The following is a 144,179-nucleotide window of genomic DNA, read 5'->3' as shown; positions in this document are numbered from 1 at the left end:
ACATGAGGTATGTAATAACGGTTTTTCGGCTACACCTATACAAAGTATGTATACTTTATTTACAAGTTTTTGTTGGTTAGAAAACGATTGTCAATACATTCAATAAGATCAAAGACTATGACTGATGTCGGGGATGTTTTTTCTGAACAATGTTTAGCCGCATTATATCTACGCACAAAGACGAACGTAGCTTTTAATCTTATCGGAGAACCTTCTGCATGAACGTTAATGCCCAACGAATGCTAGCATTTGTGTAAACAAGCTTGGGGATGAAGATGTGTACTTTCACTCTACTTCACAATTGCCATGTAAACCAAAACACACTAGCGCTCCAGATATTAATTTCTAATTGTTTCTCTACTCGAAAATTACCCGTGTATTGCGGTTATGGCCGATCAACGTCGGTATATGGTCTTTATGTTCGCCTTGTTTTAAATCTTGATTTTAATTTACAAGTGAACATTTTACATGTAATACGTTTCTTAGAAGACCTTAATACATTTTTTCGAACGGGCAGTAAAACCAAATTAGACTCCAATTTCGACACTTGTAATCGTATAATTTGCAGAATAAAAAATGTATCAACGTGTCGTATGAACACATTTTTAGAAAAAAAGCGGGACTTTTCAAACTGTGTACATCCTTTACACGATAATGCAAACCAATGATAGTCAACTAGTGCCTAATATTATAATTTAACGATTATTTAATTCAAGATAGAACGTTTCCTAGTTTGCTTCGTTTATGTATTTTTAAACATGCGAAAATTATTATTTCGGGCCTACTGTCTTGACATTTTTACAGTTAGACAGCTTCGCCGAAATTATAATAAATTAAATCAAAAGAAAATACTTCATCACAGAACAAATCGTTAAGAAAACCTCGACAGTGAACAAACGCCCTATAGTTCAGCATTGTGTTAAACACCTGGTCGGAAAATAAAAGCCGACATTAAACGTTTTTAGAAATAAATCCGTAAGTTGCTGCAGACATCAAAGAAAGCAAAAATAGTAACACATCGGCAGAAAAACAACGATTGCAAACTAACATAAACACAAAAACAGCAGAAATGAGCTCCACATAGCATCACAATCTAAATTAGCTGCCAATCGTTGTTTAAATGTATACACGTCAACATTTGTTCTTTCATAAACGTTGCTGTCAATCCCCACGCAGAGTTGTCGTTCCATGCTCGCACATACACCTCTGCGTTCGGCTCAGAAGCCATCTAACCAAGAATCTTGGCATGAATCTTGTCAAAACCGAACAAACGCATTCAAAGTATATTTGATTGGATTTTAAGGATCAGAGGCGTTAAATAATGAAATAGGTATTTTAAATATACGATACATCGTGCAACTCTTTGGAACTATTTTATTGCCCTTTTACGCAGATAGAATCATTCCGCGCACTTAACAGATGTAAACAAATGAACACATTGAGTGACGTTATGCATTGCCTCGACGGCAAACTTGTATTTACAGAGAGGAGACGGTCAGTTTTGTTGTATTTATCAAACAAAGCAAGGGGAGTTAGACAGTATAGAAAGATAGATGGTTTTCTTGAAAGCAGTGAATGTAATGTTACCGTCGTGCAAGAGATTGTTTAGTATACTGTAACCTTCATGGTGTACGCATGGAATGATCATGACATGAATAAGACGCTCTCATAAAAATAGTCCGTTCAGAGCCCATCACAGAGGTGAATGTAATGTAACCGTCGTGCAAGCGATTGCGTTGCTGTATGAGCAACACATATCGTAAGAAACAACTATTTTTGGACAGACTAACGCTATTTAATATTCGCGGTAAATCGTCACAGAAAGCGTTATAACAGACATGAATGCACTTCTGGAAAAGTAAAACGTTATGCATTATTACATATAGCAAATTTTTTAATCCATCGTGATTTCGCCTATACTGAAGTGGATTAGTATAACAAACAGCACGATACACCAATAGTACATGTGGAAATGTTCATTACGATTCACTGGGAATGTGATTTGCGAAAGTCTGTGCCATACACTATTCATCAGGACAGCTCGCCTTTTAATTGCGACGAGGGCACTTCTTGTTAACAATGGACGCATCGGTAGCTGCGCTTGTCATTGGGTACAAACATATATCCTTGCACACATTATGGATACATAGTTTTAGACAGCGACATTCATGCAATTGCCATCTGTCAAAGGCTGATAGCATATTATAGACCCACATAAATACGTGAGTGTGACATCCTCCCTGATACTAACCCATATCATATAGTGAACTTGTTGCTATCAGAGGCCAACACTCTCAATCAGTAGACAGCTAGACGTATATGTACTGTTTTTACACATTTTACGTCAAGTAATCATATTGTGCTTAACAAAAAAAAAACAGACGTATAAGAAATCTCCTGTGAAAACCAAGAATGTTTTAATATGACAAAGGGAGGGGTACTTTATATTTATAAACGTACCTTGGTTGTTAATTTATATTTCAGGATTTGTAAAGGCTTAGTTGTGTTATGGATATGTATTGAAACTTGATAAAAACATTACCCGTCATAGCCCACAAATAACATAGAATGTCGGAGCAAATAAACATGTACCTTAATCGATAATGATTATGAATACTTTGATGATGACACGATAACCATGATGGCAACGATGATGATAAAAACGATTATTAAGATGATGAGATTGATTATGATGATTTTGCTTCTACTGCTGCTGATGACTATGATGACATTGCTGCTGCTGATGAATTTTCTGATGCTGATGCTGCTGCTGATGATGATGGTGATTGTGATGATGATGATGAGTGTGCTGCTGCTGCTGATGATGATACTGCTGCTGCTGCTACTGCTGCTGATGATGATGCCGCTGCTTCTGCTGATGATACTGCTGCTGCTACTGTTGCTGCTGCTGATGATGCCGCTGCTGCTGCTGCTGCTGATGATTATGATGATGTAAATGATGATGATGATGATGATGATGATGATGATGATGATGATAATGATGATGATGATGATGATGATGATGATGATGATGATGATTATGATGATGATGATGATGATGAGGATGATCATAATGATAATGATGATCATGATTATGATGATCATGATGATGATGATGATAATGATGATGACGATGATCAATACAAACTATATTTGAATATCAGGTTGCAGAATTGATAAAAAATTCATTAACAAAAACACGCATTTTTCAGTAAGAACTTTATACATTTTGTGATTGTTAGCATACGTATATGTAACCATTATATTAAACCGTTTTATGTTTAACCTTTTAACAGATTTCGGTGCAATACAAAAAGAAATTACCAAACTCAATAATATTATCAGGGGATACATTAAAGTTACCGCGCATAGTCATTTATTTAAGACAAGTACACAATACAGGGGGATACATCAAACGAATTGCGATAAATGTACATAGATAATAACTTCGGTAATACGTTTGGAATGTAAAGCATCGTGGGTTCAACCTGTTAAAAGGTTGCTGATCCTCAACCCCTAACCTATGACTATTAAAATGCTGTTAATATTATGCAAGTTTTCTGAATGCGCGATCAAAAAGGAGCATGCAGCATTAAAATCGACAGTAATTCTAAAGAACCGTTCCCAAATCCATAGGTAGGTTCCTTGCATAATTATTGCAGACTATTAACATTAGTTAGGTTTAGTCCATAAGTATTCTAGACTTTTTAACTTTGTAAAGCTCCGTCCACAATTATTACAGACTGCTAAGTTTCGTAAGTCCTATATTTATTGCATACTAATAAACTAAGTAACGTTCCGTTCTATTATTATTGCAGACAATTAACCTTAGTATGGCTCCGTCATTAACTATCGCACACTTATTACCCTAGTTAAATAATAAATTAGGACTTTTTTTTACCTAAGTTACGCTACGCCCATACTTAATGCAGAATATTAGCCTTAATTAGGCTCCCCCAATAATTATAGAGGACTTTTAATTCTCTTTTTGCTCCGTCCATACTTATTGCAGATTAGTATTGATTTCATTCTGTGTCTATGGGGATGTTATCAACGGCTTATCCATTGAAAAGGTTTCTGTTCAATAGTGTAGCTTCCAGGAGGTCAATATAAACGATTGCTATTACTCTGGCAGCTATTGAGCCCCAATAAGTCAAACATATATATTAAAATACAATTACAGAAATAACTTAAAAAAACATCAGAGGGTTTTTATTATTCTTGGCTTTTTCAATATGTTATTAATCAGAAAAATGTCTCATAATATTTTTGGCAGATTTTGAGCATTACATGTATCCAGAATGTTAATAAGGTGATTCATAAATCTAATAAGACATTTTTTTTAGAAAAACATCGCGTTTTTTCAGTTTAAACCATACCTTAAAAAAGGTCATATAAACATATTTTTATTTAGCTGATCACAATTACGTACGTCTGAACACATGTTGAATATTGAGACTGGCAGTTGCACTAGACCCATTTCAATTCAATTAGATTAAAGACATTGCAACGTCTTTATTTAAACATGAGTTTCATGTTATAATTAAATGTTAATTGTGAACGGAATTTCGGTGGTTGCACTACAATCTAATGTATGACAAACAGAAAACATGCATAAATATATCGAGAGAAAGAGATCAGAAAAGAACATGGTAATAACATAACTAGTTTGTTACATTAATCTGTTTTTGGTTTGATCACATTATGCTTATATATCGTCAATTTTGTTCGATTTGTATTTGTTAGATACTGCACACATTAATTCGTTGTTTTACGATAGATACCTTATTTTTGTCGAACATTTAGGATGTGATACATTGAAAAAGGTTGGCTGTGATGCCCCCTGTAAGTATGTACAATAAATATATTGTTGATCAATAAACAAATTGTAATATATTTGTCCACTGTTTTATATATGTTTAATAGCGTGTTGTAGTGTGTTATTTACCAGACGCTTTTGTCTATATATATATATTTATATATTAAAAGCTATAGTTAGTAATATTTATTTATTTTTTTTTAAATCTTATATTATGATTCGTTATTAAGTGTTAGTCTTAAGACTGTCTATTGATTTGGTTCGAATAAGCAGTTTTGAATATACTGCTAAGATTAAACTTTGACACATATACGCTGTCATCTCTTAAAATACTTTCAATTATTGTGTTATTTTATTGTAAAATATCTCATAGTTTGACCCGACTAGGTAATCTAGGAAAGGATGTATTAATAAGTCGATGAACATGTCATTGTTATAATAGATATACATAATACAAGAAATGTATCTTATATGGTCCTTCTTAATGTGACATTCTGCAACTTAAAAAAAACTTAGGTACAATTAATTCTTATGTTCATTTCTTATTTTTTTATTTTCGTACATAATATTTTAAACAGTGAAACATTTAACATGTTTACATGAAAACGTCTTTAATTTAAAATTGTATTTGTCGTATTGCTTGTAAACATCGCTAGTCCGCTATCAATGTGTCCACGTTTTGCCTTCTGTGTTTTATTTGAAATAAACTAAAACTAAAAAAAGATGTCGATGGGAAACAGGCCGCGTAACGTGGTATAATATTCTTCATTAAGTTTCATTCACGTTTGAATGTAAAGAAACGTGTGATATGTGGAAGTTAGAGATGCAGTGGAATACTAAAGAACAACAGTTACCAATTCGATGTTATGTTAAGCGTTCACGGGCGGGTAGGTTTTGGTGTTTGTTTTTAAACTTAACATATGTTTCACCATATAGAGAATGAAGATGGATAGTGTATAAATAATGCCTTAAACAACGCATTTACAAACTCCGCAAATACGACTCAATTAAAACACATAATTGTTTTAAACTCTGGGCTCTAAAATAACTCTATAATTGTGAGAAAGCAATTTCTGTTTTATTTGTTTTTTAGTTATTTACATTAATTTTTTTATTAGAATGGGGACTTTTACCAGTGCCAACAACTTACTAGATTTTATAATTGTGAATTGTAAATTTTGTCTTTATAGTTAATGTTGTATTGCTTTTTTAAAATGCGTATCAGATCATTGTTTAATTAAAATATTATACCTAATAATAGAATATTATAACATGTATATTGTATGATTTATCCACACCCATTACGATATATAATTAGGAATGATCTTGGAGATAGTTATGCCTAAACATTGCGCTTCCGTTCATATTACATTTAAATATTTCTTTAAGATACTCCAATATGATAATTAGTATTTATAGTTGAGAGTGTTCACATAATTCTACGGTCATTTTAAGATTGGTAATAAAGGTTTAACTGACTTAATTTGTCCTGACTTATTTGCAGGTTCCAAGATTTAAAGGGGACGCTAAACATATAATACAATGTATATGACCTGATCATTTAACATCAACTTTTAGTTTTACGATCAAAGAGAGTGACATAATACTTACGAAAAGGATCTTCTACAGTCGCGTGTCGACAGCACACGCGTTGGACAAGATCGTATATGTGCCAACATATGTTTAGAGGAGGACATATAACAGGTCTCATTCCGTACTCCTTCAGTATGAAGTATCGCTGATAACACCACAGCGATTCCGATCGCTTATGAATAACCGTAAATGTGTGACTAAAAATTTGAATAGGCATTTAAAATAAACGTCCTTGCTCTTGAACACAAACAAACACGTATAAAACATCAAAGCATTTCGAAAACTGTAAAATTGTATGTATGTATTATCAAATAAAGATGCATTTTATTGCCTGTAAATACATCAATGAAGAACATGCATATATTATAAATTTCAAGCGCTGTAAAGTGCTTCGACATATGCTAAATATACCTGAACATAGCAATTAGAAGGTTGAGAAGTAGTATATTGGTGAAAAGCATATACATCCCCATCATGATTGGAACCACAAGCTGTCCAGTTTTGCTTGGACAACGCGGAAATGTTCCGTTTGTCCAAAGACTAACATCCGTTGTGCAATCCGCAAAACCTGTTTGGAAAATGATAATTACCAAATCGATTTTACTGCGGTCAATTTTCATGATACAAAGTCAATGCCTGTAGGTGCTTGGAAGTTCATGATATGTTTAGTTATAATATACAATTTTATTGTACACAAATTTAGATTTGTTTTGGTGACACATACATACCTTCCGTATCTTCTAGAAACAGTTCTCCATAAAGATGCCAGTAAGGCTTTCTTATTATTTGTCGAAATGTTTCCCAAGTAACTGGAGAATCAGGGAAGAGGATGGAGTGTGAGGCAATCGCATACGATAATAAAAACACCACCAAAATAACAAGGAAATACACCATGTCCTGAAACTTAAACAGAATACACACACGAGTTAAGTGATCCAAAATATCTCTTGCTAATGTGAAGAAAACGTAGAGATGCGTATATGTAATCTCATATAAACCCTCGCAAACATTGGTTGACGTAAACGAAAAAGCGATGAAAAACTGGCGATTAACAATAATTGAATGTTTTTACTGTTTGTTATGAATAATTGGTACTATGCGAGGGCCAACACGCTGTTAATGCTGTTCGCCGGTGTTCGATAATATCGTAAACACTATTATGATATTTATAATAGTTATATATGCTCCAAGGGATGCTGAGACTTAACTTTAAAAATGGCATACACATAATTTTAACAAGCAATGTGATTGTTCAGATATCATGCAAGTGATATAAATCGAACGTCACGGATAAGAAGAGTATTTTTGTAATTGTTTGAATGTGTGCTTCCGAAGTTTATCAGGTTCGTCCGCGCCTTAAGCTGTTTTATGTGTGGAACCGACACGTGCACCACCTAATTAAATGTCAAGACTCCCAAACAATGGAAAGTATATATGCAATGTCAAGCTATTTAGTTGTTAATGAACGATTTGAAATGTGATCTTGTGAGGGGATGGGAGCCGGAGTACCCTGAAGAAACCCCACCTGTCCGGTATGATGACAAACAAGCTTACATGGTTCCGGAAAGGGGATTGAACCACAACGATAGCAGGACCGCCCTATGTAATTGTATATTTCTATTTCCAAAAAAACTCGACATGCATAACATACATATTATATTTATTGAATATTGTAAATGTCATATATATTTTGTCTAGTTATAATTTATTAGCTGTATTATTTTGTCCAGTTAACTGCAAGCATACAACAATACAAGAAGATAAATAATAATTCTCAAGTATTGGCCCTTTCAGTTGAGTTGCACTCGCAGTATCTGTATTCTAATCGACAAAAGAATGCATTTTGCTTGCTGACTTTAAACTTATTTTCCATCAAAAAGCATGAACCACTTTTTTAAAATGATTTTCTAATATGAGCATAAAAAAGTTTTGGCAGGTTTGAGACATGAAGTTTGAGATTGAAGATCTTCTAATATTAACAAGGCATGGTATTTATTATGTAACATTTAGACACGCTTACCAATCTCACTTGATAGACTATTCATTTGGACTAACTAAAATATCTCGCATGCGATGAAGATTTATTTATTTTTAACGAATTTATCCGTTGATGTTCATTAGTATGTTTAACGTTTGGATGTTCGATTTTCACTGTATAACAACATTATGACATAGAACGTCTCTCACAATTTTCCTGACTTAGTTTACATTCACCGACATATAACCAAGCTATATTACGTGATTAATTCATGTAAATATACTGTAAATAATTATCATAAACGAAGCTGGGATGAGCTGCTTCGAACTCGGATATAAGAAGAAATTCGGATTTACTGTCCAGCGCTCTAGTTACTGTGGCAGCCATTTTCGTGTTACTGTAACATGATGGATGAAATAATATCTGGCGTACAGGGCTCAAGTTATAACATTATACAATAATATAATAAATACCTATAACATTACGTACCATTTGTTGAATCATAATAAGTTTGGGACCAAGGACATTTTGAACAGAGAAGATGTGGATCAGTCTTAAGAAGAACGCTACAAAATCGACAGCAAGCACGACTCTGGGCCAATCCAACGCGTCTTGAAAGTGTTTGAATCGCATTCCAAATCCGATTAAAAACATGGCGATTGTACAAATATCAATAATATTCCATCCATCCAAGAAGTACTTTTTTTTCTCTTTCGACGTAGCCATCTGGAAACATATCACACATGAATACGTATATATGGTGAATAAGCACTTGTATAAGGTCTCTGAAAGAAACTATGGGTGTACTTTTGATTTAGTTGTAATATTGTCTCACGCGCCCTACGGATAAAGAATCAAATCAATATCGGAAATAGATCTGCCAATGCCTAATACGTAGAGTTAAGATTTTGAGAGCTACATTTACGCGCCGAATAAGCAGCTAAGCATTATTTTACAGAACAATATATTAAAAATAATAAAACATAATTGTATAGAAACTCCATTTCTACATAATTTTCCATAACAATTTTAATGACAACACGTAGATGTTGGATGCATGCTCAACTTAAACCAATTCATATATGCATGTTCTGTCCAATCTCGCTAGACGCTCGATTGAAACCTTTATTGGGAAACTGCCCTACGCGGTAGGTATTCAAAAAATGTGTCATTCCAATTGGCAATTCATTCTGCTGAAATAATAGGTGTTAAAAAAAAGAAATATTGGACGTATGTACGCAAACGAAGTAGATTATGCTGAATTTAACATCGATATTAAATATATGACATAGTTATATTTTGGCACATTTTAGAGACTTAAGTGATTAAGTATAATACGTTGATATATCATGATCGAAAATGTAAACTTTATGGTTAACACACATAAATGGTCCTCTGCCAATTAGAGATTCTTGCGAATTAAAAAATACTTATCAAATGTCTATTGGATATTAATATAATTTCAAACTAGTTTAAGCATAAGTCTATGATACGATTTACCTGCAAAACCATTCCAATGGATTTCATTTCAAACATAATAGGAGTTCATATTAAAAACAAATCCAATCTTTGTTTGAGATAAACGTTGTTTAACATATATTTATTTAATAACGGAAAGATATTTATAAAGTAAGGTCGTTGATTATATAAAAGTTAAACAGAATTAGACGTAAAATAAATTCAACATGTACATGCCCTATTGCATCGAAGCTAATTTTGGTTTGTGCTTTGTAAGTTATGTTTTATCTTCAATAAAATAAAATAATTAATATAATGCAGCCATTAAACTGTTATCATTTGTTGTTTTTTCTACAGCGTGCGTTTTAGATCACAACGCAAAACACGATTTGTATAATTTTATCTGTGGGCCTTCCCCAGCTTGTGACATCATATTTTACTAAATACTTTGTTACCCCAATGCGATTTAGATCTTCAGCAAGTGTGCATGCTTTTGGCTGTAATGGCTTTTTTTTAAAACTTGTAACCGTAATAGAAAACCAATCTTTAGCATAACAGACCATGTGTTACGAGCAGAACAGGGCATGTATAACACACCTTGCATTCGTAGCAGCCGAGAAGTGTAGGATACTAACCTAACCACTTGGAAAAAAACAACTCGGCGTAACACCATAAGCCAATGTAGCAATCGAAGCTCGGATCGAAACTTTGAAACAAATACTTTGTTATCGAGTACATGGTATATCTTCAACAAGTGTGCATGCAATGACCGAGCCTTTATGGGATCTTTAACCTTTGTAGGAAACCAAACTTTAGCAGAACAGACAATATGTTACGAGCAGAACAGGGCATGTATAACAAACCTTGCAATGGTAGCAGCCGAGAAGAAAACGATACTAACCTACGCATTTGGAAATAAAAAAACTGAAAATACTGGTGTGACGATGCTTTTGAAGAGGATGAATATAAAAGCATCAATTTAAGTTTATGTACATCACAACAATTGTGTGTGTGTGGGTACGAAAATTTTGGGTACGAAATTTTTGGGTAGGAAAAAATTATTCCAAAAACAAAATTTTGGTAGGTAAAAAAAAATTGGTAAGAAAAAAAATGGGTACGGACCAAAAAATTGGATACGAAAAAAATGGGGCTGAAGCAGTATCGTCAAAAATAGGTTTAAATAAAACAAATCCGGGAAGACAGTTGACGCAAAATTACGCCTAACCCTCATGTTTAAGTTAAAACTAATCCAGGACGACATTTGACGCACAATTATGCGTAACCCTCATGTTCAAGTCAAAAAATAAAATAAAAATATAGCCTGTGCATTCAGCCTAAGCGAACTGCACAGGCTAATCCGGGACGACATTTTAGGCACAATTATGCCTAACCCTAATGTGTTAGTAAAATAAAAATAAAACAAATAGCATGTACAGTCAGCCTATGCGGACTGCACAGGCTAATCCGGGACGACATTTTACGCACAATTATGCCTAACCCTCATGTTTTTTTAAACAAAAATAGCCTGTGCAGTCAGCACAGGCTAATCCGGGACGACACTTTACGCATAATTATGCCTCACCATTATGTTTTATTCCAAAAAATAAAATTAAAAAAGCCTGTGCTGTCAGCCTGTGCAAATGCACAGGCTAATCCGGGACAACACTTTACGAACAAGCATTATGCCCAGTTTTCTCAAAACAAGGCTCAGAACATAGGACATATATGGCAATCTGGTTATACGTTTTTTATGATGTATCATAGAGATCAACACTTGTGATAAGAATATTTATTTGTCAATTTGTTACATATTTAAATAAACATTTTCTTCTGCATTTGCCAATTGTTGCTGTTATTTCCCATATTTCAATGATAATAAGCGAGGTATGCCGCATGGAAAAATTGCGCTAACTCAATCGGACTTTTTCGGTCTTCTAAATATGTCGCCATTGTGAATTTTTCTTTCATGGTATGATAACTTTGACGAGATGCTGAAGCAGGATCGTCAAAATCATAACTCGGCGTAACACCATAAGCCAATATAGCAAGCAATGCTCGGATCAAAACCCGAGCGGTGTCGTAACTAAAGTTTTCATTACACAACATACACTTAATACTAATATCGAGTACGAGTTATATCTTCAACAAGTTTGTATGCAATGACCGAGCCTGTTTGGGATCTGTATCCGTTGTAGGAAACCAAACTCTGTCATAACAGACCAAATGTAACGAGCAGAACTGGGCATATAAACCAAACCTTGTATTTTTAGCATCCGAGCAGTGTAAGATCCTAAACTTAGCTATTGAAGAAACAAAACTCGGCGTTACACAACAAGCCTATGTAGTCACGACTCGAGCGGTAGAGTCTCTGTTGCAGCCTTATTCTCAGTAGAAACCTAAGCGGATAAGCAATGTTTGCAAATCATCTACATTTTATGATAAACAAGAGGGCCATCAGGCCCTAAGGCGCTCACCTAAAAGCCAAAGGAAATAGACTATTTTGAAAAAATGCGAGCTTATTGATGAAGATTATTTTGGACCAAAAAAGTGACTTTGAACATGTTTTTTTGATATTTGACCTTCTGACCTAGTTTTTGAGCTAATATGACCCAGTTTCAATCTCTGCCAAAATTTCATTTGGACAAATGTTCTGACCAAGTTTCATGAAGATTGGCCAATAAATGTGGCTAATATAGTGTCAACAAGTTTTCACTAAAGTCATATAAGGACAAATGCCCCCCCCCCCCTGGCGGCCTTGTTTTTCAACAAACCTTAACCATTTTTATACTCACCCGAGCGAGTGTTAGAACAAATGTTCTGATCAACTTTCATAAAGATTGGATAATAAATGTGACTTCTAGAGTGTTAACAAGGTTTTACTTCATAGCCATATAAGGAAAAATGCCTCGCCCCCTTGCGGCCATGTTTTTTTAACGGATCTCAACCATTATCGAACTCAGCCTAGATATTATTAGTTCAAATATTCTGACTAAGTTTCATGAGCATTGGACCACAAATGTGACTTCTTGAGTGTTAACAAGGTTTTACATGGTAAAGCCATATAAGGAAACTGCCCCGCCCCAAGGCGGCCATGTTTTTCATTCAACTGGAACCATTTTCGAACTCGTCCAAGATATTATTTGGACACATGTTTTGACCAAGTTTCATGAAGATTGGACTAAAAATGGGACTTCTACAGTGTTAACAAGGTTTAACTATAGTCATTTAAGGAAAACTGCCACGCCCCCTGGCAGCCATGTTTTTCAACCAACCAAAACCATATTCAAACTCGTCCAAGATATTATTAGGACACATGTTCTGACAAAGTTTCATAAAGATTGGACTAAAAATGTGACTTGTAGAGTGTTAACAAGGTTTTACTAAAGCCATATAAGGAAAACTGCCACGCCCTCTGGCGGCCATGTTTTTCAACCAACCGGAACCATTTTCAAACTCGTCCAAGATATTATAAGGACACATGTTTTGAGTAAGTTTCATGAAGATTGCACGATAAATGTGGCCTCTAGAGTGTTAACAAGGTAAATGTTGACGCCGCACGACGCACGACGGACAAAAGGCGATCACAATAGCTCACCATGAGCACGTTGTGCTAAGGTGAGCTAAAAAACAGTTTACTTTGCCTTTAGCTATTAACAAGTTATAAGCGTACGTGTTTGAATGTTGTGTCCCATGAGTAGTTATAATGTTTTAAAAGCACTTATACGATGGGAGATAATTAACCATTCATTAAAAGCTTGTTTCCAGTATTCTATTATCGTGATGTACTGAAAACGTTATTTTGTATTCGGCACATAATTCCCCAAGATCAAGGCTAGTTTCCCAAATATAATGTATACTATAAAATATGGGCTATTTTGAAATAAATCATTACGTCGGAGATTCTTATGTTTTAAAAACAACGTTAAGGCATGTGGCGATTGTTTTGTATATTTCTCGTGTATTGACGTGCGAAAAAGCAATTGTGAAATGAAAATAATGTATGTATAATATAGAGCAGCAAAACAACATATTCTTCGAAGATTTGTAGTTAAACAAATCGGGTTATCGCTCTGGTGGTTTATGTCGTAAGTATCGAAACTATAATGTTGGAAATTACCTCACACAACACAAATTACCGATTAATAGGGTTGCCATATATTCTACTAGTATTTAAAATTTTTTTACACATACCCATTGTATTTGTGAATTCTTATTCAATGATATACCTGTCTTATTTCTTCTCCCAGTAAAGCCAATACCCATGTCATCAACACATATTCCATGTTCGAGATCGTTGATGCGAGATCAAACAGCAGTACGTACGCGAACAGGCTCAGAAACATCACATACGATATCTGTTGATCAACAAGGTATTAGATACAATTGATAATAGATAGATACTATAAACAGATGAACTGACGCAGGATCATGATCATGACACAAATGTTTTTATTTAAAACCTGAATTAGTTTTAATTACAACCAAATGCATGGCAGACTCAAATGGAACAAATCACATGTTTGGCTACAGACACAAGGCCTGTTGCCATTACAAATTATTGTCTTTATGAATTTATTTTCGTGTATATTTTATAATGGAAAATGAAAGAGGATCATATGTTTGTAATATTTTATCAATGCAAAAAAAATCGCCTTTACCATAACCAGCATTCAACAATTCTTAACAATTGAAAGCAGGTCGAGATAATGTGAGTCCACAATATTGCATGAAGTATAAATACTTGTAATAGTATAAATATGCATACCAAATTATACGCAAATTTTGTTTTGGGAGCTAGTAAGAAGTCCTTGATCTTGCCAAGGTTTGGACAGAACTTTTTCTGTGCTGTAAGTTCGACTGGGTTGTCCTGGGTCGTACTTTTGTCCGTTTTGTAATTCAATAGTTTTAGCGATAACGCTGGGCACATTATACAAGAGCAAAACTGAAATAGCAAAGCATTAACAGATTTAATTATCATAATAATTTCAGAATCAGATGCAACAACATCGGATGCTAATAAAGCAATAGTTGTTCTTATATAAATATACAATAAGCGAATACATTAACATAGTTTACACAAGAAATTCATACATGCTCACATATCTGTCGTGGCTAATTATGTTAATAAATTAAATTTGTTAAATGTTTTTGTTCATGTGTATCTATATATTATATGTGTATTGATCCCATCGAAAACAACACGACATCGTTTTTCTTTGTAGTATTTGTAGTATGCGATTTGATGTTTGAAAACTGACTTTTATTTGTTATTGTAATTCTGTTAACAAGGTATGTTTACATGCACGACAAAATAAATGTCAAATGGTGATTAAATATTTTAACAAATGTAGTTATAACCACAATCGCAAACATTAACACGCTAAGAATTAGTTGAAATACTTTTCATATTACATGATTTCTTAAGCACCATGTATGTGAATACTATGCACTAATAATATTTAGGAAAGAATTTTAAAAAATCAGAACGTTAAATCTTTCCTAAGCACTCGATTGGTTTATGTGCATTTGTCTTGAGATGGCAATAGGAAATTACTTTAACTATATACGGGCTATTTAAAAATGTGCTTTATGGTTTAAGAACATATACATTAACTTCGTAAATTATAAAAAAACAGTTTGTTTTTTTTATAAAATGCATTACCTTCAACATAGTTGTGTCCTCGAGTTTTCCATTACAAACAGTTCCAAGCAGATTGCGGACTGCTAGCTGGTCAAGGAACTCCATATGTTTCGATTCTATAGCCAATTCTATGCATGTCTTCTGCCAAACTGGTATCACTATAGTTAATATCTGATTCGTGTGTGTGTCATTTCTCAGGGCACATTCGTTTAGAATACCCGTCGCCATAGCAGATGATTTTCTAAATGAAAATGCCCATCAATTAACATCAATTCCGTTTGGTATTAAATTAGAGATAGTATCACTAACGTGCCATGTATACGCAAGGTAATAACAGTATAAACCTTCATTTAACTGAAAGTCTTGGTTGTGACAACATAATGTATGTTGAAATAATCACGTACATAAACACTTGCGAACATTATAATTAAACAAGCTGGAGAAACAACAATGTTAAACAAACATTGAAACATATTTATGCTTAAATATTGCATTAGTAACAAATGTCATAAAATATTTTGCTTATCACATAATTTATGGGTCTCCCTCTCTGCCTCTCTCCCTCCCCCTGCTTCTCCCCCTCCCCTCCCCCTCTCCCCCTGCCCCTCCCCTTCTCCCACTCCCTCTCCCTCTCTCTCTCAGAAATGCTATTATCTTTTTATAGATACTGTATATACAAAGAAGCGTTGTATATGTCTTCAGAAGTATATATTCATACTTCATGTATTTCTGCATTTCAGTCTTTAGCACTTTGTCGTCTGTTTGTCGTTCCACAGCTTTAAACAAATTATATGTTATCAGAGCCATAGCGATCGGATTCTGAAAACAATAAAACTGAAATGTGAGGTAACAATATGCACAAGCAGTTAATTTCCATTTTCTATAATATGTCAAATGTTAATATAGCGGGGGGGGGGGGAGTTAATCTAAACGACATGTTAACTTAAAGATTGATTTAGTTTTCGATACCAATACGAAAATTCCCCTTGTAGAAATTGCTAACCAAACAACACCTTGGTAATATGAATTCCATGTAATTTGCAAAGATATAAACAATAAATATTCAAATTTACCACACAGATAAAATACGACATACTTTGATTTGTCGATAACACAACTTTTGTCTAGCTGTGTAAATGATTGTATGTTTAGTCAAAAAAGAATAACAGCGTGATAAAAATACCAAGTAATATACATGTGAACGATAGTTTTTATATTTGTTGCTTTCAGTTGCTGATATACCACTTGACAGACGGAATAGTAAACACATGTTTGTCAAGTCTCAGTGGCATTAAGGACCATAGTGGTTGCGTTCAATTGAACTGAATTATTACACAGTGTATAACGATTTATTAGAGGTCGAAATCACAGATGGATTAACGATCATATTGAAGAAGACACCTACGACAATGCTATTAATCGCAATTGATGTATAGTAATAAATCAACAATTGGTATGTTTTCGCGTTAAAGGCTTAATCAATGGTTGTTTCTAGCACAATTCCTAAATCCATTTAACTTGATAATATAAAGAATAAATTGGCCTGTTTTCTTTAAATTAAGGTTATCATACAAGTAAGCTAATACCAAACATAAAATGGGTATTGAAAGTCCATCCAAAGTCCTTCCAAAGTCAAAATAAGCGTTCTCAAGCCAGTATTCACCAACCATCGTTTATATGTTTACAAAGCTTAAAATGTGTATTTTATTACGAACTCTTGTTTAGAAATAAACTGTATGCTAGAAATATGGGTACAAAATATTGGTTTGTTTTCTTTACGCATGCAACAAAAAATTGGAACACGCTTCTTTTGAAATATAATTTTACACACACGCATCAGAACTAATTATAGTGCGCTTAATGACCATCTCTCCAGGCGTAACGTAGTTACATCGCCTTTATGTCAATGCGGACTAAGAGAATCACCATTTCATTATTGCCTTGAATGCCAGCTTTATATTAAAATTCGTGCAGAACTTCTGAACACTATATCTATTTAGTCCGTCCCCTCGGTCCAAACGATCTTATATGGAGATAGCATTCTAAATTATCAAACTAATACCAATATTGCTGAGGCGGTACACAAATATATTATCGATAGCAAACGATTTGAAACATAGTTTTTGCTACAGAACTTCTCTAGAACTTCATTTCTCTTACTAAGTCTTTTCCAACATTTATGTAGATTGTTTATATTATACTTATTTGAACTATCGCTTTCAACTTATATATGCATCTATTTTGAAGATGTCTTCCCAATCTGTTCTTCTTTTCTCTATTTACTAATATATCTCCTTTTACCAAAATAATCTTATTGTTGTTATATGTATTCATAAACCAATAATGTTCGCTTGAAAACATGCAACTTAATATAACCCTTATGGAGAAGAACTATATAAGACGAAGTCTTCCTTTCTTTTCCAACCCAAACTTGTTTGTATGCAAATGCTGTATGTTTCACGTGTAAAAGCATTCTTGTTTGAAATAAATACGTTTAAACTAAGTTTAATTATATGACGGTAGTCAACGTAGTTCAAGTCTAAGAAAGAGATACATTCCATCATTTGGCCAGCGTGTTAGACCTGTGCCTTAACAGGGTGCAGGATCGCGTGACTTTTTGTGATTCACATGTACACGTAAATGGATGTTAACACACCGGAATGTCTTTTTTTTGTTTTTGTTTTTTTATATCAAATTACTTATAAAAACATGTTTTCATAACAATTTCAACTAGTGCTTAAAAGACAGTTGTTGTTCTGCTTATGGCAATGTGAAATACATCATAATTATTTTACTTAAAAGCCTGTGTTCTTGTGCAAACATGCGATGTGTACAACATTCATTTACAAGTGTTGAAACCGATTTCAGACGTATTCAAGGATTTATACTTAAATGTTAAAATATCGTTACGAACTGAAAGTAAAACTGTCTAGTATGCACTAAAGTTGTTTGCACATGTATTTCAATTACTAGATATATTTGCAAAAATAAAGTTCTTTACGGTGTGTTTACATTCTGCCCAGCCCGTGTGTAAATCCCTAAAAAAACGTTGATCCTACACCTTGCATACAGTAAAACAAAACGTTATTAGAGCAACCAAAACACATTCAAACGACTCGCAACGATATAATCCCCCTGCGGTTACACTTTCAATCAACAGTACAATCTTATCAGATATGGACACCTTATGAGTTTATAACATAATGACAATCAGTGCAATTGCCTACATACATGGTCATTATGTATACCGTAGACAGGCAAACATGAACGAAAATAGGACACACAAGATGAAACATAAACCTAAATTTAAATCGATCGACATTACGTAGTTTGTAATGGAGACAATCATACAATGATAAATCTCGGAACATGCAAAATGCATGCGTGGACTTTTTTGCAGAGTAAAACCAAAGCAGTCTGCTCCTTCCCGACCCTCACACCAACCCACATGAAATAAGTGTTTTTCTTAAATCAGACATAGTACTTCAGATTTTTGCGAAAGTTTCAAATTTGAGAAGAATTTCAAAAGATGTTGAGCCCATTTGATCATGTGCCTTGAAATATTTTGCTGCAATTATAACTTACGTTGTGAGTGAATCCACGTGTAGCTGTGATCATAGCAAGACTGATGGATGATGGTTGCATTTGTGCAATTGTAACAAAAATATTTTTATTTAATGTAACATTTAAAAGAACGTACTTCTGAAACAGAAGTCACATTATGTTACTTTAAGAATGTTAAATCGAAATCTATCTCAAGAATGCGCTGAACGTCTCTTATAATAAAGACTGGTTTCTTGTAATGAAAAATATTAAGACACTTTTTGTTGTTTAAACAATTATGAATGACATATCATCTTACCAATAAGGCCAAAGGCTTAAGGTCATTTACCTGAGACCAGAAGTAACAGTTTTGATCAGCTTTCACGCTCGATGTTTCGCAAAGTATTTTGAACTCGACCAATTATATATATATATATATAACTATATAACTTGAAATAAACTTGAAGATATCTAGCAAATATTCATTTTATTGTGTATATAATTATATTTAATGATTGATTTATTGATGTAAATTTGAACCAAGAAAACCATTACATATCTCTTCAAGATATTGTAAAATTATCAAACGATGGTTGGACAAATAACCCGACCATTTGTCCAAATATGAATGCTCTCAAGCATTGAAAGACATAACATAATAACAAAAACCCAGGCCCAGACGGACTAACAACAGAATAGTAAAAACTTGTTTGGACCGACATAAAACAATACTTAATCAATTCAATAAGTAATTTATTTGAAAAAGAAACTTTAACCGAACTTCAAACACATGGTCTTATTTCACTAAAAATATTTCATTATTTAATAATTTGCAACCGGTCTCTTCCTAAATGTTGACTTTGAAATTGCAAGTAAATCTGTAGCTAATAGAATAAAACCTTTTCATAAAACAAACCGTATAACTACGGATCAAACTGGATTCATAAAAGGAAGATATATTGATGAATGAAGTCATTAATATAATAATCGATGCCGATGAAACAGGAATGATCTTTTTCTCTGATTTGCAAAAAGCCTTTGAAAGTTTAGACCATAATTGTATGTTTAAATGTTGAGATCGCATGGGGTTCAGTCAATCTCTAATAAAGTGGGTGGAACAGTTTTATAGTAATGCAAAATCTTGTGTAATTAATAATGGGTATTTCTCTCATTTCTTCGACATCAAAAATGGAGTTAGGCACGCCTGCCCCTTTTCGCCCTATCTGTTTGTCATATGTAATGAATTACTAGCGAATTGTATAAGACATGCTACAAATAAAAAAGGAATTTACATAGACAATAGCGAACTCAAACAAACATTATTTTTGATGATGCCTGTTTTCTTCTTGACGGCAGTCAAAAGTCATTTGAATATTTAATTATGACCCTTGACAAATTCACAACTAAATCAGGTTTAAAATTGCATAACAATAAATGCTCTGTATTTACAAATGTTACGGCTGAACACAATATATGTACAACGAATCAGGAATTCGAACACTGTTTACATAAATGGAGAAAATTCAATCGTTCACTTATAGGAAAAATCACAGTTATCAAAACTTTTGCATTGACAAGACTAATATGCCCATTTACAGTTTTAGAAGGACTAGATGACAGTTAAATTAAATCTTTAAAAACAACTATGTTCACATTTGTATGGAACGACAGGATTAAACGTGATCAAATTATACAAATATATGAAAATGGCGGTTTAAAAATGATTGATATAGAAAGCTTTATGGATGGTCTCAAAGCTTCTTGGGTTAAACGATTTATACACCAACATGAATAAAAATAACCAAATTATACAGTACTTTTCTGGAAAGCTATGGAAATTATTTCATTTAACAAAATAACATTAAACCTGACGATATAGACACACTAAAATTCTATCAGTAATCTTAAAAGACATATTAAAGGTCTTGAATAAGGTCAACGGACAAAATAACATCAAAGCTATCGGAAAAGAAATAATTTGGATCAACTCGTTTATAAAAAAAAATCATGTAGAACAAATATACGACTATAGAACGAGGCACTTTTATAGTTTTGATGAATTACAAAACTTGCACGGGTTAAATAACAGTGATTTTCTGAAAAACTATAGTCTTATAAAAAGCTTGCCACAAGATTGGAAAGAAATGCTGAAAACTGAAGACATAAGTTATCAACCACCTGCAAATTTACTTTCATTAGATACAGAGTCAACTAAAATCTGCAAATTAGTATACCAAAAAGGTCGTACTGACGAAGCAAATCAATCCAATCATGGCTAATACAAAATGGTAATTATGTTTTGATAAAAAAATTGAAGCGAATACACTGTTTACTGACCCGTTTATACTGACCCATGACACAAAAATAAGAACTTTTCAGTATAAATATATATAGCAAATTATTCCTAACAAAAATTATTTACTGCCGTGTGGTTCAACACATTCCAATTTGTGCGTTTTTTCAGCATCTCAGTTGATTCAAATATGCATATGTTTTGAGGATATCCTATAATTCAACAGGTTTTGAACAATTTAAAAGTGTATATCGATTTGCCGAGCATTTCAAATTTTGATTATGAACATATAAGATTTCATAACGTTTCAATCGGTCATTCCAAGATGTCACAGATTGTCAACTTTATAATATTGATGGCAAAATTTTATATTTCTATCACAATAATATATTTCAGAACAATATTCCCAATATTTCTCAGTTTAAAACGTATCTTCAAAATCGGCTAAAAATTGAGAAGATTATTGATTTCAATAAAGATCAAATATAAACTCTAAGAACAATTTGGAACAGTTTTTTTAACATAAATGTTTAGTTATAACATGCATTGGTTTGCTTTGATCTATTTTTTGAACATTATAAAATAATGTATATTGCTACTGTCTCGATAATTAATTTCGACAGATATGTCTATAGCATTGTTTTTTTGTTTGTTTTTTAATATTGCTATTGCTTAATGTGTGTAATTGTATTGTCACATGCTTTTTCTTCAATTACATCTATCCACCTAGTTTTTGACCCCAAGAGATCCAGTTTCGAACGTAACCATTATATCTGTAGGACCATTGCTCTGAGCAAGTTTCATACACATTGGGCTAGACATATTGGCTCTAGAGTGTTAAAAATGTTTTCCTTCAATTTTGACTGGTTACGTAGCTTTCGAAACCCACGTGACCCAGTTTTTAACTAGGCAATTCTATAATTGTGAAAAAGATTTCCTTAAGTTTCACAAAGTCTGGAAGATTATTGTGGCTTCTAGAGTGTTCACTAGTTTTTGTTTTTAATTTGACTAAGTTACATAGTTTCTGACCCAACGTGACCCAGTTTCGAACTCGGCCGAGGTATCACTTGAACAAATGTTCTCTAGAAGTTTCTGGTGATTGGACAAGCAATACATACTAGCCTGACTTATTATTAGAAATAAGTGATGTATTAAAATACCTATTTATGAAATTGAAAAATATTGAAGCATTTGAACGAGTGTAATACATACTAATATTACGCTGTGTATCATTCTAGTGGTTCCGCTATTTCGCTTCTCACTCTTCTGTTCTACGTAATAACGGAAACCACTTGATTTAAACGCACGCTGGGAACAGTTGACTAGTGTATTATTCCGTATTTAAGTGCTATATAATGAACACAATTTAGAAGCAATTGTTTAGAAACAGGATTGTAAACTTATTTACCTCCACCCTTCGAAAGAGTATTTCCGCCAACTCATGTTTACGCATCATGCAAGCCCACAAAAACAAGTAGTTCCCGTATGGCAAAGACCTGTTCTGGGACTTAATAGACTTCTCTCCAAAACATAATACTCTGAAACCATATTTCTTTCAGTTACATTTGTTAGAGCAAAAATTCGTGAATCTTCATGTGTGTTTGTAAAACTGTAAATTGAATGTTTTCAGAAACAAAATGTTATTAAAAAAGAACCTGTTCTTCTGCGTTGGGTTACAGGAGACGTCAGGCTGAGGCTTCCAATGTTCACTAACTGCCTCGTCTGAAGGAACAAGAATTGCAAACATACTTAAACATAGTTTAACTACCATCATATTTGATGCTTAATCTATGATTCGTCTTTGTCTTTAAATTTGTATGTAAATTTTCAAGTTTTATTAAACTTTTGAAAACTGAGAACCCTAAGTCATTTTATGTATGATACTCTTGGATATTAAGGCTATTGAAGTTATGTGAAAAACGTAAGCAAAGTGCGTTCTGTTTTACAAATACCAACTTTTCCTAGCTAGCCAGTTAGATATATTTACCTACATGTCAAGCTTAAAGAGATCGTCAACTTGTTAGGACTAATGATGTTTGTACGTGAGGGACAATTTGTTCATATAAATTAAACGCAGAATCGTTGATTGTTTTAATACCATTTAGTGTAATAAACTGAATGAATAAACAAGCATTGCTTTTGACAAAACAAAGATATAATGTCGTTAAAGTTAAGATTATTAGTTTTAGCAATTGCAGTTGTAATTCAAACGTTAATTTGGTAGGATTATTTGTATTAATGCCGGCTCCGCGAAAACAATGCAGCTCCATGAGCTGAATGGACTCGTACATTGCGGATCCATTACGCTGTGCGCGGTCAACGTTAAATTCATGTGGGTCTCAGGTGAGAACCTAAGGGCATTTGGCTATGCTGTTTATATTTAAACACATTCCCCGACTTTTCATTAAACTTAATGTGTATATATACACACTTTTGTGCTTTGGTTGTGCTTTGTAATTGGTCTGGCCGTCGACGACTGTTCCACTGCTGAAACAATGCTTAAGCACGGCTAACCACTTCCAGCAATGTGTAAGCTTAGAGGCGTCAGTTCTTGTCAGTGATAAGCCGCAAAAACACGCCATTTCCCTTGATACCCACGCGAAACACCCGTCCGATGACCGTGCTATGCCCGTGACAGCCCGCTAAACTTTCGCGTCTTACTGCGTCTTCCAAAGTTTTTATCACTGCCGGAACACGAATTATCACGTGTTTTTCACTTTTTTCGGCGTCCAAAGCCGTGTCGAGTTTTCCCCGCGTCCTGCCACGTCTGAACATCGACCTTAGCTCGTCTTAAACTCGAAATTAACTTGAACAACATCATCTGCTTCGCGGGAGATTAATTTCTGACGAGTTGTTGCCGTGATAAAGCCATAAAATTTATTAATGATGGTTGTGTGACCGGGCCTTAGGACTGTGCACGTTTAAGATCGTATAACATTAGATTAATGGTTTCAAAAAATCCAGGAAAATAAGTTTCAGTCGAATAGTATTGATTTAAAAGTATAATTGGCGTATAATCAGAGAAATGCAGAGAAGTAAACCGGACACGTGGCTAACGAGTGCGAATTATCATGATCAGAATTCGAGATCATGCCGAAACGAAAGCAATGAAAACGCTGCGATGGTTCAAACTTTGGACCCGCGATAAATGACGACGAGCGACAGCCGCTTAATTGGGAAGGCGATGTCGATTAGGGAAAAAGGCCAAGCATGTATCCACCAAAAGTAACAGTGTATATAAAAATATAAACATTCTATATAGGAATCTCAAAGGACTTAAGAACTATACACAAGTAGAACGCGTTTTTTATCATACCCAAAAACCGCCCCAAACGATATTGCACAATGCGAATTATGGCTGTTGTAAGAAATCTACAGGTGGTTACACATTTTCAAGAAAACAACAGAACCAATCAAAATTATTCAATCGTTTCGGGTTTGATATGTTGAATAATTTGTAGCATTATCAAACTGTGATTTGTCATTAACGATTACGTATTTTAAGTTTATGTTTTGTCAATAGTGTTAATTTTCTATATTATGTACTATGTTCTTTTTAAAGTTTTTTTATTCATCGAAACATTATAATTTATTATCAAGTTGAGACGTTAGCGAATTCAAGGTACTTTACTCAAAGTATTTACCCATACGTATGCGAAACTGAAAATTATAAAAGTACGCGCCAGAACAAAAGTTTACTGGGTTTGCGTGAAACATTAACGCGAAAAAATGAGACATTTATGTTCACCGATAATCTTTAGTTCCTTCATAAACGACTTGTGGATATATATTATACCAAAATGCAAAACTGGAAGTTGTGTTACACATGACATTAGTGGTATATTGTGTGTACCTCATGTAGATAGTGCCCCTTATGTTAAGTGTAGATGTACAAGAACTCATTTTACCCAAAGTTATCAAATTGATACCTCTGCGCGGAGTCATAAAGTCTCCACAACAATGTTTTTTATAAAGAACTGAGTTATTTAACGCGAGCTCAATTTGTTTTTAAGAATTTTTAGACACACACAAGTCATAGGTAACAACAATTTACCAATGTGCAGGTATTTATATCTACGGCATGTACATATAAAGTCATTCAATTTGTACGTGATGCACATGATAGTGATTTCCATGGAATCAGTCACCGCGTTCGTTACACAATTAATGTTATATACTTTAATAACGTGTTCATAATATTGTGTTATTAACATAAATCAGATAACATGTGTGTGTTATTTTTTCGAAAAAGTCTTCATGATGGACAAACGTTACGTCTGCTCAAAAACAAAAGTAAATTCATGGTTGTGATATGGTTCTATTTGGCAATGTTTTTGTGTGTATAGAATACAAACTATTTCATTTAGATGCAATATGTGTTCATTAAATTAAAATACATGTATATTTAACTACATATACTCTATAACTTTATTAAAACAATTTGTAAAGTACATATGCAAATATCTCTGGCTTACCTGAGCATGTTCACGAGTGTAACATTTTTTTAACGTAGATCTTTATGCCGTTTAGGGTTTGATTCCAACCATTGTGACTTGTTTTTAATCGCTACATTTATAGAATATCTTGTTTAGACAATTTTTCAAACACACGGTCTTCTAATTTGCTCAAAAGTTTAAGGTGTGATCATTTAGGAGAAGCTGATGTTTGTCACCATTGTTATTCGCAATCCCATGCACTTATTTAAAGGTGTCCAGTTAAAACAAAACCAAAGCACAATGACCTTTCTGTACGAAAATGTACCGATACATTGTAAAGTGTCTAGAGTAAAATTCATGTTTTAGTGTGCGTTTTGTCTACACAATTTATATGATAATAACTTGTGTATGTAAAATAAATCTTAAAGGGATCTTTTCACGCTTTGGTAAATTGACAAAATTGAAAATAGTTGTTTCAGATTCGCAAATTTTCGATTTAGTTATGGTATTTGTGAGGAAACAGTAATACTGAACATTTACCATGGTCTAATATAGCCATTATATGCATCTTATGACGATTTTAAAACCTAAAAATTATAAAGAGTTGCAACGCGAAACGATTGAATAATTTGGAGAGTTCTGTTTTTGTCGTTAAATTTTGTGAAACTACGAAGATTGCTTATATAACGTATAAAATACATCAACTAGTGTAATCGGCGGAATAGCTCAGTAGGCTAAAGCGTTTTTACTTCAGGACTCTGGCAGGACTCCAGGGGTCACTGGTTCGAAACCTGGTCCGGCCAATGTTCTTTTCCTTTTTTTAATTTTATTCTTGATTTTTTACTGGAGCTTTTACGTTCCAATGTTTACATTTATCGATATAAAGCATTTAATGAATAAGTTAAAAATGCCAAAATCTGTGAAAAGGCTCCTTTAAATGCATTATTATTTACATGTATCAATTTTGTTTATTATTGAAAAACGTGGTGCTTTAAGACAAGACTTTAATTGTTGGAAATAAATAAATAATATGAAATGTCAAAATTTACAACTACCGTCAAAACGATGAATGAGTAATCCCAAATATGTGTTGCACTTCTATAATGTAATTATAAATGGATGTTGTTGGCTTCTGTGGTGGTGGTTAAAGGTGCATGAAACTCAAATATCTTTCTGACACGTTCTGCAGAGTTGTTGTTATGCCTTTTGTAATTGACAATAGTGCAAACTATTAGTTGTTTTAACTTTTAATATGACAAAGTGGATACCGTGAAAGGTTTATATTTGCAAGATCATAAGTGTATTAGTGAAAAGTGTATTTTAAACTCAAAGTAGCAAATTAGTTATGTGGTTGGCAGAACTAAGCCACATAACCATGTGATGTATGCCGATTAACTAGGATACCAGGAGATGTTAACAAATGCATTTATCATCACCTCGTTAGTGTAACTGGGTATAATTTTTAACAACGTAGAATACCATAACGCGAACACTAAATGTTTCAGATGACTCAGTAGAACGTGTCAATGATGAATTAACAATACACATTTTAATGATAATATATTTTATTGTTTTATTTATTTTTGTAATAGAATTTATTCAAATCATCACCGTACTCATTTTAAGTCAATATTTAATTTTATTTAAACGGTTTTGTAATTAACATGACATGTTCTCACTGTGTTTGAATGAATAACGCCTTGTAACGTCTTGAAGATTACCGTCCTATTAGTTTGATGTGTTGTCAATTAAGACGTGGCTTTCAATACAACCACCTTACTTATCTAATCAAAAAGCTTAAATGTCTGTGAGCAATATAAACACAACATTTGTGTTCGTTAAACTGGTAAGTCAATACTGAATATCATCTTTAATTTTAATTTATATCATACTCTAATTTTGTAACCATGATAACATATTCATTACTATTTAATGACGCATACTCTTTGCTATCCATGGTTTATAGCCATTATTCGCTTAAAATGAGACCTGCATATCAGTTGTGTAAGTGTTGTGGTGTGGATTCTATAGTATTGCTACACCGTTACGCTAGTCACTGTCATTAGAATACTCTGTCTGAGGATCTCATAATTTATGTTTATTTTATAAATTCCTATGACAATATAAATATACATATATATATATATATATATATATATATATATATATATATATATATATATAATTTGTTAAAAAACTATTTCGTTAAGAAAACATGTTTCCTGTAATACTTGTATGTATATTATAAAACCACGTTTTGTTTTACTATTTGATGCAATTGTAGAATTAGTCATGGAAAGGTTGGTTTGTTAATCTGTGAAAATATAGATAAAGGTTTCCTTAGCCACAAGATAATATATTTTCACATATAACACATCATTCTTTTAAAACGCATGTTACTAACTAGACTTGTATGTCATAATTATCAATGAATCACATGATAGTAGTAGTTTTAACTGTCTAGAACTTTTTTTTAGATTATGAGTGCCCAATGTTTTAATGTGGAATATAAATTTAATGGTAAAATAAAGGTTAATCATCATAAATTATATTACCATGTATTTTGCTTTGCACTGGGCGCGCCTTCATTATCTGTATAACCTCCATAATCCTTGCCAAGTCCTGCAAACACAATTTGATGGAGGCCAATCATGATAAATGATAAGTCTACTTGATAAGGTAGTGGCTAATATTCGCAAGTATCTGTATCATTGATATTAAATTACCGTTTTGTAGTTGTACTTGTTATATTCTTTGCTTTTTTGGTCGATGTTTCAATAATTATAGTAAAGGATGAAGGCAAACATTCAATCTATTTAAACTTAATATTTTAATTTATATAACTTAGGATATTAAGTAGCATTTGACTTGTAGTGTCATCTATTGAATGTAACGTAAGTATGTTGTTCTCAAAGGTAAATTATTCAAGATACCCTTTTTGAAATATACTTCTTAAAACAAATATTAATAACGTTAAATTGATGTCAAGTAATCAAATCGTTCTCGCGGAATGACGATAAGTGCAGAAGCGAAACGACCGACTGAACTCACACGAACAAGAAGTTCTTGTAGTATTGAAACATAAAACGCTAATAACAAATTCACAAATTGTTTAAAACAATACAGGTATATAATGAAAGAAATCATTATCTTTATGCGTATATAAAATATTTTTTTACATAAATTACTATCAGTTACTTTTTTTAAACAAACAGGCTACATTTTGTGAGGTTTCATGGATTTTAAATTGATATATCACCCTCATTGATATTCAAACTACGCAGAAGGTTGTGCAAAATAACTTCAAAAATAAATACCCAAGCTAATACGGAAACAATTTTAATGTTTCCAAGTGTAAATGAAATATATATATATATATATATAATTGTTAATACTAAACAGTCGTTTTGACCGAGGCGAACATACTCCTCTGCCAGTAAGTATCTGATCGTTTAACTAGTTGTCTTGTCAATAACCATTGATACTATGAGATCCTGTATACAGATTATCTTCTGACGTTATGAACGACGCTATATAAGTTGTTAAAAAAAGCATGGTTGTTTTCATGCTGCATGTTCACAAACTTTATTTGTAGCGTCTAGAAATGGTTACCAACGACATGCATTTTTAACCAAATTTAAATGCCTCAAGTACCATTGTTTTGCATGGTGATGATAACCTTTTGCAATACATATAAACATGCATAATGTAATATGACTGCAAACTCGACCTCACGAGGTAATTGGTTGGAAAATGACAAAAGTCATCATTATTATACGTCTCTTCGTCATGCGACATGTTAGGTATTGTAACTGTTAGTTTATTTGCAAAAACAACCGGGAAGTTATATGTATTTATTTTAATTGCACATGCGGTTTCAAAAGCAATAATAAATTTATAATTCAGAGTTGTGTGACTTCGGTAGTATTAGTAATATTGAACACAGAGATCTAGTATAAGCGTGTATATTTATTTGTGATCTAATTTAGGTGAGTGCATATATTAATGATTAAACAGTAAATTTGTGTATTTTAAGCTAGAATTGCATTATAATTGTTGGAACAGTTCTACTTGCTCTACAAACAAGTAACACACTACTATTTAGTACGTACCTTGTTTGCGGGAGGATCCTTCAACTGCAAAATACCAACAGTACATTGTTAAACCAATGACATTTCTATCTGTTGATAGCATATTAATCATGTGCACTATATAAACAATTTGGTTTTCAGCATTGATACTTAAAAACAAAATATAAGGAGTACTCTACCTTTGGCCGTAAACCTTTCAGCAATCCATCTGTATCGGCCTGTAAAAAACAACACACATTTAAACAAAACAACTTACATAGCATTTAAAGTTTCACAAATTGTGTAACTGTATATTAATACATGTTAAAGCGTCTCTATTCTTTTTGGCTGGCTAGAAAAAGTGAAGCGTTGTATCATGATACAATAGATGAATTTGAATCGTCACTCAAATTTAAATTTGCAGTCGACAACTTTCAAATTTGTTTTATCGTAAGGAGTTCATTGCAACTGAATTAGTAAATAAATGTTGGATTATTGTAACAATATGGTTGGTATATGAATTTTAACAAACGTTTCCTATATATGTTTTTTCTGCATTTTATGTTTCCACTTTCAATTCGATAGGGATAGATTTCATAAAGCAACGCGCCACACACATGAAACAGACAACACAAGTTAACTACACTTTGTGCGATCCAATTATTGATAACACATTTATTTAATATTTTTTATCATATTAGAACACATAAAACAGTAAAAACACTAAACTAATGATATATAAAAAGTTTAACTCACTTCATTGCACATTTTCTTGTATTGCAACGCGCCTACATAAACTGAATCCATCATGCCAAGATAGTGATATAAGATTTTAATAGGTTCGATACAATCGCGAATACAAAAATAACACACGAGGTCATCAGTCTGTAAAACCTAAAACATAGAAATTCTGATTTTATAACATTATAACAGGCTTTTTAGGGTCCGTCTTTACAAACCCTTGAACGAAATCAGACACAATTGTATACTTTTATAAGCCGTTCTGTTCTATTAATTTTTAATCCACTCCATAATAAAAAAAATCATTTTAAGCATTTGTTACTATAAATTCTCCTATAATGCAATAATGTAAAAAAAAGATGCTTTTGAATATTTGACATTTGATTTGTTATTATGAAAGCATGAATGCATAACAAAGGAAATGGGCTGAAAATGTGATTCGAGCAAACATAAAACTCTTTTTAGTCCAAGCTTCCCAATGTGGTAACCGCAGTTGTATCAATTGTGTATGTTTTCAGTGTGCGTTTTATCATTTTAGGAAATGTGTTACTGACCATAACACAAATACTATATTGAGATAGAAACGATATCACTTTTTACCTTTATTTATCTAGATTGGATCTAATGACACATGTGAGTATTTACACAAATGTTCCAACATTCGTACGCAAACGTTTTAATATACACTGTTTATGGTGTTACAACTGTTGTTCTTTCTGTTATTGTTGTGTAACCATGCTTTCAACATCACGTATGATAAATACAAACAGTAAACGCCCTAGAATAAAATCATATGACACATTGATACAAATTATAGTGTCCTTAATATAAGCTACGCTTACATATATTTATTTAAAGCACCGTGGGGCATGGTATTCGGAAGTGTATATTCTACGAATTAGGGCGAACGTAACACTTACATCATTGCGACTGCAATCTGAATACGCCAGCCACCACTTGGAAACTAATGCTAGGTCATGCTCGCGAAGACGCATTGGCGCAAGACGCTCTTTAATCATCTTTGCTGCGAATTAGGATTTACATTATTTGATGAAAATCTGTCATAATTATGTCAGATAACCGACAATTAGACATAGCAAACGTATCTTTATGGCGTTTAATATATATAACAATAATTGAGCTTATGCATTTGCAAGCGGTCTTCATTTCGCATCTATTAATTACAGTGATAGATACATATTTTAATGTGTAAAGTACATGTCGAACACATAGAATCAACGTGGAAAATAAACCGGAATCTATACAGACGGTTATCTATTTTTTGGCATATATGCATCATATTGTACCCGAACAAAAAAGGCTGAGCGATTACGCTTCGTTTGCTATATAGTGTTGATTGATATACAGTCATGCACATTTACGATTTTCTATAGTAAACAAGATATGCATTTTAAAAAGACAACTTTAACATTAATATTGAGGTTATGTTGGTTCTGATTGTTTAACTACAGGATTAAGATCGGATCATCGATTTCGCTCTCTAGCTATAAACGAGACTTGTTGAACACCAAACTGTTGAGACACCATAACCCATACATTGTTTGAGATTAACTCCATCAGTAATAATATGTGTACAGTGAGTTATGCGATCATATACCATAACATATTTTCGTCAGTGAACATACCTTTAAAACTACAAGGACCTTTATCTTACGCGGTTAATTTAGGTTTATTTTGTGTTTTTAATATAATTCTGTATTTCGCAAGGTATACTTAAGCTTAACATGCAAAACAACCAACAATAACAAGTCGATTCTATGCACATGACTTACTAACGTCAAACGTGCACTGTTTTTTGGATGATATAAGCAGCAGGAAACGTAAGAAACAAGGAATAAATCGTTCCATTTTTTTTTATCACGATAAATGTTACTGCACGGGTTAATTAAATTTTCGGGGACGAACAAAACATCAAAAACGAATTTTTTCCAGAAGACCGGGCCTGCTCCCGCGTCTTTTTCGACAACCTTGTGCTTGTTCATGTGGGGATGATCTCACTATTTCAATTATCACCGACAGTAAAGGAATCCTTGCAGTAACACACGAATGAGCATAATTTATGTATTTCGTAAAGATCTAAAAGGCAAACGTATATCATAATTCAATTACGAGTATTTCATTCATGCGAGAACAATTCTTTTTGGTTGTTTATTGTAAATTTAAACACTACACGCGACTTGTGTTCTATAGACAAAGAAGGAAATCAAGTGTGGGCTATTCTGAAATAATTATGGGCGGAGCTTAATCTTTCGAAAATAGTTCCGAATAAATAAAGAAAAAATTGCGGTAAAATGCACGTGCTAGAACCTGCTCTAAAAGAAATGTAATAAATGTAGCATGTATATAAATTTAATGAAAATACAAATTGTATGTTTGGTGATAAGTGGCATAGCCACGCCTACAAAGAATGTTATTGGTTAGGAAACGTAATTAAGAAAACATTTATAGCATGTCAGCTTTTCAGTAGCATCAATAAACGTTTGCAGCCCGCATGGCTGTGGTATGCACATGTGTAGCTTATGCGCATTATTCCCGTTTGTTGCGGGATGGTAAACGTGTTCTTGGCACTTTGCGGGTAAATCAACGTTTCGAAGTCATAGCACGCGTTTTGCCGGGTCATTTTCCCGGTTGTTTAACTCTGTTTTTGGTGCGATTGTAAGCACCGCACATCGTTTGTGTTTAACGGTACGCGATTATCGTGCGATACTTGTGTATGGACGTATGTTGACAGGTTAGTGCAAATGTGCACGGAGACAAGCCCACACAATATAAAACCGTCGAATTTCCGTGCGACTGTTCTTATCCTTCGTAAGCTTTTCTCGGAAACCGTGCCGAGTCACGCCTTTCACGAATTCGCATGTTTTCCATGTGGACACGTTTGTTGCATGATCACACCACGGACTTCATACGGTCGGATATTAATGTAAATACATGAACCTTCTACTGGCCTGCGATACTCAAAAATAAAAATGAATCACCAACAGAGGGTAGTGCACCTGTAAATTCGTACGATTATATTTGAAAGTCACAAGGCTTCTTCACGTTTAAACGCCTAGATAAAGACGTATTGCAAGTATTTCACATTAACGCATTTTAATAAGTGTTACGCTAACTGTGAAGTTATTCAATTTAAATAGGTAATTGTCCTCATCAAACTGCAGTGTATGTCATTTCAAATATTATTAGTTATGGATGGTATAGTTATCATATAAAATATGCATGCAATTATCATAATAACAAACTACAGTACGCCCGACTATAAAATTAATGTTTAATTGATGCTTAGGTTGTAATGTACAAACACATGCATCCGATCTGCTACCAAACATAGCTAACGATATCACAATGAGACCGAGATCATGTTCTTAACTTACGGTAAAGTGTATAAGGTCTCGTTCGATATGTGCGTTTTGAGTTAATAATGTAACCTGCTAAGGATTGTTACGAACAAAAATAGCCTTTAGATAGCATTCGGAAAAAGACCCAGAACGGTAAATTGATTCATAAATTATCAGGCAAAATTATTACATACATTAATTAAATGCGTTGGTTTTTATACCGCCCCGCGCTATTCATAGAAAGAATCCTAAAGGGCAATATAAATTTGATCAAATATGCTTTTTTCCCATATATATTTGACAAATATCAACGAATATTTCATTAATATTTTGTTCTACAATATAACATAACACTTTTAGTACTAGGCAGCCGTGAGGCGTTGATATTACTTTCTACTTCCCAACCCGTAGATGGCACTACTGAAACTACTTTGACCGTTTCATTTGTGTAAGCCACAGAAAGTCGCTATTTGTTTCGATGAATTAATATATTAATATAGTATTTTGATCATAACATACATTCGTTCATAAATACATTGTAGTAAGTTTCCTTTCGCTTAAACATGAAACTTTGCGAATTTCTATTGTCATTCAGTGTTCCCGCTGCCTAAAATGATCGCAAGAAATCTAGGTCAAAACCCACCTTTGACAGCTAGGCCTTATAATTTTGACCAAATTATAGCTGTTCTGAATAATCAAACTGTCAAAAACGCTACGGTAGTGGCATTAGTTGCGTCATCGGGCAATTCTCTTTATATTGCTGCTTGATTGCTATAATATGCGTTTATTGTGCACCTATGCTTTGATGCTTATGTTAATACATGTTCTATTTACATGGCTCCAAGTCTGCGTACGGTAGAAGACATGCACAATTTTGAATTGACCATAAGGTGACTTGTATGTTTATGTAATTTGCTTGGTGATGAGACTGCGTCATTTGCTATACATATGTAAATGTATTTCGCAAAATAGTCCTAAATAGGTCCATGGGTGATCGTTTACTATATTGAACTACAGATAATATTGAAATGAAACTTAGTTTGGGTTTATTTTTGTCATATAGAGTTATATACATGTTTGCATAGAAGCCGGTTGTCAAACAATAGGCTGTATGTTATCCGCGTTTCTAAACCAACCATGTATTTAGAATTGTATTCATTTCGCAAAATATATTGAACGTTTTACATTAATATCTCATATATATATATATATATATAATTGAAGACTTACTATTACACTTAATTGCATTACATTATAACATTTATATGCATTTTCCTTAAGTATCACATTTATAAAATCGGATAAAATGCAACTCATCAGTTTTGTCTGACCATTTAACAGCAAATAATACTAACGTGTATAAAGCAACACCCTATAAATATTGGTGTTTAGAGAAAAGTAAGCGATTTATTAAGTCTTGAAGAAAATCTGGACAACGAGACTTTACCCACCTTTCCAACATATATCAAGAATCCATTTATCAGGTATGTCAGGCATGTTGCGCAGATCCCAAACCCATAAAAGGTATGGCTTTTCATGGTATGTTTTTTGAAATGTGTGTAACGTTTCATCTCGAATTGTTCTATCCGTTATAATTCCATTCTTGCTGTATTCACGGTCCTCGTCTTGTCTACAAATAGCCAAACAACTTTGGGTATGAAAGTTAACACATAAATCATACCTTTATAGTTTGTTTTTTTTTAATTTTCATTGACTTCACATAATTCGTGTATAAATAGTTCAAGTTTTCTTACCGCTTTTGGCTATCAGTCGTGTTATTGACCTCATATGATATAAACTCCGCAACACCTTTTGATCCTTTTACTACCACGGATGGTGTCCCATAGTCCATTGCACGTGTAACAGTTTCCAGTGTGTGGTTGTCACCGTTGAGAACGAGATTTACGACGTTGACTTGTTGGACTGACTCGTTGGTTACATCTGAACATATCATATGTGGATCTGTATCTCAATATTCATTTTTTATCATTATTTGATGTCATTTCTTGCGTGTACCAAAGCTCATAATATTGCGTTACTATTTTGTTTTAATGAGTCAGTTTCTTGAGTAGGAATCTGATTGGCAAAACAAACTAACATAAGTTAGTATAATTGTCTTCTTATAATTGTTACTTCAAAGTGTGGACTGACACATTGCAATAAGTGATAAAATGATGATCACATATTGTTTTGCATATAGTTTAGTATCATTGACATTCGTGTGACGTCGACATCATACGCAAGCTTACAATAGGGACACGCTCACTAACGATATAGACTCACACACTGATGATATGGACTCACACACTGACTTTATAGACTCGCACTCTGACGATATAAATCATACACTGACGATATGGACTCCCAAACGGATGATATGGAGTCACAAACTGACTTTATAGACTCGCACTCTGACGATATAGATTCACACAATCATGATATGGACCCATGCGCTGACTTTATAGACTCGCACACTGACGAAACAGACTCATACACTGACGAAATAGACTCAAAAACTGACGATATAAACTCACATACTGACGATATAGACTCGCAGACTGAAGATATAGACTCACTCACTGACGATATGGACTCACACAATGACAATATAGACTTTCACACTGACGATATAGACTTACACACTGACGATATTGACTCGCACACTGAAGATATAGACTCGCACACTGACGATATGGACTCACACACTGACGATATGGACTCACACTGTTACGATATGGACACGCACACTGACGATATTGACTCACACACTTAGGACATGGACTCACACACTGACGATAAAGACTCACATACTGACGATATGGACTCACAAACTTATGATATGGACTCAAACGAAAGTGACGGATCTAAACTTTAATGATATGAACTCACAGTCTTACGACATGAATTAACACTCCGACGATATAGACTCACACTGACGATATAGACTCAAACACTGACGATATGTACTCACACTCTTACGATACGGACTCACACACTGACGATATGTAATCACACACTGACGATATGGGCTCACCCAATTACAACATGTACTCAGACTCTTACGATATGGACTCACACACTGATAATATGGACTCACTATCTTACGATATAGACTCACAAACTGACGATATGGACCCACTCTCTTACGATATGGACTTCCACACTGACGATATGGACTCACACACTGACGATATGGACTCACATACTGATGATATGGACTCAAACGAACGAGACGGACCTGTACACTAATGATATGGACTCACACGTTAACGATATGGACTCACACTCTGAAGATATGGACTCACACAATAACGATATGGACCAGCACACGAACGAGACGGACTCGCATGCTGACGATATGGACTCACACACTAACGATTTGGATTCACAATCGAACGAGACGAACTCGCTTATACACGATACGGACTTACACAATAACTGTACGGAGTATTGTAACCATGGTTCAACACCATTGCAGACTCGAATTAAACAATTTCAAGAAATAATCCATTTAAACCGACAACTGAAACCAAACACGCCATGTAGAAATACCACCGGAGATTTGGCGTTTAATTATCTACTTTGTTTTGAGACGAAATCCTTTGTCCCAATACCAACTGCAACGAATGAATAGCGTGTTCAATAACAATAATTAGCAAGCTACCACCTCAGCATGAGATGCTCATCCTTGGTATATTAAATGATATAACCATGACACATTTAACAGTTAGAGGAAATATAATAATAACTTGGCATGGCAGTGTGTCATGTTCAGGCAATCCGAGATATGATTCTTCATTCCTCAAGGCCAATGCGAGGCTCTTTCAGCGAATATCCACATTTTGTGGCTGGAACTAAGTTTACAATAGATGAACATGGTATCGGCGACCTCGGAATTCTAATTCATACGAGCTTAAAATGATGCCTTATGCCGAGAAGGTTTATATAACAGGATTCTTGTTTCAATATCAGGTCAATATATTGTGATCGATAATGTTTGGAAAAGTCGTATACGGGATATTGTAAATAACTGTAATTTTTGCTAAAGTGAAAGCTTTAGACACTCAAGAAGTCGCATTTGTATAATTGTAAATCTGGCGTATAACATGTTTTCTAATGATATCGCTGCTTTGTTCAACAACGGTTCATGTCTGTGGAATACCATGGTCGCCATTTAACGAAGTAGATTTCGTTATGTTAATGTCTGCTCAGAAAAAAACTCATCCGGATCTCATTCGAGCAACCTAAGGCCTTGGGTTCTGTATGAATAAATATCTTTTTGTATCAGTCAAGTATTTCTATTGGATGTATCCGTTTTGATTTTACATTGATATGATCACAATTAACAAAAACAACCATTGTTGCTAAATTCTTTAAATCATAATGCAAACGTTGAAGCATAACAACCGAACGACTTACTGTGCATGTTTACTTAATGCGACTATTCGGAAATGGATATTAAGGTTTAGTTGCTCAACATATTCGATACCTTAAATGCAATATACTATATAATAATGATTCTATGTTGACTGTCCGTGTTGCTTATCCGATTAATAAACATTGATATTGATATTTAAATTAGCTCATTACACAATTAACTGTATTTTATATACATGTATATAAGCTCTTCATCAAGTTAATTTCCAACATCTACTTACCGTTTTAGTGAAAAGGACATTGTTTTTTCATTTGTTTCAGTTTACTATGTTTAAAGTACAAACATATGTGCAGTTATAGATTTTTGTATCAGGGGTATTAAAAATATAATGGAAAAGATTTCGAAGTTTGTGTTGTTCATTTTTTATATTTGTTAACTTTTTATATAAACCAAAAGTACTTAAAAAAGGTGTATTTATCCATGTTCCTTAACTTGACACGGCATTTATTCTTATAACCATTGTTATAATAACGACACTGTAATAGTTTTAAGAGTAACTCGTCTCAAACTACTTTATCTTAATTACATAACAATTTATACAATTTATCCAGTAGTATGTGGAACAATCTCGTCATCACATAAAAAACAGCGCAGAAGTCTCATAGCGTAAGATGTCAACTGTATTGGGGATAACGGGTGTGCACTTTTGTCTCATCTGATTAGAAACGTAAGCCAGGATTTGACAACAATTGCGACCCTTTCCGCGAAATTATGAGTTCAAATCGCTACATTATTTGCAATAATGTTTATATACGCATTCTATTGTGATCGGCTGCTAATATCTTTGGGATCCAATGCTAATTTACTCATCGCATGTTCACACAGATGGTAACAAAACGTTCCAAAATTAAAGTGATTTCTTCATACCATGTCTCTAATTGTCACATAATTATGTTTATTTTGGAGCTATTTGATGACAGCGATATCAATGTATTTATCGTTACTGGGCGGCCACTGCGAACGTCTACCAAGGGTTTGCAGTCATTCTTAAACGAGCTTTAACCACTTTAAAATGAAAGTTTCTTTAGAACATCATACACACACGTATTATTAAAATATTATTATATATTATTTAATTATAATTATTTCTTTTATTACTGTTTAATTTGAGTTACAATGCTATGAGGTTAAATTTTATTTACACTTATATATATCATGAATATTGCAGGGCCAAGTGTGAAATTGAGCGTTCTATAACCGGTTTAAACCCCCAGTGCTTAGCATTGACCGTTCCAAGGCGGTGACCCTAGCTTTATTCTACTATGTGTATATGTTGTTTCGTTTTGTGCCGTACTGTTCTGTTTTGGCAATTGATTCCTTGTCTTAAATAAAGGACCATGACGGTGTGTATGATAGAAATGCAATACTGCTGGAGCTTCTGGAGTTTCATTTCTTTATATTGATAAATGCTAGTAATTTTGCACACCTAGTTCTCTATTTTAATCAAACTATTGATAAATGAAAACAATCGGTAAATTCTTCCACACAGTTAATATGTCATTAATAATAAGACGTCACTATAACGCCAAAATGTCATGATTATTGTAGAATTTCAAACTGTGTTCCTGTATGGACTTGCTATCTACAGAAACGCATTCGATAATACCGTTCCAAAACGTATATAATAATATGTACAAACGAAATATTTTAAATTGGGTTGTCATACTAAACAGTGAGTATCCTATACAATTAACAATGAGTGGCAAGTATGTATTGTACAGATGCAATGCTTAAAGTGAGGTCACGATTTCACGGCTTGAACGACGGCTTGTTTAAAACGTTATACTTTGACATATTTAATGTTCAATTTCGAAAACAATTGAATATGGTTTGGCCAAAACTAATATCAGGATATCGAAAAACGATACTTTTATGAACTAAAATATACTAGTACACAGACAGCAATATGGTAATAATAACTAAATATGAGAAAATAGCCTTTAAGTACAAACGCTCTGGCGATGACAATCCTCTGAATATAAAGGGGCACACACAAACTGTATGGATGTCGAGAATTAAGTGTGAAACTGCTCTATCTCTCAAACCTTATCATTAGAGATACAATTGTTCCATGCTGAATACGCAGTTAACATCGTTGCTAAACGAACTGTAGTATCCCTTTTCATAGCCAATACTTCCCAAAAAAATAAAAGTCGATGGAATAACATTTTAATGTTAATGTGAAATCTGTTGGTAGATTGCACGTTTTCTTCTGCGAAAAGTTTCAGGCCCACCGGCGGGAAAATTTATATGACAATCCTCTGAATATAACGGGGCACACACAAACTGTATTGATGTCGAGAATTAAGTGTGAAACTGCTCTATCCCTCAAACCTTATCATTAGAGATACAATTGTTCCATGCTGAATACGCAGTTAACATCGTTGCTAAACGAACTGTAGTATCCCTTTTCATAGCCAATACTTCCCAAAAAAATGAAAGTCGATGGAATAACATTTTAATGTTAATGTGAAATCTGTTGGTAGATTGCACGTTTTCTTCTGCGAAAAGTTTCAGGCCCACCGGCGGGAAAATTTATATTCGAATTGATTGGTCGCTTACAAAGGTAAGGCTAAGGTGAAAACCTGGCGTAAACAGCTAACGCCGAAAAATACCTTCTGGCTAGTACAACACGTATAATTACATATTCGCATTTAATAAATTATTAAAGAGAGTTAATGATGATGAAATTATCATAGCATTAATGATTGAAGTGGTTATATTTAACCTCATAATGAGCCTAAAAACTAAACATGCAAGTACAAAACAATTGTCGCTTTATCCTTAGTCAACGAACGAATTGAAATCCATTAAAACACAGAAAGCGCAGTAAGCATATCTGCGGAAAATAACTAAATGAAGAAGACCATGCACGAATGTTTGCTGAAATGATATCTATCTTAAGCAATGATAATAACCACCTTAAACCAATAAAACCATCTCGAAATGCGCGTGTATTTTTACGATGTATTTAAGAAAACGACAGTTACACCGCGTAAAATTGAAGTTCTAACATTGCAACAAACAGTGCGATTTGTTTACTTCTTTTATTGTTCTGTCTCGACAACAGTATTTCTTTTTGTCAGCGTTTTGATTGTATGCGCAGGTTTATGTTAAAGTGGTCTTCTAATTTAATATCTTTGTTATATATCAAATCCGTGCATTATTAAACGCTCGCTTACTCATTATTCGTCTTAGCTAACCTCTTTAAGAATTACAATAAAATCGAAATAATAATAGTCGATATAGATTGTATTATGTGACCACAATCATGTAACAACTGATTGATGTAAAGGATAAGTCGTGTTTAAACAAAAGTGTGTTGAAGACGTTTTTTAGTTGTAGATACGGCAGGTTATAATATGTTTTAAATTAAAAATTAACGATGAGCTTATTGCAATATTTTCCTACCGGAAGGTCCGTATCCTGTTTAAGCGTACGTATTCAGTATAAAAGTAAGTGAGTTTCCCTGTTAAGGTTTATTTCGATATTCCAATATTTAATAGGAAGGAAGTTTGTAGATCAACGCATAAAGACATTAATTATAATTTGCGGTGGGCATGATTTAAATATGTAGAGGACAATCAAATGTTGCATACAACAAATCCTTTTTGTTATATATAGGCATCAATCAGTGTTGCTTAAAACGAATGACATGATGTATTTCCATCGATTGGGAACCAAAATGAAGGATCATATTGTAATTGCCCTTGCGAAGAGGCCAACAACAAGAGGGAAGTTATGAGTTTCCAAATGTTAAGGGACTGTCAACCACGAATGACGAAAAAAGAAACGTTCTTAAATACCGTATTTTTTACAATTATTAGTTTATATTGATTAAAATATCACGACTAGTTTATAACATTACTTGAAAAAGGTTGTTTTTTATTTTTACTTTATATTTTTATTTATTTATTTTTTTCTGGGTTTGTCTACCAGGTTACAACCAGTTTACTATAAATAACACAAGAAGATTGATCATCATCGTCACGTGGTAAACCCAGAAATGCAAATTGTGCATGCGTAGTGAATTGTACATATTTTATATATAAAATGATCAATCTACTTGCGTTATTTATAGTGTGTATATCGTTTTTTCGCGATGTACTTTCGATTTCACATCGGGAAATTTTATTACCGAATATACTGTAAATATGAACCTTTTTCAAGTGATGTAATATACCAGTTGTGTTATTTCAATCAATATAAACTAATAATTGTAAAAAATACGGTATTTAAGAACTTTTCTTGTTTTGTCATTCGTGGTTGACAGTCCCTTTAAGAAAAGGGACTTACACCGGTTTGTGTAAATGACAATGCCACTGATGCATAAAATGTTTAAAACTGTATGTTCTTAATAAAGTAATTTCAAAAAAATGATCACTCTTATAACATGAAAAGAATTCGAAATATCATAAACAAAAAGACTATCGTTTTCTTGGAAACGGTGATAAATTGTTTTCAACGTGTTATTGTTACCCCGTTACCTTACTAAAGATGTTCAAACATAATTATGTTTACATTTTAAACATAAACGAAGATATTGAATAGCTTCCTACCTTGCGTCCTAGATCGGCCCATTTCGGACGAAATTCGTTTTTCTAGTTTAACTCGAAACTCAATTTCTCCATCGAATTTATCCAACGTAGACTTTTCCACTAAGACGAATAGGTCGTGATGTGGATTCAAATAACGTTCTTTATTCGCCTTGTCTTGTGAATCAGCGATCCTCGTTTTAAGTTGGTATTCACAGATGCGTTCTATATCCTTCAATCAAACATGGTGCAATAATGGTACACATATATACTAATACATTCCATTTTCAACATCATATTTTTATAACACAATATACCTAATGTTTATTTTTTTCATGTTATACATCAAAGTAATATAGATTATTTGAAAGCTTTCAATCATATATTTTCCCCATTATTGCAATTAAAGGTGCCGTATGATGATACGTATATATATATATGTTATGATGCACAAAGAGAACTTACAAAGCAGTTTGTAGTTACAAGAACTTAAAAAGGAGTTTGTAGTTACATTTACACATAAGATGAGAATATTTGCACAAGTTCCAGTTTTCCTGATGTAAATGAATCGCTTTCATCACATGTCGTCGTTTAAGTGAATATTTCACTGACTTAACCCTTGTATCGAATCGGATGTGTATAAGCATAGAACACCTTCTTGTTTCACAGATGTAGACCAATTTGAAACACTGGCTATATCAAAACTAGTTGCGATTTGAACTTTTCGCATGTATTTTATCTGTGTGATAGATGCCTTCGGGGGTCAATCGAGCTTAAATGAATACGAGTAATCGTCCGGCTTATTAGTTTCTTCAGTCCATTGAAGCTATCAGTCATTGACAATCATATTCCTGGTAGCCCATTGTAATGTGAAGCTTATATACCGTGTCAAGTGGGCAAAGGTCATTAGTTATTATGTATATACTATTGAGTCTCAACTGTAGGTAGCTATGTCTTACAAATGCAAATATTACCTTCATGTTTACTGTCAAAATCGACACAGTTATACAAGCGAACACACAAATCCCATCGATATACTACTTATCAGGAGGACACCAACGGTATTTTCTCAAAAATAGATTATTTAAAAAATATTAACATTCCATTTTCAATCAGATAAATTGTGTATCGAAAAAAAAATGTTACATTGATCAAATAATAAGATAAAAATATATTCGATGTCACTTATTTTCGATTTACTCTGCGCGTGGGATGTGCACTCACATTACTAAAAACACTAAACTTGAAAGACCATTTCATAACATGCGTATTGTAAGTGTGCAAGGGGTAAAGCGGTATTTCATGTACATTTCATTCAGAACGAGTAAGCTAAATCTGTTGATTGTCCACCGCCCGATTTAAGTGACCTCGGGGACAACTTTGTAATACTTTGACAATTAAAAGTTTATTGAGTGATCGCAAAAATGAGAATACGTGTCTTTCATCCAGTAAATACAATATACTGATACATTGTTTTGTAAATGTAAATCCGTAGTCAACGTTAATATGCCATTTACATGAAACCTTGCAAGTAGAGAATCTTTACAGTGCAGAGATTTCAAAATCAAAACCATTTTGACATTGGTTCGGAGTGACTTTGACATATGACGGACCTGAATCTGGAACTCTATATCAAGGAATAACATACTTAAAAATGGGCACAAAACAGGACCAACGGACAGGGCGGCAAAACGGCGAGAGTGCCGGAAGAAGAAACGCGGAAAACATTATTACATAAAACCCCTGTTTGTAAAACGCAATTTCATACGTTATATAACATGGTGTTGCCTTACAAGCATGTAATGGCTTTGGAGTTTAATGGGAAACAAGTTTATGCGTTCCAAATATGTGAATCCCTTTAATGTGTGTTCCAACGTTACACGTTTTTCTGTTACATTGTACATGGTTAATACAAAAAAATATGCCGATACGACATCATTAAGAAGATACTGATTTTAAGTCTGTGCAAGATTTGGTAATAAAGTTATATTTTTCGATCGTTGAATTCAACTTATGTAAACAAAGAAACACCTGCCTTGGGTATTGACATGACGCCTTATCTATGATCGCTCCGCCCACAAGAATTGATCCACCAATCAGCGATAGATTAATCGGGCGCACTCGTTAGCAACGACCTGCCCGCCATTTTCTAGACAAGCTACATGTTTAGGTTCACTTTTATTCCAACGAGTTTCTTTTGTTTTCCTCTTAAAAAAAACGATTTAAAATGGTTAAACGGTGTAAATGGCGATTATGGGGATTATGTAACTTGGACACTCGATATCCTGACAGATTAGTTGGGGACATTGAATTTATTTCGTTTCCAAAGCCGAAAAAAGACCATTTCCTACGCGACAATGCGGTCTTGACAAGAGCGAGTGGACGCTTCAAAAATTGCCGAGATCCCCTTTATAGAACATTAATTTATTTCACAAACCTGAAATGTCATATAAGCAATTACTAAGCATTATTAAGTATGTATTATGTCACGTGTGCATGTAAAATAATTGAGAATTTTGGTACCCAATTCGTGTAACTTTACGAAATCCCCGTTAAAAATCGCGTTTCTGTGTGTGTCAGAAACATGTGAAAACCATTTAAATGCAATTGTAAAGAGTTATTATTTCTGATATAAGTTAACCAATAAATGCGGTAACTTCGGGGAAGTCGGTACCTGCGCGAGCATCTGATATTGGTAGCCGTATTAATTTATAATAGCCTAACCGTATTCCATTTCGTACAACGCTAATTTTATATCAGACAATGTCCAAACTTACTGTGTTGTTTTTGCGCTTTAAATTATAGTGATTGATAAATGTCCCATAAGCAATGTTTAATATGATTAACATCACTTTTATACGCAATAACATGTGGGATTGAGGTACCCACCCGGCGTCAGAAAGCGCGTAAAACTTCACCGAATTCCCAGTTATAAAGTGCTATTTCGTGTCAAATACACGGGTAGGGGGGAATGTTTCGGTAATAATTTTGTTAATAACACGGGTAAATACCGGTGAAAATTTAATTTATTGCAAATACCACCATTACACGTAATAACGGGTTCGATCTCGGTAAGCGCGCAAGCGTTTGAGAACGTGATTTATGTACCGATTTACCCGTAATAAATAGCTGATGTTCTCTTTAATCGTATATTTTTTGTATTTGCAGAATAAATTAATGGCATCAACCCCTTTACAAGTGTAATATGGTGTTAAACAAGTCCATAAAATCATCCGGAATATAGCGTAAATCTATATGCAGTCTATAGGCAAAGAAGCCATTTTGGTGTTAGCTTGTCTAGGTTTTCTTCCCGCTGAGCCACGTGTTTAAGTGGGCGGAGCGATCACTGATAGGCGTCATGTCAATTGTCATACCATAATAGCGACACATGTCTAAAATGGACGTATCTTGTCGAAATCCAATAAGCCTACGAAATATTAATTTCTTTTGATAAATTCGAAATAATGCATGTTATACAGACCACTTTTCACTTTGAGTAAAAATAACACAGTCAAGACTCATTTTATAAGCAACTTTATTTTGCGCAAGGCAACAAATACATACACATTATATTAAAAGATGGATCGTCGTCATGGAACAGACAATGCAATCATTATAGGCTATATGACGGCTATGTTGGACCACGTGCGCGTATCGGCACACCTTCGTCAAAATTTGCCCGAGAGCTTCAGGCCTCCAAAAGTTACCTATACAGGTCCATGATACACCGTAGTCATTTTGAAACGTATATATTACATATCTTAAACGAGTGATCAATACATAATTAACAACATTTACTTAAGCATGTACAGTACTTTTGTACACGTTATTTATATTTAGGAGTATGCGAACAAAATGATATTAGCTACCTTTATGTCATCTGTGCATGTAGCTTTCGTTCTACTATGACATTTAGTATCATTCACGCGCTCGCGATACAAAATACTTACATTTATTGAGCGGTCATGAATACTTCATTTCCGGTAAAAACACACAAGTGTTGTGGTGTGTTTTTCGCAATCAGATGTCCCATTAGAATGATGTTTATCACCTTTATTAAATAACTTATCGCTTTTTTTTTTTTAATTGCATTGGCCAACTTTAAATGATATCTAGTTCAAAGGTGATATCTACGGAGGTAAAGATGGACTATTCTAACTATTGTTGAAAACGTGCATGTGTGTTAATTGTGAACTTGTTTAGTTCAGGTCCGAGCGTGCCAGTTGTGACAAATCATTTTTACGTCTGTGCACGTGGTAAATAATACATATATTACGTCATGAAGACCAAAATTTGCGACCATGAAGCGTTATTATTAAAACAATCTTAGCGACAACAAAAGTCCGCAATTGGAATAGCATATATGAAAACAAAGTGGATTATGCTGTGTTATCACACGGTGGGTACCAACGGACGCGCACGATAGTCATGCATGTTAATCCTAGTTTGTACTTTCAAATCCTTAATAGCATGACAAACGGTACTTACATTCCCAAGGTGCTCATGTTCAGACTCTGGCTCTCGTTTAAAGTACTCAATTTAAAGTACTTTACAACATAATGAGCTTTCTCGATGCTGTCTTTTTACTAGACCGACTTAGCGGCGATCTCTTCTTAGTATGAATTTACACAAATTTAGCGTTGACAATGACAAGAATGTTTGCATAAATGTTGAGATGAGTCTTACGTTGAAATCCTGGTTGAAATTCCAGTAAGCCTGGCGGATGATCTCGTAGACATTTTCGACTTCGTCATTCTTTACAGCCTGTACAAGCATGTCATTCGTATCTGAAGGCTCGTACGTCTTGAAGTGTGTCTTCAACAGGCTAATGAAACTCTCTGAAAAATAACGTACATAGCAAGACATTGCATTCTCAGTTCACGTATATTATATATTCAAATAAAATACCAGTGTGCTCCTTACATTGACGGTTAAGTTCATTGAATTTAACTCTTTACGTGTCAAAACATATATCTAAGCGTGCATTTTCAACGAAGCAAATTCAAAATAACACAAATACATATAATATTATATTTTGGATTTGAACTGTTCCATCTATTCAGCGTCGTATCTGTTCTAATTACATAACGGTTTTTAAATATAAACGATTAAAAAAACAACCAAAAATGACAACTGTGTTAATTGATCGTCACACGCAAAAATCAGTATGTAATTGAACCATTTATTCAATACCCTAGAAACATCCGCGATTTAGTACAGGGCATGGACAAAAAGAACACACTTAACCAGTAAGTTGTTTAAGATCGCAAAAGTAAGACATTTAGTGCATGAGTGTCGGTGTATGAAAACGATGACCTTTCAATGTTCATATTTTCAGTATAAATTCCATCCTCGATGCATTTCATCGATTGTTCTTCAGACAAAACAAAACTGTTTAAATATAAACCATTTCCGCTGAATTGAGAAATATTCGTTGTTGTGAGTTGCCACTTAACATATTAAACACACTGCTTAGTTGTATGAAGGTCATAGGTCACGCTGGTAATGCGGATAATTCGATAACCGATGGCACTTTGATAAAAGAAAAAAAGAAAAGCCACGCTTTTATAATGGTGTATCCTTTTGTATTGGGAAAGAAAACAATCACGAAGAATGGTAGATTGTTGCCCCAAAAATAAAAAAATGCGTCTGAAAACAGCATGAACTGGATGAACAGTAAACATTTCAACAAAATAACACTTTTTAGAAATATTGCAAGAAATTGTTTGCTGTTACAGCATGGAGACTAATCACTGTGCTTCAAATACTTAAATTTTGAGTATTCGATGAAATATAAACGAAGATAGAACATAGTTTTAATAGGTTGTATTCATGAAGTTGCAGACACTTTGATTCCCGATACAGGACACTTCGGATAACGGAGACTTTAAACAAATTGGGCACTCTGATAACTGAGTTTCATATTCTACCTGAAATACATTTATGTATATTATGGTTATTTTTACCAAAGATTTTGAAGAACGAATCAATTTGCATAGTCAATCTCGACACATTGGAAATCTATGCAAAACTTTATAACACATGTGAAATATAACCAAGTGCGTTGTTCGTTTTCAAAAATCACATTACAATTAACTTATATTAATAATATTATAATTGCAATTATTAAATAAGATTTAAATGCTCCTTTCTGAAGAAATGTATTTCAAGTGACGACCGGAAATAATTGTCTACATAAGGAACTTTTTTTAGTTGTAAGTTGAGATTTATAGAGATCAAAAATACAACGGATCATGTGGATCAACATGATCGCGTTTAATTTAACTTATAACAAGGCTCTAGGTAACGGGAATGAAGGAATCGAGAAGAGGCAAACACACTTTTTTTCTTCCTAATAGGTTTTCATCTATGTCTTTTCCAAAAATTCGTGTTATTGTATATCTTGAAAGCAATACTGTGTAATCAACATAAGGCTTTTATTTTAAGTACATTGCGCTATATCAACAATCTTGCTGCAAAGAACGTAATTTAACATGATTAAAGTTCGTGTACTATGCGTATATCCGGCGGTTTGGTGACTCGAAAACTGGAAAATATATGGTCATAAATACTGTACTCATCAGACAAATCAAATTACTTTCACATTTATCTTTCATATTTTATACAAAATCATAATAATATTCCAAAGGGATAAGAAAATGTTTCGATAATTCGTTTTTAATTTACGTCGGTAAATACATTTTAATGTATTGCCCACGGGCGTAGATAACCTCCAAACATCGGGGGGGGGGGGGCGGTCCAGTTTTTGTACTGGGAATATAAAATGGTTCGTTTAAAAGATTTGTCCTCCCCCGTGGTTCCGAAAAAGTGTACAATTACAATTTATATGGTGCGTTTTGGGGGAACTTTCATGTTAATATAAATGCTCGATTCTTTTCTCATTCTCAGTTTGTAATGAAATCAGTTTGTACAATGCCGCCGCCCACGGCACAAAAATCTCAACAGTTATTATTTTCTTTCCAGAAACTTGTGCAAATTAAAACATAAAATTAAGTAAATATTTATGTATTTTAATGGCGGGTTAAACAAGTGATACTAGAAATAATAACATTTACATCACATTCACAAGAATCATTACATATATGATATTGTTTCAATGATTTCTAATCAATTAAAAAGTGTAATACTAAGAGAACAAAAATATTTTCAAACTTATTAATGTGTTCACGCGTATATTTACTAAAATTGTTTTAATTGGCAGTTACCTTCGAATTAAAGCGATACATTAAAAATAAAAGAATAGCCTGTCCTTAATCAAAACACCGACAGTGCAATCACGAAAAGGAACAATACAACAACGCGATGACATTTACCCCTGCCCCTAGTTTATGACACCTAACAAGGGCTATTGACACATCACTATTTCAACCTCAGAGCAGACGGAGAGGGGACACATGGCTTCTGCACTGACGGCCCGTTATTACAAAAAAATCTGGTTTTGGGACGGCGATTTTTTGGGGATTTTACGTTTTATTTATATAGCGATGACTAGCCAAAATATTGCTCAAATACGAAACAAAACTTAAATGCAACATGCTGTAATATTAATGGACATATTTATCGTTTATTTCGAATAGAAAGCACGTTCTTGATTTATTTCCAGCTTTTTTCATTTTGTTGAAATATTTACTGATCATTAAATTCATGCTGATTATGGATGGAATTTTATCTTTTTCTTTATATAATCCAACATTTATCCCCGAATATCTTTCTTCGCAATACGAAGTACTATACCATTAATCGACCAAACAATGTTCCGCGTCTGAAAGGCAAGTGAACCGAACATAAAAGCAAAAAAGCTGAAAAACTTCCGCCATCAAAGTTTCCGCATACCCGACGTGAAAGTTCTCTTTTGAAAAGCATTTTTTCTTTGCTCAAAATTATGATTTAATGCAGCAATATAATTACATCTTCTTACATTTTCCCGTCAACAATGCCTTCGGCTTGTAAGAAACAGTTGACCTATTTTTTCTATCTCCGATGAACACACTGGGTTTTAAATTTAGTAACATTAAAACGTCATTATTAATATCGCTTAACGGCGCTGTTTTTCATTCGAAATAACGTCATAGTTAAGCGGGAACATAAACGTAATAACGTTCGATGAAAATGAAACCGCCACTTGATTCAAACGCAAGCGTAAAGGAGTCTATTGCTGTATTCAGATTGTTAAAATTACAGCTAATATAGTCTTTGTGTTATATATTAATACGAACTGAATTTCATGTTTCCGTATTGGATTGGTGAATGAACTTTCTAAACAAATATGCGTAGTTTGTGCGTATGCAAATTCGGCGTAACTTTCCAGGAAAGTCATACAACAATACCATGCATTTTAATTCTAATGTTTTTTTCGGAATATAATGATACTTATTTCGTTAACATCAGATAAAATGTTCAATATTTATGAAATCAGCGTGGGAGGATTGTAAACGGAAACGGAAGACACATCTTCATTTTCAGCCTGATTCAAAAAAGGAACATAAAGCGTCAGAAGGACGGGCCGATGGTTGGAGATCATTTTTGGGGCGATTGCCTTCTGCAATCGCTCCATATGAAACATAATATACATTAAAACCGAAGAATACAGTCCGTTGCTGCAATTAACCTAACTGTGCATCCAGATTCTGCATTTAAAAACAAAATAGCTCCGATCGAATGGTCTTAATATTAATGCGCCACAAAAACACTGTGACAAAGTACATCTGTATTTTCCGTTGCAAAAATTGACCAATCAGAAGATGTCTAAGCTATCGAATTTTGTTTGATTTTTTAATAATAAATATTGCAGAGACAATTTTGTCGCTAGGCCAGCTTTAGCGTAGTCGGTAGAGCACTTGACTGTAAAACTCGGGGTCGTGGGTTCGAGTACCACGTTGGGAGATACATTTTTTCCTTTTATTGAATGGATTTACTTAATTCTTCGCCATAACACCCCTTTGGACAAGACCTTTCTAATGACTTATTTATCTTGAGTTCTGGTTGACATTGACCTTTAGACTCCAATTGCTCAAAAACAAACATTTGCCGGATCTTACTTGATAGTGAATGGATTTAATTTATACCTTGACACACACGGATGCCCGTGTGCTTAGGCGAGAACGATCCAGAAACCTAATTGTACTAACTAGAAATTACTGAATGGTTGTCGTTATCAAATTTATGTCAAGTTTGGAACTGGGTTGAATTTTTTACGTTGAACCCTGGTTGACATTGACCTTCAGTATCCAATTTCTCTTCTGCTTTTTTAAAGCAGCAATAACATTTTACCCCAATAGCTAAATCATATAATGTTGAAAGCCTGTCACCCTTCTTTACTTACAACTGTTTTCTTCAAAAAAGATGAGTGGTTGGCATCACGGTGTATAGTGTTTTAACGACTACAAAAGTGATTAAATGAAGAAGTTATGTTAAAACAAAATTTTGGATGGGCGTGGTCGATGTGGGCGGAGCGCCCCAGGGTTGGTAATGGGGCCATGCATAGTTGAGATTGACCGTGTTGTCATAAGAGATATTCAGTATCAATTTTAAGTAAATCGGTGTAGAAATGAAGAAATGTAAAAAAAAAGGAGTGAAAATCTCTGACCCGGCAACACTTCAAGCCCCATTCTCCACGTTGGGCGTCATTGTCGTCCGACCTAGCTACGCCTATGCGCTATCGGATAAATAGACAACAAGTCGTGGATATTTTGCCTGATTTGTTTGGATAGGAATAAATCCCTGTAACAAATATGTACATAATAATAATAATGATAATATATATATATATAGAAGAAGAATTAGAATAAAAACAATAATAATACACGAAATACAATCAATAGCAATGGCGGTATGATGAGCGCGACATTTCACAAATACTCAAATACCAAATAACAAATATCTTAAATAAGATAAAAACGTTAAATCCAGATAACATAACAATGACATATGTAAAACTATTGTATTTACCTGTAGGTTATAAATTAAAGCCTACAAATATGGATAGTATTTAATGTGCAATAAACATCGATCAGCCTTGTTCAATGGCTATGTGAGTTCTGCGGTGCTCGTGCAAAAAAAGCGGGAAGATAGGTTACATTCAACTATGTTAGATTCAACTAAAAAAACACATATACCCTACACTAAATAACCTCTATTACTTTTACTACTTCTGTAGCGGAGATCAATACAATTTCCCAACGCTTATGAAATAATTATCCGTCATTTCAGTATACGAATTATGAGGTTGAAGAAAAAAATCATAGATAGATAGATGTTTTATCCAGGAAAAGAGGCACTTTGCCCATCATTCCACATGTAACACATGACAAAGAAATATATAACCGGTAAACGGTGAGGCATGTTAAGTCATGTTATATATATGCACATACATATGGTAAGTTATAGATTAAGTCATAGATATATCGACATATAGTTTTGATTCGGGAAATGAAAATACAAAAATAAATAAACGTTTTAAAGCAAGTGAAAGAAAAACAAAAAGAAAACATCGAGCGTGTTTTAACCTTAGACCAAAATGATTGTTTTTTTTCGGAGAAAACTGTTAATTCTAGTTGATACAACAACTAAGTAGACACTGTAAATCATTCAATTAATACATATAAACGCTTTTGCCAATAAAGAATACTTTTACTTCTTAATAAAATATTGAGCGTTATTCATCATTCATCGACTTTGGGTAACATCAAAAGCCGCATCAGGCACGCCCTTTAACTTATAAGATAAATACATGACGGAATAATGTAGGGGCTCACCGTCTTCTCCGACATATATTAAGTATAACGAAAAGTTGGCTTTACTTTATAATGCTCCCACAAACACACATGCATAAATAACATTGTTATTGTGTTAAAAGTATTTTTGGAAATGAACTAACTGCTACTGACATATTTGTGATGCATTCCCGCTTTGAATGTTTAGTCATGTCCAAATAGTACATCAAATCTTACGTCTTAATATTCTAGATTTACTATGCAAATGCATGCATCATCCAAAAGAAAGTATTTATCTTCGAATGTGTTTTGTGCTGCATAGGTATTTAAATGACAAGCTGAAATAGAACGGAAAATACAGATTTCGAAAATACCCTAAAACTGATGAAAATGTGAACAGTAATATTATAAATTGAGTTGCTACTGTTGATATCGCATTTAAACTTATATTCACAATTAAATAAAAGGTATGTTATGTATCCCAGTGCAATTGAGTTTGGCGGCTGAAGTTATTACATCCATCTGTGCAAACGCAATATCTAGTTACTATGTTTACGATTGCAATAAGCGACTGAATATAATTAGACTCGAATCTTTCTACAAATGTAATTAAATGGATTAACGTTCGAGTATTCAATACATGAGAATGTCTTTACTAAGTGTAATGGCAATAGCAGTTGTATATAAAATATTGCTCTCTTGGAATGAATTCACATCGACTTCTCGATGAAAAAGTCACTAAACTACGAAATCCGGATAGTGCCACTTATAATCTCGTCCTTCTTTTATCAAGGGCGACACACGACACACGAAGCGATACACGATATTTTGCGCGACACACGAAGCGACACACGATATTTTGCGCGATACACGACGCGACGAGCGAGAATGTACCACGAAATATCGCCCTTGTGTAGGTAGCCCAAACGGCCATATATCGTGGTAAATATCGCGTGTCGCTTCGTGTATCGCGCAAAATATCGTGTGTCGCTTCGTGTATCGCGCAAAATATCGTGTGTCGCTTTGAGTATCGCGCAAAATAGCGTGTCTCGCGTTCAAAGGGCGAAACACGAAGCACAAAGCGGCGACACACGACATTTTGCGCGACACACGAAGCGATACACGATATTTTTTTATTCAAATATCGTCCGTATTATCCGAATCTCGTGTATCGCTCTCTAATTTAGACCGCGTACCACGAAACAAGAAGCAATACTCGATACTTTGCGCGATTCACGAAGCGACACGAGATATTTGCACTGTTCAAATATCGCTGTAATAATATCGACTGTCGACTCTTGCGTTTTCAAAAAATCAGGGGAGACAATATATATATGCGAATATACAATCGAACCATTGTCTTGTTAAAACCAGCCACGGGAAACGACTTTCCGCTGGTTTAAAGTATGTGCTAATGACTGGCGCCAGAGGTGTTTTCAATATGTTTATTATATCGATATAACGAATTCATAGTTTAAATTTTAGTGAACTGTTGGTATTCAGTCTTATTTCATATATATTTATGTCGTTTTTATTTAGTTTTGCTTATTGAAACTGTGTATACACTGGCGCCCAACATGTTTATATTATCGATATGACGTTCAATTAGTATATACTTCTCACAATATTTATAACAAATAACTGAATTAACACAATAAATAAACACATTAGTAAGACTTTGACGGACATAAGAGTACTGTAAACGTGTAATAGAAGTGTCATAAAAAGCAAGTTTATTAAATGACTTTTCTTATATTATTAATTTCTCTTTCAATAATGAACTGGTCTCAAGGAACAATAATTTATTTACAGAAAGTATTTAAGAATATTAATTTCTTGTTGATTATATTTTCCCATATGCACACACTTTCACACAGACACACATACACACACATGCATACACACACATATACACACACATACAATTATTATATCTTAATTAACACGACAAATTACAATAACAAGAAGTTTACTAGAACAGCCGCGTACATTATTGTTCAAAGTCAGAGTTTAAAAACTAAAATTATTAGAAATCTTCTGGTTTCATCTTGATGTCTTACTTGAAGTTCAACGTTATCTACAAATCTGCAATCCTATTGGATGTGATACAGATTATAATGATACATTTATCTTAAATTTGATAGAAATTTTGCCCTATTGTTCACATTTCTGAATAGTTTTAACATATATCCTTGTCAATATATATCAACATGATTATGAACATTAATTAATTTGTACTCGGTTTACTTATGCTAGAATAATATTTTATAAGTGTGTCGAGGGCAGCCATATTGATAATAAATGGTTACAAATTACTGTAACACCGTTTAAAAAACGCGAGAGCCGACAGGCGATATTATAACAACGATTTATGGACTGTACAGATATCGCATGTCGCCTCGTGTATCGCGCAAAATATCGAGTATCGCTTCGTGTGTCGTGTATCGCGGTCTGAACTTAGATCACGATACACGAGATTCGGATAATGTGGGCGATATTTAAATAATAAAATATCGTGTTTCGCTTCGTGTGTCGCGCAAAATATCGTGTGTCGCTTCGTGTTTCGTGCGTCGCCCTTTGAACGCGAGACACGATATTTTGCGCGATGCTCAACGCTACACAAGATATTTTGCGCGACACGCGAAGCGACGCACGATATTTTGCGCGATACACGAAGCGACACGCGATATTTACCACGATCTATCGCCGTTTTGGGCTACCTACACAAGGGCGATAATTCGCGGTTCATTATCGCGCGTCGCTTCGTGTATGGCGCACAATATAGTGCGTCGCTTCACTGTCGCGCAAAATATCGTGTCGTCCTTGATGAACGAAGGGCGAGATTATAGATGGCACTATCAGGATTCCGTAGTTTTGACTCCAGTCTAAGTTTGAACATATTTTATTTCAGGAACAAATATATTATAAACAAAGTATGCATACGTTGTTACAATTGATTGACATGTTCTGAAAATGGATGAGAACGAAAGACCAAGTCGTGTTTAGTTCTTCTCCTTACATAGTTTTTGCAGTATTGTAACTTTACAATTCAAATGGTGGTAGTCGTTTAAACATACGATAAGGCATTTTAAACAAAAGAAAGAAAATTGTAATATAAAAGAAAAACAAAATGTTAATATACAATACAATCTGTAATGGACTTAGTAGTAACGAACAATGATATTGAGTCCTTAATCGGACGAGGGGAGGTTATGGAACGTTTCGATATAGTGTGGAACACAAACAGAGGTATGAAAGAGGTTTGTTATTTTTGATTGTTTTGTATTTTGGTCGATGTTTTGATGTTTATGTGACAGATAACTAGGTATCAAAGCGTTAACTATGCTTAATAAACGTGTGAACTGCATAAAAAATATTAGTGTTTTTTTGAAAGTCAATACTTTCGTCTTCATACAAAAATGTGTTTAGAGATGTAGGTTCTAAAGGATTAATTGAATTGACGAGAACTTCTCGGTATTGCATGAAACGGTCGCATTCGAAAAAAAAAAGATATTGTTTCAATAGCTCCACACTTTCATAAGGGTGACTGAACAATATTGCACATATAAAGGCCTTGATTTAATGAACTACAATAAGTTGTGAGTCTAGAATGGAGCACTTGATAGCGTCTCTCGCCATAGAAGTAAAATAAATTAGGTTAAGTAGTTTCGCTAGAAATGAGCATTTTAAACGAGTGAAGAGAATCAGCATTACGTGTTTCTAGTGGGAGATTGTTCCATTCTGTTATTGCGGAGGGTACGAATGAGTTTGAGTATGAAGTTGTGTGAGAAGTCTTTGTGTCGCTTCTAAAAAAATCTGTTTGCTTAAGCGCGGAGCATAATGGGAGAGCACTTTTTTAAGATGGAAGCAATAACGCCCTGAAAGTGGTTTCGTATGTTAAATTGTTAGTTAGAAATTATTGTTTTTATCGAATAACTTGCCTTTTTGTATGACTTGGGAAAACTGCATTGCCTTTCATTTTGAGGGAAAAGTATCGACACATCTGCGAAAATGATTATTGTATTCTTCCGCGGACTATATAGTAGTGTGTTCGTGTGGTTACGCATCCGTTTACAGATGACAGCAACGAAGTAAAACGTAGTGACGTCACGGTATGTTAAGAATGTACTCGAGTAATGTAGATTAAAACAAACGCATGATCAGAGACCACCTTAATTTGAAACATGCCAAACCAAATACAAGTTATACTGGTTTGATCACACGCGGTATGTTTATTGTAGTTTGTTATATTTATTTCTAAATAGTATAAAGACGTGCAAATGTCCCATTTAGTAAGTGTGATGTTTTGCTTCATTGTGCTGAAACTTTAAATAGATGCGGCATGTTATGGTATAATTAATGTTGGTTTCCGACTGTTATTGTATGTGCAGCGCGCGGTAGGCTGTTTAATGCCGCCATTGAGCCATATAGACGCGACCTGCCGTAGCTTTCGGAAAGACATTTATTAAATAGATATAACAATATAACTACATTTTTCATCAGCGGCATGCCTGGTAATAACCTAACTAAAACGAATCTAGTCGCAACAAATGTACAGTGCGACATTCACGGGACTTATGCCTCATATATTTAAGCTCCGCTAATACCACCTTATTCCTCATTATTTGGTTTAGTTTATGAAATGATGTGATAATCGAAGTTTGTTGGATTGAAATGGCTAACTATGCTAATATAATATTCCGTTGCTTATTTTATTGATCAAACACTCGAGAATGTATAATGAAGTTATCTTGTCAAGAAAAACATGTTTTTGTTAACTTGTCAAATAGTACGTTTACTCTCCAATCGCGTAAAATGTGTCATCAAATTAGACTTATATATTATATATATAGCTTGCTTATTGAAATAGGAGCAGAAGTGTGATTCTACTATTCGAACAAAACACATGATGTTGAAAAACATATTACTGAGTATAACTGTATTTACCTTTAAAATCATGTAGCTACTATTTGACGATAATAATATACCATCAATAACAATATACCACTAAGGACGTACACAACAAGTATTGTGTTTGGATAAATGTTGTTCCTTTATTAAACTGTGTGTATTTGCAATAAAGAGTCGTTCGGTTACTCATATTTCAACTCCCTGTATTACATTCGCCTTTCTGTCAACATCTTAAAAATGTCGTTATGTTGAGAAAATCGTATAAAGTGAGTTCAGAAATACGTGTTATGTTGAAAAGAAGAGGCAATTATCACTCTCATCATTTTTACTTGTGTCGCAAAAGAAAGTGTTAAATGGCGCCCCTTTCATTCCTCGAATAAATGACTTTGTTGTCAAGAGCGAATATGATGATGATGACATTTCAAAAAAGTAGACTCGAATGTATACAGCCTTAGATCGCATAGGCTAAGTTCAGTGATCTTTTACCAAATACTGGCTGCCTTTTGTTAAGATAAATAGGTAAATCTGACATATATCATAACTTATTTAACCGTTTTCGTTTACCCCTTAACCAGGCAATGTCGCCATTTAATGGTTTTTAATTTTATATTAACTATCCAATGATCTACCACTATCAAGCCTCTAACATAATACATTAAGTCAACTACATGTTGAATTTTACAAATAAAAAAGGAGCATTATGAGTCACCCATCTGCTTGGTGTATCAAATACGAGCTAATGAGTTGATTTTTTAAAGGAGCATTATGAGTCATCCATCTGCTTGGTGTATCAAATGTGCACTTAAGAGTTGATTTTTGTTGCTGAATTATATACTTTTGAACCAGTATTTTATTTCTAATAATACAATACATTGTATAGTATAAGTCTGATAAAAAATCAAAATGTTGTCAAGCAAAGCATATGGAAACATGTAGAAGAAAAATATATAATTATTTCTTAAAAATCATCATTATAGGAAATTATTGTATTAATGCAGTTACTAAAGTTTGTTGAAATATTCACGAAGATAAAGACGTGACGATTCGCAATAGTTATTTTGACAAAATTCCCTCGACTTAGGCAATTACTTTCAAACCAGTCTGAGTCTAAATAACGTTTTTGTAGCCAGAGTGTCAATCATCGGTTAATTACGTATGTATTCGTGAATTCCCGGTACCACCTTTTCATTGGTTGTCTGCACACTTCTTTCCACGTGCAACCTTTTCATTGGTTATCTGCATGCGCAATCTCTCAAAATATTTAAGATATGTGTTACGTGTAACTTGCTGGGCAGCGCGCGAGAGAGTCGGATGAAAAAAACAAAACGTACAGTCATGTAGTCATTAACGAAATAAGACTGTTTCTTATATAAGTCATACACGAACGAATTCGTGAATGTAAAAGTGTTGTATATTTGGAGAACATAAGTGTACGTATATAAGTTGAAATAGAAATTAAATTTGACTTAAATTCATTTATGACTTCGTTATACATGTCATCACACGTTATTATGCGGATGAATATACAATATTAGAATGGAACCAACATGAACTATGCACCATGTTATAAACTAAATCCGCTCAGTTAAAACGATTAACGTCATAACGGCAATAAGCGCATGGCGTTGTTAAGTGAACGAACTACGTTACAATGCGTCAACTAAATCGTCTTTAAATAAGCGACTCTTATTACTATCGCAGAGGGATTATCATACTAGAAGCGAATGTCCATACTCTCGCTCTCGAGAAATCTCCTAAAGTCAAACTAAAGAAGCGCAATCGCAAAGACACGATTATTAATCCGAAATAATATGATATGCAATTTTAATATATATCCCGCGTCATGCAACAGTAAGTCTTATGCCATATGCGGCCAACGTACCATACCAGCCTACGAATCCAATCAGTCTGGTTAGGAGGAGTCCAGTCCGCTATGAGACAAGGACACTTTGCGTGACCTTATGGTGGACAAGGTAGCTCTTGAACAGGCTGCGCGCATGAATAATGTGTCCCGTATTCCAAACGAGCAAGTTTACGCCGTTCGACGCGTAATTCTGAAAACCTAGGGATCTGTAAACCTAGGTTCTCAGAGAACCTAGGTTCTCAGAGAACCTAGGTTTTCAGAGAACCTAGGTTCTCAGAGAACCTAGGTTTTCAAAGAACCTAGGTTCTCATGAGAACCTAGGTTCTCTGAAAACCTAGGTTCTCAGAGAACCTAGGTTCTCAGAGAACCTGTGGTTCCCAAATGAAAACCACGGAGAACCTAGGTTCTCATGAAAACCTAGGTTTTCAAATGAGAACCTAGGTTCTCATGAGAACCTAGGTTTTCAAATAAGAACCTAGGTTCTCATGAAAACCTAGGTTCTCATTTGAAAACTTGGGTTCTTGACGCCATGTGCAATCTTTAAGCGAGAACCTAGGTTCTCATTCTGAGAACCTAGGTTCTCATTTTGAGAACCTAGGTTCTCATGAGAAACCTAGTTTCTTGGGATTATGCGTCGAACCGCTTGCCATAGTGTAGTATGACCAGAGCCTTTGGACTGCCCATATTTTTGTTTCGAATAGGTAGCAAGCAAGGGATTATGCATATGCTATTGTTGCATACATGAACAATAATTGACATATATTTTAGTACAGCTAACTGTAAGCTTAAGTACAATTTGATATTATCAGACATATTTAATTACATTTATACTATCGATAGATATTAATATAAATGCCCAATAATTAATAATGCATATATACTCTTTATTTCCACTTCTCAGTGATTTTGAAACATAGAATATAAACAAATATACATTCACATATATATACATAGAATCAAGTACTATTTACATACACCATAATTTACACCTGAATATTATGTATAAAGAGATCAATAAAATGTCTGTTTTTTTTAAACACCTCACAGTTAATTTTACGTTACACACATATGAATGAAGTTACATATACTCCTGGTTGTCTCGCCATCGAGGGTGTTTGCTTGTGATAGCAATAATGTCACCATATAATATGAATTTGTATTGGGGAGAATGTTTCACGCTCGTAGGAGTTTCAGTCTATATTCTATTATTCTTTGACACGAGGCGAAAAACATTGCAAAAGCAAATTTAATAAGTATATTAATTGAAATTAACCAAAAGATGGTTATATAAAGTCACAAGCACATATAAGAATGTGTAAAGTATTTTTGTTTATTCTCCCTTGTACAATTGTATCTCAGACGCGTTTTGGTAAGGTGTGTTGTTCTTATCCAGTCCATTTGTGAAACGGCGGTTTCTATGATAATTATTACATACGCCAATTACCTTGTTTCATAGATATTTCTCTTTGAATCTATTACATGTGTTGAATCGTTCTATATAACCTTTAAAATTTCGATTGCAAGTCCTGATATATGAATTAATTTCATGTTTAAAGAGTCTAAAAGGAAGATTGTCAACCGTAAGTATAAGTATATTAACCCAAAATGAAGTTAGAATATTGAATTGCCAATGCTGCGAACAAAATGTAAATGCACTATACTAATTGGAATTTATTTCAACGATTTGTTTTTATAGTTTTTAGTATTTGTATGAAAATTGTATTGATTTTAACAAATAATGAATTTGTATAGCACTCACAGTCGCAGTCGCAAAATGGACACAAGAACCAAGCGCAAAAACTTAGGATTAACATGAATTGAATAAAAAAAAATTGCTTTAAAATTATTATTTAGATGCTATTGTTCTTAATAAAATACCAGAGAACCGCGATGATTGTGTACATTATGTTTATTGCAAATATCGTCTTCATGCTACGCAAAAAGCCAAATAAATATGAACACCATTTGGAGTATTACGCGAAGTATTTTGATTATCATTTTCTGATCAGATGGTAACCATTGAGACATTATGAAGCATGTGCCGAATAGTTTGATAGAAATGAGACATTATATCAAAAGTTCGTAATAAAATGCCACACGATTTTAATATATACTTTATTTTTTACAGAAAGTTTTTAAACAAAAACAGTACTTATTAAAACTCTTGGTTACGCTTTTCGATTTGCGTGTATAAGCGCAACAATACCGCGCGCTTTTTTTAAATAATGATTTACTTATTGTTTAACGCACCCAAGTCGGTAAGAAAAGTATATGTTAATTCCATCAACTTTATTATAAGTATTGGTCCGCTTATTTATAACAAAAAAACAATGTACTACTTTTTTACCTTTAAACAACTTTGAACTACCGCCAGCCAAACGTGAGTTCAACATGAACATTTTCAAATTAAGCCCATATGCAAGCAATGTCATAGCTGTTCGTGTCTCGTTCACTTTCTAAACAAAGTTCTCGATGATATAAACGCCCACTAGATACAAATTATAATAAATTATAATTGAACACAGTTATCAGTTTGTATGTTAATTCCTAAAGTTGTGATAAAGATATACGTATAATTTTATTTTACCGCTTTTTTAAACATTTTTGTTTATGTTAATACTACAAGAGTATTCAACACTTATTTGTACGTACAATATAATCAGTAAGTGTGCCCATATTCAGAAAATATGCATACTTTTATCGTTTTTCTGTCAACATGAATTAAGTAGACGACAATTTGTAGCGTTAACTTATTGAAAGGTACGCGTACATTTATACAAAACGTTTTAGGATTGACAGTCGATAATGTTTCATGCAATGCGTGGGGATATGTGTATTTATCTGAATGTTCATGACAGTCAAAACATACGTTTAAAAGTTATCGAGCGTAAATGTCAAATGAATTATATTCTTGACATTTTAAACACACGCACTCGACATTTTTACTGGTGAAAGACACATATCTGTAATGCTACCCAAAACTCATTCTGTGCAAAAAAACGAACTTGTCAAGTTATGAAAAAAAATAAAAATAAGCATTTGTTATTCAAAATGTATTGATTAATATTACCATATAACTGGTACAAAATATTTCTGTCCTTTGAATACTATATGTTTTGAAAATTAACTTTATGCATTTTTTTATTTTTTATTTTCATTTTTCATTTGATTTTGTATTAAACTTGTATTGAAAACCTGACATACTTACGTATATAATGTATGTATTAAGAAGATGAACTAACGTATAAGTCTTAATAAAATGTCTGTTCTGTTCTGAAAATTATATTTATATAAAAATATGGGTGTGATTAGTTTGACGATATGTTCTTACTTACCTCCCGTCAACAACGTAACAGCTTCGGGATCGTACGGCAGCTTGTTATTGTTCACTCTGATGTACAGCTTTATTACCCTCTCGTGCTCTTCCACTACACGCACTATACATCCAATTTTATCGAGGGTCTGCAATAGAACATAAGTTTCACGTAACGTCATAGTCATATAGACTTTACAAATGTTGGTATCATTTTAAATACACATTTGCATCACGGTATACATATAGTATTAAGTAGTGAGATAAGCGACTGTTGATCTTTTATTCACGTATGTACTGTAAAACAGTTATTTGGTAAAACATGGCTGTATAATAACACTTGTATTAATCTTCATAATACTGGACTATTCGTGGATCATATATTGCTATTTTGTATGCAATATTAGCAACGCCAATAACATAACATTTATAGAAGAATTTCAGCAAATTAGTAATCAAACAGATGAGCAAATCAGTAATCAAACAGATGAGCAAATCAGTAATCAAACAGAAGGGCGAATCAGTAAAAAAAAGCAATTATATTAAATAGCGAAATAACAAAAAACAAACACACTTTATTACTATAAAAGGAGGCATGCTTTTTGCTGTTTGTATTTTTTTTCTAACATTCCACATTAATATATGATGATTAATTACAATCGTTTCTACATTAATAGAGTTATCCTTTGCACTGAAAATTTTGCAAAACGAAAAAAACTCCATATATATATATATATTAGTTAAGCTTTTTGAACTTTGCACTTGCTCTAAAAGCTGTCTAATTTTATATGAAATTTAATTTGAATACATTTAATTATTTTTTAAATAAACTCTGCATACTTAAATTACATACTTAAATTTAATTAAAGTGTTCTGTACGAGAAAATTACAAGAGACACTGAATCCAAATCAACTGGGAAAAGTGAGCTATATATCTTGCAATGTACCCATCCCAAAATATAGATCTATCAATTTTAGCTTGATACCTTTAATTCTAAACGAATAATTGTATGCGCAACAACATTAACGAAGGGCAGTTACTCTATTGTTATGTCCAAATTAGTTAAAGTACTTTTTGTAAGCACGTTCACTCAACGCCCTTTATCGATATTTGAAGTTTTCGATTGAATTCATTAATTAACTTGAGGAATGCTTAGCCAAACACAATAACAATATGTATTTATACTCTGCACATGCGAAACAAACCAAATGCTCACAAATACTTATTAATAATGGTTCTTATATCCTGCAATTGTTATGGAGCGTAATGAGGTTTAAAATAGTTGTAATACTTAAACGTATTGGATATTGCAGTGTGTATTCATTATTTGTTAATTTTTATATTTTTTTTATCTAGTTCAACATTGTTTATTCGTGTTTACAAATACTGATTACGTTGTTGTTTTTAGTCGCATTTCCGTCAACCACATTTCGTCTATTTGATTAGCCAACCGCTTTGTACTTAATGCCAATAACTGTTAGCACTTGATTCTTGAATGATAATGCAATACGGCATATGGAAAAATGCTTATAAAACTAACATTGATCTATAAGAAACTGAAGACGTTTTTAGAGGTTGTTTTGTTTTGTTACATTTATGTAATGTTTATGTTGAATGTTGTTTAATGTGGGAGCTTATGATTTTGTGTTAGTTTCTGATTAAGATAATGAATTCGAAAATACTGAGCCTTCATCCACACACGATATAGTTACTAGGGCCATACGCTAAGCTTATATTGAAATCGTAGGCCGTACACCACTTGACGAAGTAATAACACTTTTTGATCAGTGTTAGACCTGAAATGGAGCAATATAAATACGCAGACACTACTGTGGGCATTTTATGATAACTTTCTTGATAACAAACTAAATGTACTAAATCCCCGCGTCGATTCTATCAAGTTTACTTTTAAACACCGCCTTGCCACAACTTAATGTCGTTCCCACGATTTAGTAACCCGTTCCAACGACCAACGATATAACGTACTGGTGAGAACGAGTTAGTGTGAACGAAAGTAATTAGCGTCAACGACATAGCTTACTCGAGGGAACGACTTAGTAACTCTTGGCTACAAAATAGTTAGCGCGTGGAAACTGCTTATTAACTCGTGTTTACAAGATAACTAACTCATGGTAACGACAATAATCAACCAATCAGCATGGACAAACTTTGAAATACATTTAAAAAACCGAATGTCGTTACAAAGAGAAATATTCGTTCGATTGCGTTATCGGTAGCTAGATGTTCCCATGAGCTACTAAGTCGTTCCTATGACTTACTAACTGACAAAGTGACTATTTCGTTACCACGACTAACTTATTTCGCTCACATGAGTAAATAAGACATGGTAACGTGTAACTTAGTCGTAAAGAACGACTTAGTCAGTCCGACTTAATAACTCAAGCATTTAACAACATGTATTGCTATGTGTGTCAAGGCTCTCACGAAGACCAGTCAGCCCAAGGCCAGTGTTATATCCGACGCTGACGTGAATCACCTTACCGAGAGTATCACAGTCCTAAACAGGTGGACTGAATACTGCAGTGACCTCTACAACTACCCGCATTAACCAGACTCCAGTCTCCTTCATAACGATCTCAGACCAGAATCGGACGACGAAAGTCCGTCTGTACTTAAGGCAGTGGTGGAGGAGGCAGTGCACAGTCTTAAGGCAGGACAATCTCCGGATGTGGACAACGTCCCTCCGAGCTGATTAAGCGGACCCAGAGCGCAGGATACAGGCATTTGAACATCACTGTCTCCGAAAACTGCTCCGCATCTCCTACACGGAGCACAAGACCAACGAGTACGTCCGGAACATTACTGCAACACTTGTGAGTCCACAACCGCCCCAACTGGCGACCGTCAGCCGACGAAAGCTGGCTTGGTTTTGACACGTCACCAGACACGACTCTCTTTGCATTACTTTTTCTCCAGGGCACGCTAGATGATGGTAAACGTCGAGGCCGTCAGAGAAAAAACTGGATGGACAATGTAAAGAAGTGGAAATCCCATCCCATGGATGAATTACTCTCCGCAGCACACAAAAGGCCTAGATGAAGGAGGATTTTGTATTGTCGTTCCTCATCCCCCCCCAATGGCCAAGGGTCTGATGATGATGATGAGGAGGAGAATTGTTATTTGATGCTTAAGTCCTTACCATGAGAAAGCTACCTCATTCAAACGCGACATTAAGTCGGTCCCACTAATTACCGATGGCGTAGTCATTCCAACGCCTGACTAACTCGTTTTCATGACTAACTATCTCGTTCCCACGACTTATTTGTTCGTTTCTACAAGCTATTTAGTCGTGTAAATGAATAAGTAAGAGAAGGTTATGGCATTAAATAAAACATACACATACAACATACGTATAATCCTATGTCTGCCACTGTTGCTTTTTTAGCCCGATGTAGAAAATCGAAGCGTTTGTTTTCGACCATGAATGCAATCTTATCAAAATCATCTGCATTTTGACGCTTCTATGATTTCCTCAAACATATCAACTAGCAATCTGAGCGAACGGTAGGATCATTGTATTGAGATTGTCAATTATTGTGAAACATGGTGTCAGTTAAGAGGCTTACTACTGTCGCCATTGATTCAAAGGCGTGTAGAACTATGGTTCTGTCTGTAAAGTATGCAACTGTTACATAAACCATATCTCTTATACTGCTGGTGTTCAATTAAGTGGTCATATATGAAGTCTTAAAGTTCTTAAGTAAATTATGGTAATACAGAAACGAATCGTACATGGAAAATAGTCATAGGTTAACATGAAGCCAGTTACGTCACTTATATATATTATGTGTAGAATGGTCTTTACCAAAAAGCGCGTGTCTATGAAATGCTTAATTTCAAATTAACGTTATATGTTGCATCGATCTATGATTCTATAACTTTAAAGTGTAATTCAACAAAAAGGAAATATAAATACTAAGCAACATTAGCGATATACTCAGTAAACTATGTTAATGCACGACATTTGATCTAGATAATTAGAGGTATTATTCTGGTGTTAATTAAACACATATTTTCAGTTTAAGCATATGTAATAAACGTTTAGCGTAAAAAGGATGCGGCTAAGAAAAATCCATTTGACTCAAAGCGGTTCGTAACAAAAAGTAAAAATTAACAAACACAACTACGAATAACATTTTAAAGTTTAAAGATAGAATTTTAAACTTAAGTATTAAAACACAGATGTAAACTTGGTACCGTAGATAGTAAAATTGATATAAGATGTTAACCATAATACCGCTCTAAATTCATTGTGCTCGGAATTTTATCATAAAGAAATATATTATTATATAGCGATTTATTCGGATACATCAATACTTGCTTTTGCACACAAGAAACGGGCTTTACAAAAAATCAGTAAAGAGAAACTAAACTTTGTCAAAGTAATGACGAAGAATACCTCAAAAAACCCAACACGTAGAATGTCTTAGTTGAAAAATAGGGGAATTACTTTTGTAATTGTTATCGCAGAATGATACAAATTGCACGTGCTCGACTCCACGAAACAATGCGTACACGTTTGAATGCTGTATGTCGCCAAGTGCAGGGGTTAACGTAAGAAATTTGCCGTGGCGTAGTGGAGATGGTCCGCCTCGCGATCGGGAGGTCATGGGTTCGAACCCCACTGGGAGCGTTTCTTTGATCTCCCTCAAAAACACCAAGTTCTAGTTATAGTCCCATAAAACGAACTCGAGAGCGTTTATAGAAGCAAACGGCTTTCGATGCGATCGAGCTCAAATAAATATGTTTAAAATAACGTAAGAAATTGACACTAACTTGCCCGGGGGAGTTACTTTGAACATCCAGTTGCCCTCTATAAAAACTTGTTGCCCTATTTTGAAGTCAATTTTTGTATTGATCTTTAAAGCATTGATTCACATGCATTACTATTCTAGATTTAATTTCAGCCATATTCATCTGGATAGTTTTAATTTATTAAATGGTGACGATTGAATAGAATACATATTAAGAGTTTATTATTTGACAATTATTATAAACATGTTTATCTGTCCTACTTTCGCGTTCAGCCATTTTGAAAAAGTAGTGCTTCCCACAATTCCTTTCGCGCTAGTACACAGGTCAGTAAGACCGGTGTGTACACAATGCACGACATAATGTTTAATTAATGTGGAAATTGTTTAAGTAAAAATATATCATCATTTAAAATTTAAGCAAAGGTTACATTAATTATTAACTGAAATCGTATGCCTAATATCAAATCATGCACTGTAAGTTAACGTAATTTTGTAAATATATATTTGTGTTAATATTTGTGTTTTGTGTTTATATCGTTGCAAACAGTACAAATTCAAAACAAAACATAAGAACTAGCTCAATTACAGATTTAGAAGACCACGTGCTCACGGCGACAAGCTGTGTAATTTATTTTCATCTCTCTTACAGGATTACATATAAACAATGCTGGATAAGTAATAATTGTGACTACATTTTACCATGCAAGAAAACATGATTGAATGAACAACAGAAAGTACCGCCAAAAGCAACTCTTTTTTGTTGTTCTTTTTTAAATAAATTTCTTAATAAGCAATGAATGCAACTTACTCAGCAATGAGACAACAGGATAAAAGAACGCAAGTGGAATTGCAACGCATCATATACTATGGTTCAGCGCCCCATGCGGGAGAATAATTTACATAAAAGCTAACTATTGTGTGACGGGTAATTCGAATATATCAATATAGTTTAATAGCTTGCGTTGGATAAAATTGTTTATTCTGGAGCGAACAAACATAAGTTATAAATGTACACATTATAGCCCAAGTAACATAATAAAGGGCTTTTACTGTTTTTCGGGGGTATAATAATCTGCTTATAGTGTGTAAGTGTATATCGCAAGGAATAATGTGTGCAAGTTTGTAATGCGTACCATGAAACGCATAATTGTGTGTATACGGACAGACAGACGGATTACCGGAAAGACTGAAAGATACACAGACCGACAGACGTAAAGACGTCTTTGAGGATTACAATATAAGTCAAAACATTTGGTATTAGTAATTTATTGAACATATGTCGTTGCTCCCCAAACATAACGACAGTACTTTACAAAAGGTACAGGTTGATTAGGGGAAAATAATTGTGTCTGTTAGAGGGGTTGTCAAGAATTTTGACAAAATTGAAATGTGGACTGATGCTTTTCTTATCTATATGGCTATTTTCATCAAGAAACATGTGGCTTAAACTTTAAGTGCTGCATTCAGTACATGCAATATATAGAAGTCGCTGCGGTGCGTTTCTCCGGATGGGCAAAGTATGATAGGCAATTGCATTTCAATATGATCGGCAATTCCGTTTAAAAATTGCATACAATCCAAACTGTCGTTAGGATTCCCTCGAGCCAGAGTTATGGATGATGGCTATATGTATCCTGCAACACATATTCCATCGTCCTAGCAAAGGTCTTGCTATTCGTATATCAATATGGGTTATTGTTCATCGGTTAACTGTCAGTATGCACACCACTGTTTTAAATGTGGCTCTCAACATCCAGCGCTTTATTGCATCCGGCAAATATGTCATGCTATGCAAAGGTCTGTAAGATCAGTCTTCGCCAATCACACACCTCGTTTCCGTCCACGTGGTCCAAATAACCAGCACGATTTCAGGTCATTCTGACAATCACAAGGTGCAGATATCATAAAGCCTTTTGATATATGGCCGAAAACTTATTAATGTAAATAGACTATTCCACTATTTAACAGACTACCCGAATAGACTCGATGTGGCTTAAATTTAAAATGGTGTTAAGCATAAATTCAACATTATTTCCTTATCAACATCATCTTATTATATTTTGTAAATGAAACATTTTCTTTACACGGGTCTTCCGGGATTAAGTCCCAGTTCCGGTAGATGTTTGAAAAACAAGAAGTGCTCTGAGCTTAAGCACTTTATAAAATAAGTCAACATCATTGTTTATCTCATCATATTTTATAAATGAAACATTATATTTATAAGTACCAGTACTGGCAGAGATTCATCGTTTTCTCTAACCATAGTAAGTATGAATTTATTTAAAGCCAAAAATGATCGTCGTACTACACCAGATCGTTATCTTTATATTTTTAAAAAAACAAAGGTGCTTTAAGATAAAATACAACTTCCAATTTTGTATCAGTATGTATAGTACAAACAGAGATACACTTATATGTATATATAATTAGACTAGATCTGTCTTGAATAATTTTCTTTACATGATAAATGGTATGTAGAAATAACAACATTGCCGCTTCCAGATCAGAACATTGTCGCAAATTAAACTATTATAAAACGACACAACATTAAATATGTAAAACACAACCGCTTTCTTAGCCAATTGAGTATGAAGTAAAATGCGTCCTGATCGCGATGAAAGTTTTAAATCTCTCTTAAATCTTGGTGCCATGGTTATTGTGCCATAAACTAACGTACATTAGTTTTGTATGCATCCAATCGTAATCTTCCCTTGGATTTAATATCCGAAACGGATGCCCTTTGGTTAAATAAACTTGAAGCACCACCGATTCTAAAAGTATGAGATTTGAACCTCCGATCGTCAAAACCCGCTATTATAACCGTTCTTTGCGCCTCATTAAATTGGTAAGTTGTCAACGGGCTGTAAAGGAACCGACGAAACAGGGGACATGAGGGCGGTATTTTAAATATGTTTAGAAAGACATCGTTACATTCTTTATTTGTGAGTTAATTTCGATGTTGGTGATCGCACCGGCCCGCCGTTGATCCGTGGTTGAAGATCTTATATAAAAACTTAAAGAATTGTTACCAACACTAACATCCTCGTGACACACAACACTTTGTTTTGATCTTGGGTTAGGCAGTGCGAATTCACTCACGCGCGGTAATGCCATATAAGCAAACGAGAATGCGACAGCAACATTTTTTTCCTCATATTGTGAGCGACAGACGTGTCTGAGATTCTTTAATACTAATTTCAGCACCGCGGGAGATATTCGAAGACGAAAGTCCGTTGTTTTCCGTGATCGTTTTAAACCTTCTAACATTTGACGAACAATGTAGTTCCGGGTGCAATCTTTTAGGTGTTTTATTTTATTGTAATAACAGATAGCCGAAATATGCAAAATGCGCATACTGGCGAAGTGACAAAAAGGCGATGAACTGGATGATCATTTCTACAGTTGTTGGCCAGATTGGAGAATCGATAACGCGTTTGCATTACGATTCAAGCATATATGACGCTGTTTTGTAAGAACTTATAGGGTTTTTTTCAGATAAACCCGCAACTAACTTGGCGATCTCCAACTGAATAGCTGATTAAATCCATTTGGAACGACAGTTGGTGATTTTTTTATTATTTTTTTTTTTTGCGACTTGTGGGAGAAGCTGGGCCAGCTTGTTCCATTGAAAACGACTAATAACGTCAGCAATATAAGTGTGTATTTCTGGCATATGGATACCTTTAAAAATCACGTTTAAGTCCAAAATTATAACCATGAGTTGTCGTATTAATTGCATAGCTTGCTTATTTTTTTAAATTTTCTAATTGATAATTTGTACTAGGGCTTGATTATCGGATCGCAGAAGAATTTGTTTTCTGTAAATCATATACCCACAAGTAAAATGACAACATTCAAATGTTATATCTTTAAACACGTGTTCATTCCATTAAAACGGCCATGAAAAAAACTTCCCATTCCCCGGCAAAGTAAAACACACAACCTTAGTTTTTATTACCGCTTGCGTCCAAAAATAGATCCATTGTATCGCCTTAAAGCCATACGCGTTCATTAAATGATGCATAATACATAATGCTTCTTCTGTTAAATTCGCGGAGGAATGTCATCCAAACCATTGCAACACGTTTGACACTTTGGGAAATGCGCACACAATTATACGGAATTTCTGCTGAAGACACTGCATTCTAAAAAACGTCTTTGAAAGGCACGTCCTGCAGGGATAGTTTGGGTAATGACATTTTGCAAACCAGCAATTGACTGAAATCTTTTTAAACATTTGTTTTCGAATCGATCACGAATTCAAGTGATTCAACACTTTTTTTTTAATTTATCATTCGGACCTTTTATCGTCTGATGTTCTGCGTATATTTCCAAACATAAATAGGTTAATATTTGCACAGGGCTTATCCACTTTCCAGGGTTTAGTGGGATGTTTAAATCGCGCTAAAAATATATCCATTCTTGGCACTTTTGTTTTAATTTTTCTTAAGAAAGAACATAGCCTCAGAGATGTTCAATGTATGAACAATTAAATGCTTTGCATCATAACCAGTGAAGAAAAGTTGAGACTTTTTTGTGACTGCTGTTCATCATCGGTAGCGGATGCTACTGGTGGCGGACTTTTGGAAGCTGGAAGGCCAACTTTGACAATACCCTTTTTTTAGGTGACATTTTGACGTTTTAGATATGTATACGAGGATACACCTTCGATTTGATTGCAGAGTGATGGAATAATAGAAAATCAAACTCCTTTTTTGAAGTTGTTGTCGGTCCGGCGCAGATCGTGTTTGGTCCGTATGGATGCCGTGAAAGTCCGTGTCGTTGCCGTGTTGGTCCGGGATAATCCGTGTCTCTGTCGTGTAGGTCCGTAGCTCTGCCCTGACTGTTCGGGCCAGCCCGCATGGGCGCCGTGTTGATGGCGTGTTTCTGCCGGTTGTTCTGTGTGGATGCCGTGTTGTCATCGGGGTGACGGCACCTTGAGAGACCGTCGACGCTCAAAAATCCCAAAAGGCCTAAGATCGTCCCAGCATCCATCCGTGCTTATATGGGACTGGGGCTCAAACGTTTTAAAACACATGTATACATGTCTTTTGCGGAAAAAAGACTGGAGTATATATTTAAAAAGTTCTAATATTTTACAGGCTAATAATACATACAATCGTTGTAAAATTGAGTTTATTTCAGTGGTAAATGTCAATAATTGCGGTAATAACCAACGGTTTTATCGTTCCGATTCGTGTTATCACATCGCTCGGGTTTTCACCCTCATTGTTTAATTCCTACGATTCGGAACTCCAAACCGCTGGTTATAAGCGCAACAGCCAACACTTAACAGACAATTTCTTAATTTTACCACAACCCGAGACTATTTCTCAATAGACAAAGACCGAAAATAAGCGTGGATTTGTCTGCACCTGCTTAAACGCACTATCAAGGAAACGTTTGACAAACAAATAGTTTATGTATTATGTATTCAAACCATATTAGTTGTACAAATTTAATATTATCAAGCCTAAATAAACACTTAAGTGTGGTTAATTTGGCAATGATTTGTAAAAAGTATGGTAATTATTAATTACCATAATAACGTCACTGTGTTTAACAATACACATGCCAATTGGGTTTTTTGCTCGATGTTTATGAAAAAAGCCGAAGTCAATTTTAATTGTTTAGTTGTGTTATCTTTACGCAAAATAGGGCTTAAGCGGGTACTCGAAAATGATTCGGATTCGGGTTGAAAAACTACCTGCGAATCCGGGATAAAGCTTTTGCCAACGATACAAGGTCAAGTCGCTTATTCACGAAATGGAGGAAACAATGGTTGATTTGTACTGAATTTGTAGTGTTTTTTTAAATAATTGAAGTAAAATTGTCATTTAAATCTTTTTAAGCGCTGTTATTAAGCGCTATATCGCAATTATGAGAATACACGCACCAAACGCATTCACTTAAATTTATTTTCAACAATGTGGTGTAAACCTCATAATTAGTAGCATGCTTCAGTACATAAGTCATTATTTTATTCATTATTCTACTCCTTCTTATTGATTTACTGTCTATATTTCTGACAATAGTAAATGTAATTAATGTTTTTTGTAAACACGTATTTAAATCCTGACCCGACATTCTTTTTTTAACCGCCGACCTAAACCAAAGAATTTGTTTTGCCCCGTTTTAGTTCCAACGAACACGCAAGAGTGTATGTTTTTTTCGCTGCGAAAGGGCGAAGTATAGATGACAATAACTAAATCATATACAAACAAATTGTATAAATTCGTGGTCAAATCGTAATAATTTACGGCAGTGTGCTTGGTATTTGGCCAATGACCAACGATTTGTCGTTCGTTGTTTTCACCCTCAAACATAGGAACATTACATTTACAAATCATGCATATTTTTTCAAAACGCTTACTATTGTGTACATGACTTAAATATGTATTCTAATTAATGAATGTCGTTGAGAAGTGTTCTTTATATATAATGGCAGCTGACAAATGTAAACTCACCGAGCCTTCTCCGTTCACGCTCGTCACATGTCTGCTGATCAGCACCAAGTCACCAACAGCAACATCAGGTAATGCGTTAGCCGTTGTTTTACCGTCACTTTGAACTTTAACTTCGGTCAATGAAGCTGGGTTCAACATCCACCTTAATAAGAAAGTACATAGAACTTTTGCGAATATGTGTGACAATATAGCAATGGTGACGACTTCAGATGAAACATTGACAAATCGTTACCATGATAACAGTGAAAATAAATATACAAAAACATCAACGCTATACTAATAGTCTAGTAGGAACAGAGGTCCACGGTGCATGATTGGAAGGTTTTTTCTAATATGCTGATGATATTCTAAATTTTCTTGGGTAAAAGAAAATGTGTGTTCCTAAGAAAAAAATGTTCCCACGGGGTCTAAATCCAAGATGGCCCCCAAGATGGCCGACCCAAAACCTTGAAAATACACAAATGACACAAACAACATATATTCTCTTCGATTTCGGCAAGCTTTTTAATTTAAGCAATTTAGAATATTTTATTCTTATTAAACAAGTTCATTTTTTGATGAAATTTTATACAGTTTATGAAAAAAATGACTATATAAATGAAAAAGGTACAAAAAAACATGTTTTTTTGTTTATGACATGTTTCAATTTGTACCTAAAAAGCAGTTTAGATACAATTATCATCCTAACTACATGTATGCACACCTATGGGACTAAGGAATATAATAATATAATATTTCATGTAGATATTACCAGTAATTGTGATATATAAAACAAGAAAAGTGGGTGGGGTAAATGACAAATATGAAGAAAAACTTCCTTATGTGCATGCTGGTATGTTTTGAGATATACGAGCCTTGTTATGTTTATGTATGTGGGTCTTATTTGATACTTATAAGTGCATCATTATTGTTTTTTAACAAAAAATACATTTCTCTTACTGAAAATACTATAAAAAAAGACAAAAAGATCATGTATCAACAAAGGGCAGTAAAATCTCTCCCATTAAACACTAGAAGAAACGTGGGCTAAATGTGCATGATTCGAAAGTTTTAATTAAATATGTTGATGATGTTCTAAATTGTCTTGGGTATAATAAAACCTTTGTTCCCACGAAAACTTTTGTTCCCATGGGGACTTAATCAAATATGTCCGCCAAGATGGCCGCCCAAAAACCTAGAAAACTTCGTGTTTTCACAAATAACACAAACAACATGTAATTTACACGATTTTGGTCAGGTTTTTTAAAATTTAAGCAATTGATGACATATTAGTTTTATGAAATAAATAAGTGTTTTTTGTGAAATTGAATACATTTAATGAAAAACATTATTATATTCACGAACAATCTTTACAATAAAACTAGTTGTGTTTGGTTTGAGACATGTTTAAATTTGTACCGAAAAAGCAGTTTATATGTAATTATAAATGGAAACTACATTTATACACAAAAACGAGATTTATTAATATTATGATATATTATTTAATTCGTATATGATCCATAAGTGTGGTATATAAGACAAATAAAATGGTTGGGGTTAATAAAAAATATGAAGAAAAATGACCAATGTACATGTTTATATATTTAAGATATACTAACCTTTTTAACATTGATGTGTCCATCTATACGGATTCGTTTTTATATTGATAAGTGAATATATGTGTGTTTCAGTGCATGTAATTAGGATAATGATACATTTAACTAACTCAGAACAGTACTTTTAATGTAAAAAAGGAAAAAAAGAGCATATGTGCACAGAGGTAACGCATTAAAATCTCTCACATTGAGCAAACACCACACACTACTGTAAGTCATCACTTATTACATATTGTCCATTCAAAGCATACTTATTTCGAAACAAACAGTGTCATTGTTATACAAAACACCACTAAGGATGTGTTTTTGTTGATATTTGTTTTGGTGGGGGGGAGGAGTACCATTCCTGTTTTCCAAAACTGATACGCTGGATAATACACAATTGTCAGACACCTCTTAGCCTTTATAAATTATAAAATTTCCTCATCGTTTTTGTACTTGTACTTTCCTTTTTTATTTGTCAATAAGCAACTGATTGCATTCGATCAATGTTAGTAGATTACATGTAAATGAGCTGGTCAACCAGAACAGTGTGTGCGTGTGTGTGTGTGTATTTCGAATATATCAGGTCCTCCCGCGTGTACATTATGTGTGAACCCAGAGTCGGTTTGATCACTTCTACCAAATAGACTCACTTGATTTTTCTTAACAAATCAAATGGGAAACCATTGATAAATTAAACAGCCATACAAAGCAAGAGTTGAATGTAAAACTAATGTGTTTCTCGTGTTTAAAATATTGAGCAGAAACACAAGTTGTACACGCAACTTCAAAACGAACATCATAATAATGCTCAGAAATGTGTTAACACAGTGTCAGTGTCTTTTCATATGAATGTTATAAACAGCACTAAACTATGTTTAAAATTTCATTAAAATTGTAAGACGTAAACATGGATGTTTGTTTTCATTAATACATTGGACCCTTTTTTATGTGGACAGTAATTGTTATTCTTTTGTTTAGACGGCACTCTGCCATGGGCCTTATTTAATTTAACAAAATTCGTTTTCTCATGGAATTGTATGCAGTATAATTAAATAACTGTTTAAATCAAAGCTTTTCCCATTTTTCTATAAAAGAATTTCGGAGTTGTTACTTTTTTCTCTGATTGTCTGTTTACTTAATGTTCTTTACAAGAAATAATCGTCCACATAATCGATAATGTTGTTTACTTAATTTTTGTGTCATTTCTTTTGTTCATAACATTTAGAAATGTTCCATTGTATATTTAATGTATTTAATGTAAAAATCACACAACACAGATTGTCATACCATAGGACTGGGGTTATAACGATTTCAATTAGACTATGCATGTATTGTGTGTATGGTGCCATTAAAATGTACTATGTTCTAAAATATCATGTATATATTGACAATTTATCAATTTACATAAATATACTTTGTCTTACAACAAAATATGTTTTATAAAATTCTGTGTAAACTGATTTAAGTAAATGTTAATAAACAACTGAGCCTTTTTTTATTTAAAGGAGTTTTTTTGTATATAGTATATCAAGTTAAATTAGTATATCAAGTTACATATTTTTAGTTTGTCTTACAACAAAAAACAAATTATTAAATATATTGTTAGCTAATTTAAGAAAACATACATAAAATACTGAGCCATTTCTTACTTTAAGAAGTTTTTGTAAAAAACACTTTTTAGAACATTCGCTCTATGTCCGGTATTGTTAAAGGTGTTAACATATTGGGCTGCAGGGGGTATCCACTGTCTTAAAGTAGCCACACACTTCGCAAAGGTTTGTTTCATACATACATTGCAGCATTAGAATAACTGCATATGAATGCTTCGTGCGCGAAACCCGGGTATCGTGCAAAAATGTTCAAAACATCTTTTTATCGTTACTTATGCTATGAACATCAAGCACATGAAAATCTTTCCTTTTTACGCACAAATGCTCATCTTCCATAGGGGCGATTATAGGTATAAATGGTCCGTCAAAGGCTCCAATGACGTTTCGAAAACCATGATGTTGTTAAATATTTGTTTAATTTCTGTCTGCGACGCTCATGTTGTAGGCAATAGAGGCAAAATCTAGAAAGTGATTATGATTATGATAATGTTTAATAGGTTGTTTTTTATGTTATGAAATGGAACAATTAAACAATTCGTAATTGTTTTTTAATGTTATGAAATGGAAGAATTAAACAACTCGTAATTGAGTTAGTGGTACTTAACAGTTGAAACCACGTTGCAAAACAATTTAAGCATATAATGTAAACGTCATCCTATCAATCAATCAATCAATAAAAAGCAATGTCAAAGCATATTAACCATATATTTTGTGCGCACAAAGTTGTTGTTTTTATTTCTATTTATATGGGTAGATTCGTGTACATGAATGCAGAGAACTTTTAAGTCGTTGCATCAAGATATCTAGTTCGCAAGAATAAATTGAGTAAGTCGTAGGAACGTCATAACTAGCTCGTCGTAATAGCATAACTTGTCGTTGGAACGGAACAATTAAACGAATGAGTAATAGCAACTGATAAAAGCAAAACTGTCATGACTCCGTTTGCTAAAAATGCGACAGATGCATGCGTTTACATGCTTTTCAAACTGCGTGTATTCTGATTTGTTGATTCTTTTGGTACTACGTATTAGTTATCTCAATCATACTTGTAAGATAAAAATTATATTATTCACACACTTATTAAGTCGTTCCCATGAGTCAGCTATGACGTTACCACTACTAAGGTACTCGTTCCCACGAATTAATACGTCGCTCCCTTGGGTTAGTTATCTCGTTCTCGCGACTTTAATTTCTCAATCAAACGCCTGAGAAAGCTAGAACATGCGTCATAAAAATTCGTTGAATCCATTATTAATACCAATTGAACAGGTTTTATTGACTGTAATTGAATATGATTATGGTGTGTATTACATGCAATTCAAAGAACACCCGTTTGCACAAAGAAGCCATGGTGTAACGCTATATATATATATATATATATATATATATATATATATATATATATATATATATATATATATATATATATATATATATATATATATATTACAACTTATGTTTAAATCGTGTAAGGCAGTTTTGGCAAAAAAATGTGTTATTATTACATGAATGCCAAAAACCTTCTTGGCTCAATAAACAGATTTAAAACACACACACACACACGCCCCAACATGGTAGTGAAAATCATGTCAGCATACTACGTAGAAACGGTGATATAAAACATGTCAATTTACTATAGTTACATTGTTAATGGAGCCACCTCCACCTCTATAGCATGTGCTCGTCTTTTGGAAAAAAATACAAAATATGTAGTAGATCGACCAAAAACCACATTGGTTTTTTAGTTGCTATATACAAGTTGTATATATTAAAAGCAACTGCGCAATGTTATTTCTGATATAATAGGTGGGTTGCAATTTCATATTTCTGGGCATTTAAAGGATTGATGAAAGTTTGCTGAAACGCACAACATGACCCGATTTTTAAAACTCTACTCATCTTATTGATTTCTGCAACATTTGTTAATGCATCACTAAAAAGAGGTGGCGCCTGTGATCAATGGCTTTGTAAGTGATCCAAATTAGTTTATGCACACCATTGTGGTGTATGATCAGCTGCGCAGTTTATGGTTGTTCATAAATTAAACGGTCAGTTAAGATATTTTTTTGTTAATTTAAGACCCTAACAAATTTAATTTAAGAAACAATGTTGTTATCAAACATTTTCAAATTATAAGAGCAAACAAATTTGCTAACAATTAATATATATTAAAGGGTAAAAGGGTTAACAATTAGTCATATAAATAGCTTGGTCCCAAAATCAACGGTTGTAAGCTCAAATTGCCATAATTTTGAACAACCAGGCCATGCACTGGGAACAGAGTCACGCATGGTATGGTCTCGTCACAATCTCCCTGTCCTGTGTCACATAGGGACATGAAAATGGTACCGGTTAAATTCGAAAAATAAGCATTGTTTTAATTTAGCTGGAATATTTGTTATTGTTACCTTTTCGCCAAAAACTGCATAACAATAATATATAAATGCACAACACAACTTTTTGACACTTGGGTAGAAGTGAATTTATTTATGCTGGTTTATACATATATACTTTGATTCGGTTTTTGTCTTTTTGAGTTTTTTTTTTCACAAAAGTGTATTATGAAATGTATAAAATGTTTTAGTAAACGATGTTAGCGCTTAACCCTCTCCCCCTTTTTACTTCTGTCTGTGTTTCAACGTGAGAGATGTTAATACGTTCCCTCTGTTCACATATGATCTGTTTTCCATATTTCTACATAAACTATTCTGTAATGATTTTGTGTAATATATATTCTAATTACATACACTATACATGCATTCATCATTGTAAAAAATCCACATACATGAAGACAACAAATTTAGTATATCTAAAATATATCAACATGTAGATTGGGCATTTTGTCTTCATATTGTTTACCCCACCCATTTTATTTGCCTTATATACCACAATTATAGATCATATTGACATTAAATAATATATCATACTGTTCATAAATCTCGTTGTTGTGTATAAATGTAGTTTCCACTTATAATTACATCTATCCTGCTTTTTCGGTACAAATTTAAACAGGCCTTTAGCCAAACACAAATGTTTTTTTGTAAAGATCGTTCGTGTATTAAATAATGTTTTTAATTAAATGTATTCAATTTCACACACAAAAAAAACTTATTTGTTTTATTAGATTTATATGTTATCAATGGCTTAAATTTAAAAAAACCTGACCAAAGACGTGGACATTACATGTTGTTTGTGTTATTTGTGAAAACAAGGTATTGTTTAGGTTTTTGGGCGGCCATCTTGACGGCCATCTTGGATAAAGACCCCATGTGAACAAAAGTTTTCGTTGGAACAAAGGTTTTCTTATACCCAAGGCAATGTAAAACATCATCAACATATTTAATTAAGACTTTCCAATCATGCATCTTGTGCCCACGTTTTTACTAGTGCTTAATGTGAGAGATTTAAGTGCCCTTTGTTGATAGATGATCTTTTTTTCTTGATTTTTTACTATTATCTGTAAGAGAAATGTATTTTATGTTGAAAACAATAATCATGCACGTATAAGTATCAAATAAGACCCACATTCATAAACATAACAAGTTAAAAAAGGCTAGTATATCTCAAAATATACCAGCATGCACATTAGGCAGTTTTTCTTCATATTTGTCATTTACCCCACCCACTTTTCTTGTCTTATATATCACAATTATTGGTAATATCCACATGAAATATAATATAATTATCTTCCTAAGTCTCATAGGTGTGCATTTATGTAGTAAGGATGATAATTGTATCTAAACTGCTTTTCAGGTACAAATTGAAACATGTCATAAGCAAAAACACATGTGTTTTTTATACCTTTTTTCATATATTAAGTCATTTTTTCATAAACTGTAAAAAATTTCATAAAAAAATGAATTTGTTTAATAAGAATAATATATTCTTAATTGCTGAAATTGAAAAGCTTACCGAAATTGAAGAAAATATATGTTGTTTGTGTCATTTCCGAAAAAACGGTATTTTCAAGGTTTTTGATCGGCCATCTTGGCGGCCATTTTGGATTTAGACCCCGTGGGAACACTTTTTTCTTGGGAACAACAATTTTCTTTCACCCTAGAGAATTTAGAACATCATCAGCATATTAGAAAAAAAACTTCTAATCATGCCCCGTGGACCTCCGTTCCTACTAGACTATAAGCATTGTCATGACAAACTTCTATTTTAACTCAAACTGCAATAAATTCTACTACAAAAGCAAGAATAACAACAGCAGCTTTAAACTACAACGTCTACGTAGATATGTTCTTCATCTTATTAAACACTACGTAAATGGCGCGATGCTTGTTTTAGCGTATTAATTGGTCTCAAGCCGAAGAGGATAATGCATTAAAATTATAACGTAATTTGATAAATGTGCTAGTAAAACGTATTTGATTAATAAATATCTTCAAAGTGCACTATAAGTTCGTAGGAAATAAGACAATTACAAAGCCGTTATACTATTCAGTACAAAGTTGCGTATACTAATATACTTAGAGCGAAATGCTTTATCTTAAATCCAGTGAATATTTGCACGGCAACGTACAATATCATTTCGACATCAAATGAATGACAAATTATTCGTTTAAAAAACTGTATACTTCACAATACACGTTTACAGTTTTTTTTATTGTCCGCATTGGTTCGAAACAAATGAATAATGTATATAACTTGTACATTCAAAGAGGAAAGTAATACAATTAAAATATATTTGTAATACCATGTTCAAGGTTGTAGAAACACATTCAAATTATCTATTTTTGGTATTATTGTATTTTTTTATTTTATGTTCATTTACGGCACGGGATTTAAAATTAAAGTTAATAAAAATAGTATCATATACATGTATAATCGGCGATTGTAATAATTATAATAACAAAAGGTAGAACATGTCCGTATTTAAATATGTACAACCTTATTCACATTCTGGTTAGTTCATTTAGGGCTATTTTATTAGCTTAATTCTCTGGATGTTCTGTCCCTTCCGCTGATTTAAATGGGCATTTGTCAAAACATGTCTATACAAATGGTTACAACATTGTTGCCCCGACCTGACGTCAAACGTGCGTTATGGTTTTTGTGGAAAACGTGCGTCGGACGTACGGCTTAAGTTCGATTTTCCTCGATCGCAATTTCGCCGGTTCAGACATTATCGCCATCACTGATGTAAATACGGGCGACGTACAACTACTGTGCGGGCAAAGTGTACTTTACTTCAGTTAGTCGCATGTCTTACACAGACACCATACGGCCACCGCATGAGAATGTTGTAGACGAACTTTACAATAGGTCGACACGATTTCTTTCTAGGTTTACTTTATAAGTAGAAAATAAGAAAACTATAATTGTTTATTCATTATTGTCATATTTATTCCTCCGACACCTATAGAGCGCTAGGATTCTCATTTAAAAGCGGTGATTGGTCGCCGCGGACGTATAAATACCTGTTTGAGTGCGCCCATTGACTGAATTCGGCTGATAAGACACATTATAATGAAACTTGCACAGTGGCTTATTTATTTAATTAGTATCTGTCATGCTCGTTTTCCCCTGGACTACATCGGTGGACCTATTTAGTGTTAACATTATTTCAGATTCGTCTATACATTCTGATGGACCTAGACCGGATGTGCCTTTTTTGCCGTTAATTTATTTCCACAACATTAAATTCATAATTAACTCATTAACAAAAAAAAACACAAATGATTCTTTGCGACTTCAAAACACGAGTAGTTTTGACAAGCTTGTTAATACACTGCGTCAACCGTCTGTAATATTTGGTATCTTATTCAGCAGCGAAACAGGAACTGGTTTATTGATAAAGAAAATGTAGTACAACCTACGTAATGGTTTACATAAAAATGTGGTAGAGTTTGTTACATTAGTAGGTATCACTTAAGTTTTGACAATTCAGTTCCGTATTCGGTTGCAATCAGAAAAATGCAAACCCTTATTACTTATTCAGCCGCAAACAAGGAAGTGCAATGTTCATAAAAAAACAGGAATGGTTTATGACACATATTTCGATATACAAATACATCAAACTTGAGTTGTGTTTTGTTCGTGCTCGCAGCTGATTCCAAATCGAATACAAAATATGTAAGTTACCATTTTCAGATGATTTACTGAAAACATATGCAATGACGGCAAGGCTGTATAGGTTCTACAGACGGCGGAGCATAAGGGGCACTTAATGACATGCTTCTAAACGTAGTAAAATCTGTGAGAGAGTCAATATAAAATCTTTGAAACTATTCACAAAGGCTTAATGAATCATGTTTGTATACATCCACTACACTAATTGACGTGCTGCGATCGTAAGACGAGCTGGCTTATTTGTATGTAATACACAAGGTCCACACTGCATGTGTGCATATATTTCTGAAACTTAAGCCGGTTTTTAATTTTCACCAATGCTTTGCTTCTGCTGGTACGGTATACGATTGCGTAAATGCAGGCGTTGCTATCATTAGTATCATGTTTTTAAATACGACCATGTTATTAACACGTAAGTTATAGTATCGACAAATCATTATTGTCACAATCAACGAACATTTTACTGTTGCGATCGTGGTAAACACAGAAGGCCATATAGACACTCGAATTTACAAACAAAAGCATACATGCGTTTGTTTTGAGATTGATCATCGTAAAGGTCTTTTTTTAAGTAGATGAATGAATGACTCGATGTATGCAAAATGAATGAATTTATGAATGCATTAATTACTTACTCAATCAATCAATTAATCAATCATTCGATTAATCAATCAATCAAGCAATGACCGTCCTTTAAATGTAATGATGTCTGTTCACTACACGGCCCCAAGCCGCGACACTTGTGCCCTCTCTCCCACAGGACAGGCATTTGACCCTGATTTTTATAACACAAATCAATGAAAGTAATTAGTTATATGGTACACTTTGGTATATGTTAAGTTGTTACTAATGGTTGAACATGCATGTTCATTATTCAGTTTGAAGAAACATGATTATTAATATATAAAAGAGAGTAAAAATGTGTCAGAACGAATATGTTGATGCATACATGAAAATCATTGCGTGAATGGTATGGTATTGTGAGTTACAAGTGAAATGTTTAATCCTATAGTTTGGCAAGAATATCAGTTAAACTTATTGATGTTCTTCATTGGTGCGCTTTGAGAAATATATGGGTTAATTAAAAGCAGCATGAATCAAGAAATCGAGCCAATAAATCTTTGAAAGATCAACATTCAGGAACAAAGTATTTTCAAATCAAGAAGTATCCTACAGTTCTAGTTAAAAAAAACGTTGAAACGACAAGACATATGCTCTTATATTTCAGTCGGTTTATAAAGTGAATATTTTCCCAGTACATACTGCTAAATTTAGAATCGAAATCGAAAAGTTCTTCCGTGGCATCTATTGATTTATCTATATAACAATGTAGTGCACTGTTAATGTATATTCAAAACAATGTACTGTATTATGATTGAAATTGTGATAAATTAAAATCATTGATATTACCAAATAGATCTCAGTAAAGCATTAACAACGTAAGATATTTCCAACACATACAGGTCTAATTTTTTTAACTCACCCTTACTTTTGGTTAAGTCTTCAGACAGGCTGAAAACTAGGCATGTTTACATATCGCATGCTGTTCTTTAACGTTAAGTAATTCATTATTTAGGTTGCAATTCGAGTTTAACACGTCACCGTCACTGTGAGCTGTACCGGAAGCAGCTACTAATGTGCCTCAAGTAGACTGGACGGTTTTACCGAGTTGACTCAATATTATTTTCAATTTAAAACACCGATACTCATCCACGATAAATTGGTTCCTTTTTCCTTATTTTTTCGCGGAAAGAGAACTGGAGTATAAATGCAAACAAATTAGTAGTAATGTAATAAAATGCTGTTTTGATATAAGTAATAAATGTATTATTATTGTATGGGTTTCATATATGATTGATGTGACGTTAGTATTCGAAGTTTGAAATACCAGTGTACTGTACTGTGAAAAAAACCGTATTCCAGCGCGAAGAAGAAACACAAACGGTTGCGATAATTCATAAAGGAAATGTTTTCGAGTTTTTTGACATACAATTTTAACTGATGTATCTTTCGTATCAATATGATACTATTAGATCATTTAGTTACCAAGCAACAGCTGCTTCTTTGGTTTGAATAAGGCATGGGGAACTAGTTCCTCATTCCTTTTGAAAAGAATGTTGATTGTTTCTTCTTTTCATATTGACCAAGTTTTCTTTACGTTTGCAAAACCTAATTCATGACTCGGCTAAAGAATTATTATTGAAACAAATGCTATGAGCGACTTAAAAACAAAAGTAGTAAAATTAAAAATCAACAATGACATTATTTTATTTTGAAGAGATAATACAGATCAAATTCGCGAATATCAGTTAATTTGGATGTTGTTCCCGATAACATAAATGTTTATGTAGATGTCTTGTTGTAAGGAAGGTTACAAAAATAAGGTATTATTATAGACAGAGAGACCGGAATAAACTGCCCATGCATGAACTATTCATTGGTGCGGAAGCAACCCGAACTTTTATTAAATATACGTTCCAAAGCTCTTGGGCGTCCTTATTATAACAAACGATCAAAAATCCTCTGTAGAGTGAGCGAATCAGAACCACCTTAAAAGAACACACATGATCATTATATTAGAAAACAGGGTAAATAAGTGCATTAAGCTCGGTTTCAAAAATGGTGGTCGACCTGCATTGAATGAAAAATGGTATTTAAATAATTTACTATTGGAATGTGTGCAAGGATTTAATTATGTAGGTGTTCATTTTTTCTTCTAGGCTGTCTATGTTTAAAATGGCAGAAAGAAACATATCTTGATTATCTATATTATATGAATCGGAAATATTGGGGCTAAAATCTTTTGAAGTTGTAGACAGCGTATGCACATATGATTGTAATAGATTTATGGCAGCACCAATGTACTCATGTAATAATGCTATTATAGGTGATTGTGGTATATATCCAGTACATATTTATTCATCTATGAGAGTTATAAAATACTGGTTACAAATACTTGAAACACCATATTCCCGTCTTATAAAAATGTTCTATACAATGTTGAAATGCTTTTTTGGCTTCGGACACGCAAACTGTGGCACCTCATTACGAAATCACTTGCAATCCATTGGGTTTGGCTATGTGTGGGAACAACAAGCTGTTGTGAATAAACCAGTCTTTTTGCTAAATTATGCTCAACGATTAAAAGATATTTTTGTACAGCAGTAGATAGAAACGTGTTATAGTTCTTCACAACTAAAAAATACAATGGATTTAAAAGTAACTTGAATTTAAGTTATATTTAAATATTTTAATAATTCGTAAATTTCGAAACGCATATGTATGTTTTCGAATTTCTTCCGATACGCTCATGATTGAAACTGGCCGCTATTTGAATATCGACAGGGCATTGCATTGCATATCGACATTGCAAAAGTGATATTGATAATGAATTTCATTTTCTTCTTATATGCACAACATACTTAGATATTCGTGAAATGTATATACACATCAAGTACTATACACCCGCTACTACAACTTAATTTAATAAAATCGTAAGTTACCGGGAAGAAAAGGTGATCAGGATTAATGCTATGTTCTTGTAATATGCTTCTGAAAGAAGAAATGCGTTACTGAATAGCAGTTTATTATTAATATAGGTGCCTGTATGTGTCTATGTGATGTTATTCGTAGTATGTTACTATGCGATGTTATTTGTATTATGTTATTTCAGTTAATCACCAATAGCTGTACCATTACCTATGTATGTTTGCGTATATGTGTATTGAAGTGTGTGACAATGCTATGTTATTTGTACTTGCAAGGGCCGGCGGCCACATAGCAATGCACAATGCATTGCATTAAATTGAATTGAAATATAATAATGCAACTACACTGAATACTTTTAATAGTACTACTACTATTACTACTACCATTACTATTTCTATAGAACTACTTCTGTTAATTACCTTTCACCGCTTTTATCGACGGTAAACAGCTCACCATCTGAGTCAATGCCGAACGCTCCTCTGGTCAGTTCCCAAGGCTGTAATCAAGACAACCATATAAATACCTAAACAAGTATGCTGCCATCCGTCAAATAGCAAACATACAGTACAATAATTAACTTACTGAGTCATGAACGTAAAGATGAGCAGTGAATCATAACTTAAATTTCCAGGTATTTGGTTTGTAGTGAGATAATTAATGTTGGAACAGACTTGTGATGAGGGGGTACCCGGAGGAAACTACGCCTGTCCGGTTTAGTGACCAACAACCAAGCTCACATGCGCCGAGAGCGGCGATTGAACCCGGATAGCCTAGGGAAGAAATACACTTCTAAAGGTCGATCAATAGTCATTATAGTTATGGTATATATGTTCTTTTACTTTAAAGTTTCTTCTGCTTATTCGTCATATTATTTGTGTTGTTCGCTGTATTAGCAAATGTTATGCTGACATTGAAACTGTATATTCCTAATTCATTTACATCTTTCTATTAAAAAGGTTTCATAACTATAAGTCAAACATATCCTCTTTAACTTAATTTGCGTAGACAATATGCAATAATTGCATTTTGCATGGACCGTAAACTATTTAATGTCACAATCCAATGTATACGTGTCTGTTAATGATATTCGTCATTCTCTTTGCATTTCTTACTATCTTATGTGCTATGTTGATTTAATGCACATATATAAATAATGATTGATGAAAGACTGGGTCGTGTAATATTTCTTAGAAGTCCCAGAAGTCTCCTTATTAGACACAAAACATATGAGTGCCCTAAGACGTTACCAAAACGACCATCTTTGTCATATTGAATTATTTTATGATAACGAAAGACATCTTCATATTTTGTTGACGTCGGATTTACAGTGGCCGTGTGCTTTAAATGTGAAGAACATCGGCTGTTAAACGAACGGTGCGGATTCGAATGGTTTGTGTTTATTCATTGAACCGAAACGTATTGTACATTATGATTGGAAATAATACAAATTGATAAAATATTTAAAAAAAACTATAGAAGACTACATAGCACGTGTATGTTTGTATAGAATTGTTATTCAACAGAAGAAAAGCACACAAATAAACAATATAATGTATTATGTACATGTATATAATGGTAATTAAAAACAATTGATGTTTAAAAAAAGGCTAATTTAACATTAATCAGTAATTATGATTACTTTCTAATATAACAATATGGTGTGTGCATTGTAGCATTTGCATATACAAGCGAATTATGTTATTATGCTTTTTACACCCTGCAAAATGGTTTCTTCCTGAGATTCATTACAATTATCTGGTGTTATTCTATATGCTCCTCTCTCAAAACTTGTAAACATACACGAATTTGGTTGATATTTGCATCGTGCCTCAGAAAATTGTTATTATGTTGCTCTAGTGCAAATTAAACCAATGGAATTATTTATTTGCTATTAAATCAAATTAAAGTTTATTTCTTTATAATGTGTATACCGTGTTATGATGTATGTACATGCATGTAAGTGATTTAAAAAGGGCTTAGTGTAAGGATCGACGCGTCGATCAAACGGTTTATAAACTCAATGCTTTGAATTTTCCATTCCAATGTTGTTACCTTTTAAAGGTAATAACGCGCTTATCTTTTATAACAGACAGGCGGGCGTTAACACTCAAACTAAATTGTGATTATGTTCCATAACGCCTGCATTGCTGGTCAAGCTAAGAACTCAATATGTTTTTGTGAGTATGTACCTTGAAGGAATGTTATAAAGAAACAATCTATCAAAACAGTGAAGAGTTCTATTTTTGCGCACAAAACTAAATTATCCGTGACAATTAAAGCAACTTGTGCATATGTCCTGATGCTAAGTTGTTGTTGTTTTTTCTCAATACTAATTGATTCGCGATTAATACTCTATACTCCACATTCATTAATACCAATGTTGCTAACTTAAGATATGAGGAGTATTGAATTCATGTCGTCAATGCACGTCTTATAGTGTATCCGTTATAATGCCCGCGGTTTTTGCGATGTTGATTGATGTCGGTCATCTCAGGGTTTTTTCAGTTGGTTACTGTTATATACGCCACAGGTCGCGTTACCTTTTTTCGTTGAAAGTGTCACTTGTATTTGCAAGAACTAATTATTTCCTGCACTTCATTAAAACTCGAGGGAATTAAGTTTTATAAATGTTAAGCCTACTTAATATGATTAACGATAGCATGTTACCTTTAATGCATCTTTATTCTGTATGTGGTCCACACAGACGATTCCAATTGTTGGACAATAATCATCAACGCTATCAAGATCTTCGTTGAAAACAGATACAGCGTCTCCGACAAGTTGTGTCACTCCATCGTTGGTTCCGCCAGTCACCATACATGTTGCTAGGAAAATAAAAGTCACATGTAAAACATTTCAATAAGAACTGAGGTTTGGTATTTGCAATCAAAATTTAAACAAGTATTTCACTCGGTTGACATTTAACAAACGACTATTATTACAATTCTCTGTATCTTCGTAAGCATTTTGTTTCTATCTTGGATGCGTTTGATTTAAAGACATCTATCAATCAGATAAAACATCAGTTAAAATTACTTTCAGTGTATTGACATCCCAGAAAACATACATTGAAAATGTCGTTCTTGTTTTTTTGTTTTATTTCAAAATTAAGGGATAACAAATTAATCTTTAATTAGTATTATTAAATGAAAAATGAGTTTCTTTTTAATAAATGGTCCGTAACTTGTGAATTACAAAAAATTGTCACTGAGAAATATATATATATATATATATATCTCCCAATAAACAATATATAATACATCACACGCAAGAAGTTATAGAAGTACAAAAAAATAAAAAAAATACCACACACATATCTGTCGAAAGTATTACACAAGTAAGTAGCAATAAACAGAATTATAAACAATTCGACAAATATATCGTAGCATAAAAATGTATTGTAAGACTACAATTTTAATGATTTATGTTAAAAAAACTGTTGCAAATTGTTCTAAAAGTTTCTGTCTGATCTTTATAAAAAGCAATTATCTCCTCAATTTTGAGCCTATTCTGAAGATATGTATTAAAATGATTAATATTGGGTATGCTGTTCTGATACTTATTTCTAAAAGAATAAAACAAACCTCAAAATGTCTGCAGAATACAAAAATGTTTACATAGAACACGACTTACCAGTGGAGGACAGAAACGCAATCGCAAACCTTAAGACTCTGGTAAATGTTATTGGGATTGATAAATTATTGTCAAGAGAAATCGTTTAGTCCAAAAATCTGACGCTTGTGCTACCCACAGCAGAAACGAATGGCAGGAAGTAAACCACTCTCATAGGTTGCGTCCGCAACCTATGAGCACCAGATTAGAAAGACACGAGAGTCGACATCAAACCACGACCGGTGGACACCGCACAAACGAGGACTACACACATAAACGCGACCCGCAGCCACCACGTAGCCAACACAGTACGCGTGCTTGGAATACACATACCGGAAAAAGCCGTCGTTACCAGGAGCACAAGGACGACGGAAGTCGTAACTACAGAAACCGCTACCAACTCCTTTACCATAACAACTACAACCACTATTAGGTGTCATGCGGGTTTTGGAATCCAAACGGATTCAGTGGGAATGAAACAACCGATAACTACCAAATTCGTAAAAGCTGTATATCACACCTAAACCTTGATATAATTGGTATAGCAGAAACACATTTAAAAAATGAACAAGTGTTAAATATTGACGGATATACGTGGTACGGGCAAAATAGAAGACATTTGCATAGACGATGTTTGGATATATACGAGTTTCTTGATTCGTTACTAGAAAATATAAACGTTTATCAACATAACTCAATTATCAATATTTTCGGTGATTTCAATATACGTGTTGGCACGAGTGAGGACTTTATCGCTGGTGTAGACAAACTACCACAAAGACAGATGATTGACTTTCAAACATCACCCTATTGTGAAGCATTCATTTACTTTCTCCTTAGTGCAAATCTGTGTATCCTGAACGGTAGAAACTGTATAAATAATGACTACACAAGCATCTCGACTAAAGGTTGTTCAGTTGTTGACTACTGCTTGGTATCATATGAGCATTTACACCGATTCAGAGACTTTAAAGCTATAAGAGCGACAGAGTTAATACAGGAAAGTCTCGACATAAGCACACTCCTACAGTGGTAAATAACTTTCACAACCGCGGAGGAAAACACCCCAAGTGAAATATCGAAAAGGGACATACAACCCAATGCACCAAACATTAAATACGACCGACGAAATATACCAGAGGAATTTATGAATAACGACGTTATATATGAACAATTGAGAAAAAATCACTTTGATTTAGGATGGGTGCAAATTGGACGGATGAACATAATGATAGATGGACGGACGGAGGACAATAACACAAAACTAAGACAAAGGAAGACGGACGGATGGACGGACGGACGGACGGACAGCCGGACGGACAACGCCAAAACAATATCCCTCCGCCAATGCATATATATACTCATACCAAGTTTAATTGAAATCCGCCAAAGCACTTCCAAGATATGGCTCCGGACACAAAAGTGCCTATAGTAAAAAGCATTTTTTCAAGATACAAAGGGCCATAAGTCTGTTTTAACAGATGGTGTTCAATGCCATTTGGCGTGCATCATCCTCTTATGCATATATATACTCATACCAAGTTTCAATGAAATCCGCCAAAGAACTTCCAAGATATGGCTCCGGACACTAAAAAGCATTTTTTCAAGATACAAAGGGCCATAAGTCTGTTTTTAACAGATGGTGTACAATGCCATTTAGCGTGCATCATCCTCTTAAGCATATATATACTCATACCAAGTTTAAATGAAATCCACCAAAGAACTTCCAAGATATGGCTCCGGAGAGAAAAGTGCCGGACGGACGGACAGCCGGACGGACGGACGGATAACGCCCAAACAATATCACTCCGCCTCTGGCGGGGGATAAAAAGAGGACGAGTTAGCAAATCTTGGTGGCACAATGAATTGACGTCGGAGTGGTCCGATTTTCGCATAAGTGAAAAAAATGTGGCTAAAATGCGAAAATAATTCTCAAAGACAAAGACTTAAAACAGCATACGTTCAGAAACGTTACCAGTTTGACAAATCGGTACAGAGACGAAAACGAAACTATTGGTATGAAGAACAACAAAACTTGCTTAAAGCATGTAACAACACAAACAGAAACGATTTCTGGAAAGAGAAAGGAAATTTCGGCATTGGAAAAGAGCGAAACAAATTAATTCCAATGGAAGTTATTCTTGAGGATGGTACAATATCAACCTTACCACCACATTTGCTTGATAAATGGAAAAGGTCGTTTGAAACACTTTATAACATACCGACGACAGAAACGTATAGCACATTCGAAGCTAGATCACCACTTGCTGTTGGAAAACATACACTAAATAACGAAATAGACATATTAGAGATTTTGAAAGCAGTTAAATCACTAAATAAAAACAAAGTCCCGGATATGACGGAATACCAGAGGAAACTTTAAATAATAAGCTCACGATATACTTTTTACACAGTCTTTTCAATGTTTGTTTTGTAGTGTATCTTCAACATTGCAATACGGACGTATTACCCCAACTCTTAAATGTAGTAATTCCGACAAAAGATATCCAAATAATTACAGAGGAATAACGGTAACATCAGCTATATACAAGCGTATTGTTCTGTGCTTAACAATAGACTTACAAAATGGGTACAAAATAATAATATTCCATCCGACACTAAAAACGGATTAAGCCCACAAAGAAGTTCCATCAATCAGCTGTCCTTTCTTACAAATATTGCGCGAAAGAAAAGCAAGAAAGATACTTTTGTCGCATACGTGGACTTTTCTAAAGCCTTTGACCGAATCAATCGACATAAGTTATGGTCCAAGCTAGAAAATAATTACGGCTTAACCGGTAAATTCTTAAATTCTTAAATGCTCTGAAATCCCTTTACACATCCGTTATTCACCAACAATTCTTTACTTGAGAATAAAGAATAAAGAAAATTCTTTATTCTTTACTTTTCTAAGAACGTTCTTAGGTCGATTCTTTATCGGTATTCACCAACGCTATTTTTAGCGTTCTTTACTAAGAATTATTTGTTATTGATGTAAGCGACCTTGGTACACGGCATTTTCGTTAACGCATATAAAACTCGGAACCGTTTACGTGTCTTCTGTCACAACATACAAGATGGCGGACAACAACGCTAACGTTACTACTAGTAGAAATCGTTGGTCCGAACAGGAGGAAACTGTAATAGCCCAGGAAATAATTAAAAACTATGATGTCCTGTTCGGCCCAATGACCGGTTGTGGCGCACTCAAAATTGGAGAGGTTCGAAGGAGAGGCTGGGAAGCCGTGGCAAATGTTCTAAACTGGTTTGTACTTTTGGTGTTATCAATTTTCCAAATTTTGGAAATTCTAGCAGAAGGAATATTTGTACAGTTAATTCATTATTTTGTTTTTTAATTATTGATTATAATAAAATTTTTAATTTGTGCAATGTTTAAAAACGAACAGAATGTTAAATAATATGTGACATAAATATAAAAAGCAGTAGATGATTTGAGCACAAAATATTTACCATAATATAAAGTTATTATGCTTCACTATGGTAAAAATATTGTGCTACCCGGTTTCAAATATTCCAAAATATTCAACTAAACCCATATTGTGTCATTTTTCATTAATGATGTATTTCTACAAATTCATTCATCAACAAAATTGTTTGTGTCAAACACACATGAAATGTAGATTGCAATGTGGAAAAATGTTTTGAGGAATAAACAAATCATTTCTTAGACTCAATTTCTGATTTTAAAAAATGTACCTAATTGCATTCCATTCATTTCAGCCAATTTTCCACCTATAAGCGCGCAGGTTCAGAGGTGAAGAAAAAATACTATAACATGAAAGACAAAAGTAAGTGAAATTTAAGAGATGTACTCCTGTCTTATTTTTCTTGCTGCTTCTTATGTAATGAAGATAAAATGTTCCACATTTATTGTATTTCACATGAAAAGTGAAACATCATAGTTACTGTGTAAAAATTAGCTGAAATTTGTAATTGATTTTTTGTTATATATGTAGGTTCATGATTATATTGTAAGCCTATTATGTACATGTAATAATGTTGTTGAAAAATCAATAATTATATTATATATATTGAGGAATTTTATGAAATTTTCAAAATTGTTATATTAATAACTATCTGGTACATTGCTATTATCACCGGTCCAGCATACTTAATGTACATACTGTGCAAATCAAGATACATGAAAATTGCTAAAAAAAGCATTAAATCAAACATTGGTGTAACTTTTGCTCCTTTTTGCTCCTTATGTTTATTTTGGACTCTTAAATTACACAGTTTCTTCTCAATATAACTATAGCAAAGACAAAAAATGATGAGATGAGGAGGCAAGGCACTGGTGGAGGGCCCCGGGTGAAAGAGTTCACCATTCCGGAGGGGATTCTCCTTCAGCATTTTGGGGATTCCACCTCTGTGGCAGGGGTCCCCAATGCAATTGACACTGATGGTTTGTACAAGTTATATAGAATATAATACCATTTGTCAATTTTTATTATTATAATATCATTTTTTTTGGCATTATGCTTTGGTATTCATTCTTCAATGAAGGTAATGTTTAACAAAGATACTATTAATTTATGACCAGAATGAAATACATATCATTTTTAAGTGCATTAGAAAAGTATGTTATTAAAGATTCATCATAACTCACCTTAGTCTGTTTGTTGGTATTGTTTTCAGTCCATGTTAAAAGTGATGTGTGAATGTTAATTATAAACTGTTAAATGTTTTAAAATTATATGTATGGCTTTATTTTCTTAGCTCCAGAGGGTGCTTCAATCAACATAATTGAACTGGGCAAGATGCCAATAGGTAAACAATTAATGTAGATTATGCTCTTCATCTTGGTTAATTACATGATGGTGAATGGCGAGAGCTTTTGTATTAAAAATAGCATGTTAATAAATTTCTATCAATTCATTACTCACTTTGTAATATTGTTAAAATGGGGTGCCAAAGCTATGTGTAGTTGAGCAAAATATCTTTTATATGATAATATATACATTTTTTAATATTGTTGTTAAATACTAGATCATTTTGCTTCGTTTATTACACAGATGGTAGCACTTGCATGACGTTCAAGATAGATGAAAGAGGTAAGTGACAGGGGCCTTATTTTTATGTTAAATTTTTGGTGAATGAAAAATAAATATGAAAAACTTATTAAAGTATGAACGTTGCGTAAGTAAATTCATGACAAATAGGTAAATTGGTTGAAAAAGTCCATTTTAAATTAAACAAATGACACCAAGAATTTTAGCCTTTGAGTTAACTTAGTTTTATGATAAACTTTGTTATTAATACATGAAGGGGTGCATTACTTTTATTTTCATTATTTTCATTAAAAACAAAAATTGTTTTATATTTGAAGGACTAGGAGCTTAGAAGACGTCAAGTGTATTCCAACGTGCAGTGGAAGATGAAGCTGGGCCATGCTCATCAGGGACCAGTGAGTATTATAAGAACATTATTTCACCAAATGCATACATATTCAATTCATCCCTATCATATGAAGCATTTAATATCACTGTGTTTTTTCCAAAAATAAAAAAAATGAAACATTGAAATATAACTTTCCAATTGCTAGTATCAGCCCATCTTGTACCTTATTAGAAAATTATGTTTGTAAACTACCATTTCTGTTGTTCTCTTGTTTAATTAAATATAACTATTTGCAGTAACAATAAATTGCTGTGGATATTTGTTAGTAAAACTATCTTGTTTGTACTGTAATTGCATTTTCTGTTAGTGATTATCTAGTACTACATATTTCACAGATTTTCTGGATGTTTTTTTCATAATAAATTTCAGAATATCACAACATAATTAAAGTTTTGTTATGATTTATCTCACAGACCGCTAGATTTTTAACTAAAACATAGATAAGCATGCTTGTTTGCCGTAATTCTTGTAAGCTAATTATTTTATGGTAGACGTACCAAAGGATACTTTCATGAATATAAAAATACACATGCAAATTAATTTTTGTGTTTGAAAAGTCTTTTTGCTTAGCTCAAGGCAATATTGATAACAACAAGTGAGTGTCTGTAATATTATTACACTGATGTGTGTAATAATTTTAATAGTTTCAGACAAAAAAACCTGGGTAGAACCAGTACTCATTATGAATGCATATTAATTGAATATAACAATAAATCAAGTAATTTTCCTGGGTATGGTTATTATAACCAGTAGTACCAGTACTTACAAAGTATACATATTAATTTAACAACATATTTACAACATAATAAAGTCATGTTCCTGGGTAGAACCAGTACTTGACACAGAAATACATGAATTCAATGAGAACATAATCAAGTTTCCTGGGTAGGGTTAGTAGAACCGTACTTAGAAAGTATACATATTAATTTTACAACATAATAAAGTCACGTTCTTGGGTAGAATTAGAACTTGACACAGGAAAACATGTTACAGTTTAGAATAAGGCAATAAGAGGTTTCAATATTGCAAATTGCCGTTCTTAAACAGACAAATTCATAGCACAACAATTGAAAAGCTTAAATGAAAATTACCGAATGAAAAGTACATTTACACACATTTCAACAGTGTTGGAATAACAGTGTTCATAAAATATTATAAACAAGCATAACAAGTTTGTAATAATGTGCATTACAATTTTGACATGAAAACCGCTCCATAGTAAAGACAAACATGTAATTTTTAAAGTTAAATGTTATTCATCTTGTCTTATAACCAAAATTATTACATCATGTTGAATGAGAAAGTGTTTGTGTTAAAATAATAATACATAATTTATTATACTATTAATTTTTAATTATACTGATATCATAGTGAATAATGTTAGTGCTATTGAAAATAGAATATTTAATATTAGTTATTGTCATACATCAGTGATAAAAAAACACATAATTATGAGTACTGAAAAACTTTGTTGTGGCAAAAGCAAACAAGATAACATACTTGCACGTTCAAAGAATGGTAGCCTTTTCTATTTATGAAATCGGCTTCGTGGTTCTTTGGCCTTTGAATGCGAACATGAGTTCCATCAATCAGTCCGATTACATTTGGAAATCCTGAATAATCAATAAGATTATTATTTAACAATTATGTTCATTTATTTAGGACAGGTAAATGAAATTCAGCTGGCATGACTGAATCATTTCTTCAGCACAACATCTTAATTCCCGTAACATTGGAGTACCATTTGTAATAAAATCTGCAAAAAATGGTCTTATAGACATGGAGCGGAAATAAAATAGGTATTGAGGACCTACAGACTGATGGGAAGACTAACAGCGTTGTTAAAATCCCACACATCCTTTGAGGGGGGACTTTTCAAAGTCAGATACATATGCAGGTGTGGAGGATACCATGCTAAAACCAAGAGTGAATTGAGATTAAAAGAAGGGTACATAAATGTATAATTATTTAATCATAACACTGTTATATTCCATGGAGTGATATCAAAATGGCATTTACAGTAAAGAGTGAAGATATAATATTACAATAACTGCGAATTAGGAACGTAATGAAACAAAGATTCAATTTGGACTAAACTCGGGTGACATCACCCTTATGTTTATATATGCTAGGCCTCTATCCCCTGTGAACTTGCCCTAGGCATAATTGCATAATGTACCAAGCTATACATAAAACTCTTAAAGAAACACACATAATAAATACTTATATTCTCATTTTGATCGATAACGCTAAATGGCAGATTAATAACCACAATGTCGTAATTATCAAAATGTCATTTTCATTTAAGAATGAAGATATATAATATAACAATAACTGTGAATAAACGACATGAGAGAAGTATCCACTTTGGACTAAACTCCGGTGACATCGCCCTTCAATTAACGTATGCTTCACCTTTCTGTGAACTTGCATTGGGCCTAATGCAGAATGTATCATACAAAACATGAAATGGATACAGTGATAAAAATTACTGAATAAAAATAGTGTATAAATCATTTGATTAAAAAAAATCACATCAAAAAATTGTTGGTCCTAACTGCGTATGTTGTTTATGCAATAACGACGACAATGCCCCCACAAAAATGAAGTGCAAGTGAATGATTTCCCTTGGATAAATGTTCTCAGTCAAGGTCATTTAGACAAACACAAATCTGGCACTCACCAGCAATGGACTGAAATCTGCATTTTAGAGTTTTGCACTCTTCCCTGTCAGGAAACCGTACGTAACGGCGAGCTAGTCGAGCTATTGCTCGTCCAACTCGTCGGCAGCATCTTGATACGGATGGCTGACTGACTCGAACAGTGTCTCCTACGACGAGTTGGAAGGATCCAGTCGCCATGGCACGAAGAAATATGCACAGCTGCTGGATCGGCAGGAGAGGAGAATTCCTCAGCGTTCCAAAGTCCAGAGAATCGGCGACCAAATTTAATAAGGTCAGTATAGTTGCCGGAATAAATCGGTATCTCCTATAAACCTCCATTTCCGACAAACCGTCTAGAGGATTTTCTCTGTCAAACAATCTTCTACGCGGGACGTTTTCGACGTTTTCAAACAAGATATTGGCGTAACGCATAACGCGAACGGCCATCTTGGAAGCTTAAAGAATTATTCTAAGAATGCCCCGAAGCATTCTTAGAATTTTAAAGAAAATTCTTTATTCTTAAGAATTTTCTTTTGCAAAATGAGTTCGTGAATAAGACTTAAGAATTTTTTCTTACACTTAAGAATTTTCTTTATTTTCAAGTCTAAGAATTGCTAAAGAATTGTTGGTGAATACGGCCCCCGTTAAATGTGCTGTGCGGGTATTTGATTACACTTCGGAACGGTTTGACGTACAATCGGTTTTAAAACAAGGCTGTTTGGTCTCAACGACTGTGTTTAACCTCTTCCTCAACGACATAAGCGAGCTATTCGAGCAATCAAACATGGGCGTGAAAATTAACGGCAAAATTATAAGTCACTTGTTTTACGCAGACGATTAAGTTTTAATCGCAGAGAATGAGGAAGATCTCCAACACCTATTAACTTTATTATCACAGTGGTGCGATATAAATAATATGAAAATTAATACTGATAAATCGAAGATAATGCATTTTCGACCCCCTACCAAACAAAAAAACGAAGTTTAATTTCAAGTGCAATAATGACTTTATAGAATGCGTTCAGGGCTCGAATTAAACACTCGCAAACAGGCCATTTGCAAGTTGATTTTAAAAAACGCGTCTAAAATGTGAGTGCATAATTGAGGTACTCGCCATTTTTTGAGAGTTGGGAAAACGCAAACAAACAGATTTTCAAATAATAATCGTCTGAAGATCAGGAGGATACAGTGGTCTATCTAAGGTATTTTGCCGTCGATTATAATATTGTAAGTTTATAATGTGACAGTTCCAAATCTGTTAACAATATAGTTTGCAAGGGATGTCAGTCTGGCCAGTTTGTCTGTGAGGGTTTATTTCTCTGTTGATGCCCGTTTCTTGGTACGTCTCTGGGGCATAATTGTTTCTGGATATGTAAATACTGCCTTTATCGTACTCGATATATTTCGGAGAAAAACATAAACCTACAGAAATTTACGACTGGCTCAGTTAGAATTAAAATTTAAGAAGTACAATAGCTAACATGAAATAGAAAACTTTATTCGCGAGTAAACTTTGTACACTGGACGTGACCGGACTTCATAACGCTGCCGACTATTTTCCTTACACTAGTCACGTGGCCTTTGAAATGTCGTCTACTAAAAAACTAACGAGATTTTTTGTGGCGAAAATAAACCTAGTTCTTTGTGTTTTCTGTTACCACAGTATCACTACAAGTTCAGGGCTTTATTTTTCGAGTTTAGATCTACCAAAGAATGCATGTTTTATAGAAACATGTATTGCGAGTTGGAAAGAAAAAATGCGAGTTAAAATTTTAACAACTCGCAATTTTTTGCGAGTTGAAACAAAAAAGTAATTCGAGCCCTGGCGTTGAAAGCTACCGTTATCTTGGCTTAATGTCAACTGACCCTTTGGACTAGAACGTGACGGCAAAACATGTAGCGCAGTCAGCTACACGAGCCCTTGGTCTTATCATCGCAAAGTTTAAAGCATTGGGCGGGATGCCATACGAAGTTTTCTCAAAACTCTACGAGGCATGTGTCTGGCATACCATTAGTTACGGAGCCGCAATATAGGGGACCAGAGAGTTCTCGTGCATTAATGCAGTCCAACATAGAGCTGCCCGCTTCTTTCTGGGGGTCGGGAAGTACATGCCAAATGCCGCTGTGAACGGGAACATTGGATGGACGCCACCAATAGTAAAACAGTGGAAAGCCGTTATCAATCATTGGATTAGACTCTCAAATATGAACACCAATCAGGCCTTTTTCTGCCTATCTCACGGGTCCGATAGTCGGACCCATTCCCCATGCCAAATATGCATATTTTTGCCCCAATTCTTAAAAAAATCCCCTAAAAAAAAATATTTTTTTTTAATAAAGAAGTGTCGTATGACTTATGATTATTAGACTCTATATCTCAATTTTATTTTTTAAACAACCTACAAAATATATAACCATTATTTATAAGATTTTTTTATCCAAAATGGCTGGAAAACCCCCTGCCCAAATAATGCTTTTGTCGATGAAAATTCTTCCCAATTTGGAAGATTTCGCGACTCGAAAAATCCCCATTTTGCTAGGTACGTTTTCCCCAAATAGACAGAAAAAGGTCTGACAATATACTTAACAATTTTATGTTAAGAGCTATTTCTTCTCAAAATAAATGCTGGCCACATTTTGTTAAAATTACCGTTAAATCGTTTACTGAACATGATTTAAACATAAATGACCTATGTCAGTTAATTACAATTAACACGAATAATTTGATTTGTTCCAATCAAATATGTCAAATAAGATAAATCAGACATGGTTAAATCAAATAAATTTAGCTACTGGTAACGGTTACAGTACAGGTGGAAGTAAAGTACGCCTTTATAAGACTTTTAAAAGTACATTAAAAGCTGAACCTTATGTTAAGAATAGAGCTATAACAAGAAATGAAAGGAGTGCTTTAGCCAAGTTCAGGTGCGGTGTAGTACCCTTAAAAATTGAAACTGGTCGTTACAAAGGAATTGTTTTAGAGCAACAAACTTGTTTTTACCGTAAAACTATGGTGGAAGACGAAACCCATGTTTTACTCCAATGTCCATTGTACAATACCTTGAGAAATTAAATAGTATTAAAAGCGACATCCATCAATAATGATTTCAATTCATTTTCAGTGCCTGATAAGATTTCATTTCTACTCTCCGATGAAAATATGTTAAAATATAGTGCCGAAACCTGTCATGAAATACTAAGATTAATACATATGATAACTACATGTATAAATAATGTAAATTGAATTTTATTATTATGTTGTTGTTAATATTATATACTCATGTGTATAGATATATTTATGTGTATGTTGTATATACAAACTTAGATAAATATTTTATTTATTATTTTACCTATCCTTTTATTGTTAAGTAATATCGTCTTATGTGGCGTAGGTTCATACATTTTATAGTCTCTCGTAACTCTATTAGAGTGGTTTTCATACATGAACTTGTTTTAATTTGCTAAATGTGTTATATACCATGAATCTATAAAAGTGAGACTCAAATAAACTTTCTGTCTGTCGGTCTGTCTATAAAACTTTGCCAACAACATGATAAAATTAACAATCTGTGACATTGTTGAATGACCAACTAAAGCGTTGCAGAATCTTATATGTTCATAATCAAAATTTCAAATAAACGGCGAATTCGCAGTTTCTTCGATATACACTTTTACACCATTCCAAAATGTTGAATCACGGGACATTCCCAAAACATATGCACATTCAGTCTACTGACATACTACAAAAATCACACATATTGGAGTGTGTTAAACCGCAATTTAACGGTTTGGAAACATTAATACTAGTTAACTCATGGCGAATTGAATGTACATGAAGACATCCTATGCCCGCGGTTTCTAATGATAACCATAGATGTAATGATGTAATGCTGTGAATTCCTTTTATAATCAAATGTGCAAATCACGTATGTGTAGGCGTATGCACGTGAGTGGATATCCACTGACACCGTGTAACTAAAATAATCTTCATTTGGTTGTTTTTATTCTTAATCATTAATTACTATTGAATCGGTTAGTTGTTTGTTCAAGATATATTCAAATAGTGGTAATATGAAATATATTTATAGCAAGAAATTCATGTAGCGTCAATATTTCCATTTAAAGCTTAATGTCCAATAATGAATGTGTGCTTCATCGCTTACGTCCGTTAACTCGGACGGAAGGAATTCATACCAGTGATGGCATTTGGTTGTCATATCCGTTTTTCGGTTGATCCCGGTTCGATTCCAGCCGTTAATTTGGTGGTCAACATGCTAGCCGATTGCGTCATTATTAGAACCAAATATGTGATTAATAAATAATATATTAAAAAAATAAGAGTCATATGTATATTGTGGTAATAAATCTAACGTGTAAAACATCGAAATGAACGCGGTGTTTCTTAACGACGTGATATTTTGTTTAAATATAGGAATAATAACCTAATAAAATGTCTCTGGCGCCCAAAATGTGCCAGGGTCTCTTTGAACGTTAACCACCGAAAGTCGGTGTATGTTCGCAATTTTACCAAAAAAAATCCATGTTTAGATAAGAACGAAAGAAAATGAAAATGTAATATATTATAAATTATTATATTGTTGAGCTAATTATAACAAAACAAAAAAACAGCGACGTTCAAAAAATATAGAATTCACTAAGACGGCCACTTTATAGGTAAACTCGGTTTATTTTTTTTTTGCGCGATTTACTAAATAAACGTCATTTTTTCTATTATTTTCAATTTTTGGTCTTTATCATTCTGAAAAATTATTAGATTGTTTATTTTATGGATTTATATCATAATCGATATTACACTTAGCATTGGCTTGTAGATGTGAAACTCTACCTACACAATAAAACGTCAACAAATATGAAAAAAGCAAGTAAATAAAGAGAGTTAAAGCATATAACACAATCGTGAAATAGCATTAATGTCTATAACTCATTTATAATAATATAAGCCACTAAGATCTTTTGAGTCTTTAACATATTGCAAGACTATTAGAGTACTTATTTTATGGATGTATATCATAATCGATATTACACTCAGCCTTGGCTTGCAGATATGCAACTCTACCTTCACAATAAAACGTCAACAAATAAGAATAACACACCATGTAAATAAAGTACTTTAAAGTTATAATAATTTGAGCCGCAAAGCGTAAGTAAATCGGCAATCGCAGAGCCGAAAGAATACGTAGTACTACAGATGCGCGTTGCCGCATACACATGAAACCACGCGTAAATGCCGTAAATTTATCGCATGCTTGGTTACGATTTAATGCCAACAATATGGCCCAGTTGTAACGCATAAACAATATAAATATATACGATACACTGTTAATTTATATCGAACATACACTATTAAATGATGTAAGATACAAAAATAGTGTTTCTCTGATGTCGTACGTGTCTCTGTTTGTCCGGTAGCCTATATTTTCCTGATCTACTCATGATGTATATTTCTTTTAACCATAATTCAAATACTTTATTAACCGACAAATAAAAGAATCGGTAGTAAATGCTATTGTTTTTCAATGTAATAAAATTGTGAGACGTTTTGCCCCGTAAACGTCCAGATTCTGCATACTAGTATGCTTTGACATCTCGGACATCTGATACGTAACAAAGCTGAACCGTTATACATGTATCGTTTACAAATGTACACAGTCAACGGCAATATGCAAACGCAGATACCGAGAGAATATTTTATAAAGATCCTTTTTTGGTATGGTGGGTACTGTTTATTGATTTACATGCTCCTTTGGGTACGTTAACATTTTTCGTACATTTCGATCAACATAGCGATGCGTTCCTTAAACAAAATATAGAGTGTATGCCAACATTGTATTGGCTCCTTCTCAATGATTATAAACGAAACAAATTAGTAGAGGAATACAAATAAGAAAAGCTTTAACTCTATTAAAGAGATAGTGGGTGATATCAATTATAATAGTAATGTTAAATATAGTTCATAACGACAAACTTGCAACTTATGTTATACTGATACCGATACATTTATTGTGTTTGATCAAATAGTGAGTGCATGTTATGAATAAATCCTCACATATTATTTGGTTTGTACCGCTGTGAATGTATTTAACATGATTTTGACTAGAACAAAATACAGTTTATATCATTTTAAATCTTGAAATTAAATGTTTTTATGATTAAATGGAAAGTATATTCTCAGTTATTTATCTGCGAGGCAAACATCAAGATACAGCTTAAGTTTTCACAACACACAACAAAAAAAACAACTTTATTTCCGCAATATAGCTTACAATAAAGCTTCTAGCCTATACACGTGAATATAAAATACACATCAATGTTACAACGGTCGACACTATAACTTGTTTTGAAAACAGAATTTGCTTTAACAAAAAAAATGTCTTTTTTCCAAAACATTCGAAAGCTTCATATTAGAAGTGCAAAGAAAGTTACCGCTTTGTGTAACGAAGAAATTTATGTTAACACTGGATAAAAAAGATTACGAAGCTTTAAGAAAATGGAATTTGAAAATATTTACAAACCAACATGTTATAAGTACGCGTAGACTTATATTGCAAATTCGGGTATCAGTATCAAAATTCAACGTATATGTACAAGAGTATCAATTATTAAGTTGATATCTTACTTTGAACGATTAAGAACTTTGTTTACATACATTTACGAAAAACAAAACAATTAAAGAAAGATTATCGGTGACTCAACATATATTGTTCTGTTCTCTTCGTATGACTATGTTGTTTACATGGTAGCAAGATCTGCGGACAGAAGTATCCCACGGAATACCGTTAGGGCAATCGTGGTTACACATTACAATCCAGAGGGCGACAATGCGAGAGTGCGAGAATACGATGAAGACAGTGCGACAATACGATGGCGACAGTGCGATAGTACGATGGCGAAAATGCGATAATACGATGACGAAAATGCGAGAGTGTGAGAATACGATGTCGCCATTATACTATCGCATTGTCGCCATGGTACTATCGCGTTGTCGCATTGTCGTCATCGTATTCTCGCACTCTCGCATTGTCGTCATCGTATTATCGCATTGTCGTCATCGTACTATCGCACTGTCGCCATCGTATAGTCGCAATGTCGTCATCGTATTCTCGCACTCTCGCATTGTCGCCCTCTGGATTCTAATGTGTAACCCCGATGGCCTTAACGGTATTTCGTAATATCCAGATATTCTACGCATTTTAAAATATCACATGGAAACGCACGTTAGAAAATGTTACATAATCGAAGAGAAAAACCTATCTGAAGCATAAAACGTTTCATCATATTCGGATCATAGGTTGTAAGTGTTTGTGTAGAAACAAACAAGTACCAAAAAAGTCCCCATATAAGTATACAGCAGAAAATAATTTATAAACATTAAGTTGCTGCGAAACATACTTTAAAATATGTGATCAAAGGCAACAATTAACTAAACAAATATGATAAGCGAAGGTTCTACAAATATTCGAATATACGTGCTGAAGATATGCATATACACATTTATACAATTTTGTTGGATCATAAGTGCCTTTGATTTGCTGGGAAACATATGTGTTATTTAAAGACAGTAACTTCATGAAACATTAACTGGAGAGAAACCTTTCTGACAAATCGATTTTCATCCCTTAATCACACTGCAATACAATATGTCATCACATTTGAACTAATTTATTTTTTATTTTCTGGTCTAAAACATTAGCGCACTTGTGTGTCGATTAATCGCTTCCGCGTGTTCAGGCGCCCTTCAAAACCACATTTCATCTTCACATATTCACAAAAAACTCTTGGTAGCTTGTATTTAAAGCAAAATAAAAATCATCATACATATATAACGTTCAAATGAATCGGAGTCTTACGCGGGTATAAACATTCGAAATGGTGTGGGGGTCGATATGGTATGTCAGATGTGCGCAAAAAATGAGTCTAGTGAAATGAAATCCCTGTAAAATAGACAATAATATATACAAACAAAACTTGGGTGGAAAATGATTATCCAGCGAAGCAGGGCTTTTGATTCGCTCAATCAGATCCTAAACCAAACCAGATAATCATTGACGCCGTTGTCATTTTTACCACATTTATCCCGTCTCATCAAAAATTAAAATACACTCAGATACGCAATCATATTTATTAAAAGGTAGTTTTAACGAAATTGAGCTCAAATCGTTTTCCGTCTCTTAGAGAAAGTGTACTGCATGATGAAAAAAACACACTTATAGGCTCCTTAAACTTTTAAAAACATAAACAATTCTAAAATGCATGATTAAAGTTATGAGTTCTCAACATCACACGAAGGAATTGTTTATTGAACAATTAAAATAATTTACAGAGTTCTGCCTGAAAGTGACAATTGATCTTCTGCTGTCAAGAATATCTGCCACACCACAAACAGTTTATATTCTAGTAGATAAAAATAACGCATACTTGTGTCGGTGCATACTGATATGTATTGTACATATTCCTAAAGTCTTTTTCTTGTGAACATCGTAAACAAAATCGCGATTATCGATTTTCTTAATCCCAGTTACTAATTTTAACGTACAAATAAAACGGCATGTTTTCTCCAACGCTCAATACCACAGTCAACCAAATACAATATCAATGAATCAATATATCAATAAATCAATTAATTAATTAATTAATCAATCCATCAATCAATCCATCAATCTATCAATCCATCAATCCATCTCATCACCTTTCAATCACGTAAGCACTCACTGATCGTTTAACTTTTATAAATAAATCATGCGTTCATATTTAATTGCCTTTACTGATTCAAAACAAAGCACTGTTGTAACTACCTAAATATCCATGCGCTCTTCAAAACTTAAAACGTTTACAAATATAACATATACAACATATATATATATATGTTATTGGACATTACCATAAAAATGAGCAATACAACTTGTTTTGAGCTCAAAATACAGTGTCCTCCAAGTCAATTGTGTTCACAAACAATCAGTTTATTTACATCGCTGTTTACTCGGGAAAGTGAAAGTGACTCAGGTCACCAAAAATATCTCGTTGATTTTCAACGTTTTCCGGTATCACTCACAAAGTAGGTCTCTTCTTAATGTTTAAAACGTTTGTAGTTATCTTATAAGTTACTTTCTGCATGTAAAAAGTTGTTAAAATAAAATTAAAATTGAATTTTCTTTCGGCTATTTTTAGCATTCGTCACCGTTTTGGGGCTACACACCACGATAGTGGCAACGTTGTAAACATTTCTTCCAATTATGAAACGGGTATATCTTCCATAAGTCTTGACAACGTTGCGCCTAAGCTGTGTTATTATCGTTTGTTATGCAAGAGTAACTGTTATCTGGTAAAAATAGACCAGTTTATATGCATAATAATTGGATTTGTCACCTTTAATGGGACTTTAACACATACAATGTATTACTTTATCTTGTGAGTAGGCTTATTTTACGACGTGTTACATACTAATACAAAAATATTGTTGGTTTACATTCATACAAAGAAATTGCAGCAAAAAGATGAAGTTATACAGATGACCAAGTGATAACATTTCGTCTTAACCCCATTCAAGGAGCATACTGATTATCCAATAATATAATTTATACAAGGGATGGGACCGAATATCCGAATATTCGAAAATCGGCAGAATATTCGAACTCGAATTTCATATTCGAATATTCTATTTGAATGCAAAGATAAAAAAAGTTATAAGTACATGTATAAAGTCGCAGTTTTGGTTTCCATTATAAGTCATTGCTTTGATAACAGCTTCCATCGATGGACGAGATGATAATTTCCAGATGGGATGGTATAAGGAAAGGGACCAATCGTCAATTTACTATCAATTCATAGTTATGCAATATGTACAAACTATTTTCTGAAAATCAGTCGAAAATGAAAGTAAATTTATGTAAAACATATACGTATATTAATAAACATTTAACAATCTGTGTTTTGACAGGTTTTTAACCTCAGCGGTCAATTGTATAAACTGTGGTTAATATTAACTTTAGTAACTTGATTATCGCAGCTATTTGCATGATTATGTTACCGCAATATAACTGTATTTGTATAAACGATGGTTACTTAGTTGTAACTTAACCATTGAAATTCGTTAACTAACCACAGTAAAATTACCAACAATGCAACCCTGCAAATGACGTCGTTTTCGAGCAATTTGTCATACGAACATTGTCCAATATGGCCGCACTCTGGCACAAAAGAAATAAGCGAAAAACGGGCTTAAACTTTTAGTGACCGAGAGGTGGACGTTTTCAAGAATTTAATTAAAGAATATCTTCATAAACTCAAAGCAAATCAAAAGCGGCAACTCGTTACCTAATAAGTAATAAGTCAGAAACTTGGTAAAAGACTGAATTCAAAACCCCATTAAACTTCACAATCAACGATTATTGCGTAAAATATTTCGTAAAATAAAGTTAACCCATACAAAATCAGTATTCATTAAAGCAATAGCCAACATGTGAACGCTAGATGTGGTCTGGTTACATAGGTTTAACAAGATACATAGTTACCAGACCACATCTAGCGTTGAAATTATTGCTACTATATACGGAACACTGATTTTGTATGGGTAAACTTTATTTTACGAAATAACTAACGAAATATTCGTTGATTTTGAGTGATAATGGGGCTTTAGAAGGATCTGTTTGATTTTAATGTTTATGCATTGAAGCACAAAACTCATTAATGCATCGTGATGATAAATAAATAGTGTGGTTAGTCTACATTAGAGACACGGTAATTCACATGGACCGAAGTAGGGTGCAATGAAGCAATAACACGAAACGAACACATAACTTTTAAAACATGTTATCACAATATTTATCATGGAATCTCGGGTAAATACAGTTTCATTCTTTTGTACATAACTTCACGAAATTTATGATCGAATCCAGGCTGTATAAAGTTTGAAGCAATTAAAGTGTGCGTTTTGCAACACTGCGTTTTGGAAGTTAGAATCTATATTTGAACTATGAAATGAGTAAAACAGACGTAAAATATTTTTTTGGAACGAAAGCACATGCATTGAATATCCCATTAACTGAAGTTTGTATTTAAATAGCTAATATGTATTTAATGGTCATGCCGTTAAGTATTAAATATTGGGGACTTAGAATGATAACTTTATTCGTTTCAAATTACCGAATTAATATACCTTTCATCACTAACATTATGCTTCAAATAAGCATTATTTTATTTAATTCTTACATAGTTGATAAGTCTAGTTATTGTTTTGTTCACTTAGAAGCAATCATGATGATGATGATGATGATTATGATGATGATGATGATGATAATGATGATGATGATGATCATGATCATGATGATGATTATGATGACGATGATGATGATGATGATAATGGTGGTGGTGGTGGTGGTGATGATGATGATGATGATTATGATTATTATTATTATTAGCAATATCATTTCCATTATTATTATTATTATTATTATTATTTTTATTATTAGTAGTATTATTATTATTATGATTATTATGATTATTATTATTATTATGATGATTATTATTATTATTATTATTATTATTATTATTATTATTATTATTATCATTATTATTATTATTATTATTATTATTATTATTATTATATCAAAATTATTGACATTTACCTCGTAACATCTTTTTGAGGCCTTTTGTGAATTCGTTACGACCGTCTTCATCCAACTCATCCGCACCGTCGGTGACTGACAGCAAAAGATTTTTATAACGAACAGGCCACAGCTCTTCAACAACACCTTCCGCCACTTGCTGCAGAATACTTTCCGTGTCCCCAGCATCAGCATTTATCTTGATGTACTGAGGAGCAATAGGAAATAAGGTGTTGGCTTAAGGCTTATATTTATGATTAAATACCAACGATGTTGTATATATTTATAGTCCAGTGGGTTTTACAAAGTTTGTTTTGAATAGATAAACATTATTTATGCAAAATAAGCACTTTGGAATTCATACACGTGCTATTATACAAAAGGAAAATATTAAACTAAATGTTAAATAGCATTTTTATCCAAACAATGGTTTGCTGATCAAAGTGCTCGTTATAGAAGTGTACGTGTCTTATTATGAGTGAAAACTCACTTTTGCATCGTATGTTACATTGAACCAGTTAGACTCCTTGACCCTTTTGTTGTCTTTCATAAAATTGATTCTTCCACTTGTATATACTTTCTTATAAAATGCACTGAAACGGAGAAACATAAAAACATTGTAGTTGACATATTATTTTTTGAAAGGAAAATAATCATAGTCCTATCAAATAAAAATAAAAAAGGGCTGTTTGTAAAACATGCATGCCCCCCATATGGGCTGTGAGTTGTAGTGGCAGCCATTGTGTGAAAAAGTTTTTTGTCACTGAACGGTGGTGGTGGTGGTGGTGGTGGTGGTGGTGGTGGTGGTGGTAATGGTGGTGGTGGTGGGTGGTAGGTGGTGGTGGTGGGTGGTGGGTGGTGGGTGGTGGGTGGGTGGTGGGTGGTAGTGGTGGTGGTGGTGGTGGTGGTGGTGGTGGTGGTGGTGGTGGTGGTGGTGGTGGTGGTGGTGGTGGTGGTGGTGGTCAATCGATAGGGGTTTCCTGCCGGTCATGACAAATGTCCCTATGAAGTTTCGTGATCCCAGGCCAAAGCGTTATTGAGTTATCATTCGGAAACCATTTTACTGCTTCAGGTCACTGTGACCTTGACCTTCGACCTAGTGACCTGAAAATCAATAGGGGTCATTTGCCGGTCATGACCAATGTACCTATTAAGTTTCATGATCCCAGGCGTAAGCGTTCTTGAGTTATCATCCGGAAACCATTTTCCTATTTCCAGTCACTGTGACCTTGACCTTTGACCTAGTGACCTCAAGATCAATAGGGGTCATCTGCCAGTCATGACCAATGTCCCTATGAAGTTTCATGGTCCCAGGCGTAAGCGTTCTTGAGTTATCATCCGGAAATCATTTTCCTATTTCCAGTCAACCATTTTACTGCTTAAAGTCACTACGACCTTGACCTTTGACCTAGTGATCTGAATATCAATAGGGGTCATCTGTCGGTCATGAGCTATGTCCCTATGAAGTTTCGTGATCCCAGGCGTAAGCGTTCTTGAGTTATCATCCGGAAACCATTTTCCTTTTTCCAGTCACTGTGACCTTGACCTGTGACATTGACCTTTGATCTACTTACCTCAAAATTAATAGGGATCATCTACCAGTCATGACCAATGCCCCTTTGAAGTTTCTTGATCCCAGCCGTAAGCGTTCTTGAGTTATCATCCGGAAATAATTTTCCTATTTCCAGTCAAACATTTTACTGCTTAAGGTCCATGCGACCTTGACCTTTGACCTAGTGACCTGAAAATCAATAGGGGTCATCTGCCGGTCATGACCAATGTGCCTATGAAATTTCGTGATCCCAGGCATATGCATTCTTGAGTTATCATCCGGAAACCATTTTCCTATTTCCAGTAACTGTGACCTTCACCTGTGACCTTGACCTTTGACCTAGTGAGCTCAAAATCAATAGGGTTCATCTGCGAGTCATGATCAATGTTCCTATGAAGTTTCATGATCCTAGGCCTAAGCGTTCTTGAGTTATCATTCGGCAACCATCTGGTGGACGGACCGACCGACAGACTGACCGACAGACCGACCGACAGACCGACCGACAGACCGACCGACCGACATGAGCAAAGCAATATACCCCCTCTTCTTCGAAGGGGGGCATAAAAATGATCTGAATTAATTAGTATTTGTTTTTAGTGCGAAGGGCTAAATTAATTCGCAACATATCAGGCAGTGTTTTATTCCTTATTTAAACCAAAGTGTACAATATAACTATAAAAATAATTGACATCTACGTATGATATGAAACATACGTATTGACACACATTTAATTCCGTCTTATTTTTCAATAATCCAATTCCTTTTTTAGCGGCAGAACACGTATAAACATGTACCGTTGTGTTTAACAAACGTTTCACTTTTACGGCACATGTAAAAATTAAAACAGTGCTCTTGATTGTGATTTAATCGTGTTGATCGTGGAATATTTTCGAACCGTCATTAATTTGAACGATAAACGATCGCAGGTATAAATAAAATCGATTATAAAAAGGGCTGTATTTTTGTCATTCGTGTCAATGTTGGTCAATCAAATTGCAAAAAATATCGCAACCGCATAGTATCGTAATGGCGCGCATTCATTAATGTCAGACTTATTCCGGGAACTCGATCATATTCTTTGTACTTGTTAAATGCATTATTTAAAGCATACCATGTGGATTAATATATTGAATCTTTATTGATAATAATAAACAGCGCAACTTTATTTGCATATATTATATATGGTAACAAATGTAACAATCAGACGTTTTTATTTAACATAAGTTGGAACAGTGCCGGATTAAGCACCATGTAGACCCATAGGCAGTGAAACTTTTGGAGCCCACGCCCCAGGCTCCTAGCCAGTATAGTGTAAGTATATATATGCCAAAACGACATTATTATTAGATTAATAATTTAAGAAAACAATAACTGTATTCTTTTTATTAACGTAATAAACTATTTATCCCAAAATAAGTAATATGAATGTTAAAGTAAAATAATTGGCTTTGGCAAGTCATTAGATTAGGCTAAGTAAGAAAGTAAGCACATTATTTCGTCATGGTCTCATGGGGCCCCTTTAAGTCGCGGGCCCCATAGGCAGTTGCCTACTCTGCCAAATGGGTAATCTGGAACTAAGTGGAAACACATGTTACACTCAGACATTTCTATTTCACATATGTGGAAACACGTGAAACAATCAGACAATCCATTGCACATACATGTATGTGGAAACAAATTTAACAATCAGATATTTATATTTCACATCTAATTAATTGCAGTTCAATGAGTTGAAGCATACATTGATTTATTATTATGCGGTCTGGACTTACATAAAGGCTCTCTTATTCTGAGAATTGTGTACATATCAAACACACAATCACACGAACAATACCCGGAGAGTCTTCACATATAAGTGAATGTTGTGTCCGTTACATTTCTAAAACGTACTTATTTAATGTATTAAAGCTGACTCTTTATGCTGCCCCAAACTCTTATTGTAATACGGAATAAATATGCATTATTTATTTATTTTTTGAATTTAATATTTTCTATTTATTTAACAATGAAATATCTATAAAAAATAGTGAATTAAATCTTCAAACTTTCGCTACTGTTTTTTTTTATTTTAAGTCGCTCATCTAATAGTTTATAAACTATAAAATCGTAAAATTCCGCATTTTGTAAGTTCTCTCAATCTCGAAAAAACTTAAATATCCGCGTTAGTTTGACATAACATCACTGGCTTAGTAAGAATTGCCTTCGTTTTATTAAAAAATAGCGTTAAAACGAATATGATTTTTGAAATGTTGGGAAACTGGAATGCACCTTCTCTTTTTGTCGATATTCTTCACCCAGCGTCAAAAAAATCCTAATTAAAATGACAGTATGAAAAATGTTAAACATGTCCTAGTATTCGTTTATCGGATAGATTTGACTAAACGTTGGGGTCAGACACAAAATAAAGAACTTTATCAGAGATACAACACACAAAAACTAACCTTGGGCCTGGCTAGCCAATGAAAACAATATAAAGCTGGGCTATGCTTGAAGTCTATTACTATTTAGTGTCAAATCGTAAAATATATCGCAACCACAGACACCTTTTTTTAATAAGGATTATATTGATTGTATAATCTTGTACAAGCATATACATATTTGGGAACACCGATTATGATTATGGTGCCGGATTGATATCAAATAGATTTCTTATGTAAAACACAACCAAACGACCGTTTGAAATCATATCCATATTGGGGATCAGGCCGTGTAAGATGTTGAAACATGTAGTTGTCAAACTGTGAACAGATTGTAACTGAGCGCAAATCAGCGTATCATAAAGCATTAGAATCACTTCGTATATAAGCCTGAAATCTGAGTAAACAAAAAATCAGTTGCGTGTGGCCACTCGTGGCAGCGGATTCCAAAACAACAAAAAATACCTAAAAAACACAATCGGCGTCAGTAATTATGCTAATTTTAACAGAACAAAACAGAAAAGAACATAAAAGATATTAACTATGAGTTGTATATAGAAAAGTGTCAGTCTTAACAATATTACATTACATAGGCCATGTAAAAAGGAAACGTTCATACACAATTAAGTGCATACTTAGGAACATAATACATGATAGTGAATGAAAACAACAACATAACTACAAATATATACGTGACAGGGTGGCACTCGATTATGATGGTGTTAATATTTATGGAAAATAAATTGCATGTGGTAAATGGATTATTTAACTAATAACACTTGTCAGTTATTATGCTTATGGTAATATGGTATGCATATGGATACAAGGAAAGGCGGGGGCAGAAGTCCTCATCTAAGGTATTGCACATTAGTTCGTAAACCTGATTGATAGAGGCCAAATAATAAGGTTTGGCCTCATTTGACTCCAAACCCGCCTCAATCGAACCATCTGCAAGAGCATTGGATTGAATGAAACCGGTGGATACAGAAGTAGGAATGCTAGACTCATACGCTTCTAGCATGAGAGGATCGTTTTCCGGCACCATCAAAGATATAGCTGGTGAGTTAGGGCGATCAGTGATCAAGTCAGCAGACTCACTTTGAATACCAGCGGTAGCTGGTAAAGGATCAGTCGTAATAGGGACAAAGATTCCCGGCGACTGTTGGATCCACAAAGTATAGGGATTTGATGGTGTAGCGGCAGCCCGGAGTATACTTCTATGCAATGTGGAAGAGACCCGTGGGGCTGAAAACGCAGCCGAAGTGGTTAGGTTAACCCCTGTACCTGGAGCCTGATATGTATACGAACTAGTGTTTGAATACAAATTAAGCCCAGTGGTTGTAGGAACGGCTGAAGTGTGTTGAGGCCAAAATAGAAGCCGACACACGTGAAAGGGAGTAACGAGATTCCTCAGAGAAGGATCGCATAGGGGACCGAGGGATCCGAGAGCGCCTAATACAGGAAGGTCGATGTCCCTTATACCCGAGACACTTTTCAACGCTGGGAATGGTGTTTCCTGATGGAACGTCTCCCAGAGCAATGGCGTGATCGCTCTTACGAGAAGATCGACACCGAGAAACACTCGGTGAGCGTGAACGACGTCCACTCCGATAATGATGAGGGCTAGTCGAAGTAGACGATGAGTCATACGACGACGAACCCGAGGTGGAGGAGTAGCCGGAAACATCAGAAACTAAGCGTTTGCGTCTGTGACTCACAGTAGAAACGCGACTGCGTCTACAGTTGTGGAGCACTGACAAAGTATAGTCAACATCTACGGTGACCGGAACGGTATGTGGCACGGACCGGTACCCGGTGACCGGACCGGTCATAGAATGACCGGTGACCGGACCGGTCATAGTATGACCGGTGACCGGACCGGTCAATGACCGGTGACCGGTTGACCGGTGACCGGTGACAGGACCGGTCATAGCATGACTGGTGACCGGACCGCTCAATAACCGGTAACCGGTGCCCAGTTGACCGGTGACGACACCGGTCATAACATGACCTGTTACCGGACCGGTCAATGTTGACCGGTGAACGGTGACCGGTTGACCGGTGACCGGTGACGACACCGGTCATGTTATGACCGGTGACCGGACCGGTCAATGTTGACCGGTGACCGGTTGGCCATTGACCGGTTGACCGGTGATGTCACCGGTACATAACATGACCGGTGACCGGACCGGTCAATGTTGACCGGTGACCGGTTGACCGGTGACGACACCGGTCATAACATGACCGGCAACAGGACCGGTCAATGTTGACCGATGACCGGTGACCGGTTGACCGGTGACCGGTGACCGATGACCGGTGACGACCGGACCGGTCAACTGGTCGGTACCCGGTGAACGGACCGGTCATAAAATGACCGGTGTCCTCACCTGGTAAAGACCGAAGTATGGCGGGTGCCATATGGTCCGACGTCGATCAATGAAGAGCCAAGCTCCGTGATCAACGTCCTTGGGCAAAGACCGACGTGTGACGGACGCCATATGGTCTGACGTCGATCAATGAAGAGCCAAGCTCCGTGATCAACGGCCTTGGGCAAAGACCGACGTATGACGGACGCCATATGGTCTGACGTCGACCGACTGACAGCATATAGCCCGTTTCGGTCAATGTCTTGCCCGGATAGCCAAAGAACGATGTATGGCAGGATCCATATGGTCTGACGTCGATCGGTTCCTTGGCATAGATATAAGCATCATCTCCACTCTTGTATTTCCGACCATCATGTAAATCGATTATGAAAAACAAGAGCAAAACATATTCATCAATAAAGTGGCCATTGACCAGATTGTCATACGGCATATTAAATCATTATTTGCCCATAATGAAAATAATTAACACTTTCTCAGTTACTAAGTGTAAAAGAGAAAGCCAATAGAACGTATAATACCATTGCCGTAGAGCATAAATTAAACAAAAGTTTAATTCGAAACAGATGAAATAATACACTGACCATCAACTAGATCGTCATGTAGAACGTAAAATCATGATTTGCACACAAGCAAATGATATACATTCTTCAATGAATAAGAAGAGCACGCTTTTCACGTTCTCGCAATGTATTACAAGAACACGTTTTGCACGTGCTTGTTCGCGTCTGAAAAAACAGCATGGTAGAAATAAACTATTGTTCAATAAAAGCAAGCATTGCTTACCTTTATATTCAAATAAAAGTATATTACAGGCAAGAACGAGGAATACGAGAAATTCACGGTAACATATTTGTAAGACAAATTGAAAAATCTATACAAAACCCAGCGTAAACACAGAAACAAATTATTGATTCACCAAAATAGGTGTGTTTTCAAACGCATCCGGAAGAAGAGTGATTTGTGGGTAGACGGTTTCTGGTGACGAGGTTGCACTGCACTATGTGACAGTTCTGACCTGTTGCCTGGATTGGTCCTACTATCTAGGTGGCGCGCTCCAGAAATTCCGGATTAATAACAACCCTTACAGATTAAGTAACTATGAGATAGCAGGTAACGTATTTATGATATTAAAACCATTTACCTATTTCCACTCACTGTGACCTTGACCTTTGACCTAGTGACCTCAAAATCAATAGGGGTCATCTGCAAGTCATGACCAATGTCCCTATGAAGTTTCATGACCCCAGGTGTAAGTGTTCTTAAGTTATCATCCGGAAAACATTTTCCTATTTCCAGTTAACCATTTTACTGCTTCATGTCACTGTGACCTTGACCTTTGACCAAGTGACTTGAAAATCAATAGGGGTTATCTGCCGGTAATGACCAATGTCCCTATGAAGTTTCATGATTCCAGGCATAAGCGTTCTTGAGTTATCAACTGGAAACCATTTTCCTATTTCCAGTCACTGTGACCTTGACCTTTGACCTAGTGATCTCAAAATCAATAGGGGTCATCTGCCAGTCATGACCAATGTCCGTATGAGGTTTCATGATCCCAGGCGTAAGCGTTCTTGAGTTATCATCCGGAAACCATTTTCCTATTTCCAGTCAACCATTTTACTGCTTTAAGTCGCTGTGACCTTGACCTTTGATCTAGTAACCTGAAAATCAAAAGGGGTCATCTGCCGGTCATGACCAATGTCCGTATGAAGTTTCGTGATCCCAGGCCTAAGCGTTCTTAAGTTATCATCCGGAAACCATTTTCCTATTTCCAGACACTGTGACCTTGACCTGTGACCTTGACCTTAAATCTAGTGACCTCAAAATCAATAAGGGTCATCTACCAGTCATGACCAATGTCCCTATGAAGTTTCATGATCCAAGGCGTAAGCGTCTTTGAGTTATCATCCGGAAATCATTTTCCTATTTCCAGTCAACCATTTTACTGCTCAAGGTCACTGCGATCTTGACCTTTGACCTAGTGACCTGAAAATCAATAGGGGTAATCTGCCGGTAATGACCAATATCTCTATGAAATTTCATGATCCCAGACGTAAGCGTTATTGAGCTATCATCCGGAAACCATTTTCCTATTTCCAGTAACCGTGACCTTGACCTGTGACCTTTGACCTAGTGACCTCAAAATAAATAGGGTTCATCTGCAAGTCATGACCAATGTTCGTAGGAGGTTTCATGATCCTAGGCCAAAGCGTTCTTGAGTAATCATCCGGAAACCATCTGGTGAACGGACCGACAGACCGACCGACAGACAGACCGACCGACATGTGCAAAGCAATATACCCCCTCTTCTTCAAATCGGGGGCATAATTACAAATATATATCTGACAGGGTGGCACTCGATTATGATGGTGTTAATATTAATGGAAAATAAACTGCATGTGGTTAATGTATTATTTAACTAATTTAACACTTGTCAATTATTATGCTTATGGTAATAAATAGAAAATTGATTCCCATATATTCAAAATGGCAAAGCATTTAACAATCAGACATGTTTTTTATGTCCCCCAGTCTATACTGGGAAAATAGACTGGGGGACATATTGTTTTTGCCCTTTATGTTGGTTTGTTTGTTGGTTTGTTTGCGTCAAACTTTAACATTGGCCATAACTTTTGCAATATTGAAGATCGCAAGATATTTGGCATGCAGGTGTATCTCATAAAGCTGCACATTTTGAGTGGTGAAAGGTCAAGGTCATCCGTCAAGGTCAAAGGTCAAATATATGAGGGGACATGGCGTTTCACAAACACATCTTGTTTTCTCATATGTGACAATACCTGTAGCAATCAATCATTACTATTTTACATCTGAGTAATTGTAGTCCCGATGCAATTTGTTGAAGCAAATATTACCATGCAGTTAAAACTTAAGTATACACACTCACTTGAAAAATGTTCTCCGATTATGAAAATTGTGTATATAAAAACAAATTAACAGTCAAATGAACATTGACCAGGGGGATTCTTAACTTTTGAGTGAATTTCGTTTCAGATTATCTGAGAAAGTTTCATATTTAGTAAAATCAGATTTCACAGACGAAACTTTTCCAAAACCAATATTTGTGCTATCATTTTTTTTATTTTATTTTTTTGCATAATTACAGTATTATACGATTCATATTAAAAACATCAACGGCTATCAGACTGTCCGATGATTTTTAGTACGTCATTTGATTTGTCTTTCTAAAAAGTATTTAATGATAATGATACACTGAAACAAACATGCGGCCTTTATTTGAAAAAGCGCAGATGGTCTTTTATCGTCTGGCATTTTCGGGATCTGTTCAAAAGCATATATTGGTAATTTTATAAAACATTATATAGTTTTATTTAAAGGCCTATATTGCAGTAAATTAAAATGGAAATCTTATCACAGATGTTGTATATGAAAATGGCGTTACAAACCACTGTTGTTAATTTAGATTCAAAGTTAGCTGGTTCGTAATATATCAAAATTAATACATGCCAAGAAGAAGTTTCGTTTTCAATTCTAACTGGCATTAACTGGGTAATAAATAGATGTCTAAACCGACTGATATATTACAGCATTTGTCGTGTATCTTCTACGTTTTTATTTAACTTTAACTAAATGCCCCTACTTGCTTAACAATATTTTTTCTGTACGATGATTTTTTAAAGAGTTATTGGCTCAATTTCGTGTTTCATGTTGCTTAAAATTACTCCATTAGCAAGTGTACTGACAATCCAAACGCTTCTACCTAAAATCAAGATAAAGGGATTTCACATTGTTTAGGTGAGGTATAGAATATTGTAACAGTTACTTAATTATATAAAAGAGGAATGTATTTAAAGAAGATACCCGACGTAGAAAATAGATTTTAAATGTAATGGTTTGCTCTTAATTTAACATGATTATCAAGAGGATTGGCTACATCACTTCCAGGATCTAAAGTGTGTTGGTCTCTTCTTATGTCACATTACTTTACGGACCCAACATCTTTAGATATTAATACTGAATGTAACACTTTACAATGGGTAACACGGTGTTTATGCAAATAGTGCTCTCTATTACTAACAGCTGTTGATGAATTTGCTCGGATATTGAGCGAATCTTAAGTACGACATAGATCATTTACATATGATTTTTAAATATGTTTGGAAAATCCAGGACGTGGACGATGAAACGATAATTAAATTAAAATTTAAACGTCGTGTTTTTGATTAGTAATACATACATTTTACGTTTGATTTGTGTATACCTAAATTGCACGATGATATTTGTTGAGTAGATGACATTTTAATTAAAGAAATATAAAAACTTGACTTAATACAGAACGATACGTAACCATTATTATACTCCCATAGTGACGAATAATATTCACCGTCGCCGCATATCGTAAAATGTACTATGTCTAATGAAACGGGGCATAATTTCTGTAATTTCTAACTTTATATCTTATCGAACAGTTCTTGCAACTTTGAGTTATTCACGTTGATCGTTGTATGAGAAGCCCTCTGACAAATGTGTGCCTTTCAACAGAAAAACAGACAGAAAGCCGGACAGACAGACTGACGGACAGACGTTCAAGGTGATTCCAGTTAACCCTCTATTACTTTGAAACGGGTGTATAATATTCTGCTCAAAGTGTATAATTATAATCATGATATAATCGAAAGTCTATGCTGTGAATGGTTTACTTTATAATGTGCAAGAGTGCCTGAAGACTAGTTTGTTTCTACGTACAGACAGACGGGCAAACAGACAGACGGAAAAACGTCCATGGCGATTCCAGTATAGCCCCCTACTTTGTAACGGAGGTGTAGAGAGTCATAGTTCAAATATTTTGCTTCAAACTACAAACAATCAATCGAATTCGGTAGACACAAACATGAACCTTAAGAAAATAGAATATATGACAATTGTCCATCAGAGGCAAATCGTGTCTCGGACTGTGAAGACCATGTCTTCGGTATTGTCTAGTATTGTGTAGTTTCATATATCTTCAAGAGATGTGTAAACCATTAATATTTAAGTTTGTATTACTAGTTTTATTAAGTATTTTTACTCAATGCCTTTTTGTTTGAAATGAAGTTGTCGACGCTCTTAACAAACGTGTATCAACATTTGTTAATACACTGTTAATCATGTTTATGTTCAATAAACAAATGTGTTTGTGTTGATTCGTTATTTGATTAATGAAAAACAAACGACATCGTATGAACTTACGGAGGTTCCTTTTTTATGAACGAATGCGACATATCGTGCTGTTCTCTTTTTTCCTCATAGCAGGTGAAACACATGTCATAGTCGCGACAATCACTGCACTTCCAGCGAGTTCCCCGTATTGGAGCGACATGGCAGACATCACAACCTATACCGTAATGAGGCGTACCTGGTAAACACAGATTAAATATTATGTCAGGAACTGATCTAACATGACATATGTAGATATTTTCTATGGAGAAATAATGCTCGTACAAATACCAACTAAGGAACACACGTTATCCTGAATTGATTGAATTAGTTTATCAATGAAAATCCCGACAAATTGACTTTGTATCGATGCTTACGCGCGTTTGAAAGTGTTAGCAAGAGTGTGTGCAAAATACTTATGGAACTGAATAGTTCTTATTACAGGTGGAGTAAATACATTCACCGGTTTATGTTAGAATGGAAATGGGTATAATATTATAGTTGTTTAAAGCTCGATAAACAACGATTTATTTAAACATATTGCATTTCAATGTTAGCATTTTTGTCGTAACATGAAAAGATTGCATCTATATACAACTAACGCTAGTGATGCGTCTTCATGTATACACAATTATTTTTAATGTTTAAGACTTGAATATACGTCTTTATATACGTATATAATTATTTAAGGAAGGTTGAAATAAAAACAAAGTATCCGAACCTTTACTGGTTGAACGCAATAGCGACAGCGTTTGAAGTCTTCTTTTCCTAGATCCCTCCTCTTGATCTCTTAAAATATTATGAGCCGCGCAATTGAAAAACGTGGCTTAATGCTTATGCGTAAAGTCTCGTCATAGATTAACATGTGCAGTAAGCACAGGCTTATAAGGGACGAAACTTTCTGTTTAAATGAAAGGTGTCGTTTAAAGGAAGTATGTTTTAAACAGAAATTCAGTCTTGACGGGAAGTGTCGTCCCTGATTAGCCTGTACGGATTTTACGCACATGCATTAAGCCTGGTTTCCCCAGAATGCAGTTCAATATAAATAAGAATTGTCGTTTGAAAGTCAATCTGAATGACAGAAACATATATTTTTCACCAATTTTACAACACTCCGATAAATAATAAAATTGTAAATAATCACAGCAGCGTATTCAATTCTTATCGCTATGCTTACTGAATAAATCTTTGTCATTGTTAACTGTTAAGAAGAAGAAAATAGTTTGTATTTCTCATGACTCGCAAAAAGGAAAGGGACATATTTTTGCAATTATTTTACTTGTAGTGCTTATCAGAACTGATTTAAATGAGTTGTGATCATCATGTTCAACAGTAAATGTTAAGTAAAACATGTCTAAGTTGTCACCTTGCAGCAAAGAAATAATCCTGTTTTGAATTAAAAAACCATTTATTCAAATGTGTCATATCATGCGATATCATATTATATCATGTTATTACAGATAAATACTTAAAAATTGTATTGTCTTTGGTTTACCCACACGCTTTAATTGAGTTCTTACATAATTGTCACAGTTATTAAGTTTGTTCTTTTACACATAGCTTGACAGGCTGCAATATTGATGCATAATCATTGAAATGCTTACACGAATGGACAACTTTAAGAATTACATACTTTATAATTGATTCAGAAAACATACAAACACATCTTACTATACATGGGTGATGCCATACTATACATTGAATTGTCGTGTATCATGACTTAGCATTGAATAAACCCATTAATGCATAAATATTATAAGTTTTAATTTAATTATTTAGATTGCTTGTATTCAAAGCCTAAAACTAATTAAAACACGCTCAGGGTTGGTCCTTTGCAGAACAAAACATGCGATATAATATAATTTCTAGCGAACTCGAAAGTAAAGCAAAATGAACTGTTAATTGGAAGTTTTAATTTTTGATATTTTGTAAGTAATGTAAAGTGTACTGTATGCTTAGTGGCAGTATCTAATTTACTGAATTTCGTGTAATTTAATTTGTATTTTGTATGCATGTGTACTCATGCTTTTATTAACAGAGAGTAACATGTAATATTAACGAGTGTTGCCGCCCAGATATAGTCCCGTGTATACGGTATAATGCACGTTTGCGCACATAGCCGATACCAACTGCATAAACTCTGCATACAAGACAAGACAAGAGTGTATTTGTAAATAAATGCCACCGGCCCAAAAAGCAGAATATATAAGTAACAACATATTATTTTTGAGTTTTGATACATCCAATTTAAACATCAATTTTGATGTACATATTTCTTTTTCATTATTTCGTTTACAAAAAAGGCTATGCTTTTTAGTTTTCTTTCATAAGAAATTTGCAAACGATTGCAAAAATACAATACCTTCAAACAAGTTTGTTTGTCTTTCGAAACACTTTTCTTTACATAAACAAGTGGTTTAAAAAAAATCAAATTTAATAGATGCAATTATCCAGGGAAAAGTATTCTTTTCCTGAGAAACGGCTCAGTTGATATTCAAAAATAATTGCTAAACACGAGTTGTTTTTTTTGTAAAGCTGTTACAGGCAGTGTACCCCCCCCCCCAATAGGGTGCATTGTTGCTCTGTAGCTCTTGGTGATAATTATTATGTTAATATATGATGAACATCGCTCGCAAAATGTAGGAGTTGAAAACAGAGACTTGTATATGAAGTTGTAATGAAAAGGTAATAACTGCCTAAAAGATAACGCCATTGTGCGATCTTATAAAAAAGCTACAGCATTTGGAGATAACAAGTTAGACTTTAAGCGCACTCCCGTTCCCACGACTTAATTTGTTCATGCGACTTGCTAAGGCGATCCCACGACTCACTGAGTCATTCCCGCAAGTCAGTTTTGTCGCGGGACGTAACATTTTATTGAACTACGTGAAAATTCAATTGCAATCCCGACCTTAGTATGATGTGTACTTAAACAAGCTCGTTTATCCGTATTTTAGTCAAATTATCTATAAGTATATAACTAATTACAATACTGAATTGTGAATTTTATAATATATTTCAAGCTGTGTCTAGCGGATTTGCTTTTGTCTGATTCAAAATGCAAAGTGTTACTATTTGATTGAGTCGACAATATTAAGTCCAACTTGTACATGAGTAAAACAATAGTCTCAAAACAATGTAGATAAATATATATTAAAAGAGTGTAACAAAAACATGAATAGTGCACCTCATCATCATCATCATCATCATCATCATCATCATCATCATCACATCATCATCATCATCATCGTCGTCGTCGTCGTCTTCGTCGTCGTCGTCGTCTTCAGCATCATCATCATCATCATCATTATCATCATCATCATCATTATCATTATCATCATCATCATCATCATCATCATCATCATCATCATCATCATCATCATCATCATCATCATCATCATCATCATCATCATCGTCGTCGTCGTCGTCGTCGTCGTCGTCGTCATCATCATCATCATCATCATCATCATCATTATCATCATCATATATCTACATATGCAGCGAATCGGAACAATTTAATCTCCAAAAGAAAGTAAAACACACATTATAAGTGTGAATATTTCGTAAACATCTGCCCATCGTTAAGGAGGAGACGTTGTTCAAATTGAAAGTTAATGCTCGGTTGAAGTCTGACGACGCACGACACACGGTGGCCCAAAAAGCTCACATTGCAATGGCGAGCAATTCAAATTTAGTCTGACAAACTTTTCACTCGCTGCTCTCCCTATACTCATAGTAAACATATTGATCACATAATTTGTGCAGCCCTTTTATTTTTCTGTCAGGACAACATTTTCCCCCATGCCTGAAAACTCAGGTTAGGGCCATCTTTGATTATTTCATACTCAAAATATTGGTTAATCGAAATTAAACAACGCTGTACCGAATGGTATTTCATATAAGCATCACATCTAGTTTATATGTCAATATTTGTTTTCCGTCTTCTGGTCTTAATTTCCATTGGATATAATGGATCTTCAACAGTTAAACACAAAGTTGAAAAGGTCCATTTTTCACGAAATGAAAAAAAATGCATTTAATGCAAATCGCAAATGATCGATAGTTGTATTTGAGATTCAGATACTTTGTATATATGCTACCTTAATTTCGAAGATTGCACAGAATTCTCGGGTGAATCTGAATCGCTTTCTTCTGAAAGTGGTCGTCCTTCGTGGTCTGTTACACTAAAAGTGAAAATGAGATTAGTATACAGGTATTTACATACGAAAGTAAAAAAAATGGAACGTTTGTAGAAATTATGTTAAAGCTAATGACAATTCAGTTTAAGTGTCTAAACAATGTACCTTTACATTGTATGAATATGCCTGATTCATTCGAGACCTACCGCGAGTTGTTTACAAACCCTGAAGCGGTCAGAAATTGTGCTAGCAATCTTATACTTAAACATCATTTATTTTCTTTAAAGTAATTTCAATGCTAATTTCATATAATTCAAATAAAACGACTACGGAAACAAAGTGCTTAGCTTCTCGATAAGTGATAACGTGCAAACATGAGACTATAAAAATAAGATATACATCGATAATTTGTAAAACCATTTTTTGCAACAATCGCATCAATGTAAACTAAATCAAAACATTATCAACGTCGTTTAAATGTTGGCATCACTAAGCATAATATATATAAAATTAAAATGAAACTTATAAAATACATAATCACCATGTCGCTTTTGAAACAACAGCGAAGTCGTTTATTAAAGACACCTGTAAACATATTATACTACTTAGAATAGATTACAGATTAGCAATTGGTTCCTTGCCATAAATTAAGGGCCACAAAAGTGTGTATGATAGAATTGCAATACTGCTGCAGTTTCTCGAGTTTCACTTCTTTATATTGCATATTTGATGACATCGAACTTGCTGTGAAGTTCTGTAGGACTAGAAGTTGAATGGGATTGCATAATCAATTTTGACAATGCCATTGTGTATATTATCTTCTAAGCTATTACATATACCTTATCTATAACTTATAAATAAAGCAATTTGCTGATATAATTTTAATGGCGTCCGAATAATGTTTTTGATCAAATCTTACGAACGGTTTATAAACGCGTGCACACATGTTTTATCATGGAACCAAGATGACCTCCATAATATGTTGAATTGTGAATTTTATAATATATTTCAAGCTGTGTCTAGCGGATTTGCTTTTGTCTGATTCTGAATGAAGCACGATATAACCAATCTTTAACACTCGAATTCACCAAGGCTTCAATTCGATAGGCATGTTTAATTTGTATAACGTTCAAGTATTCAAGTAAATAACATAAACAGTATCAGAGAAAGTTTAATGTTAATATTGGCTAATATTACACAGTGTAGAAAAAAAAACATGATTTCCTCTAAGAAAGGTCAATTCATATGTGGACTTGCGTTTAAAAACTTTGTCCACATTGTGAACAGAGGCGGTGAACTTATTTTAAACTGCATGATGAATGATGTTGTTACTGTCCGGAAAAGCTGTACTTTTTCGAGTGTAACGTTTTATTTTGAAATTGGAAGACGAAATGTATTGCCAGATGTACGTGATTTATATATTTTAGTGTATTTGTACCGTTGTCCTGACTTGCAACATTTAAAGCATCTGGAGAGTATCGTAGGTTCTGAAGCAGATGATGCTGCCGTTTCTTGAGAACGCGAAGACCTTCGTGACGATGCCATCGGGGATTCTTTACCAAGTGTGCTAAAACGAATAAAATAATTCATTAATAATGCATGTTATTTTAATAAAGTTGACATCCTGATTGAGTAGGTGACATATGGATAAGTATTGGTTAAATATGATTAAATAACTTCACATTGCATGTACGGAAGTTTCTAAAATGCAAAGTGTTACGATTTGATTGAGTCGACAATATTAAGTCCAACTTGTACATGAGTAAAACAATAGTCTCAAAACAGTGTAGATAAATATATATTAAAAGATTGTAACAAAAACATGAATAATGCACATCATCATCATCATCATAATCATCATCATCATCATCATCAGCAGCAGCAGCAGCAGCAGCAGAAGCAGCAGCAGCAGCATCAGCAGCATCATCATCATCATCATCATCATCATTACATCATCATCATCATCATCATCATCATCATCATATATCTACATATGCAGCGAATCGGAACAATTTAATCTCCAAAAGAAAGTCAACCACACATTATAAGTGTGAATATTTCGTAAACATCTGCCCATCGTTAAGGAGGAGACGTTTTTCAAAATGAAAGTTAATGCTCGGTTGAAGTCTGACGACGCACGACACACGGCGGCCCAAAAAGCTCACATTGCAATGGCGAGCAATTCAAATTTAGTCTGACAAACTTTTCACTCGCTGCATTCCCCCTATACTCATATTTAACATATTGATCACATAATTTGTGCAGCCCTTTTATTTTTCTGCCAGGACAGCATTTTCCACCATGCCTGAAAACTCAGGTTAGTGCCATCTTTAATTATTTCATACTCAAAATATTGGTTAATCGAAATTAAACAACGCTGTACCGAATGGTATTTCATATAAGCATCACATCTAGTTTATATGTCAATATTTGTTTTCCGTCTTTTGGTCTTAATTTCCATTGGATATAATGGATCTTAAACAGCTAAACACAAAATTGAAAAAGTCCATTTTTTCAAGAAATGAAAAAAAATGCATTTAATGCAAATCGCAAATGATCGATAGTTGTATTTGAGATTCAGATACTTTGTATATATGTTACCTTAATTTCAAAGATTGCACAGAATTCTCGGGTGAATCTGAATCGCTTTCTTCTGAAAGTGGTCGTCCTTCGTGGTCTGTTACACTAAAAGTGAAAATGAGATTAGTATACAGGTATTTACATACGAAAGTAAAAAAAATGGAACGTTTGTAGAAATTACGTTAAAGCTAATGACAATTCAGTTTAAGTGTCTAAACAATGTACCTTTGCATTGTATGAATATGCCTGATTCATTCGAGACGTACCGCGAGTTGTTTACAAACCCTGAAGCGGTCAGAAATTGTGCTAGCAATCTTATACTTAAACATCATTTGTTTTCTGAAAAGTAATTTCAATGCTATTTTCATATAATTCAAATAAAACGACTACGGAAAAAAGTGCTAAGCTTCTCGATAAGTGATAACGTGCAAACATGGGACTATAAAAATAAGACATACATCGATAATTTGTAAAACCATTTTTTGCAACAATCGCATCAATGAACTAAATCAAAACATTATCAACGTCGTTTGAATGTTGGCATCACTAAGCATAATATATATATAATTAAAATGAAACTTATAAAATACATAATCACCATGTCGCTTTTGAAACAACAGCGAAGTCGTTTATTAAAGACACCTGTAAACATATTATACTACTTAGAATAGATTACAGATTAGCAATTGGTTCCTTGCCATAAATGAAGGGCCACAAAAGTGTGTATGATAGAATTGCAATACTGCTGCAGTTTCTCGAGTTTCACTTCTTTATATTGCATATTTGATGACATCGAACTTGCTGTGAAGTTCTGTAGGACTAGAAGTTGAATGGGATTGCATAATCAATTTTGACAATGCCATTGTGTATATTCTCTTCCAAGCTATTACATATACCTTATCTATAACTTATAAATAAAGCAATTTGCTGATATAATTTTAATGGCGTCCGAATAATGTTTTTGATCAAATCTTACGAACGGTTTATAAAAGCGTGCACACATGTTTTATCATGGAACCAAGATGACCTCCATAATATGTTGAATTGTGAATTTTATAATATATTTCAAGCTGTGTCTAGCGGATTTGCTTTTGTCTGATTCTGAATGAAGCACGATATAACCAATCTTTAACACTCGAATTCACCCAAGGCTTCAATTCGATAGGCATGTTTAATTTGTATAACGTTAAAGTATTCAAGTATATAACATAAACAGTATCAGAGAGAATTTAATGTTAATATTGGCTAATATTACACAATGTAGAAAAAAACAACATGCTTTCCTCTAAGAAAGGTCAATTCATATGTGGACTTGCGTGTAAAAACTTTATCCACATTGTGAACAGAGGCGGTGAACTTATTTTAAACTGCATGATGAATAATGTAGTTACTGTCCGGAAAAGCTGTACTTTTTCGAGTGTAACATATTTTATTTTGAAATTGGAAGACGAAATGTATTGCCAGATGTACGTGATTTATATATATTAGTGTATTTGTACCTTTGTCCTGACTTGCACCATTTAAAGCATTTGGAGAGTATCGTAGGTTCTGAAGCAGATGATGCTGCCGTTTCTTGAGGACGCGAAGACCTTTGTGACGATGCCATCGGGGATTCTTTACCAAGTGGTGGTGGTGGTGGTTGTGGTGGTGGTGTTGGTGGTGGTGGTGGTGGTGGTGGTGGTGGTGGTGGTGGTGGTGGTGGTGGTGGGGGTGGGGGTGGTGCTGCTGGTGGTGGTGGTGGTGGTGGTGGTGCTGCTGCTGCTGCTGGTGGTGGTGGTGTTGGTGGTGGTGTTGGTGGTGGTGGTGGTGGTGGTGTGCTAAAACGAATAAAATAATTCATTAATTCACCCATTTTCCCCGTAACAAATATTTTTTCAAGACAATAAATAATATTTAACAATAGTTTAAAATAAAATCAAAACGAATGAATACGGATAGTTGATAAGTTTATTCATATGTTTTTTCATATCTTTTTGATCTTTTGTCCAAAATATGTCCGCAGTTCAAATATATCACCGTATTGATAAATTTTTGACCGCAGTGACTAAATTGTCAGCGCGGTGACAATTTTGTCACCACGGTGATTTCTATATTTAGCTGTTGGCGTATATGTACTTTGACCCAAAGGGTATGTCATACGGGTATGACCTTGGCTATGACACCTTTATACATGTAATATCATGTTATAAGCTTTTGTGACCCTTAACCTATTGACCTAAACATGGATTTACCTCTTAATCTTCCTCCATGTAAACATAAAATATGTTGCATGGCTGTAAGTCAAAGTATTCCCTAGATATCATGTGGAAACAATTTGTCTACAGTCCAACCAACAAACGGACACAAAGGACAGATGCAAAACAAAATAACCCTGCTTCTTAACCCTTTCCCACTCAAAGCAAAGTGAAAATGGCTATGTGCAAACAGTATAAAACCAGAACAGCGTGAGAGTAACTCGCAGGCTGTTCAGGCTTTATGCTGTTTGCTGCTAATCAGTATCTAAGGGTTGGAATTGAAGCGTTTAAAACTTGAATGTAGTAAGATAAGTCTGTATTTAAATTTAACGTTCTAAGAGACTCAAAAGAGCGTCAAAATATGTATCTTAGTGGTAAAGGGTTAAAAGAGGGTCCTCTTTTTCTAAACACAGTCTCAGCATGAACAATCTAGCCTGTGATGATCAGTGGCTTACGACATGAAACTCATGGTTTAAAGTCTCAGCATGAACAATCAAGCCTGTGATGAGTGGCTTATGACATGCAACCTCATGGTCTAAAGTCTCAGCATGAACAATCAAGCCTGTGATGAGTGGCTTATGACATGCAACCTCATGGTCTAAAGTCTCAGCATGAACAATCAAGCCTGTGATGAGTGGCTTATGACATGCAACCTCATGGTCTAAAGTCTCAGCATGAACAATCTAGCCTGTGATGAGTGGCTTATGACATGCAACCTCATGGTCTACTCTGTCCCAATGTGTTGTGTTGTTATTTTACCTATTGTGATTACTTTGCTTTTGTTGTTGTCACAAAATATATTTGTGGAAAAGAAAAGAGGCCATTGTAAATTGTTTTAAAGGAGGATCTGAGAGATTGGTTTATTGTTTATTTATGTGATATTGAAATACCATACAGGTAGCAAGCCTAGTGGCAATGATTTTTTTTTTGGGGGGGCGAAATAGAATAATAATTTTGCAATTTACTTTATACTACACAACATAACAAAAATTACAACTTTTTAAAAATTTGTGGAAAATATACTTTAATTGAATTCGCATTTTTTGCAAAAAAAATGGTTAAATGGCAGCAAAGCAAGAGCCAATCGCTGTTCATGAGCTATTTTCACATTCAAATGTTAATTTCCTAATGTTAATGAAATCCAAGATGCAAAACATGTTTATGATTATATTACACATATTTTTTTTACAGTATTAAAAGTCTACTTAATATTGAACACAGTGGACTGCACATTTTCAACAAATATACACACATTTACTTTTCTAAATTATTCAATAAAAACAAAGGTTTAAGTATTGTTGTGTTGTTTTTTTCCTTAAAAAACACATAATATCCACCGCATGAAATGTTTGTAAAAAGTTTTTTTATTTTAAATCACATAATAGTGTTAGTAAATATAAAGAATAACCTATTTTTCTGTTTATCATACCTCTACGTCCCCGATTTTAAAGAAATAATGACAAAATTGCTAAAAAGCTCCAGTTTAAGCAGGAATGAAGATGAATTTTGTCGTTTGACGTGTTAATAATGACGTCATGAGCACGCGCACACTTAATATTTGCAAAAAATGTGTTTTTTTACTGTTTGTGCTGCACTTTATGTTTAAAATATATGACATCTTTGTATCAAATTGTTTGTTTTGTTGAAACTGATTCCATTGTACTAAAAATGATTACTTTATAGCTGATTCCGAGTAATATGACCATCCTCCACACATGACGTATATAAGAACTTCATGTTGACCATGATATAAATAGTGAATATATGGTTGGTTTTTATTGCATATCTGAATTTAAAAAAAACTTTTAACAGCATATAATTGAATCAACTGTTAAGGCAAAAGATGCACCTTTAACGCACATGTGTGTTTTTTGTGAGTGCGTTTTTTGCTGCCATTCATGTGCATTAATTGTGCGTTTTGTGTGGGTTATAACTGCGCTTAACGTGAGTTAAATGTGCGCTTTTTAAAATAAAAAAGCGCACATTTAACTCGCTGAAAAGCGCAGTTTTAACCCACTTAAAAGCGCACATTTTACACACATGTGCCCTTTTATGTGGGTTATAACTGCACTTAAAGTGAGTTAAATGTGCGCTTTTTAAATTAAAAAAGCGCACATTAACTCGCGAAAAGCGCACGTTTAACGCACATAAAAGCACACATTTAATACACATGTGCGCTTTTATGTGGGTTATAACTGCGCTTAAAGTGAGTTAAATGTGCGCTTTTTAAATAAAAAAGCGCACATTAAACTCGCGAAAAGCGCACATTTAACCCACTTAAAAGCGCACATTTTACACACATAAATGGCAGTAAAAACGCACTTATAAAAAGCGCACATTTAACGCACATAAAAGCGCACATTTAACACACATGTGCGCTTTTATGTGGGTTATAACTGCGCTTTAAGTGAGTTAAATGTGCGGTTTTAAAATATAAAAGCGCACATTTAACTCACGAAAGGCGCACATTTAACACACTTAAGAGCGCACATTTTACACACATAAATGGCAGTCAAAAATGCACTTATAAAAAGCGCACGTTTAACGCACATAAATCGCACATTTTACACACATAAATGGCAGTCAAAAACGCAATTATAAAAAGCGCACGTTTAACGCACATAAAGCGCACATTTATCCACAAAAAGCGCACATTTTCTTGTTTGTTTGTTTTTGTTAAAAACTCACTCGTTAAGAAAAAGCGCACATAAAACGCAGTGCCAATACCGCCACGTTTAACACACGCAAAACGTACTTAAAACGTACATTTCACACACTTTTTTGAGAAGGGTGATTACATCCGCTAGCGTCTATGCATATTTACACATAAAAAATAGTCCGCAAGTAAGCAACAAACAATAAAATTTAAACGCTCATAATTTAACTAAATAAAAAATATGAAGCAAAAAATAGAGACTTACAATTACAATTTCTGCACTAAAAACGCATTACCAATAATTTTTATAATAACACATTAAACATGTACATGTACTTCCAAGTACACACCAACCGCTATTTTTAAAGCGAATGTGTAGAGTGAAAATCTAAACAATAAAGACAATAACTAAATGGAACGGGATTTTAACATAGTGCGCAAATTGGAAGTGATAAGAGTGATTTATTTTTCAACTTGTCCATCTCCGTAGTATACATTTAGTAGTGAGATGTAAACGGTTTCGCTGCGAAGGCAAAGTGGGTGGAGAACACGACTGCTTGTGGATTTTAAAGAAATAATGAACAAATTGCTAAAAACGCTGCAGTTTAAGCAGGAATGAAGATGACTTTTGTCGTTTGACGTGTAAATAATGACGTCATGAGCATGTGCACACTTAATATTTGCAAAAAATTTGTTTTTTAAACTGTTTGTGTTACACTTTATGTTTAAAATATATGACATCTTGGAATCAAATTGTTTGTTCTGTTGAAACTGATTCGATTTTACTAAAAATGATTACTTTATAGCTGATTCCGAGTTATATGACCATCCTCCACACATGACTGATATAAGAACTTCCTGTTGACTATGATATAAATAGAGAATATATGGCTGGTGACTTTTGATATCACATGATATAAAAAGTCACCAACCATATATTCTATTTATTATGCCACATTTAAGTAAATAAGACAATATTAACAAAACAAACAAAAACAAACAACCGCTTAACTTCATTGATGTACGGTAGTAAAATATACAAATTAGTAGCAGCCTGATTACATCCGCTAGCGTCTATGCATATTTACACATAAAAAATAGTTCGCAAGTAAGCAACAAACAATAAAATTTAAACGCTCATAATTTAACCACATAAAAAAATTGAAGCGAGAAATTGATACTCAAAATTACAATTTCTGCACTAAAAACGCATTACCAATATTCTTTATTATAACACATTCGACATGTACAATTCCAAGTACACCAACCGCTATTTTCAAAGCGAATGTGAAGAGTGAAAATCTCAAACAATAAAGACAAAAACTAAATGGAACGGGATTTTAACGTAGTGCGCAAATTGGAATTGATAAGAGTGATTTATTTTTCAACTTGTCCATCTCCGTAGTATACGTTTAGTAGGGGGATGTTAATGGTTTCGCTGCGAAGGCAAAGTGGGTGGGGAACGCAACTCTTGTGCTTGTGGATTTTGAACTTTCTAAGGAAGCTGCTTTTGTGCAATATTCAGCAATTTTGCAAGCTGTGTGTTTGGAGTTGGAGATATATATTGCTGAGATTAATGATGTGTACGTTATTGTGACCAATGATATGCATGATATTAGTGGGAGAGCATCCTGAATCCCACATAGTCTGTGCAACCATATGTTTCCTGGTCGAGTGGTTGGTAAGTTTCATCGTTATACATACACATTATACATGTTTCATTATTTTTGCTATTTTTAACACCCATTTTCATTCTGATGAACCAACGGTCAGTGCCAGTAGTCCTTCTGTCATTGGTCTGTGTGCTTGTTGAAAATAGAATGGGACGTTTAGCTCCGAGAAGCAATGGGGCTATTTTTTGGATAAAATTTCTGGCAGTGGGCTTTTCTTATCTTTGAGCAGCTACCTTTGTCCCGTCATTTTGTGAAAAAAATTTGTCGCACACTGTTCATATTGTGAAAAAATGAGTCATGCACTGTTCATAGTTGTGAAAAATGGGTGGTGACCATTCAACATTGTGAAAACATGAGTCGCGCATTGTTTAAAAGTCATAAAATATCAGTCGCAAACTATAGAAAATTGTGAAAAAATGAGTCGCGCAATGTTGATTATTGTGAAAAATGAGTCGCGCAATGTTGAAAATTGTGAAAAATTAGCCGCTCAATCTTGAAAGTTGTGAAAAAATAAGCTGCACACTGTTCAAAATTGTGAACAAATTAGTTGTTACTGTTCAAAATTGAGAAAAAAATAAGTTGCATATTGTTCAAATTTGTAAAAATATGTGTCTCAAACTGTTCAAAATTGTGAAAAAAAAATTAGTTGCTATAAACTGTAAAAAATGTGAAAAAAAAATAGTCACTTGCTTTTTAAATATTGAACAATTGCATCGCAAATTCATCAAATTTGTGCAAAAAAAGTCATTTGCTAATGAAGAAAAAGCCCCTAGTCTATTATAAAAAGGTTTTCAGTTTAAAGACATTCTTAATTATTTTTTATCTGCCATTTCATATGCCTATAGTATCATTTTTTTATAATGATATTGTGTGCCTGTCTAAATTGTAATTTGTTCAAGTTGTGCTACATGTATAAAAATGTTATTTTAATAATCTCTATTTTGACATTTTGTCTCATGTTGGGTTTGTTAGACATTATTATACAATATAGTTTTTTAAAATTTTATTTGCAGAAAGTTGCAACCACACCTTTTGATGGGTCATAATCATTCTCCCAAGTTCTTGACAAAACAGTTCTAGCCTTATCAGTTTAACCAGTCTCAGTCTTTCTCTGCCACTCAAAGAATTCACCCCCCCCCCCCGCTGCATTCCCATTCCAGCACAGCTTCAAATCAACCCATCTAATTACTTTTTTTGGAAAGGTGAAGCTTTTTTCAACAAATTTATTATTGAGTAAAGTGTTTTTATGTTTTTGTTTTATCTTTGAATGTTATAGATCTTAATTGAAAGAAATAGTCTAATAATATTTTATAATTTTTAGATTTACATTTTTATTTTAAAAGTAGTTGTGCAATGAGTGCTTAATTATGTTTTTATAAAGGTTTCTTTATTTCATTTTCAGGTTAACTAGAGTACTAGACTACCAATGTACACAACATTTTCTGTTTTGTTAAAGATGTGGAGACAGAACCAGTTTTATGTAAAATTATGATTTCAGACACTTAAAAATTGAATAGTTCATGTATTATTAGATATCATATGGCAGGTGTTGACTATAAGAAAGAATCTTTAGAAGTTTTCTTAAAAATTGAATTGTTTATGTATTATAAGTAATGGCAGGTATTGACTTAGAAAGCATCTTCATTATTTATAATTTGTCTTTGTTGACATTAATTTTTGTGTGTATGATATTCACTTTTGTGCCTTGCTATTTAAAGAGTGACACAAACAAGGAACACATTTGCATCTTTAAATAATAAGTTGTCCTGAATTCTTCTTTTGATCAAATCTGTCATGTTTATTTTTTTATTTAAACCTATTAAGTTTATTTTTGTTAAGTTAAATGTTTCTTATTATGCTGTATAATTTTTGTTCTTTTTAAGTGAAGCAAGTGAGGCCCAAATTTGTATTTGTTTTATTTTTCCCACACATGAATGCTCATTTCTTTCATGCTTTCTATTTTTTATAAACTTAAAGTTTTAATTATTATTTACTAGTTATAAATTATCTGAATACAATATGAATGGTTCAGTTTGTTTACATTTTAACAATGTAAGCAATATTCCACGCCTCCAAAAAAGTAGTTCTCAGTATGGGCGGGACTAAGCAAACATTGAACGCTGCACAAAATAATGGTGAACCCGAATGTGGGTGGAATTAAAACAAGAGCACCGCCTTGCGGGAGCAGACCGCTCATCTATTTTCTTTTTAAAGGTGAAGGGACTCTCATTTTCAATCACAAAGGAGGGAGGGGTGGAGTGAAGAGGGGTGAATTGTGTGGGGGTGTGGACATTAATTACATTATCTTCCAAAAATGCGAAAAAAAAGGAAAAAAAACAAATTCGGGGGGTGGGGGGGGGGGTGGGGGAGTGGGGGGGTGGGGGGGGTGGGGTGGTCATTTGTGAGATGATCTTAAAAAAAAAAAAAAAAAAAAAATAGGGGGGGGGGGGGGGATTCGGGGGGGGGGGGGGAATGGGGGGGGCACGGGCGATGGTTTGGGTGGAGTCTATTGTGGTATGTCAGGTAAGAGTAGTTTTGTCAAAGTATCAATCAAATCTAATCATAAAAAAAGAAGTTATGGCAATTTTAGCAAAATTTCATAATTCAAAGGTCAAGGTAAAATTCAACTTGCCAGGTACAGTAACCTCATGATAGCATGAAAGTATTTGAAGTTTGAAAGCAATAGCCTTGATACTTAAGAAGTAAAGTGGATCGAAACACAAAATTTAACCATAAATTCAAAGTTACTAAGTCAAAAAAGGGCCATAATTCCGTAAAAATGACATCCAGAGTTATGCAACTCGTCCTTTTACTGTACCCTTATGATAGTTTGCGAGTGTTCTAAGTATGAAAGCAATATCTATGATACTTTAGGGGTAAAGTGGACCAAAACACAAAACTTAACCAAACTTTCAATTTTCTAAGTATTAAGGGCCCATAATTCCGTCCAAATGCCAGTCAGAGTTACATAACTTTGCCTGCACAGTCCCCTTATGATAGTTAATAAGTGTTGCAAGTATGAAAGCAATAGCTTTGATACAATAGGAATAAAGTGGACCTAAACACAAAACATAACCAAATTTTCAATTTTCTAAGTATAAAAAGGGCACATAATTCTGTCAAAATGCCAGTCAGAGTTACATTACTTTGCCTGCACAGTCCCCTTATGATAGTTAGTAAGTGTTTCAAGTATGAAAGCAACAGCTTTGATACTTAAGGAATAAAATGGACCTAAACACAAAACTTAACCAAAATTTTCAATTTTCTAAGTATAAAAAGGGCACATAATTCAGTCAAAATGCACGCCAGAGTTATCTAACTTTGCCTGCCCAGTCCCCTCATGATAGTAAGTAAGTGTACCAAGTTTGAATGCAATAGCATTGATACTTTCTGAAAAAAGTGGACCTAAACGCAAAAATTAACCAAAATTTTCAATTTTCTAAGTATAAAAAGGGCACATAATTCAGTCAAAATGCACGCCAGAGTTATCTAACTTTGCCTGCCCAGTCCCCTCATGATAGTAAGTAAGTGTAGCAAGTTCGAATGCAATAGCATTGATACTTTCTGAGAAAAGTGGACCTAAACGCAAAACTTAACCGGACGCCGACGCCGACGCCAAGGTGATGGCAATAGCTCAATATTTTTTTTTTTAAAATAGATGAGCTAAAAATTATATTAATGGGCAGAGCTCAAAAGTGTTATCAATGGGGTATCTGATAACCCTTTAAAAGATCATGTCAGACTTTCCAACGTAAATGTGCAGTAGTGGAATAATACAAAAATATATCAGGCAACGTTATATCATGCAGGCAGATATCAAAGCGGTGGTATGATAAATAGAGATTAACCGGTTACTGTCCCATCGTTTTGTAATATATCAAGCGAGGCTTAGAATAATATGACGGCGAAGCTTGCCGACCCGTTATTTTATTCGTGCCGAGCCCAATATATTACAAAACAATGGGACAGTAACCTGTTTTTCTGTATCATACCATATTTTCCTAAAAATCTGCAAAACAATCTATTTTTTACATTTAAAGTGTACGGATCCCCGCTGATTTTGCTGATCCGGCGTTTACACGTTGACATACATGTAACAACGGCGTTGGAAAAGAGGACACGAATAATCGTTTAGAGAAAAATAGTTGCTTTTACTATGAATGGGAAGAGTGCACCCTCTTTAATTATAAATGTCTTGAATTGGAGATCAGGAATGGACTGCAGCAACAACATTTAATGTTTAAGACACATTTTTCTTTAACACACTCAAATAACACTATTACATCCCTGTCATGCAAAAATTGGTCTTATAGCATATTTGGCCAGCGTAGCTCAAGATTTCGTGATATCTCCTGAGTATCCTCTACAGAATGCATATCCTGAAAAGACTGCTGGACTGGAGCTACACTAACAGCATATTGCATTATATTATAAAGACCCATTTGTACATGACACTGTTTTATTACAAATCTCTGCATCTTGTAAATGGAACATCAAACCACAATACTTTCTAATAGAAAATTGAAGTCACACTGTGTTATTTGTAGAACAATAGGGTCTTGATGGCACTGTATGGCTCCACTGTTGTTTATGCGAAAAAAGCGTTCAATGTGCTTGGGTTGAAATGTACTCAAGCATGTGACTTTCTCTTTCTATCCCTCGTCCCACTGGGCGCTTAAAGTTGGAAGTGTGAGCATTTTTATATAAAAATTTGACCCCAGGGGCATAATTTGAACAAACTCGGTAAAGAACTATAAGATGTCACTACATACCAAATTTGGTAGCCCTAGGCCCATTGGTTATGGACAGAAAGATTTTTAAAGTTTACACAAAAGAGGCTTTATGTAAGCATATGTTCAGTTATGTGACCCCTTAGGCAGAGTCAAATTTGAGCCCAGGGGAATAATTTGAACAAATTTGGTAGAGGACTATAAGATGTCACTACATACCAAATTTAGTAGCCTTAGGCTCTATAAATATGAACAAGAAGATTTTTAAAGTTTGCAAAAAATAGGCCTTATTTAAGCATATGTTCATCTTTGTGACCCCTGGGACAGGGTCAAATTTGACCCAAGGGGCATAATTTGAAAAAACTTGGTAGAGAACCTTAAGATTTTAATACATAACAAATTTGGTAGAAATAGGCCCAATGGTTATGGACCAGTTTTTTTTTACTAAGAAAGTGACGCCGATATTCGGCGTCTTCCCCTACCAGAATTTTTCCCCTAAAAATTCCATTTCCCCTCCAAAAATATCATTTTTAACCAAAATATAATATTTTACCCTCAAAGAAATGGTTTTTTTTCTTTTGGGAAGTCGACACTTATCCAATTTGTACCATGTACAACGATCTCGCTCTCTCTCTCCCGACGAACACTCAAATCTGGGAATCCCAGTGATTCTATATATAGCTCTTAAATTACGTCATGGAAACCGGGCAACTAATCGTATTAATCATGTGATTATTTTACTGGATTCCGGTCTTGCGCCAGAAGGGTGTTTCGTCATTTAATTACCGGAAACCAGTCGAATTTTCATCTGGGTTATGTAAAAGCCAAGATATAAACGTTAAAACAGAAAAAAGTCTCACAATTGGCGTTCATACACGAACAAAATAAAACATTCGGACTCGGAAAATATTAATTGCCTTGACGCATTTTTTAAGAATGAATCATCAAAAACCGTTGAAACCCAGCAGGATTCGGAGGAACATGTAATCAACATCGATTAATACTGTCGGATAATTGTGAAAGTGAAAGTACAAAAATCGGCAGCTGCCGCACCTTTCCCTTCCAATACCGTAGCAGATCTAGATCGTCAACCCATGAAATTGAAATCATAATATTGACATCGTTCCCCGGCCCCAGTTGAAAACATTTCCCATTATTAGATCTACACCTGCAATTTTATTTAGGACTTTGACTTTAACATCATACTTGTTCATGTGTTTAAGAACAAAAAGGTCAGAGACATGCCTCTTTTTCTAAAAAAAAAACTGAAGTCTGTAGGTGAGTTTTAGACATTGAAATGGACAGTTTTTATTTTTACCCCAAATATGTCTCTTTCGCGCTCGATTTTCTCCTTTTACCCAGCGTCCAGCGTCTTCCCCTTTAAAAAAAAAAAAAAATCCCTGTGGACAGAAGATTTTTAAAGTTTGCACAAAATAGGCCCAATATAAGCATAGGTTCATTTTTGGGACCCCTGGGGAACGGTCAAATTTGATCCCAGGGGCTTAATTTGAACAAACTTGGTAGAGGACTATTAGATGTCACTACATACCAAATTTGGTAGCCCTATGCCATACGGTTATGGACAAGTAGATTTTTAAAGTTTGCACAAAATAGGCCTTATTTAAGCGTATGTTCATTTTTGTGACCCCTAGGGCAGGGTCAAATTTGACCCCAGGGGCATAGTTTGAACAAACTAATTACAGATCTATTAAATGTCACTACATACCAAATTTGGTAGCTCTAGGCCCTACGGTTATGGACAATAAGCTTTTTAAAGTTTGCACAAAATAGGCTTTATATAAGCATTTGTTCATTTTTGTGACCCCCGGGGCAGGGTCAAATTTGACCCCAGGGGCATAATTTGAACAAACTAAGTAGAGAACTATTAGATGTCACTACATACCAAATTTGGTAGCCCTTAGCCCTACGGTTATGGACAAAAAGATTTTCAAAGTTTGCACAAAATAGGCTTTATATAAGCATATGTTTATTTTTGTGACCCCTGGGGCAGGGCCAAATTAGACCACAGGGACTTAATTTGAACAAGGGCTGTTTGTAAAACATGCACGCACGTCATATGGGCTCTCAGTTGTAGTGACAGCCATTGTGTGAATATGTTTTTTGTCACTGTGACCTTGACCTTTGACTCAGTGACCTCAAAATCAATAGGGGTCATCTGCCAGTCATGATCAATGTACCTATGAAGTTTCATGATCCTAGGCATAAGCGTTCTTGAGTTATCATCCAGAAACCATTTTACTATTTTCGGGCACCATGACCTTGACCTTTGACCTAGTGACCTGAAAATCAATAGGGTCATCTGCGAGTCATGATCAATGTACCTATGAAGTTTCATGATCCTAGGCATAAGCATTCTTGAGGCATCATCCGGAAACCATTTTACTATTTAGGGTCACCGTGACCTTGACCTTTGACCTAGTGACCTGAAAATAAATAGATGTCATCTGTGAGTCATGATCAATCTACCTATCATGTTTCATGATCCTAGGCATAAGCGTTCTTGAGTTATCATCCGGAAACCATTTAACTATTTTGGGTCACCGTGACCTTGACCTTTGACCTAGTGACCTGAAAATCAATAGGGTTTATCTGCAAGTTATGATCAATCTACCTATGAAGTTTCATGATCCTAGACAGTAGCGTTCTTGAGTTATCATCCGGAAACCATTTTACTATATCGGGTCACCGTGACCTTGACCTTTGACCTAGTGACCTGAAAATAAATAGGGGTCATCTGCAAATCATGGTCAATCTACCTATCAAGTTTCATGATCCTAGGCATAAGCGTTCTTGAGTTATCATCCGGAAACCATTTTACTATTTCGGGTCACCGTGACCTTGACCTTTGACCTAGTGACCTGAAAATCAATAGGGGTCATCTGCGAGTCATGATCAATGTACCTATTATGTTTCATGATCCTAGGCCTAAGCGTTCTTGAGTTATCATCCGGAAACCATTTTACTATTTCGGGTCACTGTGACCTTGACCTTTGACCTAGTGACCTGAAAATCAATAGGGTCATCTGCGAGTCATGATCAATGTACCTATGAAGTTTCATGATCCTAGGCATAAGCGTTCTTGAGTTATCATCCGGAAACCATTTTACTATTTAGGGTCACCGTGACCTTGACCTTTGACCTAGTGACCTGAAAATTAATAGGGTTAATCTGCAAGTTATGATCAATCTACCTATCAAGTTTCATGATCCTAGGCATACACGTTCTTGAGTTATCATCCAGAAACCATTTTATTATATCGGGTCACCGTGACCTTGACCTTTGACCTAGTGACCTGAAAATAAATAGGGGTCATCTGCAAGTCAAGGTCAATCTACCAATCAAATTTCATGATCCTAGGCATAAGCGTTCTTGAGTTATCATCCGGAAACCATTTTACTATTTCGAGTCACTGTGACCTTGACCTTTGACCTAGTAACCTGAAAATCAATAGGGGTCATCTGAAAGTCATGATCAATCTACCTATGAAGTTTCATGATCCTAGGCCTAAGCGTTCTTGAGTTATCATCCGGAAACCATTTTACTATTTCGGGTCACCGTGACCTTGACCTTTGA

General features: G+C 34.2%; 2 protein-coding genes and 1 long non-coding RNA gene across 3 annotated transcripts in view; 1 reads left to right on the top strand and 2 right to left on the bottom strand.

The window, feature by feature from the left end:
* Positions 1-43,089, bottom strand: part of LOC127835654 (transient receptor potential cation channel subfamily M member 5-like) — a 50,419-nt gene extending 7,330 nt beyond the window's left edge. Inside the window, exons 1-18 of the mRNA XM_052362092.1 lie at positions 42,929-43,089; positions 35,686-35,872; positions 35,383-35,561; positions 31,493-31,596; positions 30,588-30,725; positions 30,032-30,070; positions 29,874-29,897; positions 28,317-28,383; positions 22,981-23,047; positions 22,734-22,863; positions 16,208-16,308; positions 15,511-15,730; positions 14,614-14,790; positions 14,075-14,203; positions 8,880-9,116; positions 7,141-7,315; positions 6,824-6,980; positions 6,431-6,609 (exon numbers count right to left, since the gene is read on the bottom strand). Of these exons, the coding sequence (XP_052218052.1) occupies positions 6,431-6,609; positions 6,824-6,980; positions 7,141-7,315; positions 8,880-9,116; positions 14,075-14,203; positions 14,614-14,790; positions 15,511-15,730; positions 16,208-16,308; positions 22,734-22,863; positions 22,981-23,047; positions 28,317-28,383; positions 29,874-29,897; positions 30,032-30,070; positions 30,588-30,725; positions 31,493-31,596; positions 35,383-35,561; positions 35,686-35,872; positions 42,929-42,950 (2,332 nt within the window). The 5' untranslated portion in view covers positions 42,951-43,089. The remainder of the gene's footprint in view (positions 1-6,430; positions 6,610-6,823; positions 6,981-7,140; positions 7,316-8,879; positions 9,117-14,074; positions 14,204-14,613; positions 14,791-15,510; positions 15,731-16,207; positions 16,309-22,733; positions 22,864-22,980; positions 23,048-28,316; positions 28,384-29,873; positions 29,898-30,031; positions 30,071-30,587; positions 30,726-31,492; positions 31,597-35,382; positions 35,562-35,685; positions 35,873-42,928) is intronic.
* A 4,411-nt stretch (positions 43,090-47,500) lies between these two features.
* On the bottom strand, positions 47,501-130,936 carry LOC127835653 (E3 ubiquitin-protein ligase mib1-like). The gene is made up of 13 exons (XM_052362091.1): positions 130,792-130,936; positions 129,314-129,397; positions 128,151-128,279; positions 126,674-126,757; positions 123,295-123,362; positions 122,607-122,772; positions 111,533-111,635; positions 111,064-111,250; positions 90,393-90,550; positions 88,145-88,221; positions 74,969-75,110; positions 63,748-63,874; positions 47,501-47,742 (listed from the first exon to the last, which is right to left on the bottom strand). The coding sequence occupies exons 1-13, from the start codon at positions 130,896-130,898 to the stop codon at positions 47,501-47,503; spliced, it is 1,674 nt and encodes a 557-aa protein (XP_052218051.1). The 5' UTR covers positions 130,899-130,936.
* Positions 94,446-95,646, top strand: LOC127834016 (uncharacterized). Its single transcript, XR_008027764.1, has 3 exons — positions 94,446-94,602; positions 95,079-95,146; positions 95,617-95,646. It is a non-coding gene; the product is annotated as an uncharacterized LOC127834016 (long non-coding RNA).
* Positions 130,937-144,179: the final 13,243 nt, after the last annotated feature.

This window comes from Dreissena polymorpha, chromosome 6 (assembly GCF_020536995.1).
Source record: "Dreissena polymorpha isolate Duluth1 chromosome 6, UMN_Dpol_1.0, whole genome shotgun sequence".
In the NCBI taxonomy this organism is placed as follows: Eukaryota; Metazoa; Mollusca; class Bivalvia; order Myida; family Dreissenidae; genus Dreissena; species Dreissena polymorpha.
Note: the sequence above shows the minus strand (reverse complement) of the source record. Positions and strands in the feature narration are given on the sequence as shown.

Bases quoted from the DNA above. Each gene is read 5' to 3' on its own strand.
- LOC127835653 (XM_052362091.1), bottom strand. From the start codon at position 130,898: ATGGCATCGTCACAAAGGTCTTCGCGTCCTCAAGAAACGGCAGCATCA. The intron at 129,398-130,791 runs GTACAAATACAC...TTTCACTTTTAG, and splicing joins TGGTGCAAGTCAGGACAAAG to TGTAACAGACCACGAAGGAC. The intron at 47,743-63,747 runs GTAAGTAAGAAC...GTTATTTTTCAG, and splicing joins TGTTACGTTGTTGACGGGAG to AGAGTTTCATTAGCCTGTTG.